Raw genomic sequence first — 144179 nt, forward strand, 5'->3', positions numbered from 1 at the left:
CAGGGTCTGTCGGTGCCAGTCACAATGACGAATCATGCAGAGTTAAAATTTATGTATCTAGACTCAACATGAATTAATTTGTTCATTGATGCAGTTAATGGAAATAAAGGTGCGGCGGGGTAGCCTGGTGGTTAAAGCGTCCGCTCGTCTCACTGAGGATCCGGGTTCGATTCTCTACAAGGGTGCAATGTGTGAAGCCCATTTCTGATGTCCCCCGCCGTGGTATTGCTAGAACAGTGCTAAGAGCGGCGTAAAACGATACTCACTCACTGATGGAAATAAAACAGCTTTATGTGAGGATGACATCCTTGAACATCTAGGCATAGGAGAGATGACTTAAAAACCATAAAATAAGTTAGAAACAATTTTCAACTACCAAACCTCAATTTAGCAATATTTAGCGATGATAAAATAAATAATAAATACAGATTATAAGTTGTAGATACAACGAGAGGTGAATGTCCTGTTGCGAGTACAGAAGCTTACTAGGGTGATCTAACAAACGTTTCGGCATTGAACTATACGAGCTTCATACATGACAATGGCTAGATGAGTCAATGCTTCGAAGCCAGCGGGAAGTTATTTTGGGACTTGACGGAAGGTATAACTGCACCCGAGTACAGTATAGCTTCCGGTCGATGTTGTCAGAGAGGCTTGTTCAATCAACCACAAATTCTGTCGGCAGTTTTTCTGGCCTAGTCCCAGCCTCCCTGTCTGCCTCTTCATCCTGTACCCCTCATCAAAGTCTCAGATCTGTCTCTCACCCGGTAACTAACCCAGTGTTTGTTTCAGTACAGCGAAGCCCAACCTGACCTGCCATGATGGCACTCTAGATCTGTACTTAATGTCCACTTATATTCAGGCAGTTAAGACGCGGTCACATCTTACGGTCATGAACGTTGTTCTACTGTACCGTAGTGGTTAACGTAGCAAACCGTACTACGGTCAACACAACGGTGCAGTAGGGTCAATTACTGTCTACTAGGGAGGACTAGGATCAACCACGTTCAAACTACGGTAACAGTAGGCATTCAAGCTAACCGGAGAGAGATTTTTGACATGTCGAACATTTTTTGGTCTAACCACGGACAAATCATGGGTGTGCTGAAATTCAAAGTACGGTCACAACTACAGTGATCTACGTTTTAACTACGCTTAAATACGTTTAACTAAGGTCAAATACGGGTCTATTACGGTGTACTACATTCATCCCCTAGTACGGTCAACTACGTGCGTCCGTAACATGTGACCGCCGCTTTTCGTAGAGTTACAGGTAACAAATTGTGCTTTCGGGGATTCACACACAGAAAGAAATCATTATACCTTCCAACTCCACGTGCTGTCTGTTTCCGTCATGTTACCTATCGTAACGTCCCGAATAGGTCCGACCGTTTCCTATTTTTGTCGTAAAATTCAGATAACGTAGCACAAAGACATTTCGAGAACTGACATTTTTTTCGCTACGACACATTATAATCTTAGTACTAAGATAGTTTCGTGAATAGACAGCCTGGACCATTAGCTATCAGTCCGCGTCCATCGGTGCTGACGGCTCGTTCGTTCGTTCGTTCGTTCGTTCGTTCGTTTATTCATTCATTTATTCATTCATTCATTCATTCATCCATGTAGTCAGAAATAGCCTGATTATCATGGTCTTGGTGTATCTCCAGCATAAACGTATGTGTTTCCGGACTGGAAAACGTGTAGCACCATCACATCGGGTTGTCCTCCAAACATAAAACAGCTGACTCACTCGCCCACCACTCCAATCACTCACTGAACCGACACATCCACCACCACACACTGACTCACAGTTTGCATACATTGAAAATTGTAAGTTTTTATCAGCTCTCGACACTTATACATGTACTTGTACAACACATGTTTTATGGCCAGATGAAAAGGGGCGGCGGGGTAGCCGAGTAGTTCAAGCGTTCGCTCGTCACGCCGAAGACCCGGGTTCGATTCCCCACATTGGTACAATGTGTGAAGCCCGTTTCTGGTGTCCCCCACCGTGATATTGCTGGAATGTTCCTAACAGCGGCGTAAAAGTACACTCTCCATAAAAATCTTGGCGACAATTGCTATACAGCAGTTAAAGTTTGTCGTAAGCGGCGACCAGCGGAACTGGAGGTCAGGCCCCCTCTCTATTGTTCGCATAGACATAATAAACATCATCATGCTTATCACATGAACTGGTTGATATAGTCATCGTTACTCATGATGTCAATCATTGGACTCTCTCTCTCTCTCTCTCTCTCTCTCTCTCTCTCTCTCTCTCTCTCTCTCTCTCTCTCTCTCTCTCTCTCTCTCTCTCTCCCTCTCCCTCTCTCTCTATTGTTCGCATAGGTACACTAAACATCACCATGCTAATCACATGTGTACTTACTTCACAAATGCTTATGCATTAATATTTGCAAAAAAAACCTTGATAAACCTATTTCGCACATGCATCAACATTTGCCATATATCAACACACAGAGTTAAAGTGATAAGTATATATATATACATATAACGCCAGTATATTACATTAAGTGCGAGGCTCTGTACCATAACGAGCCCACTTCAGCAGGTACTTGACAGTTCAAGTGCTTACATATGAACATAAATCTGATGCCAGTCAATCCCATCAGTGTCTGATGGTTAAAAACCCATGTACATATTGAAATAAAGTCATGCACTCTTATCACCCTTAGTGTTCAAGGTTGGTGGCGGTGTGGACACAAGCAGGGGGCTTAGGCTTCCCTCACTAACACACTGTTGTTCTTAACACTTTATCTATTGGCTCCATGTTTACTTATATTACTTACCTATCGGAGGTAAATACATCCACGATAGCTTCGGCGGGGATGATACTACCAAGCAGTCGTGTGTTGACTATGAAGGTGATTGACATAAACAACACTGGGTTAGTTGTAATTTATCAGGTTATCGAGGCGGAAACACACAAACATGATATGAATTTGTCGCCCGAGTAAAGCATTCACTGGACTTTGGTTATGATTTTTTTTAAACATTTCGTTGTTTTCATGCCAGTCTACCTGTCCGTAGAGAATATATTAACGTGTCAAATTCAAGTCGAAAATGAACTGGCCTGAATTAAAGCATGGTTCTGGGCTTAATTTGATTGTTATGTGCGTGCGTGTTATAAAAAAAACACGTCACAATTTAATTCTGGAAACCCAAACACGAAAGTCCAGAAACTCTCCGCACTGTACATGATGCCTGTTTCTCACATAGGATTTTACGAAAATCAACATGCAGTTATCATGAATTATATGTTTAGGAGGGAAAAATCTTTTTTTTCGAAATCTCAGAATTTAAACTGCCTCGCTACCTTTACATTTGCTCAAAATGAATGTTTTTCATGCTTTGGAGGTTGTAAATGAATGAAAGTTTGTTTATATGCAGATATATATTATGTATATCTTCATATATACATGTATTATATTAACATATTATATTATATATTATGTATAACTTCATTTCTGGGACTACGTGTCAGCATGCTGTTGCCGTGGCATCACGGCGTAGTTCTGAGACTTATATGTTAGGTTAAACACTCAGCATCCTCGATAATCTCCAGGATATACGTTACGATCACTCTCCGCTATATAGTGGAGAGTGATCGTAACGTATACTCTGGATATAATCGAGGATGTACACTCAGTAGATAGATGTCAATATATCATAACTGATGCAATGTGAGTGATAAGAACATTTTAAAATTCCAGAAATATATATTTTCACAATTTACACAATGTTCGGCCCTATACATTACTTAGTTTTGCTAGACATATGTTTGACTTGTCCATGATGATAACATAACTACATTCCCACTCAAAGAAGAAATGACAACATTTATCGAAATGAGATGAATAACGAAGATTAATTTACATCACGTTTTGTATATTTTCACAGGTTGCTATAGACGTACAAACGGTTAATTCATTGTGTGCTTGTGTGAGAATTAAATTTTATCATCCAAAACTGTGTTCCACGGGAGATATCGCTTGTGTGAGATCATATGATATCTCCTAGGAGATATCGTTTTGACAGTAGATTTTGTACAATGCCCTGACAATGCTATGACGTCATCAACTTGATGACGTCACAATGCTATGACATCACTGCACTGCAAGTCTAATGGTAGTTCAGTGTTGAGATATGTACATTTTTCATTGAAAACTAATGAAGAATGATTTTTGATGATACAGAGAATCTCACCCTCGTGTGTACTGATATCAATTATATCAACACTCGTTGATAAAGGTAAAACAATCCTCGACAAGCTTCGGATATTTGTAACTTTATCAACTCGTGTTGATATAAATGATACCAGTAGACACTTGGGTGAGATTCTCTATATGTTCAATAATAAAAATATTCATGCTTCAATTTATCAGGTGTACAACGTTACTGTACTGCCAGCTACTTGTAAGTCAGTGGTATAGTATGGAAGTTACGACAGTCACTACCGCCATATTAGAGCTGGTCTATATCTGAGTGCGGCACTACCGCCATATAGCTGGTCTATATCTGAGTGCGGCGTTAAACAACAAACAAAATGATAGTCACTATGTTTAGGTCGCTTTTGGGGACGGGACATACGACTTTTAACAACAACTGATAACTTAACATATCAATTTGGAACGGACCTGAGTTTAAAAAAGTGTTTCTTTTTCTAATTATCAATTCCGACCCCCTGTTACAATGATGATAAATCCATATGTGAGTGAGTTAATTTTACGCCGCTTTTTGCAATATTCCAGCAGTATCACGGCGGGGGACCCCAGAAATGGGCTTCACACATTGTACCCATGTGGGGAATCGAACCCGTGGCTTCGGCGTGGCGAGCGCTCGCTTTAACTACAAGGCTACCCCATCGCCCTGGTAGCATATGTAGACTGTTGTAGGCTTTACGATGGGGAATGGGACACACCAGGAGGATGGATAGATGTTTCTTAGGATACTGTTACTTAGGATAATTTGAAATCCAATGCTTATGCATTTTGTTATTTCAACGCTTTCGTAATATCATACTTTCTCCAGTATTGTAGGAGTGTTCTGATCAGTGGGTATAAACAAGGCAAATGCTCAAAAATAACAACAGTAATAACGTGGGTTTTCCCGTAAGGCTTCGAACCCACCTAAAATGTAAAATACGTATTGTGTCATTGTGTTACAGATATTAAATACAACATGTGAAAAATATTGAGTATTGTCAGTATACAAACGCAATAGATTAACTGTCTGTTCACACTTATATGTTAAATTTTCAAACTCCCAAAGCTCACTATAAAATCCATCAGAAGAAACAATATCCAGTTTGTTGTAAGTTTTAATTTTTCCAAATGTTAAATATATCAGCTTTCAAAATGTTCAAAATTAAAGACTAATTTAGAATGCATTTTCGACCTGCATTTGGAAAACAGTATATATTTTCTTATGCGGATAATTGAATTTTAATCAAATTTGGATATGTTTTTCAGAGACGTGCTACAATCAATCAACTCTTGTATCAGCTGATCCAGCGTGGTAACTGGTAAATGGGGTGTCCCCAACAAACCACTTACTGACCAGAATAGGAAACCTTTGTTACCAAGCCTCCTTAATAAAGCAATTATCACGAACCGAAAGATTATTTAGAGACACATTAAATATATATTTTATTTATTCCATGAAAAATGTCCATAGCAGTTAAATTAAAAGAAAATACACTAAAAAGAAATATATCCTTTTTCTACGCTCTTAAATAAAAGGATATGGTTAAAACATGTTTATATCTCCCAAAAGCGTTTATTGGGATATGTACGGCACATCAGCTCGGCGTACACAGAATGCGGATGTGGGTTTGCGTAGCCACAGAATGCGTTTAAAACACTAAGATTTGGACAGATGTGGATGTGGGTTAATTAGGGTTACCTGACATTAATAGTAACGTTTAAAACACTAAGATAGATAATGACAGATGTGATAATGATGATGTGGATGTGGGTTAATTAGGGTTACCTGACATTACTAGTAACGTTTAAAACACTAAGATAGATAATGATAGATGTTGATGAAACCATCAATGAACCTTCATATAAACGCTATATAGCTAGGTAGACGTATATACATAAGGCTAGAGGTAGACATACAATCAGTCTAGGTTATACAATGTACTTATCGCAAACCAACCATGTGATCATAGTTTCCCTTTTCGAACAGGGGGTTAACAAATACAAGCCGCAATGTACCGTTTTATGGAGACTGGTTCCCCTCTGTTATTGCGCTGCAACTTTTTATTGTCGAAGCTGTTTCTTTCATATTTCTTTAGTTTGGACTATAAACTACATACATGTAGTTGTATTGAGGGTTGTATTGCATCCGACATCAACAATGCAGGGTGGTAAACGTCTATTTTGTCAGTTCTTTGCAAACGTAAATCAGATAAACAATACATGAAAACTATCAGTACGCTACATACAGTGGTGGCATCGGTGGAGTAGTCACGTGGTTAAAGCGTTGGCCCGTTTTCGATTCCCGGACTTGGTATATGCGCGACGCCGTAATAATTCCTGAAATAATGGTAAAAGCTGTTACAAACCGTTCTCTATCACTCACAAACTCATTCACTTATACACCGATAAGACATGCTTGCGTATACATGCTTGCGGTGGGACATCCTTGTAGTCAAAGCGCTTGCTCGTCACCCCGAAGACCCGGTTCACGTGGGTACAATGTGTGAAGCCCATTTATTACAATTATTACAACAAGTATTTTGACCACCTTTCATCACGCCCATTTCTGGTGTCCCCCGCCGTGATATTGCTGGAATATTGCTAAAAGCGGCGTAAAACTAAACTCACTCACTGCTCCGGCATACATGTCAATACAAATGTTCAGGTGACACGGGCTGTACACACACCACTGTCACAGACCTGAACGCTCAACACCTGCAGGCAATATGACTGCCGCTCGCTCGACTCACATAGGAACCATCACAACTTCGCTAACTAAATTACATCGCTAGCAAAAAAAACTGGCAACACCCAAAATATAGAAACATTTTAAGTCTGAAAACTGGCTGCAGAAAAGGTAAACAGTTTTGAGACACAAACGACTTACAGTTGGGGACGGCGGGATGAGAACCATCTTCATTCAGGGGCCTAATAACAAAATTAGTGTTTACATCACTTAGTTTGCTGAGGAATGGCCTTCACCAAGAAACTGAGCTGTACTATCTAAAACACGTGGAAATGTTGAATAGATGTTCTATTTATAACCCGTGGTCATATTTCGTTCAGTAAAAACCTGAAAAACACTATTCATTCATAGTACATAATATTGTAGTAGGCATACCAATTTATGATTTATTCATATACATGAAGATGAGTTAATCCGTGTGGATTTATGGCGATAGGAAATTATTATATTTTAAAAATAAGGTGAAGATTTATTTTCTTTGTGGGACAAAAGAAGTTTGAATGGTTTAAGAGTTTACAACGATCCCTTGCTGATCAGGACTATTGTCAATTTGTCAGTAAACCATGGTTTGAAATTCAGTATTGCAGTTTATCGTTCTTCCTTATAATTTTATATCGGATGCAACTTCTCAGCACGGTTTTCGAATGGTAAGCAACTACATTGTCATCCTTCTGGGAACCGGCAATCCGGAGTTAATACCAGGGATATAGCGCTGATATTATTGTTGGACCAGGGACCTGGCGTAGATATTATTGTTGGACCATGGACCTGACGTAGACATTATTGTTGGACCATGGACCTGACGTAGATATTATTGTTGGACCAGGGACCTGGCGTAGATATTATTGTTGGACCAGGGACCTGGCGTAGATATTATTGTTGGACCAGGGACCTGGCGTAGATATTATTGTTGGACCAGGGACCTGGCGTAGATATTATTGTTGGACCAGGGACCTGGCGTACATATTATTGTTCGACCAGGGACCTGGCGTAGATCACGTTGTTGGACCATGGACCTGGCGCAGATATTATTGTTGGACCGTGGACCTGGCGTAGACATTATTGTTGGATGAGGGACGGAGCGTTAATATCATTGATGGACCATGGACCTGGTGTAGACATTATTGTTGGACCAGGGACCTGGCGTAGATATTATTGTTGGATGAGGGACAGAGCGTTGATATCATTAATGGACCATAGACCTGGCGTAGACATTATTGTTGGACCAGGGACCTGGCGTAGATATTAGATGACCATTATTGATATATTGTTGGACCATAGACCTGGCGTTGGACCAGGGACCTGGCGTAGATATTATTGTTGGACCAGGGACCTGGCGTAGATATTATTGTTGGACCATGGACCTGGCGTAGATATTATTGTTGGACCATGGACCTGGCGTAGATATTATTGTTGGACCAGGGACCTGGCGTAGACATTATTGTTGGACCAGGGACCTGACGTAGATATTATTGATGGACCATAGACCTGGCGTAGATATTATTGTTGGACCATGGACCTGGCGTAGATATTATTGTTGGACCAGGGACCTGGCGTAGATATTATTGTTGGACCAGGGACCTGGCGTAGATATTATTGTTGGATCAGGGACCTGGCGTAGATATTATTGTTGGATCAGGGACCTGGCGCAGATATTATTGTTCGACCAGGGACATGGCGTAGATATTATTGTTGGACCATTGACCTGGCGTAGATATTATTGTTGGAACATGGACCTGACGTAGATATTATTGTTGGACCATGGACCTGGCAGATATTATTATTAGATATTATTGTTGGACCAGGGACCTGGCGTAGATGTTATTGTTGGAACATGGACCTGGCGTAGATATTATTGTTGGACCATGGACCTGGCGTAGATATTATTGTTGGACCATTGACCTGGCGTAGATATTATTGTTGGAACATGGACCTGATGTAGATATTATCGTTGGACCAGGGACAGAGCGTTGATATTAGTGTTGCACCATGGACCTGACGCAGACATTCGTGATGATGAGAGACGCGATGGAGCTGTATTTCAGGGTAGTGAGTGGGTTTGTCTTCACGGTGCTATTAAAGATATCTAAGCAATATCACGGCAGGGGATGCCAGAAATCGGCTTCAGACATTGTACCCATGTGGGGATTCGAACCCACGACAAGGTTATCACTAGACTAAGCCATCACCTGTTTTTCAAAGTAAATCTTGAATGACTTTATTATGGCATTTTCCTTTGCCCATTCTCCTGTGTGTGGTACCTCCAGCATAGGCTGGATACCAGGCCTAGGGTGCCGTTGAACAAAGCGATCTTAGGGCTAAGGTGATCGTAACTCACATACCTTAACATAGACTTACGACTGTCGTAGCGTTAAGGTTGTTTTGTACAACGGCACCCTGATACAATCGGGTATGCTTATCAGTGCTTACATGACACGGACTGGTTCTTTAAAGGAAGTGTAATTTGAAACGTCCAGTACATAAGAAGCATAATTATTGGAAGCAATTGTTAATTTGATAACCAGGAACCGAAAACAGAAACAGTACGAAATGTGCTTCATATTCCGATGCAACATGAGATTGTCAACTTGGCCAAAGAAAACATGGAGCATGACATGCGTCGCTGATCGTGCCCTCTCAAGGACATTTATGATTCGGATACACTCGGCTTATTCCGTAACCTGCGTGATACTTCGCGGAGCAGTGGGAAAGTTAACTTGAATTTCACTGTAACGTGCATAACGTCGATCCCTCCGCGCATACTTCGAACATCCAGATTTGATAAATGCTATTAATAGACAGGTAAATATCGAACCAGGTTAATATATGGGGCGACAACTGCCGCAACGACTGTCCTGTGTCAGCTATGTGAACCAGCGACTCTTGTGTGTTCCTCTCACCGCTCACCGAGATGATCTATGGGATTGAGTATAGCCGAATGCATGGCTTAACAAATCATGTTTAGATGAAGACGGACCCACGCCGCGTTATGCCTTTTATAGAAACATATATGTTTGGGACTTGCAAGCAATATTTGAAAATGATAGAGATTTGATAAAATATTTATTCATAGGTTATCACGTTGGGGTACGGTCTGGGATTTTAAAGGAAATTTTGTCTCTGAAATGCTTGATTAAACTAAAGTTACATTGTTGCAGCGTGAGTTGTAAACAAATACTTCCTAGTTTTAATTATGAAACGTCGGATGTATTTGTAGCTGAGAAAACATCCCCTGTTAAACGGTTCAGTGATTTGCAAGATGTCTGAGATGCACGGCAACAGCGCATCCTCTCGAACTGATCCTGAAGAATTGCAAAATGCCTGATTCTTAAAAGTCTAACCACACACGTCCATATTAAGTAGATTGTAACAGTGACATTAACACGGTCTTTGTTAAACCGACCCGTGAAGATCCGGGTTAGAATTGATCTTCAGTAACCCATGCTTGTCGTAAGAGGCAAACCCGTGAAGGTCCGGGTTAGAATTGATCTTCAGTAGCCCATGCTTGTCGTATTGTCCTTGTCTTCAGTAACCCATGCTTGTCGTAAGAGGCAAACCCGTGAAGGTCGGGTTAGAATTGATCTTCAGTAACCCATGCTTGTCGTAAGAGGCAAACCCGTGAAGGTCCGGGTTAGAACTGATCTTCAGTAACCCATATGCTTGTCGTAAGAGGCAAACCCGTGAAGGTCGGGGTTAGAATGAGCCTTCAGTAACCAATGCTTGTCGTAAGCGGCGACTAACGGGATCGAGTGGTCAGGCTCGCTGACCTGGTTGACACATGTCATCGTATCCCAATTGTGTAGGTCGATGCTCATGCTGTTGATCACTGGATTGTCTGGTCCAAACTCAATTATTTACAGACCTCCGCCATGTAGCTGGAATATTGCTGAGTGCGTAAAACTAAACTCACTCACTCATTCAACTCATTCATAATAACAGTGTTGACAGATGTCGTTAAACAGGGCCCTGTATAACCCGGGAATCATGTTTAAAACAGTCATATTATGAATGTATATACTTATAAAGGACGTAATTTTATATCAGTGTTTCATTAATTCAGAAACTTGTTTAGGCAAACGATTTCATTTTGGAGCGATACCGTCTGGATTGATGGGGTTTCACTGTAACAAACCAAGATCGTCATGGCAATGAGCATCATCGAATCGACGACACAGCTGTCTTCACATTGATATGTTATTTGTTATACATCGATAACATTGATGTTATTTGTTATACATCGATAACGATATTGATGTTATTTGTTATATATCGATAACGATGTCCGGAACCCTGCAATATTCTTGGAGAGAATATCAACGCCTAGTCACCCAGCTTTGTTGTATATCAATAACGTGGATTGATTATTATGACGTCAATCACTGGATTGACTTGTCCAGAGTCGATTATTTATCGACCAACAACATAATACATGGAATATTGCTGAGTGGGGTGTTCTGCTACAAGCAATAACTAGTTTGAGGGACATGCATTTTTTTCTGTTCCGTGAAACCAGCCAATTAGCGTTTTTATTTGTTCCGTGAAACCAGCCAATTAGCGTTTTTATTTGTTCCGTGAAACCAGCCAATTAGCGTTTTTATTTGTTCCGTGAAACCAGCCAATTAGCGTTTTTATTTGTTCCGTGAAACCAGCCAATTAGCGTTTTTATTTGTTCCGTGAAACCAGCCAATTAGCGTTTTTATTTGTTCCGTGAAACCAGCCAATTAGCGTTTTTATTTGTTCCGTGAAACCAGCCAATTTATAGCGTTTTTATTTGTGTAGCGGATTTATTTTGCCACGTCTGGACTATTTTCTTTGTATGAGCCTTCATAAAAATGAAGCAAATCAAGATATGTCTCACGAGACTCGCATTTTGCTTGTTGACGTCGAGATGTTTTGCACGTGCAAGATACGAACATCTGTGCGAAAGGAAGCCTGTAGACGACGATTTCAAATCAACTTTTGAATGAACTGCTCAGCGGAGCCTATTTATAGAGGTCAAGTGCTAAGTCATTTTTGTCTTTGAATATAGGATATAACATACACAGACTTCAGCAGCAGAGAGAGCGAGTCGTTGTTCAACATACAGTCAATTATCGTTGTGTCGAAGTTGAGTGAGTGAGTGAGTTTGGTTTTACGCCGCTTTTAGCAATATTCTAGCAATATCATAGCGGGGGACGCCAAAAATGGCTTCACACATTGTACCCATGTGGGGAATCGAATCCGAGTCTTCGGCGTGACGAGCGAACGCCTTAACCACTAGGCTACCCCATCGCCCCGTGTCGAAGTTGAAGGGACCTACGTAACTACTTCGAGTTATCCGATGTTCGACACATCCGAATACAGATTAATAAAAATTAACACGAGGAGCTTTTACTCGAGATAACCACACGTTCGACACATCAATAACTCATTTTCAAGCCAGATCGTCGGCCTCGCTTTTGTTGTTTTATTGACTCAGAGAACCGATCCCAACCTCTTCTTTCCAATACACCGCGGGCTTAATAATACAGTTGATATTCAGTCCGTGATACCGGAAGTTCCCTGTTGGTTTGTAGACGGTGCTGACTTCATTCCTTCAAGTTACGTTCCGAGAGCTGCGGTAACGCTGGAATGAAATGTGGTTGGTTCTCGAAACAAGATCACGCTGCTAAAACAATAACAATTAATTAAATAAACCCAAACACACATGTGACGGTCGCCAAAACGCACCCTTAGTGAGCGGAACAGCTACAAACAGGTTTTTACAAAAACTAGGATCGCGTGAAGGAGCCGAAATGAGGCCGTTCTCACGGCAGGATCAAAGATGCCCAGATGGGAACAATTGGACTTGCAGTATGTCTTCTCACGCACGGTTCCCTCTCTGCCTAATCATACTGTGAAACTACCGCATTTGGTCATAGCGTTATGTTTATGTCTGCAAAATTAAGGAGAAAATAAAAAATACGGAAAATGAATGTTTGGTAAGATGAGAATCTGAGAAAAATTGCAAATGGACGTGTCATATACTGTCCCAGTTATTCAAGGTAAATATAACGTAATGTCATTTTTTCTTTGGACTGGTTTGACAAGCGTTGCTCTGTGACAATCATCTGAAAGGGAAATGATGACATGAAAGTTAAGTATTCACGGTTAATAACGCAATACTTTCCCGTTTCAATTTCTCATTTTTGTTAATTTCGTGGAAATGTGGCATCAGTTATCTACGATGCCATTGGTTGGTGTACAACTACTTAATTAGAATGCGGCGTAGACATATGTAAGAGGGCTAAAATTGTGTGTGTGTGTGTGTGTGTGTGTGTGTGTGTGAGAGAGAGAGAGAGAGAGAGAGAGAGAGAGTTTCAGTCTGAGTGTCTCTCTGTCTCTCTCGCTCGCTCTGTGTGTTGTGTGTGTGTGTGTTGGGAATAGGGGTAGGGTGGAGTGGTTGGGGATAGGGTGTTCTTCAATGATGCTGGGCTCGATACATTAGAAGGGACAGATTGTTTTGAACAGTAACCCAGTAACAAAGAGATTAATTAATTAAATGCGTTGGTGCGAAACTTCATGAAAGCGAATTAATGGCAATGGTACGGGACAGCCAAGAAGCATACATCGAAAGCACGCTGACAGGTTTCTGACACGGCTAAGGGAGGCAACTCTTCACTTAAAGGCAGCGCAACCGATTTTTCATCAGAGACGTGATCAAGTTGTCTTTCAGGGTTATTTTAAGTATATATTGTAAGGACTATTGGGAACGCTTTGGGCTGTATGCTCTGTAACTCTTTGGTATATCCTGTTTACAGCAGGGCCCGAAGAATCTTTCTTTATGCCATTGAATGTTTAGGTACATGTTATCATCATTCACATTAAACCCGTGACGATCCGGAATTGGTCTTCAGCAACCCATGCTTGTCGTAAGAGGTGACTAACGGGATCGTGAGATCAGACTACCTGATTTGGTTAACACATGTCATTCTATGCCAATCGCGTAGATCGATGCTCATGCTGTTGATCACTGGGTTGTCTGGTCCAGACTCGATTATTTACAGACCGCCTTATATAGCATTATTCCAGCCGCTGACAAGCTGTAGACCAATTCTGACCGGGGTCTTCAAGGTTCGTTGGATGGTTTGTTGTTTTACGCCGCACTCAGCAATATTTAAGCAATAGTAAGGCGGTTTGTAAATAATCGAGTCTGGACCAGACAATCCAGTGATCAACATCATGAGCATCGATCTACGCAATTGGGAACCGATGACATGTGTCAACTAAGTCTGACCACCCGATCCCATTAGTCGCCTCGTATGACAAGTATGGGTTACTGAAGATCAATTCTAACCCGGATCTTCACGGGTGGGTCTTCAGGAGATGCACACACTTGCTGTTAATAATGTAGAAACCACACCATGTTATAAAGCAAAGTGACTGAAGTAAGGTCAGTATTTCAAATTAGCAAGTGGGGCGGTCTTAGACGATCACTACTTTTGTGTAAGACACGAGCATGGGTTTGGTGCCGGTAAACCTATAAACATAATCGTGGCGAATCGGGATTCGAACACACAATCACGGGTTTGGGACGTGCCCAACTGACGCAACTCCGCACAGCGGACGGAGCCGCCAAAGAGCTTTGGGTTCATCTGAAAAGTTATGATATAATGTTCTATATCATGTTCTACGGTAACGGTTCATGTCTGAACTCGCACCGTCATTGGTTTGAAGTCATAATGAATTCCCAAAACTTCGTGGCGAGGAGGGGCGGTGGGCTAGCCTAGTGGTTACAGCGTTCGCTCGTCATGCCGAAGGCCCGGGTTCGATTCACCACATGGCTACAAGGTGTGATGCGCAGTGATATTGCAGGAATATTGCTAAAAGCGGCGTATTGAGATAGCATCAAATAATGAGTCTCGCACTATCACGAACCGCTCACTTGGTAGTCTTCTTGCGTGACCACTTTTTAAATGCATTTGCTTTGCTATCTCTTCTGACAAATTTGCAAATAAACATGTATTTTTTATATTTCACTCATGGTTGTATTCAGACAAACGAAATATATTCCGAACTGTTGATCGTAACTCTTCAAGTGTGAACAACAGAAATATAACCCTCTTTCGCCAAATACTTTAAAATATACTCCAATACCGTACCTCTCATTTTAAAGATCTAACATCGTGGCTTATAATCAGTCAGACAGCCTCAAGCCTAAATGTGTCTGTTCGGGCGAGAGGAGCATTCAGACCAGCACATCTAAATGCAGTAGATGGAAAACGAACTTACATGGACAGTTCTAAATGTTATTAATAAAGGGTGGCTAATTACACATTAAGTCGTTTCTGAGCGCCATGACCCCTATATTCAAAATATAGTGCCATCGAAGGATGGTGTGTTACATTTTTTGTTGTTGGGAAAAGCGAACTTTTTTACCAAAGACGTAAAATAAAAGCAGTAAGGAAGTTAGCATCTGATTTGTTTCGAACCTTTCGTTCAGACTGCAGGTCAAATGTCGCTGAGGGTTGGGTAGCCTAGTGGTTGAAGCGTTCGCTCGTCACGCCGAAGACCCGAATTCGATTCCCCACGTGGGTACAATGTGTGAAGCCCATTTCTGGTGTCCCCAGATTGCTAAAATTGGCGTAAAACTAATTGCTGAAATTGGCGTAAAACTAGACTCGCCCACTCACTCAATCACCCTGAAGCAGCTTTTTAGGAGGGGTTGTCTGACTTCACGCAGTAAGGTGGCGTATCTGAGTAAAAGATCTGATTTGAATGAAATTGTCTATTTGAATTACAACACTATAACACTCTCCTACCACTCCACTGTCTACCTCTTACCCACAGATGAAACAGTGTTTGTGTTTGTGAAGTGTCTTTGTTTCACTTTGACAAACTGCATTTCCTCTCAACAACGCAATTGCCTGTTTCTTTTCCTGACCTGAATGAATGACACACAGCTAAACGACCTCGCGAGCTTGCGTCGTCTTCGGGCGAAGGGAACAAGAAAGTGAAAGAGAAAGTGTTCAAAAGTTTTTGAAATAAGTGCGTGAGACATCAGGGCACCGGCAATTCAAAACGTCAACGCTGGAGAGACGCTAGTCTTGACTCTCTACCGAAACAGAAGTGAGTGAGTTTAGTTTTACGCCGCTTTAGGCAATATTCCAGCAATATCACGGCGGGGGACACCAGAAATGGGTTTAATACACTGTACCCATGTGGGGAATCGAACCCGGGCCTTCGGCGTGACGAGCGTGGGGGGAGTTTTTAGCCTAGTGGTTAAAGCGTCCGCTCGTCACGCCGAAGACCCTGGTTTTATTCCCCACATGGGTACAATGTGTGAAGCCCATTTCTGGTGTCCCCCGACGTGATAATGCTGGAATACCGTTAAAAGCGGCGTAAAACCATACTCACTCACACACTCGGGGAAACAGGGGCCAGATTCGATTGTTTACAGATCGCCGCCTTAGGTGGAATAGTGCCATGTGCAATGCTAAACAACAAACAAATAAACTAGTGTCTTGAATGCAACTTCTTACGTCTCCCCATTGGTCGTGCTTTGTTTATATTTAGAACTAGCTCATCTATAAATCTGGGTGATACTGGAGGTTGTATTGGTGAGGAATGTACATTACAAAGAGTTATTTTCCGTTGTACACGACACTCACCCTGTTAAAGCGGTTAGTCACACGTCAAAAACGTAGACAACTATATTAATCACGCATCTGACTCAGTTTGAAGTTTGAAGAAAAAAGTGATGAGTTATCGGGAAATATCTCCCATATTCGTAATTGCGGTTTGGCAGAAAAATACATTCATGAATAGAATAGAAAAAGGTACACCTATATGGTGGCCTGTCATACATAATTGACCATGGACTTCAACACCTGTGTTATGGTTTGAAGAAAGCTGAGTACATAACGATATGGCAGATTAGCCATAGTCTCCAAGCCCTTTGGCAGTACGGTGGGGTAGCCTAGTGGTTAAAGCGTTCGCTCGTCACGTCAAAGACCCGGGTTTGATTCCCCACAACGGTACAATGTGTGCAGCCCATTTCTGGTGTCCCTGCCGTGATATTGCTGTAATATTGCTAAAGCGGTGTAAAAGTCCCCCATAATATATATATATATATATATAAATATAATATATAAATATAATAATATATAAAAAAATAATAAAATAAAAAAATAATAAAAAATAATAATAAATAAATAAATAAATAAAATAAAAATTAATAATAATAATAAACCCCAAACAAACACACACACACACACACACATACACACACTCACTTTTAACTTAAGATCGATCGTCTTATCAATGCAGCAATACAACGACTTCTATATCCTGGCGTCTGTACAGATCTAAATATACAGGAGCTTTGTACGGAAACACGCTCTCCGCTTGTAATGTCAATACATACATTACACGAAAGTTCGTTCTTTCGGACATTAATTTAACCGATTTACCTGGAAACAGAAGTGTTTGGATTAACTGTGTTAGCCTTTATTGTATTTTATGATTTTTTGTGAAATTTAAACTTTATGATTCTGATATTTTAAAAAACGGCAGCTATGATATCCAAAAATGAACGTAAAACACGTTAGGCGAGGAAGAACAGATGTCAGTTGGTTTATATTACCGTATGTTAAAATGTGTAAAGGAACAGCTCGCAAAGAAACATTTATATTCTAGACACTGCCAATACGGACATTCCACTTACTGGAAGATTATTGTTTTGAAGGTGTATCTAATTACGAACGGATATTCTACCATACAGATTACTCATTAAAAGGGATACATATTGATGGTATAAGGCTTTATTTTGAGCTGACGCTGTCCCCACAAAAGAGGGTTTTTTTTATAGAAACTAAAAAATTCAGTTATATCATTATTCAATCTGATTTTTTGTTAAATGTATTGTGACGTGTAAAACTTCCCCATTATCTTTCAACAATACCATTTTATCCAAGAAAGCATATAACTAAAAATGAAATAACGCATTTACACGGTAAACCCCGTAGTTATAATTACCCTAGATGCACAGCCTAACGTGCACCGACAGAAACAACGAATAATATCACATGATGCATTGGCATTACACCAAGAGCTTGTATCTAAGCAAAACAAAACCGGCCTTTTAAAGACAAATATTTTACCACTATTTAAAAAACATATATGCACAGTTAAAAGACAGAGAAGTTAATAAAGAAAGATTTATGTTTTTGATTTGATCCTTGACGACTAAATATAGAGAAACGCACGAGCGTTGTGCCACTGATAGTAACAGATCTAGACACGAAACACTTGAACCGTTTCTGGGCAGGCCTAGGCACTAACATATTCCACTAGTCAAGAAGGATATTATTTTGTTTGTTTGCCTTAATTCCAAGTCCGCCGAACGTCCGATATGAAGTTATTGAAATCTCTGTATTGCTTTGTGTCAATAGCTGTCGCCGAACGTACACACAGACAGGCTTATTTGGCAGATACATGTATATTAAACAAGCGCTCGATGTAGCGGCACATAGGCTGGATGAAAGACATACATATGTGGATACTGTAATAAACTATTGTGTATTTATGAAGATATAGCGAGTACAAAAATATATAATATTTTATGTTTTGTGACCGAGGTATTAAAATAGAAAATGAGGTGTTGGGATGTTTCCATAATAAATAATATTATATATATCTCATTAAAAACGGAAAATGTTCGGTGTATTTCCATTATCATCATGATTTCCAGGTTAGATTTCATATTTTATCCAGATGGGTGCATTGTCTTTCATTTCTCGCGAATTCTTTAAATACAAATCTATCAATAGTTATAAATAGATACAATGAAATTAATAAAAAAATATTGTCATAGAGAAAATAACACCATGTGCAAGCATACTGTTAGACTAACGCTTAGTCCCTGAATATATATAATTTTGATAGTAACAAATATACCCCTTTAAATTGAATATGGATCCCCAGTGAGATGGGAGATTCAGGACCTGACCCGGAGGAAATCTAGACTTGCTTCATTTACGGTTTTAGCGTTGCAGAGAGGGCTAAGCAGTAGGGAAAATAATGTGGTTCAGGGACTGTAAGACAGACCAACACACTGTAGTCTTTTAGTAATAGTGAAACCGAGACGATAAAGTCTTTATTCCTATACAATTTATAGGACAGATATGTTTACTCAGCAAAAAACAGCAGTGAAAGATTGATGACGTAAACATCTCTTAGCCTCGCCGGGGTACGCAAGCACACTAACACAGCCAGGTCTACAAAATCACCAGATCACAAAACAATATTTCCAGAGATAACCAGAGATACTAACAGAGATAACCAGAGATACTGACAGAGATAACCAGAGATACTGACAGAGATAACCAGAGATACTGACAGAGATAACCAGAGATACTGACAGAGATACTGACAGAGATAACCAGAGATACTGACAGAGATAACCAGAGATACTGACAGAGATAACCAGAGATACTGACAGAGATAACCAGAGATACTGACAGAGATAACCAGAGATACTGACAGAGATAACCAGAGATACTGACAGAGATACTGACAGAGATAACCAGAGATACTGACAGAGATAACCAGAGATACTGACAGAGATAACCAGATAACCAGAGATACTGACAGAGATACTGACAGAGATAACCAGAGATACTGACAGAGATACTGACAGAGATAACCAGAGATACTGACAGAGATAACCAGAGATACTGACAGAGATAACCAGAGATACTGACAGAGATAACCAGAGATACTGACAGAGATAACCAGAGATACTGACAGAGATAACCAGAGATACTGACAGAGATAACCAGAGATACTGACAGAGATACTGACAGAGATAACCAGAGATACTGACAGAGATAACCAGAGATACTGACAGAGATAACCAGAGATACTGACAGAGATAACCAGAGATACTGACAGAGATAACCAGAGATAACCAGAGATACTGACAGAGATAACCAGAGATACTGACAGAGATAACCAGAGATACTGACAGAGATACTGACAGAGATAACCAGAGATACTGACAGAGATAACCAGAGATACTGACAGAGATAACCAGAGATACTGACAGAGATAACAGAGATACTGACAGAGATACTGACAGAGATACTGACAGAGATAACCAGAGATACTGACAGAGATAACCAGAGATACTGACAGAGATAACCAGAGATACTGACAGAGATACTGACAGAGATACTGACTCCAATATACGTTTGTTGCTTCGTTGTTCGATGTGCCGTTTTTGTCATTTTCATACAATCACTGTATTTGTGTCAGTGACCTTTAATGCAATAAACTGGGCTGGGTCTCCTTTCACAAAGCACTAAGGTGATCGTAAGTCACTAGGGTAACCTTAGTGCAATGTTAAAGAATATGAGTTAAGGTTAACCTTAGTAAAGGTTGCTTCGTGAAAGGACCCCCTGAATTGTAACGGCTCCTCTGACCGACGTGGCATCTGTATGTGCTCCTCAAATGTGTCGGTCATTGTGCCCGCCCGATCCCCATCTATACCACATGCATTTCGGTTGTGCCTGTTGTTTAACGCCTCAATCGAATCTGGATCACACAATCTAGTGGTTGATACCACGAGCATCGATCTACACAATTGAGATCTCCACGCGTGATATCACACAGCATGATTTATTGATAACAAACAGTAAACACCCAATAAAAATAACCACTCTAACCTCTCAAATAAGGCGTCTGTTCGCTATTATACTATAGCCTATTTACACTATGTATAATTGAATTTACTTTGCAAAAGAACCCCAATTCTTCTGCAGAAATGTGAATTTATTAATTGTGTTTTACATGTTGTTTTAGTCTGTCATATAGACCCTGAAACAAATACATCAAAGAAAGCCCATGCAAGTCTAGATTTCCACAGTTTCAGGTCATACAGACCCTGAAACAAATATATCCAAGAAAGCCCATGCAAGTCTAGATTTCCACAGTTTCAGGTCATACAGATCCTGAAACAAATATATCCAAGAAAGCCCATACAAGTCTAGATTTCCACAGTTTCAGGTCATACAGACCCTGAAACAAATATATCCAAGAAAGCCCATGCAAGTCTAGATTTCCACAGTCTGAGGTCATACAGACCCCGAAACAAATATATCCAAGAAAACCCATGCAAGTCTAGATTTCCACAGTTTCAGGAAAATGAAGAAAGTCTCAGGGCTCCTTTTAATTATATATTCTATTTATTCTTTTTATAATGACCTGTTTTATTTGTAAAATATGTTCATTTCAGAGACTAGTTGTTAGTTTAATGGGGGTTTTCTGTCTTGTAATTCATGGTACGTGATATGGTTTTTTCTCGTATATTTACGTTAAATCGTACACGGGTATGTTTTCATATACACTGACAGACAATGTAAATATGTGTTTAAAATATGGAAGCTATTAACATCGAATCCATTTAACATCCGTTTTATATCAGTGCTAAACCCACAGTATATACACCACACCTTAAATACGTATTGCTAGGTCCCAATCTCCAATGGCAAACTCTTGACAACCTCTCTGCCACTACATACGCAAGAAACACGCATTATATAGCATTTATATTCGGATTAAATTATACGTTATTCCACATCTAACACGCATATATTTTGGACCGGGTTATTTGAAATCAAAGTGTCAGTTTCGATCAATTTGGCATGGTGAAACAGAAAGTGCTTTATGAAATCTCAATATGTTGCTCGACGTATCTTCACACTATATTTAATGTAAGTTAAATAAGCATCAGTAAAAATGCCTAAATGATATGCAAACCGACTCATTTTCTCCAAAGACTTAGCAGAAAACATAGAATGCCAACCGAATGAGGTCAATGGAATCTAATAAAGATTTCATACGGCTCCTGAGGCTGTGTTTAGTTTACTTCAGTAATGTGATGAGTGAGTTTATTTTTACGCCGCACTCAACAATATTCCAGCTATATGGCGGAGGTCTGTAAATAATCAAGTCTGGACCAGACAATCCAGTGATCAACAGCATGAGCATCGATCTACGCTATTGGGATACGATGACACTGAATGGGTTACTGAAGACCAATTCTAACCCGGATCTTCACGGGTCACTTAATAATATAACTGACAGTCGTAGTCTACACGTATATTTGTGTAATATAGATGGGTATTCCCAGTCAGTCGATGTTTCCGTCCTTAAACCTACCCTAATTTAAGTAGCCTGATTTGTCATCTGCATGGAAAATCTATTTGCCACATTTCGGTTATTTTTGGTGTGTGTTTTTACTGTTATACTTGCCTTACTTGACACGTGCCCTCTGTAATCAAGGAGCTAGGGGACCGTTTATTTATTTATTTATTTATTTATTTATTTATTTATTTATTTATTTATTTTATTTATTTTATTTATTTTATTTATTTTTATTTTATTTTATTTTTTTTTATTTGGGATTTTTATGGGGGAGGAAGAAAGAAGAAGATGATTTTAAGGGGTCACCCATTTTGTTCTGGCGAGCTAGGGGTCATCAATTTTGTACACACACGTACTAGGGGGTCATCAATTTTGTACATAAAATATTTTTTAACAAATGCTTAGAAATTAGGGGGTCATTTGATTTGTACATGACATGCAGGGGGGTCACTTATTTTGTACATAAATTTTAGGGGGGGCATTCACATTGTACTTGCATCTCCACAAAAATTATCATCTCACACACACACACACACACACACACACACACACACACACACACACACACACACACACAGCCATAAATTATGAACGCTCTAGGTGTGATATGTATGTGTCAGTGACGTATATCTTCTAATCGACAATAGCAAGTTGTCCACTTAACCAAGGTTCGTGGCAACCGTGATGAATATTGTTCTCTCTCGATTGTACCTATATAAAGTGTTGTATGGATCATCTCAGTTTTAAAGATGCTTGTAGTAAATTCTGCCCTGACGTATGGCTCTATTTTGATCAAGTCTATTCAAACATTTGACAAATAATATATGTAAAACGGCTGCCCTCACGCGTTAACCACCCTGACGCCACGAGCATTATTCAGTTGAAGCTGTCAATTTGCTTTCGTCATGAAAACGTGCAAATCAAAATGTGATGAAATATGGCGCAATTGTGATCATATTAAAGATAAAGTTTACTCATTGGTTAAGCATTCAAGATTTTGTGCACGTGTGATCGTTAACACAACACACGCAGTCACTTCATACGCCTCCCACGGTTTGACTATACAGTTACTGGAGGGTAAGTGAATAACTTTGAATGTTTAATTAATCTCAAAAATAGTCTTTAGAAAGATTACTGTGCTGTCTCGACTTTGATTTTTATCTTTGATACGATTTCAAATTGCTGAAGAGTTACTATACTCAAATATTGTTCAAATGCTCATTTGAATCTACAGCTTTGTATACACTATTCTTGATAAGAGACTCAACGGTGAGCGTACCATTGAACAGATTCGAAAACGGGATTTTTTAACTAAAAGAAATATAAAATAGCTTTCCATAGCTACTTGTGAAATAACTAAATTAAGGTTGCTTAAAAATGTTGTCACCAGTGAACATTTTAATTTTAATTTTATTAATAGATGTGTTCTGAGCGTTGTAGGACGAGAATGTCACACCGTCTCAATGATCTCATCACATTAGTAATGAATCTGTTATCAGTCACCAAGTCAGTCATTATTCAAGATGATATTGAGTCATACGAAATTAACCTAATTAATACCACTCAGACTAACTGTTGCTTTATCTACTTCGTGGGGTCTCATAAGGATTTTTATCAGACAGATCCACACACGCCAAATGTGTCATCAGCTGATTGACTGTGCCACAGAAAGGCGGAAGGGAAAGTTTGATTCCGTGCGTAAACAGTTTCCTTGTCAGAACGAGGCTCGGAAACCCAGGGCGATGGTTATCGCCACCGCTGTATAGCAAACTTCCGGTCGACAGGTCACGTGATCCTGACTTTAAATTGAATGGTTCAGGGTCAGGCACGGTGTATGGGTCCATGTTCTTAATTTTGTATAATTTATTTGATCATGGTTGGAGAACCGTTTTGGTACCCACTAGCCCTTACCAAGAATATTCCATCTTCTGGATTCCGTTTTGTGCATGCGTGCCCGTTTTGAAACCGTGATATGACTGAATTGTGCAGAAAAAGAGGCGCAAACCCATCTCACCATATTTTGCTTTAAAAATTAAAGAGGAGAGATTGTATTTTCATTACCACCAGCTTACCTGATATACTGAGGGAAACAAATAAGGGACCACCACTTCATGGCAGTGTTCCTTTATTTATTCTTAGATTTCCTCCCGCAGCGCTATTTAAAGCTGGTATTGAAAACAAGAAAATATTAAAGGAACACTTGAATTTTCCTGTGTTCCTTTATTTCTTTCTCTCAGTATATATAGTGCAACCGTGATAACTGCGGGAATAATTGAGTTGCGATTTTCTTTCCCAAGGCAAACTGCTTGACAAAAGAAATATTAGTATATACTTGATAATTAGATTTGACCAAACAATCACAATCGTTATGAAAACGTTACTGGGTTGAAAATGTTGCCGAAACACTGCAAACTTGAGGTCCAAAATACAACTTTACAGCTATAGACTGTATCAGTTACATCACCATCGAAAAAACGTTATTGTTTGTTTCTCTTTAGCCACCATAAACACCTGTGCTTACTTTCTCTTTCAAGTTTATTTGAAAATTATTCAATTACGTGATGTAAAACTGTGAAGAGGGTACCTGTGAAGGTTAGAATATTGATCTTCAGTAACCCATGATTGTCGTTAGCGACTAACGGGATCTGGCGGTCAGGCTCGCTGACTTGGTTGACACACGTCATCGGTTCCCAATTGCGCAGATCGATGCTCATGTTGTTTATCACTGGATTGTCTGGTCCAGACTCGATTATTTACAGACCGCCGCCATATAGCTGGAATATTGCTGAGTGCGGCGTAAAACTAAACTCACTCACTCACTGTGAATAGGGGGTTGCAACCAAAGGGCGGCGCGTCCAATTTTGTCTGAACATTCGTGTTATGTGAACGTTTGTTGTGCAAACATGCACCTATTAAAATAACAGTGGAAGATACTTCATGTGTTAAACACCTGAAGCTATGTTCAATGCTAGTCACTGACTGAGTTTAGTTTTACGCCGTTTTTAGCAATATTTCAGCAACATCACGGCGGGGGACACCTGAAATGGGCTTCACATATTGTACCCATGTGGGGATTCGAACCCGGGTCTTCGGCGTGACGAGCCAACGGTCTAACCACTAGGCTACCCCACCGCCCCTCAATGCTAGTGACCATTCATTCATGAAAATAGGGGCGGTGAGGTAGCCTAGTGGTTAAAGCGTTCGCTCGTCACGCCGAAGGGCATCGAATTGGCACTCTTACATTTTACCTGTATCGTGATATGTTTCGTATTGGCACCCCTGTGTGTTGATAAGTGCTGTATATACGACCCTGTGTCATGATTCGTATCGACACTGCTCTATCGTCATATGTATCGTATAGGCCCTGATGCCTGGCAATGTTTTAGCTTTTTAGCTGTAAGGGGTAAAAAAGCGGGCTGAAATGCAGATCCATGTTTTTTTGTGTTTTTGTTTTGTTTGTTTGTTGTCTAAGGCAGCACTCAGCGATATTTCAGCTACATGATCGAGTCTGGACCAGACAATCCACTGATCGACGGCATGGGCATCGATCTACGGAATTGGGAACCGATGACACGTGTCAACCAAGTCAGCGAGCCTGACCACCCGATCCCGTTAGTCGCCTCTTACGACAAACATGGTGTGCTGACCATCAATTCTGACTCGGATCTTCATGGGTAAGGTGGTTATTATTGTGGTTAAATGTACACCGAGTTTGACAATGTTCAGCCCTATAGCTGTAAGCTGTTAAAAAACAGGTATCGCACAGCATGGCCATCTGGTGGATAGACCCCCTCTTCTGCGTGACGAGAGAACCAAGTGTGTCACGCATAGAAATTAAAATAATAAGACATCGGATGGTTGCATAATTTATGATCACGAGGATATAGCGTAGCGTGAGACAGTAGGGGCAAATACTGCAGGCAGGGGAAAGTTGATCCCAACACACCGGAAGTAGGTCGCTTCACTCCGGAAGTTGATAAGAACAGGAGAAGCTGCAGCAATTATGCGCATCTGCAATACAAATGCTAACTGATCCTGGTGCAGTAGGACCTGATTGGGCATATAATCTAAGCATGCAGTGAGTAGACGCATGTGACATACATGTGATCAAGTAATGCAATACAGTTAACTTTCGACTAAAAAAACAGTTTGGAGGTCAAGGTAGTCGTTGACTTTAAGCCCCTACGTCAGTGTTCAAAGAATACTACTTTATCCGTTGGTTGGAATACCATAGATGCATTTGAGAAGAATAAGATTATTTAACTGTGACGCATCCGTGATTTCGTGCAGCCATAGACGCAGACGCACGCACACGCTGACACGTACAAATATTGCTTTACACGTTCAACGCCACCGTAATTGATTCTACAGTGACAAGACAAAAGGGTGCATGGCTGCCTGTTTCGACAATATGATATACCATACCTTTCAGGCAGACTGCTGTCGGTGCTGAGAACCGGTCCTTCTGGATGGTACTATACATACTTAACAGCCATTTAGACCACTCAATACCCATTTGAATACGTTGATATGATATGCATGGGTTGAATAGGCTTGCATGACATGCATGGGTTGAATAGGCTTTCATGACATGCGTGGGTTGAATAGGCTTGTATGACATGCGTGGGTTGAATAGGCTTTCATGACATGCGTGGGTTGAATAGGCTTGCATGACATGCGTGGGTTGAATAGGCTTGTATGACATGCGTGGGTTGAATAGGCTTGCATGACATGCGTGGGTTGAATAGGCTTATATGACATGCATGGGTTGAATAGGCTTTTATGACATGCATGGGTTGAATAGGCTTTCATGACATGCGTGGGTTGAATAGGCTTTGTATGACATGCGTGGGTTGAATAGGCTTTCATGACATGCATGGGTTGAATAGGCTTTCATGACATGCATGGGTTGAATAGGCTTTATATGACATGCATGCATGGGTTGAATAGGCTTTCATGACATGCGTGGGTTGAATAGGCTTATATGACATGCATGGTTGAATAGGCTTCATGACATGCATGGGTTGAATAGGCTTTCATGACATGCGTGGGTTGAATAGGCTTTCATGACATGCATGGGTTGAATAGGCTTTCATGACATGCGTGGGTTGAATAGGCTTGTATGACATGCGTGGGTTGAATAGGCTTTCATGACATGCGTGGGTTGAATAGGCTTTCATGACATGCGTTGGTTGAATAGGCTTTCATGACATGCGTGGGTTGAATAGGCTTGTATGACATGCATGGGTTGAATAGGCTTGTATGACATGCGTTGTTTGAATAGGCTTATCTGACATGCATGGGTTGAATGAAGCATATGACATGCATGGCTTGAATAGGATTGTATGACATGCATTATTTGAATGAGACGACCTAATGCTTGTATGATATGCATGGATTGAGATTGAGGCTAACAAGTATCATATTGTCTCGGTTTTACACCTGGCACTATTACAGTGTCATTACCTTCGCTGAACATATAGACAGCATGGGCGGATCTAGGAATTTTGAAAGTGTGTGTGTGTGTGTGTGTGTGTGTGTGTGTGTGTGTGTGTGTGTGGGTGTGTGTGTGTGTGTTTGTACCCTGAGACCCCCATTGGCTACGCCAAAATAAATCTTCAATTTGGTCTTAAGTCATTTTCAAAGGGGTGGGGTGGTCTTAAGTCATTGTGTGTGGGGGGGGTCGAACCCCCGAATCCCACCTCTGGAACCGCCAATGGACAGCAGTCTGTGTTTTAACGGATGAAGGTCAACTGCGCATGCTTAAAACTTCAGTCAACACTTTCCTGAAATAAAGACAACGACTGCGAATTAGCAGGCAGGGGCGTAGCTCCCATTATAAAACACGCCCGGGCTTACACATGATTGTTCCTGAAAAGGTTGAGCAAGCCCTCAATACCTTCAAAATATGAAGCTTTGCAACCTATCGGGCTTACACGAAAAAAGTGGATTGCTTCGCGCCTGGCAGGATTACTTGAGAGTGGACCCACTCCTCGGGTACATATTATACATAAACGGCTGGCTATCGGTCAGATTTGGAACTTTGACTCTGGGTGTCATTGACATCATTTGCGTGGACGACTGTGTGACCTAGTTACTTGTTGATGACCTAGATAAATCACGTGATGAGTCAGAGTCTGGCGCTTTGATCATCCTGTAAGTGATGTCTTCAACGCTGGAAATGAGTCAGTGACGACTCGCTGTTCATGACTGCAACTTCTGGTCACGTGACTTAAATGACCAAATTGTGAAGTCCACAGTTCAGTGGAAAGAGTTCACGGCTAAGCTTTGAGGTCACTGATGTTAGGATTGCGTTATAATAAAAAAACGTTGCTGTTCCAAAGTAATTCCGCTTCATGGATCCATGAAATAAATCATACAACTATATGGCATTCCATTCAATTCCATAAAGTTTTCAGAAATATTTTGGCATTCCTGTTCAGTTTGTTTCAAGCCCTTCAAGCACAAATCCCTTTGCTTGATCATAATACAGTCTTGCTCGAGGCATTGACTGAATCGGCCGACTAACATCAGGGGCGTACAGTTCAGCACACATTTCACAATAAAAACATCTGCTTTGGTTACATTAACATTCGTCTAAAAGTTTTAATGGAAAATTTATCTGGAAATATGGTGTCCTAAATGGCGAGTAGCCCACAAGCACTGGCTATGCATATACACATTCACGACAGCACTGACACTTGTGATTCATCCTTCTTTAACAGTATAAAGTACAAGTGGTCAGCTGCCATTCCACCATGTGAATGTATGTCACAAGTAAGTCAAGTAAACACTACTAAAGTGGATAAAAAACATATTTCTATTTCACGCTCTGTTAAGCAACACCCCAATGATTGCAACCGGTAGAACACGGTGTATTTATGTGGAGAATCGACATGACGAGCGACACCGATATCCACTGTACTACACAATCCCCTCTATATACTACCCGTGAAGACCCGGGTTAGAATTGGTCTTCAGCAGCCAATGCGACTAATGGGATCGGGTGGTCAGGCTCGCTGATTGGGTAGACACATGTCATCGTATCCCAATTGCGTAGATCGATGTTCACGCTGTTGATCACTGGATTGTCTGGCCCAAACTCGATTATTTACACACCGCCGCCATATAGCTGGAATATTGCTGAGTGCGGCGTTAAACAACAAACCAACCAACCAAACTCTATATGCAAGAGAAACACACGTATACAAAAGTTTTATCAGATCCCAATTCACACTTATTTAATATCTAGTGTGGAAAGTTGGTAACTTATTTAATATCTGGAATGGAAAGTTGGTAATGCACGCTATATTACGAATACTTAATGTATTTGTTTGTTGTTTAACGCCGCAAAAAGGGTCCAGGGGCATTCGTGTTCAAAAAGGGTCCACGGGATCTTTATGCTTGTATTTGAGCCGTGGTTAGGCTCTCAGACTTGACCGTAGGTCATTATACCTCGTCAAAGGGTGGTTTGTCTCTCATGTTATCACATGGCACATCCCATATTATTAGACTAGTCTCTGAATATATATATTATTTTGCTAGTAACAAATAATCCCATTTAAATTGAAGCGGAACCCCAGTGTTATGGGAGATTCAGAACCCGAGGAAACTAGACTTGCTTTATTAAGGGCTTTAGCATTGCAGAGGGCCTGACAGTAGGCAAAATAATGTGGTTCAGGGACTGTGAGACAGACTAGCCATATTATGTAGATATTAGCGTAATGTGCCTGAAATATTGCTGACTGAAGGCGTTAAATAAATTTCAATCATTTATATAAACGAATAACTATTGCAATGAAATATATACATTTGAGCCAATTACTGTTTGTCATGACGAAAAACGAATAATTCATGCGTTTGGCTCTACCGGAGATTATACGATAAATATCGAGAACATGAACAAAAATAACGCAAAGAAGTCAGTGAGACAATGAATTAAAATGTCTGATATATTGTTATACCATGGCTAGTGTTAGTGTTATAACATGGCTAGTGTTAGTGTTATACCATAGTTAACAGTCCCTGAGAAAAACTGGCCTCTTAATCGTGGTGTAAAACACTTGTGTTCTTCAAACTAATAAATTATTTCATGTAATCAGACATTTAAAATATCCCAAATTTACACACCTCGCGATTTCCCCACAGCTAACAAGTCTCCGATCTACCATCTATAATTCATTCACAGAAATTCCTCATCGACCTTGACCTTTTAGCTATGAAATGACCCTTAGGTGCTCCTCAAACTCAAAACAAGGGATTTACGATGCCCCTAAATTATGCCAAGGGCCATTGAATATTGGACAAACATCCACGAGCCTCCGACTACCAGAAGCAGTGTAGCCGCAGCGAGCGTTCCCCTCGAGAGTAATAAAGAGAAATCTTGCCCCTGTTTCAGCTTACCCCAGGGTTTACTGGATCAATTTCTGTGGGTAGATTGTACGGCTTTATAAGTAGTTGTTAGGATAGTATTATGAACGTGAAAGTGATCTTAAACCGTATAATTGACTCAAACAATACAGACTAAACACGGGGAGTGCTGTATGAGCATACTAAGTCCCTTCTAGGGGCCCTTTATTTGCTCTCCGGTGTGACCTTTACGGCAAAGCGGGTCTGCCATTTATCCGCGAGCTCTACAGTTCGGTAAACAGACTTAAGACGTTTGTGACAGTTATTAGAAGTTGATGTACCTGAGTGTACATCAAAATATCAGATCAGGTGTGAATGGCGTTGAATCAGGTACGAGGCAACAAAGAGATATTTACTTCACCCAGAGAGGTATTACCGTTAGCTGAATGAAACTCTCGGATGAAACCTAACAGTTCAATGAGACTTAAGTAGAATGGTGTTGTTAAATGTTGTTCTTTTCTCATATTTTTCAGAGGATTAATAAATATAAATTTTATCAAAAATATAATTATATTCAAGAACATGATGTTTAAAGAGCCAAGGAAATGTTGATAAATATATCGGATCGTGAAAGAGTGAGTGAGTGAGGTTAGTTTCACGTCGTTTTGAGCAATATTCCAGCAATATTATAGAGGGGACACCAGAAATGGTGTTCACACATTGTTCCCATGTTGGGAATCGAACCCGGGTCTTAGGCGTGACGAGCGAACGCTGTGACCACTAGGCTACCCCACCGCCCCGGGTCGCTAAAGACGTTACTGAATCAGGCTTCAGAAAAACAAGGCGAAAACGTTAGTTAGCCTACATAGCCTGGGCTATCCTTGCATTAACTGATGGTTTAGCTGACAAAGGATAATAGAGAGGAAAGACTGGTGAAACAAAATGCAGCCTTTATGGCTCCGGAAACCTGTGATCGTGGGTCCGAACCCCAGAGTCACCCGGATAATGCTTCGCAGTTGGCCAACATCAGACCTGTACGCGTCGGTTCCGCGTATATGATAAAACGTACCCAGGCCTTCATCACTCCGGGCCTTCCTCCCACATTAAACAATACAGTTCACTCACTTACGCATACGAGGCGGTTGGGTAGCCTTGTGGTTAAAGCGTTCGTTCGTCACGTCCAAGAATCGGGTTCGATTCCAAAAAATGGGTACAATGTGAAGCCCATATCTGGTGTCCCCCGCCGTGATACTGCTGGAATATTGCTAAAAGCGGCGTAAAACTAAACTCACTCACTCTCTTACACATATCAATTTCACATTTTGATGAGCACAATAAATTACATCGAAGTTTTTTCTTTAGATATAAACAAACCTCATAACGTGAACAGCCAACTTAGTTTTGTAACAAACATGCATATAACGAACTGACGGATATAACGAACTGTTTCGGTCCCGAGCACTTGCTGTGTATTTTGGACGTATTTGAATATTTCGAAAACGAACTATGCTTATAACGAACTGACGGATATAACGAACTGTTTCGGTCCCGAGCACTTGCTGTGTATTTTGGACGTATTTGAATATTTCGAAAACGAACTATGGTTATAACGAACGAAAATTAGTGGTCTCATTTAGTTCGTTATAACCGTTGTTTACTGTTTACTGAATTTTAGTTTGTATGTTAATGTGTACTAGAAGGTGCCTTGTACGATTGACACGATTGTTCGTGTTATCAATACGTTGCGACACCATAACGCTCACTCAACATACAAAACGTGTTTTAAGTAGGGGTGGGTATTGCAGTGAATTTTTATATTGCGATATATTGCAATGCGAAAGCATATATTGCGATATGTATTGCCATATATTGCAAGATTGTTTTTAAACAAAAAAACTATTATAATCGAGTGAATGCTTGACAAGATCACTATACTTGATTAAGCTTTAATAAAAACTTTAAATCATGACAAAATAAATAACATTTGGCACAAATGAAACAAGGAAAAGAACAAATTAACATCAACACAGTGGTTACTAGTTTGAACTCCACTCTCAAAAATATCCGAAGATTTCCGAGTGTTACGAAGTTTAGCGAATGCATGTCGAAATACCGGTTTTCGATACGTATCGGTTTCATGTCTGAACCGATTATATTGCGCAGCCCTAGTTTTAAGTCTGAATGTATCGACGGAGCAACGGTTGTGTGATAAATCTACAAACCAGCCAGTCCATAAAGACACACAGCCAGGTTGTGGTGTCTGCTTCGCCGTTATACAGGGATCTGTATTTAACGGTACATTAAACAGATGTCGGATGTAGTGGTTTGTGGCAAATCACGTAACAACTGACAACTAACTGGATAATGTTCTGATCAAAGTCACAGTTCTGAATCATAGAATGTAACAAATAGAATTATGTCAAGTCAGAATAACGGTGCAAACTTATTGTTTTGCGTTCGAAAACCCGGTATCGTTCCACCAAGCAGCTTTTGTAAATTTCATTACGAAGATCTTAAGTCTGTATTAAATTAACCGTGAGGAGGTTTCAAGAATTTGGCTGAGATTGCACTGAGGCCCAAAACCAGGTTATTTACGTATATTTTATGAACGCTTCAATATAGTTACATTACATTACTGTAGTACATAGTAACATTAGGGGCCGTTCATAACTTATGGTTGACTAACAACTAGTCTCTGAAATGAACATATTTTACTGAAAAAAGTTCATAGTAAAACAAATTATAATATAATGAAAAGGAGCCCTGAGACTTTCTTCATTTTCAGACACTCAGGTACATCAACTTCTAATAACTGTCACAAACGTCTGAAGCTGAGGAAATCTAGACTTGCCACATTTTGTAGACTTGCGTGGGCTTTCTTGGATATATTTGCTTCAGGGTCTGTAAGACAGACTAAACTTATGGCTGAGGGTGCCCGGCGGGGTTTGATTATGGTCCAGTGGTTAGAGCGTTCGCTCGTCATGCCTATGACCCGGTTTCGATTCCCCACATGGGTACAATTTGTGAAGCCCATTTTCTAGTTTCCCTCGCCGTGATGTTGCTGGAATATTGCTAAAGGCTAAAGGCGTAAAACATAAGTAAGTTCATAAGTTCATCATCAAAGATGGAAAAAAGGTTTGAAGTATCAGAGCAAACGCTTGGATTCGGAGCCTTACGAAAAGTCTAAAGGCTCGTCGTGTAAATAAAACGTGTTCGAGATTTGGCGAACCCGGGCATTCAGACGTACACATCACTATGTATGTATGTACAGTTATCATGAGCACATGTTCATGATCAAAACTCATAGATGATGTGTATTGACAGTAAAATGGTTTGTGTTGTGTTAAAGGCGCACATTATATCATAATAATGCATCGTGTTTGCGAGCTTGTTTGTGGGTTTTCTAGGATGAGGGGCTGTGTGCGTGCGTGCGTGCGTGTGTTTTCTTTTTGGGCTTGTGTTTTGGTGTTGTGTTTTTGTTTTGTTTCCTATTTGGGGTAGCTTGAGCTGGTTTGCCTTTTAAAATGTTATGGTTCTCTGGAAGCAGAGACCATATAATAGATCTATTATATGGTCTCTGCTGGAAGGCGACCAAAACCCATCTGGGAAAGTTCTACCAACTACCACCTCATTTGAATCCAAATTAAGGCCGCTTTGCATATTAACTGCTTGAAGTTTAACCCCGCACTCAGCAATAGTCCAGCTATATGGCGGTGATCTGTATATAATTAAGTCAATACCAGGTCGAGTCTGGACTAGACAATCCGGTGATTGACATCAAGAGCATCGATATACGTACGCAATATTGCAATTGTGTCAACCAACTCAGCGATCCTGTGCACCCGATCGACAAGAATGGGATGCTGAGGACCAATTCTAACCCCAATCTTCTCTTGTCCGCGTTTAGCCGAGCGTGAGGTTCGCGATCGACATGCCTCACCTGCGACTGACGCAACTTTACTGCTTTTGATAGACTGGTACCCTTCCCTTCGCCTCCTGACACTGCACACACAAAAGTGCAGAGAGCAGCGCAAGCGCTTTACTGCCTGCAAACCACTCTACTCCTTTGAAATGAGAGTTAGCTCCCTTGAACTAACTCTGCTTCCGGACAACTAACGTTCTTCCATTCTTCAGCTTCTGACAGGTGCTTAACGGTAAGTTAAACATTTATTCAGACGCACATTTTACAGACACTGTTGGAGATAATGCATGATATTGATGCATGATAATGAATAATGTGTGATATTGTGATTGTCGCTCACTGAAATGTCTCTCATTTGATTGAGCAAGGGAGAAACATTGATCTGTCAATATAGTGTCACGCAGTAAACAACTGTGAGTGCTGCCACAGTCAGTAGTCAGTCAGTGGCGTGCAGTTGGCGTTGAAGAAAGACTGTGTCGATGATAGAATCTGTTCACCACCCTTTAGTGTCTTTAAGACAAGATATATCGCCAGAGATATTTTTTTACGACTGGCTAGGATCAATTTGAAAATTTACTTTAATTCAAGCAGAGTTACAGCATAACCTTCACCAAAGGAAAACAGACTCTTAGAATCAATTAAGTAGGAAAGTGTTAAAGACCTACCGGTACCTTACAATAGCATAAAAATCTCAAATGAGTAAACATATTTAATTGTAGATATTATTAATACTCAGGGTTTTACATAGCTCTTCGAAACTGGGAGCTCTGGGGACTGGGGCATATGTATTCTGAGAGTCCATTTCCCAAATTGGGAGTCAATCATGATGAAATCAATGATCATGGATGCTTCCCATTTGTTAAAGATTAGGTTATAATATGTGTTACTTTCAATGTCATTGGAATAATGATTGTAAACAGAATGTTTATATTTTAATATGGGATATCATTACAAACTCATAAAGTTCTTTCACAGAAAAATTTATATTGCGTCCACAAGGATGCACAGGATTTTAGTTTTGGGGCACTTCATCAAATTTCTGCGTCCAATACAGGAATCATGTGTCCTGTAAAACCCTGAATTCTGTTAATTCAGTGAAGTTGATAAAGTCGGTGTTTAAAAATAGCTGTCCGAGCAGATGTAGGTTGACTTTGAGGCAATCTTGACAAAAATAAAAGTTACCTAACCGATGAACAGGTTAATATTTGAACAATATTGATATATCATATATATTTCCCCTTTTACACATTGAAATCAATTTTCCTATCAAAGATGATATCAGTTTTTCATGACGTTCATGATTCTCTAAAGTAACTTTCAGCAAGTTAAGCTGAACTAATTTGCTAAAGCTCATCACACATACCTTTACTTCTGTTGTATTTTATTAAAGAATACTTATTGACAATACTGACATGTCTTGTATGTTTTCTGTAGGACTGGTAGGTCTTGAAAGTTATCAGTCCTGTGGTCTGGTATAAATATTGGGGGGTGTCTTAAACTGGTGTAATCAAGTAACAAAGTCTAATAGTAGGCTTGTAAGTAAGTAACACTGCCTCCGAGAAGTCATTTTTTAGCATGAGGGTATTTATGTCAATTTTGACCCTGACATATATATATGATTACCCTTTTGAATATTTACTTCGGTGTTTTATTTTGTTGAATCAGGACTGGTAAAATTTACTGCCAAATGTATCTTTCCTACATGCTATCTACCAGCTGTTTTGCTAGTTATAATGAATACATTGCACTCCATTTTCAGCTGACACTGACTTGCAATAATGTCGGTCAGTGATAATGATGAGCTCCCAGGATGGATGAACTACTCACCAGAAGATCAGCTTGAGCAGCCTGTGGATACTAATGTCACAGGTAGGGATATATATAATGTATCAGTAAATCATGATTCCAAATACTATATTTGTTATATTAATTGCAGAAATAAATTTCATCTATGCACACATATTTGTTGCTACAATCTGCATTTCTTAAGCTGGATGATAGTGGTCTGTTAATAATCAAGTCTACATTGCCAATTGCTTGACATCATGAACATTGATACTTGCAATATTCCATATTCAAGTGACATGCCACTTCAGCCGGGGACATTCTCTTCCCACGAACCTGATCCGCCATTCAGTTCTGTCTAGAAGAAACGTTTATGCAGCGCAGGGGAAGAAGTTTAGTTTTTGAAGCATCACGGAAATTACCGAGGCCTTGCGAATGATCACTTTTGAAACAACGTCGCTGATTGCACAACTAAATCTGATTGCCTCCAATCACGAGTCTTGAACCATGAAAGGGCCGTATTAGAACAGAGGTTACGTAGGAAGATATGACAGGAGTAACCTCTGTGGGAAGAGAATGGCTTCAGCCAAGCCAGTCATGGGTTGCTGATGACCAGTTAACAGGGCCTATACAATTTCTGAAAAAATGCTTGTTATATTAATCATTGTGTCAGTATATTTTTATGACACATTCAATAATTGATTTGTCAAAACTAAAACATCCAATCAGTCACACCACTAGCGAAGGAAGGTCGAGGTTCGATCCCCGACCGCGTCATACCAAAAAGACGTTAAAATATGGTACTTGTTGGTCCCTGCCTGGCGCTCGACATTAATGGGTACAACAAGGACTGGTCAGCTCAGGATAATGTGTCTGGGTGGGGTATTCATGCTTCACTGCGGCATGGTATCTCAGTGGGCTAGTACTATAAAACCAGCTTCAGTCTGGGCTAGTACAAGCAGTCACTCATACACATGCATGCACGTCGTCATATGAGCGAAATATTCTCAAGCACGACGTTAAACCCAATTTCACCTCACCTCACTTGTTATTGGTATAGCATAAACAAATGATATGAAAATAAAAGCTGTTGTAGTTTTTTAATGTAAAAAGGTTTTTACTTTGACAACACTTACCAACATTTGTTCTGTGATATTTGTTTATTTGATGGTGAAAATTGTGGACTCAGTGGTTAGAAATGGTTCTCATAATTGTAATATCAATTTGAAAACATAAATCAAGCTATAAGAAGTGAAACAGCCTTCTATGTCATAACAATTTCTGTTTTCATTGTCCAGGAACATAACCTCATTTATCCTAAAAATGCACAATACGTGAAATGAATTCAATTGATTATGTTGTAAAGATGTCGAAAGTGGTCGATATCTCGGCTTTTCTGATTTGCGCCGACAGACGTGTCAAGAAATGCTTCAAATGTAAACAAGATATAATGTGTCATGACCAAATGATATAGGGGTTATGATCCATGACCATTCAGCTTACAAGACAAGTTGATTTCATAAACATTTACTACTTTGAAATATCAAAATCTTACGAAGTTTGGGGCTCACTCTCTATCGAGGAAATGGTAGTTGATGACGACCAACTTCCAGTTGAGCATGGACAGGGCTTTCCTTGCTGTGTTCTATATCATAACAATTTCTTTTTTCATTGTCCAGGAACCATCCCCACATGGGTGACAGGGACTCTGTACCGGAATGGATCGGGGATGTTCAAGGTAGGGGAGACAACTGTAAAGCACCTGTTTGATGGCCTGGCAGTCCTCCACAAGTTCATCATCAAAGATGGCAAAGTTCAGTATCAGAACAAACTCTTGGACTCGGTGACCCTTGAAAAATGTCTGAAGGCAAATAGACTCGTCGTTGGTCAGTTCGCTACAGCTGCCTACCCAGATCCCTGCAAGAGCATCTTTGCAAGGTACTTTGATGTGGAAGGGTAGATGGTATAGCAGACTAAGGGCTAGGAGAACTGCAGGTTAATCTGTTTTCACTATTCATTAGGGTAAATGACCGCCTCCATGGTGTAGTGGTTAGGCGTCTGCCCGGAGAGCGGAAGGTCGCGTGTTCGATCCCTGACCGCATTATACCAAAACACGTTAAAAATATGGTACTTTTTGGTCCCTGCCTGGCGCTCAACATTAATGGGTACAACAAGGACTGGTCGGCTCGGAGTAAGTATAATGTGTCTGAGGGGTATTCATGCTTCACTGCGGCATGGTATCTCAGTGGGCTAGCACTATAAAACCAGCTTCTGTCTGGGCTAGTACAAGCAGCAGCACATATACATACACATGCATGCACGTCGTCATATGAGCGAAATATTCTCAAGCACGACGTTAAACCCAATTCACCTCACCTCACCTCATTAGGGTAAATGTTCAGTTTTAGCTGCATCCCTGACCACATGTTTAGACTACCCCAGATCCCACTGTGTGCCAGGTCTTCTATCAGCTCCTTGCCTGCTCTTTGTGCTGTCATCTTAGGATCTTAGGGAGACAAGGACCAATAGTAATAGTTTAAAGTTTACTTTCTCGATGCTCTGAGAAAACAGTGTGATATAGTCCAGCCTTGCCTTCATCCACTACTGATAATCTACAAGTCATGTGATTTTTTACAAATTACATGCATGTCATGTTTATATTTTAAGGTTTTTCTCCTATTTCAACCCGGAAATGACGGACAACACTGCCGTGAACATCGTCCCCCACGGCGACATGCTTCTGGCACTGACAGAAACACCAACCTGCAATATTGTAGATCCAGAGACACTCACAAAGAAGGGATCGGTATGTACATGTATATGCAAATATTTTGACTCGTAATGTCAGCTGCCAGTCTGAAAAAGTATGAAACTTTGTTCAATTTTTTATGCCGGAGCCAAACAAATGAATAATTTCCCCAGCTCATCCAGCAAACACTATTTTCTAGAGAAAATTATTTATTTAAAAACAATTCCAGATTCCCGTTATTTTTTGTCTCATTTGATATGTTATGTAAGAATGTCTGTAAGTGGATTTCTCCTTTCCAGATTCCTTTAGACAAACTGGTTGCAGTTCACATCGCAACGGCTCACCCCCACTCTGACCCTGACGGCACTATGTACAACCTGGGAACTTCATTTAACCACAAGCAAGCTTACAACATCGTCAAAATACCACCACAAGAAAAAGGTAGAGACCCTGATTGACCCAGGGTTCCCTGGTGATGCTAAGTTATCAGTTTGTTGTTGTAGTCTGGTATAGTCACCAGTTTGACCAGGGTCTCATTCACAAGGCAGTTACCATGACTATCATAATTTGCATGCTTTAACAATGAATAATTTCCTTTTACTTTTGTGTAAATATCAGATGTGTTAAGATGCAAGAAACAATTATTTCATAATGCTCTTTACTATGCGCACTGTTTTTTGTTAAATTACACTAAACTTCAGTTATAATAAACTAAAAAACCACAAAGTTTAGTTTGTTATAACTATAGTTTGTTTTGACCGTATTCCGATTAAAAAAGGACAGAAGTCTAATAAAACAATTTGTTATGTCTCCCGGTTTGTTATAAGCAAGTTCAATTTAAACAGAGTTAACTGTTACTCAGATGAGGATGGTACGTACACACATACCTCTCTACCACAGGAACAGGATCCCAAATAATTAGTGCTTGTTTAACAAGTGATCAGCTATGATTCTTTACATTTATGTACGTGTGCTTTCATTGTAATCATTTGCAAAGAAAACTAATGTCATCATCAACTGTTAAACTTCTATGATGAGAGGCCAGTATTTGTACAGCCTGTCAACATGTGCATCAGCAGATATGAGTCACCTCGTCTCTCCTTTCCAGGGGGAGACAACCCCTTCAGCCGGGCATCCTTGGTGTCAACCTTTCCGTCTCGCTGGATGACCAACATCGCCTACAACCACAGCTTTGGAATGTCTGAGAACTACTTTGTAGTTTTGGAACAGACTCTGGTTACTAACATCTTAAAGCTGCCCCTCATGAAGTTTACTGGAACTGGATTTGAGAGTTGTATGTACAACTACCCGGAGGAAAAGGTTAGACGACTGCCCCCTGAATCATTGTACATACTGACCAGCTGAGTTAAGAAATACAGTTCGCTCTACCACCATGTGTAGTGTAATAAAGCACACTTTCGCCCTGAACTATTATAGTTAAAGCAAGAGGACGTGGTAGAGCAAACTGTGTTTCTTTTCTAAGATGCCAAATTTAATACCTTCTAAGGATAATTTCGATGACTCTAAGGCAGAAAACAAACGATGGTGTCTGTGACCTATATTAAGAATCCTCACACAGGACTAACTGATGCGCTGTTCTATTGACCTCTCTCTCTCTCTCTCTCTCTCTCTCTCTCTCTCTCTCTCTCTCTCTCTCTCTCTCTCTCTCTCTCTCTCTCTCTCTCTCTCCCCCCCCCTTTGATGATGGTTTACGTTCGGGTTAAATATCATCTCTAAATAATTTTAATTACATCTGTGATTAACGTAGACCATATGGGGCAATATGAACGTCGTACTTCTACTACCAATGTAAGATGAATAGTCACGTGACATTCCATGATAGCATTGTGGTAATGTAAACATTGCGAACATTATTTTATCCGTCGGAAAACATAAACGTAATGTTTCCACCAATGATGTTAGCTGAGTGAAGGAACTGCAAGCCAAGAAAGGGATGCAACAGAGTAGTTTACTGTAGGAGGCTGTATGAGGCGATGACAGTTGACATGCATCGTGACAGGTCGGTTACATTGTGATGTAATGCAAAAGTGTCAGGGAATTTTTGGGTTTAAGTCAAGGAAATTGAGAGTTATGGTCAGAGAAAATTAAGGTTCAGAATGTAAGCTAATAAGGTATGGTAGTATGATGGCTATGCTGGTTTTCGACCCATTCAGTGAAAGTACAGTATAGGGACAGACTAGAATGGCGAGAATGGGCACGCCAATACATTGTGATGTAATGCAAAAACTGCACATTATCAGGGCTCCCACAGGTCAGGGAAAAGTCATAGAGTTTGGCTTTTCTCAGAAAGTCAGGAAAAGTCAGGGAATTTTGTTAGGTTTTCAAAAGTCAGGGAATAGTCAGGGAATTTTGGGTTTAAGTCAAGGAACTTTAGAGTTATGGTCAGAAAAATTAAGGTTCAGAATGTCGCTAATAAGGTATGGTAGTATGATGGCTATGCTGGTTTTCTTGTAAATTGTGAATGCCCATTTTGGTCAAACTTACCCATTTAAGTTTCATTGAAAGCACAGTATAGGTTTATATTCTGACATTTGCTGACATTTGCTGTTCATTTCATGTTTCTAATACTCACAAAGCAAGACAGCTAAAGGGATTTGCACCTCTTGCCTCCAGAGCAACTATTAAGATTACTTTTTCTCTCTCTTACTGCTGTATGTGGTGGTGGACATATATCTGCTAAATAGCATCTCATTTAGCTTTAAAATCAATGATTCCTATTTTGTCTTATCCTGACTCATGATCTTTTGCTTATCTCCCTTTCCTTTTCTAATGGTAGTGGAACACTTGAATCCCTTGAAGTTTCGAAGCGGACGTAAAAATACACTCACCTACAAGTTACCTCCCTTTTGCCCTTTTCCCCGCACAAACAGTCATGTGACCAGCCTTATAAAAAGTATAAAAATATCAATTTTACTTGAAAAATTACATATACTGAGTCAAAAAAGAAACTTCACAAAATGTAATTTGAAAAATAATGAATAATTTTTCTCTGATGATACATCTATGTATCTGAAATGGGATCCCTATCTTTCGACTCAAGAAAAACGTTAGCAAAACCCACTCAAACCCATCCATTTATCATGCAAATGACGTTAGTGCCAAATCAGGTTTTGCACGTGCAGTCGATCACGTGATCTTCGCATCGAAGTTTTCTTCATATGCACGTGTTTGCATTGGCCTCAAGAATTGAAAAAACACTTTTAAACCACAGTTCTAACGGTTCTTGAAATGCCACGATTGTCAAATGTGCAACGTGAACGTGCCATTGGCATGTTGCAAGCGGGAAGATCAGTTATTGACGTCGCGAAGAGCAATGGGATGCAGCCGTCGTGACTGTGTATGACTTGCAAGGTCGTCTACAACAAACTGGCACCACTTCTGATCACCCAAGGTCTGGTCGTCCACGTGTGACGTCCACGAGCAGAAGACCGATCAAATCGCCTTACGTCACCTACATGACAGATTTCTGCGGCTACACGAACCAGGGCTGAGATGTTTAGAGGTCGACTGTCCTCACAGACCATTGGAAATCGGCTTTTGCGGGCTGCCAATCTCCATTCTTGACGCCCATATCGTGGGCCAATATTGACGCCGTTTCATCAACGTCAACGCGTCTGCTGTGGGCCCAACGTCACCTCCAATGGACCCAGAGACTGGAATCGAAGTCGTCTTTAGCGATGAATCCAGGTTTACCCTCAGATTCGCGGACGGCAGGCATAGAGTCTGGAGACGACGTCGTGAACGGTATGCCCAATGTTGTGTACAGGAAGTCGACAGCTTCTGGAGCGGAAGTTGCATGGTGTGGGGTGCTTTCTGTGGGAACAACCGTTCCCGACTTCTGGTCATCCGTGGAAACGTCACAGCTGCTGCTTACCGCGACCAGGTGCTCACCCCTGAACTCGTTCCTTTCATGGCGCTCATGGCCCAGGTCTACAGTTCCAGCATGATAATGCTCGGCGCATACCGCGATGTTGACACCAAATTTCCCTCAAAACGCTGGAATCAACGTCATGGACTGGCCATCGAGGTCCCCTGACCTTAATCCAATAGAGCACGTTTGGGATGCACTTGGGAGAAGGCTTTGTGGTCTTAGGAACCAACCTCAGAATATGCAGGAACTTGGCGCTGCCTTGCAAGAGCAATGGCGCAGAATCCCCAACCACGTGTTCACATGCATCAGGCAGTCGATGAGGAGACGGTGTTTGGCAGTGGTGAATGCGCGGGGCGCCCATACACGATATTGAACTGAGAAATTTCGCATTTTTATTCTTGTGACTTGACATTCTGTATACCCATGTTTTGGAACGGCAGTGTAGCCTAATGGAACTCAGCAATGAAATAATAACTATTTAACCATCTTACCATCTCTTGTTCTTTTATAGTGCCCTGAAGTAAGAATGTGAAGTTTCTTTTTTGACTCAGTATATTTGTAATCTTTTCAATAAAAATCACCAACGTTCATTAAAATCAGTATGTACGATTTTTGGTTGCAAAATTGCTCCCATTTTGTTATATGGTGCTGAAATTTGGGTGTAAAATATTGCAATACAATTGAAAAAGTTCATGCTGCATTTTTTAAACGGTTTTTGAGGGTTGTGAAATGTGTACCTAATAAAGCTATTTTTGGTCAAGTTAGGCGGTATAATATATTTACCACTACACAGTTGCGTGTTGTAATATATTGGATTAAGTTAATTAGAATGAGAAATTATTGTTATCCTCACCAATGTTACAGAATGTTAAAAGTAATGGATGAAAGAGGACAATGTAGGTGGGTGTCTGATTCAATAATCTTATCATTTACGTGTAGTTTTCCTATGTGTGGATAAGCTAAGATGTTGGCAATGTTTCGTTATTTTAAAATATTTTCTCGCAATTATCTGAAAGATATATCTTTTCAAAATTGGCACGCAGTGTAACTGTGTTGTGTGACATTGTGGCAGGAGAGTCAAGGAAAAATCTCTTCATTACAAATATTAATATTTTGGTTGATGTCATAAATTAACAAAACATGTATGTATTTATGATATGTGTGAAGGAAATATCTGAAAAGCATGGTTAGGACTTACTGAAGGTGAGGGAGGATTCCAGTTTTTACACTTAAATGGTCAGGGAAAAATCTGTACTTGTCAGGGAAAAGTCAGGAAACCTGATTATCGTCTGATAAAGTACTGTCGGCGCCTATGATCTTTCACTGAAGCATCTTAGAATTGGAGTTAAAACTTATTTTCATGTAGAAAGACCTCTCATCTTTTGGATTTTTTTATCAGAAATTTTCTGTTTTCTAAATTTAAACCATCATCTAATGTTTGTTCCTTTGTTTCTTATCTTATATTCCAGCCATATGATGGTCGTCTGTAAACATTCTGGAATAGACAAGCTAGTGATCAACAGCATAAGCAGTTCTAACCCAACTATTCACAGGTCATGACTTATTGACTTCATTGAAACATTGTCACAAACTGGTCAACTTTTCCCAACTCTGTGACCTTGGAATTTTCAGATTGCCTCATTCACTAGAGTCTCATTTGACTGAAACAGTTTTTTTTCATTGGCATTTAATAAAAGTTTGTACTAGATTTTAAATTTATGTATCCATTTTTTACCACAGGTTCTTATCCATCTTGCCCGGCGCTCAGACGGAAAGACGCTAACAACTCGGTACACTGCCGACGCCTTCTTCTGTTTCCACTTCATCAACTGTTACGAGGAAGATGGTCACATCGTCATCGATTTCTGTGCTTTTGATGATGGGGGTGTGATACGTGATGCTTACATTAAAGATGTAAAGAAAGGTGTCTTCTCAAAAAAATATGCCAAAGTGAGACGCTATGTGCTTCCTATAGACGTCGAGAAGGTAATTCAGCTTGTTTTGCCATTCAGTAAATAGTGGTTTATGTTTTACATGTAAATTTGGACATTATTGTGGAGATAAAATATCTTGATACCAACTTGATATGAAATTATTAATTTGTGTGACTGGTCCTGTGGTCCCTGACTAGTACAGATTCATTGGGACCACTAAATGATAAGTTTGCACTGGTCCTGGTGGTCAGTGAATTTTGTATTCAAGTTAGCCTGCGACCTCGGGATGCTATTTCGGGATGCTATTTCTTACTGAAATTGCCTGTCATTAATGACACACACAAGTACGCTGTCAGATACGTCAGCTGTAGCAAGCCAGATAGAGACGGTATGTGTTACCGCTTGATGTCGAGATGACAGATACGTCAGCTGTATCATGCCAGATAGAGAGGGTATGTGTTACCGCTTGATGTCGAGATGACAGATACGTCAGCTGTATCATGCCAGATAGAGAGGGTATGTGTTACCTCTTGATGTCGAGATGACAGATGTGTCAGCTGTATCATGCCAGATAGAGATGGTATGTGTTACCTCTTGATGTCGAGATTACTATTCAGCATGATCAGCCATTCAGGTAGTTTTGCAAAGTTTGATATGAAAGATCTTCATGTTGAAATGACTTAAAATATCCACTGTTACCCACTCAGATAGTGTTAGAGGTGTATCATACACATATTCAGTAAACATATTCAAGGTCTGATATAAATTATGTTCATACTGATTTGACATGATAACATAACCATCTGTCAGTTAGTGTTAGACCGGTATCATACACATATACAGCAATAAGGATTCTAATTCTGAGTGAAGTTGGATGGGTTGCTAAAGACCATCTCTGACCCGGATCTTCCCGGGTTTGATGCTGTTAGAGGTGTATCATATACATATGCAGCAAAAGTCGTTTTCATTCTGAGTGAAGTTGGATTTCTTAAACCACACAGGCAGAGAGCGGCAAGAACCTGGTGACTCTGGCAGACACCTCGGCTACAGCGGTCAAACAGGCGGACGGCTCCATCTTGTGTACCCCTGACTACATCACAGGAGGTGGGTTGTACATTGGTGGTTTTAGCTATCATTGGTCGTAGTATTTGTTGGATGTAGAATTGTCTAAGAGTTTCATAATTTTAAAGTCTTTGAGATTGGTTGTTCCGGTTTAGACTGTCCCGCTGGATGATGTGGTGGGGTTGTCTTGGAGGGGGTCTGATAGGGCTGATCTGGAGTCAACTTTTAATACAGAAGTTCAATGTTCTTTGATTCGGGTTCTGAGGGGAATTGATTTTTCACCGACATAGGAAAGTCCACAATCACATGGGATGTGGTAGACTGTTCCTAGTGGTTGTCGTTTCTGGTTAGTTGGTGGTTTGCCAGTTGCTTTGATCTTGTAAGGATGCTGTTAGTTTTCTCTTAAACACTACATCTATGTTAACTTGTTTTTTCAAGAGTCTCTAGACTTTGTGGCTGACAATTCTGTAGAAGGGGAGGCTGATGATAAAGGGTGCAGATTGTTGACTTTATAATCCCAAACATCTCCTCACGCTTGTATATGTATATATGCTACTCTATCCTCATGTTGTTCATCACTTGCTTGATAACAGTGTTAGAACCTACACCGAAACATCGCTCTCACTGTAATAAAAAAATTGTTCATCCATATATCGTCATCCTTCCTTATTGATCCAACTTCTAAATGCCTCTCAAAAATGTCAAACAGTATCAAAATATATGCTTTCAACATTGTTAGCGAGGTTGCTATTGGTATAGGCCTCTCCGTTTTGAAGTTGTATTGTTCTAGCCATGTGTCTTCCCAAACCAGAAGTGCATCTGGTTGTGTTTTTATGGTACAAATAGTATTCTGAAAAAAGATTAAGACCACTCAGTATCAAGAGATGTGATAACTTCTCTGTTATTAAGGTATCTAGGAGATGCGCTTTTGCGGGGATTACTTCTCTGTTATTAAGGTATCTCCTCGAGCAGAACTCTAAAACCGCTCAATTTTATCCCAAACTTGGCAACGCTGGTGGTGTACTTGGTGCCTTTTGGTAGGTATTAAAATAATGGACCTCCAAGGCAACAAGTTCATCAGTGCACATTAGCGGTAGTTCTCTTTTCTGGAGCAGAACTCTAAAACCCTTCAATATTTCTTCACCAAACTTGGCACATAGATTGGTCTGGTGGTGTACTGGTGCCTTTTGGTAGTTTTGGATTTCAGAATAAAATATTTTTGGCATTTCCATGGCAACAAGTTTGACTTAGACTGAAATAGGTGATAGTGCTCCTTTCTGAAGCAGAACTTTAAAAACCTTTCAATACTCTCCTTCCACTTTTCTATATACTCACCTAAATATTTGACATAATCATAACTCGTAGACATATAATGAAGAGTATTTTGCCATTGCTGGGGATATTGATGACTTTGTCTTCTTGTTGTGTTTGAAAGATTCCCCACATGGGTGCAGTGTGTCAAGTCCATTTCGGGTGTCCTCCGCTGTGATATTGCTAGAATATTGCTAAGAGCGGCGTAAACGTAAAACTAAACCCAGTCACTCACTGTGTCAGAAAGGTACTGGGAGCTTCTGGCAAACTCATTTCTTTTACAAAGTTGTGTTGCTATGGTCATATGTTTTCCAAACTTGAAACGATATTTTTATACAGGACATAGTAGGGATATCGATATAGATCCTAGAGATGGATAATCGATGCCTAAATTTTGATCGATGATCGATAAATATCGGGGAAGTAACTTAGAGCAGAAAAGCCAAATAAATCTCAAAACAATGAATATATTTTACATGACTGGTGAGTGGCGACATGTTTATGGATGGATTACTATGGTCTGTTTGACTTCATTTGAGACCGATGACTGGTAATCAACAAGCGCGTGCAGTGAAATTTCAATTTCACACGTACAACTCGCACACCTGGCTGTTCTACCAGCAAGTGGTCCTCCCTCGTAAGAAACAGCGAAAAGTGACAACAAAATAATTATCGTTTGTTAAACAACTATTTTATTCGGGTGTCCAAAATTATGATACAAATCATCAGAGTTGGTCTGTCGAATTCACGTGACTGTGCAAAGTTTGATTTTGTTGCATGTATTAGATTTTGTGTTAGTGAGCAATTCTTCGGTCTCAAATGAAGTCAAACGGACTGTAATAAAACAGCATGCTGGACATAATTCAGAAGCAGCCGATATATAAAACCCATGTATGATTGATTTGCATACATGGATGTTATCAAACTATCCACTGGATGAAGGTTGAATGATTCAGACGTCCACCATGACATCGGGTTTTGCTGTACAAAACACACTGTCCTTCTTCATACTTTTCATTGTGATATTTTCCAGATGCATCCAATGGCATAAGAATGGAACTACCCAGAATCAACTATTCCTACAACACAAAGAAGTACAGATACTGCTATGGAACAGAATTTCTGACAGACAAACCAAGGGTGAATTGTATTGGAAATCATAGAATAGTGTAGAACAGTCTTTTCTTACACACCCATGGGTGAGAAACCCATGTGAGAAAACTGGTATCACACATATGTGTGAGATCGATTTCTAATCCTGTGATTGGCTACTCCATGGTGATAACCTAGGGTCAGGTTATGACGGACTACTTTCCTGATTACAATTCATTGATAAGTTCCTCGTGCTTCAATCGAACAGGAACCTGTTACTCGTGCCAAAAAAACCCCTTTACACCTACCTGTTATTTTCTAGATTGCAACATAAACAGGTATTTACAATGAAACAGAATTTGAAGAAATATAACACGAATCTATTATTTTCTAATTCCTTTTATTAAAACTTTTGATTTCTAGTCATGAATTCAAAATCGCTCTAACAATCAGTGAAACCTGTGTATTAAAACAATTATGTGAAAATCGACGTTAAGATAAAGACCAGGATCCCTTCAAATATTCAAAATGTGAAACGTTGGTACTTTTACTGGAGAGATGTGACAAGTCATATATCGTATAATTAAAATACCCGACACGATAACGTCAGTGATCGATTTGCCTCATCGTTTCTTTGATGAATTGATGAAGATAACATTTTTCTTTTTTATTGATAAACATGATTAAGACGCACTTGTGTATTATTGCGTAGCTACGATGAGAAAATATGAAATTTGTATCTATTCGACCATGAAATGGTGCGATTTTATGGTGTGTAAGAAACAGATTACTGTACTCGTGTCTGTCAGATATCATTTATCTTACAACTCGTTGTTTCAAAACGTATTTAACTCGCTTTTGCTCGTTAAATAAGTTTTTAAACAACTCGTTGTAAGATAAATGATATCTGACAGACACTCGTTTAGTAATCTCTATAGAAATGAAGCATTGACAAGTAGTTCAGAATTATAACCCTCAGATGCTACTAGTCAACAAGGACTGAATCTTTGAAGGTCATCTAGAAGTTGAATGCATAAGAATAGCAAGATTTATGGGTGTCAGCTTGTTTATTGTGAACACCATGATGTTTCCGAGTGTATGGTTGCTCCTTCATCAGGTGCAGGCATACACTCCGAAACCTTGTGTTATTCACATTAAAGAAGTTGACATCCATAAATCTTGCTTTTCTCAACAAGGACTGGTATTGTTACCTGTCGTGGACATATATTAAAAGTCTCAAGCAAGAGACAAGAGTGATGGAATTTGAAATGCTGGTTGAATGATAGTAGAACTAGAAGCAATTAAAAGAAAGTCAGTTGCTGAGTTTGGGAATTTGGATCACCCTCGATTATGTATTGACATTTTAGAATTCCCTAGTCATTTGTTTAACAGTGTTATGAAATTGAGGCTTAGATTAAGTATATATTTATCTATCCTCATTCTGTTCATCACGTGTGTGATAACAGTGTTAGAACCTACAAGAAGTTGTTCATCCATATATTGTTATCCTTCCTTTCTGCTCCAACTTCTAAATGCATTTCAAAGAAGTTAGATTAAGTAGTGCATTCGCAAATCCCACTGTTCTACTGTTTCAAAAACTGCTGCATATGCTACTGTGATACAATTTACAGCACATGTTGAAATGTTTGTTTAATTTTAGTTAAATATATTTTATGTCATCCTTGCCCATGTTTCATTGGCATAAGCGGCCATGGGGTAGCCTAATGGTTAAAGCGTTGGCTCGTCGCGCTGAAGGCCTGGGTTCAATTCCCCACAAGGGCTCAACGTATGAGACCTATTTCTGGTGTTCCCCACTGTGATCCGCCGCGAGAGCGGAAGGTCGTGGGTTTGATCCCCGACCGCGTCATACCAAAAGACATTAAAATATGGAACTTGTTGGTCCTTGCCTGGCACTCGGCATTAATGGGTACAACAAGGACTGGTCGGCTCGGAGTCAGTATAATGTGTCTGAGTGAGGTATTCATGCTTCACTGCGGCATGGTATCTCAGTGGGCTAGCACTATAAAACCAGCTTAAGTCTGGGCTAGTACAAGCAGCCACACATACACATACACACGCATGCACGTCGTCATACGAGCAAAATATTCTCAAGCACGACGTTAAACCCAATTTCACCCCACCTCACCTCACCTCACCTCACTGTGATATTGCTGGACTATTGCTAAAAGGGCATAAAATCATACTTACTCACTCAGTCGTTTGCACAATCAGTTTGTTTTGTTATTTTTCAAGTTCTGTCTTGTTTTGCCCATGGGGATTCCAGGTTACAATAAGTTGCCAGTAACCATTGTGTCATGAGAGACAACTGATCTGATGGTCGGGCAGCCTGACTTAGTGTTATTATCAGAATAATACTCTGGCAGTCTGCATTGTCACTTGGGTTGTTGTTTAACACCCACACACAGCAATATTCCAGCTTTATGGCGGCAGTCTGTAAATAATCGAGTCTGGACCAGACAAGCCAGTGATCAACAGCATGAGCATAGATCTAAGCAATTGGATAAAATGATCTATGCCATTGGGATACGATGACGTGTCAACCAAGTCAGCGAGTCTGACCGCCCAACCCCGTTAGTTGACTTTTACGACAAGCATGGTTGCTGAAGATCAATTCTAACCCGGATCTTTATTATAACAACGAACACAACAATGATGCTCTGTGGTTTCAGCTGACCAAGGTGGACATGAAGACGAAAACCTGTGTCTACTGGATTGGAGAGGAAGGGGACCAGCCTGGTGAACCAGTGTTCATAGAGAGGCCGGGGGCAACAGAGGAGGATGATGGTATGTGTCTATCACATGGGGTGCATGGCTTAGACAGTGTATTCCTGTCTGTCTGGTGCACCCAATGGGGTGGGGTTAGGTTTGTGATTTGTCTGGTGGATCCAGTGGGAGGAGGGGGTGGGGTTTTGTGGATTGGTGGTCTGTCACCAGTGGATCCAGTGTGAAGGGTGAGGTTTCTGATTAACTGGTGGAGCCAATGGGCAGAGGGCTGAGGTTTCTAATTGGTCTGTGACTGGTGGAGCCAATGAAGATCTATTGGTCTGTGACTGGTGAAGCCAAGGGAGAGGGCTGAGGTTTCTAATTGTTCTGTGACTGGTGGAGCCAGTGAAGATCTAGATTTCTTGTTTCTGATTGGTCTGTGACTGATGGAGCCAATTGAGTGGGCTGTGGTTTCTCATTGGTCTGTGACTGGTGGAGCCAATGGAGAGGGCTGAGGTTTCTGATTGGTCTGTGACTGGTGGAGCCAATGGAGAGGGCTGAGGTTTCTGATTGGTCTGTGACTGGTGGAGCCAATGGAGAGGGCTGAGGTTTCTGATTGGTCTGTCACTGGTGGAGCCAATGGATAGGGCTGAGGTTTCTGATTGGTCTGTGACTGGTGGAGCCAATGGAGAGGGCTGAGGTTTCTGATTGGTCTGTCACTGGTGGAGCCAATGGGGAGGGCTGAGGTTTCTGATTGGTCCGTCACTGGTGGAGCCAATGGGGAGGGCTGAGGTTTCTGATTGGTCTGTGACTGGTGGGGCCAATGGAGAGGGCTTAGGTTTCTAATTGGTCTGTGACTGGTGGAGCCAATGGAGAGGGCTGAGGTTTCTAATTGGTCTGTGACTGGTGGAGCCAATGGAAAGGGCTGAGGTTCATGATTGGTCCGTCACTGGTGGAGCCAATGGGGAGGGCTGAAGTTTCTGATTCGTTTTGCAGCTTGAAATATTGTTTGCACATTAAAAAGGCAATCAAAACAAAATTTAAGAAAAGTACATAATACAACTTCCAGATTTGATGTTTTCTAACATTTATGATCACAATAACTATTTGGAATACATAAACCAAAGTATTGCATTATTTCAGGCGTAATTCTTTCCCCTGTGTTCACTTTGGAAACCGGACGCAATGCCTTCCTCCTGGTGCTTGATGGGAAGACATTCAAGGAGCTGGCCAGAGCAGAGACGCCCCCTGGTGTCAAGATGCCCTTGACATTCCACGGGTCGTTCATACCCTGAGGGGAATTGGAACCAAACATACCACTATGGCATGGGCAACCACAGTTGGCATTGATTATAAAAAAAATCCACAGTAATATGTTTTAATTTGGTCCTTTTTGTCCAAATGAGAGATATTTTGAAAGCATTACTTTGTTTGTATTTGTTAATGTTATGACACATTTTAGGTTTTGTTATTTTTGTGTTTTTGTTGCGTGCTCTTACCTCTTTTCATACTTATTGCAGTATGACAAGGTGATGTTATCTTGACACAGAATCTCAGTATGCTCATCCATAGATTGTGTATTCTTTGTTACAGATCTTATTAATACATTTATTGCCTCTTTGATACTATGGTACCACCGTCATCAGTCTAAGTAAACTTAGGCTCAGTATCATTCATTACACTGCTATACTGAGTCTAACTAAACCTTGTGGAAGGTCGCATCAGCTGACCTTTTCAATGGACCAATCAGAACACAGCTTATCAAATCGCGGAAGTTGAATTTGACGTTACCTTTTGAACTTTTACAAAAAGTTTTGTACCTGAACGATTCCGAATGCTATTTTCTGTATGATCGCTTCCAAGTGATGCACATGGAGCACGCCACAAGAGTGAGTAAACAGTCCCTGAAAATAGCGTTTTGTCAGTATTCAAGGATGTCAGCTTGCGGGAATATTAGCTAATGATAACCATGTCAACAGAAACCCCAAAGCGTATATTCTGCAGGTCATCTTTCTGTGTTCTATGCGGGTTTTCATTTGTTATGAGATCAGTGTTGGCGACCGGGGAAGAGAAAATCCATTTTGTAAGTCCCGCCAAACCGAAATAGTAGCCGTTGTCTGATTGGTTAAATCTGTTCGTCCGTCTCGCATTTGATTGGACGGTCATAGGTCGCTCAAAGGTTACCTGACACGACCTTCCACAAGGTTTTGTTAGACTCAGTATAGCAGTGTAACGAATAAGTTTACTTAGACTGCCACCGTCATATATCTCAAATATTGTCGAGTTTGGCATTCAACAACATACAAACCTTTGTTTAGTCACTGGAGAGGGGAATCTACATGATATTACTAAAATTCACAGTGTAGTGACAGAATATATCTAGCCTTGAATATATCTATCTCACAAATACACATGTATTCACTTTGGATACAACACAGATAAAACCTATAACAAGACATATCACATTATGGATAACAACTTCTTGTTTATTGCACAAGGCCTTATTGTGACTTGATAACAATGCAAAATGTGACATAAAATGGGTTAGGACTGCAAAATTTGATGCAGTCCTAAGACCATTTCCACCAGAGCATGCACACATGCACACACGCACGCATGCGCACACACACACACACACATTTATGATACATGATTGGTCCCCAAATGACATTAAAATCACAAAATTGTCTCAACATATTAGTAGGCAGTTGTGATTCACATGAAAGCGTATATATGGATTCTAAAAGAATGTTTGACACCCAGGCAAATCTTGGCATATAGGACTTAAGCATTTGTAGCAGAAATACTTCAAAGTAAGTTTAAAACAGTTGAATAAGATATAGTTTGATTGATAAATATTTCATCGAGATAAAATCAGTATATTTGTTTGTATGAAAAGAGTAACAAAGTTGTTGACACTGATAAAAGATCTTTATCACAAAGAGATAGGCTTCATATTCGCAGAATTTTGACAGTAACTAAATTAGCAATACAATGGAAGGCACAGGGTGCACCTGTGGTCCAGTGCCTTTGTACTATTGTATGCAATACAATCTGTGATGTCACTGTGTTTAAATGTTGTTGTGGCAAGTATTGATGCACTCAGAATCCACTTGTATTTTACACATACTGATTCATGTAATACTTTGTCTAATCTTGTATCGTCACGCCGAAGACCCGGGTTCGAATCCCCACATGGGTACAATGAGTGAAGCCCATTTCTGGTGTCCCCCGCCGTGATATTGCTGGAATATTGCTAAAAGAGGCGTAAAACCAAACTCAGTCAGTCAGTCAGGCTATTCTTGTAACCATGTTGAATATGATTGACCTCTGCTGTAAACTACAAACCACGAAGGTCAAGATCATTTTGTTGTGGCTCTTTAAGAGAGGTGTTATATCTGTTTATGAGATCTGATTTTAATGTGATTGCATTATTATAAGCATACTTTATAGTTTTGTTTGAAATTTTAATATATCACACTATTCATGACTTGTGAGAGTTTTGCACCATTTTTGGCAGCATTATACCAATATAACTGTACTTGCATACTTTTGAACAGCTTACACATCTTGGTTACAAACTCTATGAGATTCATATACCACAGATGTAGGAAAAGTATTATTAATTTACAATATATGTAGTATTTCAGTGTTTGCAAGAAATGTTTATAGGAAAATAACTTGTTTAGGCATACTGTTTGGAAATGTATCATTTCCTAAATTGGTGTAAATGTTCATTGATCAGGAGTTGAAAGCGTTCCTCGTCTTGCTTTGTGTGTGTTCTCCAGTACTTTACCATTTTTACTTTATTTTAATTAACATAAATATTTATAATATATAAAGTTTATACATTTTGCCTATGTAATCTCATTACAAAAAAATGTGCAATTATTCTTGTGCTTGAAAATTTGTTTGATTGCTTCTGTTTTTAACAGTGAACTGTTGTCTTATATTTACCTAAATTATTGACATATTCTTTATCTTTGACTTGTTTCATAAAATTACCAAACTGGCAGTTTACTTGTGTTACTCTGTACTCACAAGACTGCCTCCATGGTGTAATGGTTAGAGCGCCTGTCCAGAGAGCGGAAGGTTGATATAATTAAATCTGTTATCTACTGCAAGAAGTTTAATTTTTAACAAGAACATGTTTCTTCTGGCACGTCATCATGATGTTCATGACATCATGGTTTTGTTTCCATACAGTTATTTCTGTACCACATCCATCTTCATCAAGCTGTATTGACGGGGTTAATCATATATTGTCTTTTATACATTCCTGGGGTGGTGGGGAAGCCTAGTGGTATATCACGCTGAAGACCTGGGTTCGATTCCCCACATGGATACAATGTGTGAAGCCCATTTCTGGGTGTCACCTCCATGATATTGATGGAATGGTGCTAAAAGTGGCATAAAACTAAACTCACTCACTCATTGTACATACCCATAATTGTCTTTGGTATTGTCGATGTGTAATTAGATAACGTTCTTTGGATTCACTAACCATCTCAGCTTTCATTTCCTTTTCCTTTTGTGTGTTGTTTGGGGTGGTGGGGTAGCCTAGTGGTTAAAGCGTTGGTTTCGCGCCGAGGATCCGGGTTCGATTCCCCACATGGGCACAATGTGTTAAGCCCATTTCTGGTGTCCCCCCCCGTGATATTGCTGGAATATTGCTAAAAGCTGGCGTAAAACTAAACTCAGTCAGTCAGTCAGTCAGTCAGTGTGTTGTTGGTCAATAAAATTTTTATTAGTTTTTAATCATTCACTAATTATAGGATTTATGGACAAGGCATGACGTGATTGTAATAAATAAGCAAAACCTTTATGAAGTATTTTGACAGTTATCAGACATGGGCGTACCTGTGAAGGTCCGGGTTAGAATGAACCTTCAGTAACCCATGCTTGTCGCAAGAGGTGACTAACGGGATCGGGTAGTCAGGCTCGCTGACTTGGTTGACATATGTCATCGGTTCCCAATTCGCGCAGATTGATGCTCATGTTGTTGATCACTGGATTGTCTGGTCCAGACTCGATTATTTACAGACTGCCGCCATATAGCTGGAATATTACTGAGTGCGGCAAAAATAAAACTGACTCACTCTCTCAGACATGGGCATGATTCCAGATATTTTCATGTATAAGTCATGTATGTTGTAGACATATAACAACAAAGAGTGTACATGAAGACACCTGATTTTGGAGGTTTTCAGGAAGCTGACTATTAAGGAATGTAAATGAAGACATGCAGACAAAGTAACAAAAATTATCTTTGGTTCAGAACTTGTTTTACATCAAATTTTTGGAGCATTATACCAATATCACTGTACTTGAATACTTTTGAATGTCGCTTACACATGTTGTTTGCAAACTCTATGATATTCATACACCACAGATGTAGGAAAAGTATTATTAATTTACAATATATGTAATATTTCAGTGTTTCCTTTGAAGTTTAAATAAATCATCTTAATTTAGCTATTCTTGTCTGTACTTGATGATAGACTGAAAAAACTTGCAAGAGCAAAACAAATATTTGAACATATCTAATCATATTCTTTAAATTATTGCCAAATATTCTATAACCTTAAAATTCAATAATTCCACTGAGCCTAAAAGAGCTCTTGTTCTACCTCATTTCAAGTCAGAGATGAAAATATACAGCTCATTTACATTGACCAATGTTGATCCAATAAGTTTTTATCTTTTTATATCTTGTTATTCTTAGATTTGTACAACTCAATTCTGCTGGTAATGGTTCAGTGGGATGTATACTGGACAAAATAAGTTAGGGATATTGGTATTTTTATGATTGATATTTTATCAGTGTGTCAGTGAATAAATAGATCATTATTCATAATTTCAAAATTTACATATATCCTTAACTATTTTTTTCCAGTATATATGGGAATTGTTACACATTTACTTGCAGTTTATGCACTTGTAGCATTAATCTCAGATTCAAATAATCATGTTTAGTAGCAGGGGAATGGTATAGGAACATTTCACGATATTTGACTCACAAAGAGCTATTAGATATGTTATGCTTCTCTTCATTTTCTGTTACAACAGTTTCTTGGCCACCAAAGTTGGAATATATACAGCCACAAAAAGCATATGTTTTACCTTATATAACATAAATTAGATAGCAGTCAATGCATCAGATTTCAAAGTTTGGATGATGATTACTGTTTGACCTGGCAAGGGTTATATTTCGATTTGTGATTGGTGTTTTAGATAAATCCTAAATAAAAGGTGGGATATAAACTGGACCCTGTATACATGTTCAGCCACGTGGTTGATATCCAGGGCCCAATCAACAAAGCCGTAGTCCTAGCGCCACGAACGGTGTTTGGATCTAGGACCCTGATATATCTGAACATGTTGAGTTTGAGATTGATTGTTGTTTAATATGTGAATGTTACATGTAAAAATAGAAGATATGATTACGTTTTGTTGTTGTTTCATTATGACCACCACCTGTGTACACCTACCCCTAAAGATCCGGGTTAGAATTGATCTTCAGTAACCCATCCTTGACGTAAGAGGCGACAAATGGGATCGGGTGGTCAGGCTCGCTGATTTGGTTGACACATAATTGTATCCCAATGGCATAGATTGATACTCATGATATTGATCACTGGATTGTCTGGTCTAACTCGACCTTTTGTAACTCTATGGTTTATCATAGGCTTGCAAATGTCGTAGCTCTACGAACATTTTGTGGCTCGGGACCCTGATATAACAGAACATGTTTGAGGTTGATTGTTGTTTAAATCTGAATGTCACTTGGATAAAGAGAAGATATGACACGTTTTTGTTGTTGTTTCATTAAGAACACCACCTGAGTACACTGACCGTGAAGATCCATCCCTTGGTCAGGCTTTCTGACTTGGTTGACACATGTCATCATATCCCAATTGCATGACTCGATGCTCATTATGTTGATCACTGGATTGTCTGGTCCTGACTCGATTATTTAAAGACCATGGCCATATAGCTGGAATGTTGCTGAGTCCTGTTTTCTGTTGGAGAGAGTATATGTTTTCAGAGGAACGAAACCAGATACTTCTGTCATTAAAACTTTGAGCCGTTTTTTCCGGATTTTCCTAAAAAGAAAACGGACATCATCAATCTCTTTCCTCCCCCCCCCCCCAAAAAAACAACAACAACAACAACAACATGCTCTTACCATTTTGGTGTCTACTGTGATATGACAGATACTCACTGGTACACTGGTATACTTCTTCTCTTCCATATGCTTCTACACTGAGGGGGCGGTGGGGTAGCCTAATGGTTAAAGCGTTGGCTGGTCACGCGGAAGAGGGTTCGAATCCCACATGGGCACGATGTGTAAAGCCCATTTCTGATGTCCCCCGCCGTGATGTTGCTGGAATATTGCTAAAAGCGGCGTAAAACCAAACTCAGTCAGTCAGTGCTAAAGGGTAGCACAGCAGACCCTGGTAACCAGACTGACAGATACATTGCTAAAACAGGCCTGGGTAAAAACATACTTAATCACTCGTACAAAAACAGGAACATTGGGGGCGAGGAATGTCCGACGTTGTATGGGAATTATTTTAACTGTGTGGGCCCCATATATATTTCATGTTCCTTGCAAATCATTACAGCAACGTTTGTATTTGATATCTATATAGGACAAAAGGATATACACTTTGTACTACAGATATGTTTCATGACCATGGGACGAGTGGTGACGACAGCCAGTTAAGCACACTTCACAGTCGCCCCTGGACAAGAAGTACACCGAGTTTATTCCGTCAGCCGTCAGCCGAGAGACGAAGTCAACTTGAATAGGGTTGGTATCATAATTAATGGCTGTGTGTGTGTGTGTGTGTGTGTGTGTGTGTGTGTGTGTGTGTGTGTTAGAGAAAGAGGACAGGAATGAGGAGGGGGAATGAGTTCATTTTAAGGAGGGGTACCTACTTTGTTCTGGGGAGATAGGGTTAGGTGGGGGCATCAGTTTTGTACATGTACTGGGTGAGGTGGGGGTGGAGTCACTGATTTTGTAAATGAAATGGAGTAGGTAGTGGATGGGCACATTTTTTTTTTCTTGTTGGGGGATTCACATTGTACGTGCTTGCCCATTAAATTCATCATCAACCCATTAGCCATAAATTACGAACGGTCCCTCAGTTGTCGGTAACTGTATACTCTAATTACTCTTAACCAGGGCCTCTTGTCATATACAACTCTACATGTGTATGTACTTGCACCTATCAGTTTCACAGATAGTACTGTCTCAAGGGTTTTGTCACAGTTTAAGTATGTACTTGGATATATAACCGATAGCCAGAAACACCCCTAATCAGTTTAACCACCACAGTTTAAACTGATGGCAAGTTCATTACTCCCACCAAGTGAGTAATTATATACGCATTTGCAATAGACACACATATTTCTATAGACATGTAATTTAAAAAGAAATAATATATTTTAACTGTGGATCAACCCGAAAATCTTTTTACAGTAATATATTCAGACAAACTACTGATAAGACCGGTTTATATTTTGTATGTCCTCTTAAAGAATGTGTTAAAGACTTGCCCTCAGTTCACACGGGTGGTTTCCTGCACTTTTACTTACCCTTTTCTATGGAACCCTAGTACGAACATTGTCGCATTGTCGCGCATTTTAACGTTTTTTGACAATTTAGATGGGTCGACAATCCGACAACGCTACATATTTTGACCTTGAAAGGTGTCGGATTGTCGCCCTTTACAGAATTAGAGATATTATAAAAAAGTAACAATGCGACAAATGGCAGAAGTGTATTATTGTCGCATTGTCGTGTTTTTTGGTTACATTTGAAACTCTGGGCCTATTGGATTATGCTAAGCCGGTTTTGGTTTCTGGAAAACCATGCACTCGATTATGTTGAAACCAAAATCTGGGCTCCGAAACTTCGAAACTATCTCCGAGGCAGGTTTCGCAGTTTCGGTTTCTCTTTCTCTCGGAACAAACATGGCGAAAACCACCACACTGAGCTGCATTTGCAAGCGCCAAGTTCAGCTGATCTAGGTGGCAAAATAGAGCAGCAGTTTCCATAACCAAAATAATGATAAAAATCAACTGAGAACTAGAAAAATATTATTTAAAACCCCAGTCTACTGAACATGACTATTTTATGTAAATTGTATACATATAATTGCTTGTGTAACAGGCGTGGTTTACATTAAACTACCATCGCCCAGTGACAGCTGAGTTGAGCTGACATAGTATGTAGGAACATGATGTTGAACCAACCTTTCTTGGACTTTGCGTTGTGTACTTTTATTTTAACCCAGTTTTCCTACACTTGTAACAGTATAATTACGCACAGCATCTCATTTCTTTATTAATTGTTCATTCTATGATAAAATGACAAAAAATTAACTTCGGCAATGCTGTCATCCAATTCGTTCTACATACATGGTAGCTGAGACATTTTTTGGGAATCCATTTTGAAACCGGATGGTGAAACCATCCACTCGTTTATAAAACTAGAAACTAGTTTCATTTGAAACCATGCATCCGAAACTAGACACTCGTTTATAACAGGAGCAACCAGTTTCAGAAACCAAAACCAGTTTCACAATAATCGAACAGGCCGTTTTTGTTTGTTCTGTAAAGGCGACAACGCAAAACCTTCCCTTTTAGGATTCCATACTTTTCACTATCAGTTTGTTCAAGAGTTCCATTTGGTATCGCGGACTATGTTTCAAAATGCACTATCAGGGCTCTACTAAATTCTAAAGGAAACAAACCAGGGTCAGTAAGCAGAACGCGCCGTGATACGAGGTTTTCACGTGATGTCATATCAACGCTCATTCGTCACCACTCGCCCCTTTCCGTAACCTCCAAGAACAAGAAGACACTATTCGGCTTGTCCCGGAATAACACGAGTTGGTCACGAATGATCAACGCTGATATAGATATGAAGACACTGCACACTGAATATTGATAGTGTTGTTTGCAGGCGCGTAGCAAGGTCAGAGCGATGGCCTTTGTGTTTTAGAGATATTTATTGTGGATGTCGGACGTTTCAACAAAGAAGTAAAATATTTAGTATGATCAGTTCACAAACAACACGTAAAATGTGTACAACAAAGATCTGGGTTAGAAATGACCTTCAGCAACCCATGTTTGACGTAAGAGGCGACTGATGAGCTCGGCAGGTCAGACTCCATGACTTGGTCGACACATGGCATCGTATCCAATTGATGCTCATGCTGTTGATCACCAGATTGTGGGGTCCAGACTGCCGCCAAATAGCTAGAATATTGCTGGGTGCGCCATTAAACAACAAACAAACAAATGTGTACAGCAGAGGAAATATATCATAATTATGATTACTAGATTAGAAAATATGTAATGCAGCCAAGAGGGCTCCAGGGATGCAGGCGCAGTTAATCCCATGATCTCACCTCCGGGTCCTTGTACCCTTCACATGCAGCCCAGAGAATGTGAAGACTCCCCAACACTGCAGCCTTCTGCCTTACTCAGAATGTGAAAAGGACATTGGAAGTAAATGGAAGCGCGGCATTGCCGTGTCCTGAATTTTGTCATGTAACTGATAAGCTGACCATCCCTTGCATAATTTACATATAATTAATTAACTGTTCTCCTTCGATCCACATTTGAAGTTAACGACACTGTTCAAAGGGGCATGCTGTAGTACTATCAATAAAATGATAACTCCTAAACATATCTGATATTCAACACAACGTTTGTGCCAAAGCAGGGCCCATGCAAGTTATACAACTAATGGCAGAGTCAGTTGGTTCCACCTGTATATGATGCGCAGTGATGATGCATAGTCATGACTTCGCTTTAGCAAAAAGTGCACAAAATATCCTCCAAGATTCTGTAGATACCCGTGGATATTGTACAAATGAAGAAAAGATAAGACCAATTTAGTGCATGGTGCAAACACTCCAAACATCATATTCAGCGAAAATCTTATCCGTGGATTCCAGGAAGACATTCGTAACCAACTCCATTCGTGACCAACTCGTGTTATTCCGGGACAAGCCGACTAGCGATGGGGGTTACGGAGAGGGTCGAGTGGTGACGAATGCCCAGGAAGACTCTTCCGCTGTTGCACTGTGTTGTCACTGGGTTTATAGGCATTGTTATAATTCACTTCAATTTTTCTGATGACTCTTTGTTTCAGTGAAAGTTCGTTTGAAACAATGGCAGACAACTTGCCCGGATGGTTAAGTTACACACCCGACGACCAGCTTGAGAACCCGGTGGATACAATAATCATTGGTAAAAATCGTTTTAACTAAACACTCCGGGAACCCTGGACCTATATCTTCGAAGCCCTCTTATAGTCCAGTAAAATTAGTGGAAAAAATCACTGAACCTCCCAAAAATTGGTACAGAAATGGTTTTGTGTTTATATCGTTTACAATAGTTATGTAAACAATATATATAAAGTCCTCCCTTGGATGTTGATGCTAAGTGGCTTTTGGGGAGCAAAAACTATGAAAAAGGTTTTTTTTCAATTATTCTTTTTAATTCTGAAAATAAGTCCACAAAATGGTATAAAATTTTGCAAAACATACAACTGAACCGACAAAATAGTAAATAGTGAAAATTAAAACTGAAAAGAAATTATGACATGAGGTTTGAACTTGGATTTTGGACACTCCAGCACACTGGAAACAAGTTAGTGAGAGTTATCTCCCCTTTGTTTACAATAGATTGAAGTAGCAGAATGGAAAGGAAAGGTTATATCTTTTATAAAACTCTAACTAGACGAGGCTATTCTTAGCCAAATAGATAAAGGATTAAAAAGACAGCTAAAAGCTACAGTTAAAAGAGAGGTGATTCTGCTCCCATAATTATCCCACAGAACTATATGCACCGCGGGCGTGTAAGACGACGCACCTTGGTGATAAATGGGACATTCTGTATCAAGATTTAAACGAACTTGAAGAAACATATGCCAGAATGATAGATTAGGAAAATATGATACCATTTATATTTTCTATGCCATTAATTTAAAAACAGTTTCAAAGGGTGATTGAAGGATAGGTTTGTTCACTTCTAACTTTAACTGGCTGCTACTTATTATTATGTGAGCAGAGTGAGTATGTTTTACGCCGCTTTTAGCAATATTCCAGCAATATCATGGCGGGGGACACCAGAAATGGGCTTCACACATTGTACCCATGTGGGAATCGAACCCGGGTCTTCGTCGTGAGGAGCGAACGCTTTAAGCCCTAGGTTACCCCACTGTCCCCCTTATGTGAGCAGAATTGAGTGAGCCCTTGCAAATATTTAGAGTATTTATATAACTGGTATATTTTTATCTGATTTGAAATAATTTGAAAAACGGACTGAAATCTTCATGAAAAAACTTGAAATTGATTCAGGGGCAGTGGGGTAGCCAAGTGGTTAAAGTATTCGCTCGTCACGCCGAAGACCCGGGTTCGAATCCCCACATGGGTACAATGGGTGAAGCCCATTTCTGGTGTCCGCCGCCGTGATGTTACTGGAATATTGCTAAAAGCGGCGTAAAACCAAACTCAGTCAGTCAGTCGTTCTCCATGATGGAAACTCACAAGATTTGTGAAGAAGTCGGCGTCTGCTGACCAGGCTGAAATCTTTGCTGCTTGGCGGCTGTACAAAAAGGGACAGCTACCCCAGCCCAAGCTGCGCAAATATTTAGAGTATTTATATAACTGGTATACTCTTCTTTTTTATCTGACAATGTGTTCCAGAGTGTATGCCCCAAGTGTGTTTGAATGAACGAATGAGCAGTGTGAAACTCAAATTATGAAGTCTGTGACCAGGCTGAATTATACAAAGAGGGAACAAATGACAATGTGTTGTATGCCCCAAGTGTGTTTGAATTATGAACAGTGTGAACTGAAGTGTGTGAATTATATGAATGTGATGAACGAATGAACTGTGTAAATTATGAATTAATGAACTTGTGTAAATTATGAACGAATGTACTTGCGTAAATTGCCATAATATTAGTTTTGTTAATTATGTGAACTTGTGTTGATTAAATATATGTATTGCCATTTCATGAAAACTTGGCTACATGCTCTATTAATGCTATGCTGATATTATGCTATATGTGTCAATAAATAATGTAAAACCTTTCTAAACTTTTTTTCTGTTCGGCCCATTTGACTTTCACCTCGGCCCTTTTGACTGTACAGAATCACTATCACTGGGTGCATGCAGGGTACCAGGAAGTATCCTGATTATGTTCCGTCTGATGATACATACTGCTTCATTTGTTGAATGAATCCGTGAAGGTCCGGGTTAGAATTGGCCTTCAGTAACCCATGCTTGTCGTAAGAGGCGACTCACGGGATCGGGTGGTCAGGCTCGCTGGCATGGTTGACACATGTTTTCGGTTCACAGTTGTGCAGATCGATTCTCATGCTGTTGATCTCTGGATTGTCTGGTCCAGACTCAATTATTTACAGACCGCCTCAATATGGCTGGAATATTGCTGAGTGCGGCGTGAAACTAAACCCACTCACTCACTCATTTGTTGAATGACCATCGTGTAGTAGGTATTAGATCCACTGTTTATTTCAATGCTGAATTTTTTTTTACAAATTTAAAAAAACCGATGACACTTTATCTTACTATTTTCTTATTCCAGGGAAGATCCCTCAATGGCTGACGGGTACCCTGTACCGGAATGGATCGGGGATGTTCAAGGTAGGGGAGACAACTGTGAATCACCTCTTTGATGGAATGGCTGTCATCCATAAGTTCATCATCAAAGATGGAAAGGTTCAGTATCAGAACAAACTCTTGGACTCGGAGACCCTTGAAAAATGTCTGAAGGCTAATCGACTGGTCGTTGGTCAGTTCGCTACAGCTGCTTACCCAGATCCCTGCAAGAGCATCTTTGCAAGGTACTCTGATGTGGAAGGGTCGATATTAATTAGACAGAATAGACCAACACTGTTCTGTGATTTATATGGAATCCTAAAAGGGACATTGTCGCATTGTTGCCCTCACAAAACAAGCAGAAAGAGGCAAAATTGACCAAAACGCGACATGTGATATTTTAGCCATTTGTCGCTTTGTCGCGCTTTTAATAATTTGTTTCTTCACTGCAGTCTGAAAAACTGACTGACTGAGTATGGTTTTACGCTGTTTTAGCAATGTTCCAGCAATCTCACGGCGGGGGACACCAGAAATGGGCTTCACAAATTGTACCCATGTGGGGAATCGAACCCGGGCCTTCGGCGTGACGAGCCAACGCTTTAACCACTAGGCTATCCCACCGCCCCGGAGTCCGAAAAAGAGTATAAGGAGGGTAAAGTTAAGTTGCATCCTTGACCACATATTTGGACTACCCCAGAGGCTACTTTGTCTGCCATTATTCCGCTATTAGTGCTATCATCTTAGGACCTTAGGGGGGGAGGCCAGGGCAGGGACCAATAGTGATAGTGTAAAGTTTACTTTCCTGATGCTCTGAGAAGACAGTGTGATATCATCTAGTCTTTCCTTCATTCACTGTTCATAATCTACAAGTCATGTGATTTTTTTACACTCATGTCGTGTTTATATTTTAAGGTTTTTATCCTATTTCAACCCGGAAATGACCGACAACACTGCCGTGAACATCGTCCCCCACGGCGACATGCTTCTGGCACTGACAGAAACACCAATCTGCAATATTGTAGATCCCGAGACACTCACAAAGAAGGGAGCGGTATGTGTATCAACGCGTGGTTATGGTCGACAGGGGAACTAGCTCATAACGAATTGACGAAGTCGAGGTGATAGGTTGAGTTCAAACTTCTTTAGTTGGTTATACAGTACATGATAAACCAATATACATGAATGAGGCGAGCGGAGTTCCAGCTCAACCCTAGGGCGGTTCCAACGAGCGGCACTATCCTGCTCGCGGTCGTCCCTACACAGACAGTCGGAATACCAGACTGCTTGACAATAGAGATGTGATCATATGTTCATTTAATGTTATGTAAGATGTCCGTAAGTGGATTTCTCCTTTCCAGATTCCTTTAGACAAACTGGTTGCAGTTCACATCGCAACGGCTCACCCCCACACTGACCCTGACGGCACCATGTACAACCTCGGTACTTCATTTAACCACAAGCAAGCTTACAACATCGTCAAAATACCACCACAAGAAAATGGTAGAGACCCTGATTGACCCAGGGTTCCCTGGTGATGCTAAGTTATCAGTTTGTTGTTGTTGTAGTCTGGTTTGTTTACTATCATAATTATCATCATTATGCATGCTTGAACACGGAAAAGTTTCCTTTTCCTTAAATTAAATATCAGATATGTTAAGATGCAAGAAATGTATGCACTGTTTTTAATGAACTAAGCAAAACCTATAAATTTTAGTTTGTTATAACTGTATTTCCACTAAAAAGGACGGAATCCTAAGAAAACGATCTGTTATGTCTGTCGGTTTGTTACAAACAAGTTCATTATAAACAGAGTTAACTTTTACTCAGATGATGATGGTGCACTCATACCTCTCTACCACAGGAACAAGATCCGAAATAATTAGTGCTTATATTTAGCAAGAGATCAGAACCGATTCATGTGCACGTGCATGTGCTTTCATCGAAATCATTTGCAAAGAAAATTAATGTCATCATCGTCTCTCAATCCAGGGGGAGACAACCCCTTCAGCCGGGCATCCCTGGTGTCAACCTTTCCGTCTCGCTGGAAGGCCAACATTGCCTATAACCACAGCTTTGGAATGTCTGAGAACTACTTTGTAGTTTTGGAACAGACTCTGGTTATTAACATCTTTAAGCTGCCTCTCCTGAAGTTTACCGGAAGTGGATTTGACAGTTGTATGTACAACTATCCGGAGGAAAAGGTTAGACGACTGCCCGCTGAATCATTGTACATACTGACCAGCGTAGAGTTTGTGTTTAAACTAATTCTCATGTAGAGGCACTTCTCATCTGTAGGATTATTAGAAATTTGCTGTCTCTAAATTCAAACCATCATCGTATGTTAAAAAAAGTATCATACTTTAAGGATAACAACTTCTTTATTTATTGTGATGCGACGTTTCGGTATAGCTTGTTATCCCGTTGTCAAGACACTCTTGCTTGACAACGGTATAAGAAGCTTTTCCGAAACAATGCGACGTTTCGGTATAGCTTGTTATCCCGTTATCCAGATAGAGACTATCCCGTTGTCAAGACACTCTTGCTTGACAACGGTATAGGAAGCTATACCGAAACAATGCGACGTTTCGGTATAGTTTGTTATGGCGGCGGTCTGTAAATAAGCGTGTCTGGACCAGAAAATCCAGTGATCAACATCATGAGCACCGATCTACGCTAATGGGATACGATGACATGTGTCAAGCAAGTCATTGAGCCTGACCACCCATCCCGTTAGTCGCCTCTTACGACAAGCATGGGTTACTGTAGACCAATTCTTACCCGGATTTTCGCTGGTTCCCAAATATTAGGAATGTTTCATCATAACATTAATTAGTTCCATGTATACACAATGGTACTAATACATAAGGGAATGAACGAGTACTGTACCAGACAATCCGCTGGACAACATCATGAGCATCGATCTACTAGATTCAGATACGATGACATGTGTCAACAACACAGCGAACCTGACCACCCGATCCCGTTAGTCGCCTCTTACGACAAGCATGGGTTCCTGAAGACCAATTCTAACTCTTCACGGGCCGTCAGCAAATGACTTCATGTAAACATGGTCACAAACTGCTTTTGTCATGGTCATCTTTTCCCACCTTGGTCTTTTCAGATTAACTCACTCACTCACTCGAGCCTCATTTGATGTTGAGTGAGTCAGCTCAGGTAGTTAGTAGTGGCAAACCTCTGAGGCTTTCCTAACGAATGAAATTACGGATCAAACTGACACAGTTCCTTGAAATGGCATTTAATAAGAGTTTGCACCAGAATCTTAAATTTATGCATCCATTTTTTACCACAGGCTCTTATCCATCTTGCCCGGCGGTCAGACGGAAAGACGCTAACAACTCGATACACTGCCGACGCCCTCTTCTGCTTCCACTTCATCAACAGCTATGAAGACGACGGCCACATCGTCATGGACTTATGTGCTTATGATGATGGGGGTGTTGTACGTGACGTTTATATTAAGGATCTCAAGGAAGGGGTCTTCTCACAATTTTATGCCACAGTGAGGCGCTATGTACTTCCTCTTGACGTCGAGAAGGTAATTCAAGTTGCTTAGCCACTTGGTAAATCAGTGGTTTATATTTTACATGTAAGTTTGGATATTATTGCGGAGATGTAGATTTGACGTATCAATTTGTGCGACTGTAAGACACGTATCCTACATGTAAGCATCAAAAAGGGATTCTTTTTCTTATATAAAATTTATCTTTTATTAATGACACACACAAGTACGCTGTCAGATACGTCAGCTGTATTATGTCAGATAGAGACGGTGTGTGTAACCTCTTGATGTCGAGATGACAGATACGTCAGCTGTATTATGCCAGATAGAGACGGTATGTGTAACCTCTTGATGTCGAGGTGACAGATACGTCAGCTGTATTATGCCAGATAGAGACGGTATGTGTAACCTCTTGATGTCGAGATGACAATTCATCCTGATTGGCCATTCAGTTTCACAGTGGTTAATGTTCACACATATTCTTCCGGAAAATTATTGCAAAGTTTGATATGAAAGATCTCCATATGGAAATGACAAGATATATCTACTGTTACCCAATCAGATGCTGTTAGGTTTGGCTTGGTTGTGTAACAATATTCCAACAATGTTACGGCTGTCTGTAAATGATCTAGTCTGGACCAGACAATCCAGTGATAAACATCATGAGAATCAATCTGTGCAAAGGAGATATGATGACATATCAACCAATTCAGCGAGCCTGGCCACCCGATCCCTCTTACGACAAGCATGGGTTGCTGAACACCATGTCTGTGGATAAACACCATGTCTGATATATATTATGTTCATATTGAATTGACATGATAACATAACCATTTGTCAGTTAGTGTTAGATCCGTATCATACACATATACAGCAATAAGGATTCTAATTCTGAGTGAAGTTGGATGGGTTGCTAAAGACCATCTCTGACCCGGATCTTCCTGGGTTTGATGCTGTTAGAGGTGTATCATACACATATACAGCAAAAGGTATTTTTATTTTGAGTGAAGTTGGATGGGTTGGTAAAGACCCTCTCTGACCCGGATCTTCCCGGGTTTGATGCTGTTAGACGTGTATCATACACATATACAGCAAAAGGTATTTTTATTTTGAGTGAAGTTGGATTTCTTAAACCACACAGGCAGAGAGCGGCAAGAACCTGGTGACTCTGGCAGACACCACGGCTACAGCTGTCAAACAGGCGGACGGCTCCATCTTGTGTACCCCTGACTACATCACAGGAGGTGGGTTGTACATTGGTGGATTTAGCTAGTATTGGTTAGGGTATTTGTTTGATGTAGTTTTTTGGTTTGCGCTGGTACCATAAGTACGTTTGGATTTGAAGGTTGTCATGGTTTTAGCATGTGAGTGTTGTAGAAGTTGATGCTTTGAACACTTTTTGGTTGTTGTTTCTTTGCCAAACATTTGCTTGTATGTTTATGACAGACACTATATCTGGTATGCCTCCTATAAACAACTGGAGAAAATTGGGGATGTTATTTTACATTATTTGGATGAAGATCAAAATCACTTGGTAGACCTCGACGTTAAGTAAAAATGGTGTGCTTGGGTATTTATGAATGGAATTCGAAAGCCCACGTATGATTGATATGCATACTGTTACGGTTTAGAAATTACAGAGAAATAGGGCTTGTTTGGCCCCTTTAACCCTTTAAGAGGTTACAATGAATGAAAGTACAGATTTCCAATACAATTCATGTGAGTCACAAATCTAACATATAGTAACTCACCAAAGTCTTGATATTTCAAAAGATGTACTGATTGGAGATTGTTCAATGTAGACGAGACTTCTTGAGCGCTCGGTTTTGGAACGTTGATGTTAGCAGACAGATGACCGTAAATATAAAGATGTAGTCCCTCATACATCAAGCATCCCTTATATACACCTATTATACAGTTTTAGTGAATTCTAACAAAACCATACCACACTTCGACCATCCAGAAATTTCTCATAGCTTCAGCATCCTACCGGAAGCAAAACAAAGGGGAAGTAAGTCCCGAGCCCACTCTCAACAGGTGTAAAGACACAGTCAAGGTTCGAGTTCAAATCCACACTCAGCTCTTTATACCTTTGGACCCATAATAACCAAAAGTTAATCAATGTGACATTTTAACAACTGAAACACCCCCCCTTAACAATACGGTTATCAAACTATCCACTGGATGAAGGTTGAATGATTCAGACGTCCACCACCGCATCAGGCTTTGCTGTAGATAACACACTGTCCTTCATCGTACATTTCATTGTGATATTTTCCAGATGCATCCAATGGCATAAGAATGGACCTACCCAGAATCAACTATTCCTACAACGCAAAGAAGTACAGATACTGCTATGGAACTGAATTATTGACAGACAAACCAATGGTGACACACTTTGAACTGGAAATCCACGAATAATGTAGAACAGTACCAGAAATGATGTTAAGTCCAGAGGTTGTGTGCCATCCTTATTTCACTCGCCCACAATATTTGAAACTAAACTTAGTTGCACATGCTGTCTAAATTTTAAATTGGAAACAAAATAAATTGGTGCATTTGCAATTGGTTCAGAATTATAATTCTCAGATGCTTCTAATCAAAAGGATGGGTGTGGGTGTGGGGGGGAGGCGGGGGAGGGTGTGGTTATGAGCGGAAGGTCGCGGGTTCGATCCCCGACCGCGTCATACCATAAAACGTTAAAATATGGTACTTGTTAGTCCCTGCCTGGCGCTCGTCATTAATGCGTACAACAAGGACTTGTCGGCTCGGATTCAGTATAATGTGTCATGCTTCACTGCGGCATGGCATCTCAGTGGGCTAGCACTATAAAACCAGCTTAAGTCTGGGCTAGTACAAGCAGCCGCACATACACATACACACGCATGCACGTCGTCATATGAGCGAAATATTCTCAAGCACGACGTTAAACCCAATTTCACCTCACCTCACCTCAGTATTATGAAATTTACGCTTAGTAGTGCATTCATTACTGTTAAATATGCATAGTATAACGGAGAGTTTTTTCAGTGTGATACAATTTAGTATCATACAGAAATGTTTGTTTAATTTCTTAAATATATTTCATGTGATACTTGTCCATATTTCATTTGCAAGAGGGGGCGGTGGGGAAGCGTAATGGTTACAGCGTTGGCTTGTCACGGTGAATGACCCCGGTTCGATTCCCCAGATAGGCTCGATGTGTGAAGCTTATTTCTTGTTTCCCCGCCGTGGTATTGATGGAATATTGCTCTAAGCGGCGTAAAACCATACTCACTCACTTGTTTGCATAATCAGTTTGTTTTGTTTTGGTTTTTTTGCAAGTTCTGTCTTGTTTTGCCCCCTTGGAATGCCAGGTAACAATGGGTTGCCAGCAACCAGTGTGTCATGAGAGACAACTGGTCTGAGCCCACTTGCACAAAGCGATCTTAGCGCTACAACTATCTTCAGCCTATGTTGGAGAATGGGAGTTACAATCATTGTAGCGCTAAGATCGCTTTGTGCATGTGGGCCCTGATAGTCGGGCAGCTGGACTTAGTGTTATACACAGGATAATACTCGGGCAATGTGCATTGTCTTTCAGTCGCTTGCATTTTGTTGAATGCAGATTATAACAATGAAAGCAACAATGATACTCTGTGGTTTCAGCTGACCAAAGTGGACATGAAGACGAAGACCTGTGTCTATTGGAATGCAGAGGAGGAAGAAATGGCCGGTGAACCTGTGTTCATAGAGAGGCCAGGGGCAACCGAGGAGGACGATGGTATGTGTCCATCACATATATCGGGTGGAATCAGGATAGGATGGGCTCCTTGGAGAGGGTCTTCCTATCTGGATATATGCGAGCAAGATTTGTGTATCGTCGGGTAATCTCAGCTGTCCTTCAGCTTCGGACCCGTGAAGATCCTGGATTGAACCCGGGTTCTGTTTCTTGTAGAATCTAGTAGGGAAGGGTCATTTTGTAGTGGAGGGGTTTGGGGGTGGGGTTTGGGGGTGATTTGATGAGGTTTGTCATAGATCTCTCGCTGTTGGACACAAGAGAGAGGGTTGAGGTTCGTGATAGGCCTCTCACTGTTGGACACAAAAGAGAGGGGTGCGATGGTCCTTGTTGGACACAAGGGAGATGGGTCTCACTGTTGGACACAAAGAGAGGGCGAGGTTTGTGATGGGTCTCTCACTGTTGGACACAAAAGAGAGGGGTGCTGTTTGTGATGGGCCTCTCACTGTTGGACACAAGAGAGAGGGGTGACGTTTGTGATAGATCTCTCACTGTTGGACACAAGAGAGTGTTGAGGTTTGTGATGAGTTTTTCACTGATGGACACAAGAGAAAGGGTTGAGGTTTGTGATGGGTCTCTCACTGTTGAAATACAAGAGAGAGGGGTGACGTTTGTGGTAGATCTCTCACTGTTGGACACAAGAGAGTGTTGAGGTTTGTGATGGGTCTCTCACTGTTGGACACAAGAGAGAGGTTTGAGGTTTGTGATGGGTCTCTCACTGTTGGACACAAGAGAGAAGGGTGAGGTTTGTGATGGGCCTCTCACTGTTGGACACAAGAGAGGGTTGAGGTTTGTGATGGGTCTCTCACTGTTGGACACAAGAGAGAAGGGTGAGGTTTGTGATGGGCCTCTCACTGATGGACACAAGAGAGAAGGGCGAGGTTTGTGATGGGTCTCTCACTGATGGACACAAGAGAGAGGGGTGCGGTTTGTGATGGGTCTCTCACTGTTGGACACAAGAGAGAGGGGTGAGGTTTGTGATGGGTCTCTCACTGTTGGACACAAGAGAGAGGGGTGATGTTTGTGATGGGTCTCTCACTGTTGGACACAAGAGAGAGGGGTGAGGTTTGTGATGGGTCTCTCACTGTTGAAATACAAGAGAGAGGGGTGACGTTTGTGATGGGTCTCTCACTGTTGAAATACAAGAGAGAGGGGTGACGTTTGTGGTAGATCTCTCACTGATGGACACAAGAGAGTGTTGAGGTTTGTGATGAGTTTTTTACTGATGGACACAAGAGAGAAGGGTGAGGTTCGTGATGGGTCTCTCACTGATGGACACAAGGGGGAGGGTTGAGGTTTATGATAGGTCTCTCACTGTTGGACACAAGAGAGAGGGGTGAGTTTATGATGGGTCTCTCACTGTTGGACACAACAGAGAGGGGTGCGGTTTGTGATGGGTCTCTCACTGTTGGACACAAGAGAGAGGGGTGAGGTTTGTGATGGGTCTCTCACTGTTGAAATACAAGAGAGAGGGGTGACGTTTGTGATAGATCTCTCACTGATGGACACAAGAGAGTGTTGAGGTTTGTGATGGGTCTCTCACCGTTGTACACGAGAGAGAGGGTTGAGGTTTGTGATAGATCTCTCACTGTTGGACACAAGAGAGTGTTGAGGTTTGTGATGAGTTTTTCACTGATGGACACAAGAGAGAAGGGTGAGGTTCGTGATGGGCCTCTCACTGATGGACACAAGAGAGGGTTGAGGTTTGTGATGGGTCTCTCTCACTGTTGGACACAAGAGAGAAGGGGTGGGTTTGTGATGGGCCTCTCACTGATGGACACAAGAGAGGGTGAGGTTTGGATGGGTCTCTCACTGTTGGACACAAGAGAGGGGTGAGGTTTGTGATGGGTCTCTCACTGTTGGACACAAGAGAGAGGGGTGAGGTTTGTGATGGGCCTCTCACTGTTGGAAACACAAGAGAGGGGTGAGGTTTGTGATGATGGGTCTCTCACTGTTGGACACAAGAGAGGGGTGAGGTTTTAGATAGATCTCTCACTGTTGGACACAAGAGAGATGGTTGAGGTTTGTGATGAGTTTTTCACTGTTGGACACAAGAGAGAGGGTGTGGTTTGTGATGGGTCCCTCACTGTTGGACACAAGGGAGAGGGGTGAAGCTTTGTGATGGGTCTCTCACTGTTGGACACAAGAGAGAGGGGTGAGGTTTGTGATGGGTCTCAATTGCTGTTGGACACAAGAGAGAAGGGTGAGGTTTGTGATGGGTCTCTCACTGTTGGACACAAGAGAGAGGGTGAGGTTTGTCAGTGATGGGTCTCTCACTGTTGGACACAAGAGAGAAGGGTGAGGTTTGTGATGGGTCTCTCACTGTTGGACACAAGAGAGAGGGTTGAGGTTTGTGATGGGTCTCTCACTGTTCTGGACACAAGAGAGGGGTGCGGTTTGTGTTTGTGATGGGTCACTCACTCACTGTTGGACACAAAGAGAGAGGGTGTGGGTTTGATGGGTCTCACTGTTGGACACAAAGAGACTGTTTGTGATGGTCTCTCACTGTTGGACACAAGGGAGAGGGGTGAGGTTTGTGATGGGTCTCTCACTGTTGGACACAAGAGAGAGGGGGTGAGGTTTGTGATGGGTCTCTTCACAAGAGAGAGGGGGTGACGTGATGATAGGTCAGTGTGGATGGTCTCTCACTGTTGAAATACAAGAGAGAGGGGTGACGTTTGTGATAGATCTCTCACTGTTGGACACAAGAGAGAGTGTTGAGGTTTGTGATGATTTTCACTGATGGACACAAGAGAGAGGGTTGAGGTTTGTGATGGGTCTCTCACTGATGGACACACAAGAGAGGGGTGAGGTTTGTGATGGGTCTCTCACTGTTGGACACAAAGAGAGGGTTGAGGTTTGTGATGGGTCTCTCACTGTTGGACACAAGAGAGAGGGTGTTGAGGTTTGTGATGGGTCTCTCACTGTTGGACACAAGAGAGGGTTGAGGTTTGTGATGGGTCTCTCACTGTTGGACACAAGAGAGAGAGGGTTTGAGGTTTGTGATGGGTCTCTCACTGTTGGACACAAGAGAGAAGGGTGAGGTTTGTGATGGGCCTCTCACTGTTGGACACAAGAGAGAAGGGTGAGGTTTATGATGGGCCTCTCACTGTTGGACACAAGAGATGGTTGAGGTTTGTGATGGGTCTCTCACTGTTGGACACAAGAGAGGGGCGAGGTTTGTGATGGGTCTCTCACTGATGGACACAAGAGAGAGGGGTGCGGTTTGTGATGGGTCTCTCACTGTTGGACACAAGGGAGAGGGGTGATGTTTGTGATGGGTCTCTCACTGTTGGACACAAGAGAGAGGGGTGAGGTTTGTGATGGGTCTCTCACTGTTGAAATACAAGAGAGAGGGGTGACGTTTGTGATGGGTCTCTCACTGTTGAAATACAAGAGAGAGGGGTGACGTTTGTGATAGATCTCTCACTGATGGACACAAGAGAGTGTTGAGGTTTGTGATGAGTTTTTCACTGATGGACACAAGAGAGAAGGGTGAGGTTCGTGATGGGTCTCTCACTGATGGACACAAGGGGGAGGGTTGAGGTTTATGATAGGTCTCTCACTGTTGGACACAAGAGAGAGGGGTGAGGTTTGTGATGGGTCTCTCACTGTTGGACACAAGAGAGAGGGGTGAGGTTTGTGATGGGTCTCTCACTGTTGGACACAAGAGAGGGTTGAGGTTTGTGATGGGTCTCTCACTGTTGGACACAAGAGAGAGGGTGAGGTTTGTGATGGGTCTCTCACTGTTGGACACAAGAGAGAGGGGTGAGGTTTGTGATGGGTCTCTCACTGTTGGACACAAGAGAGGGTTGAGGTTTGTTGTTTGTGATGGGTCTCTCACTGTTGGACACAAGAGAGGGTTGAGGTTTGTGATGGGTCTCTCACTGATGGACACACGAGAGAGAGGGGTGACGTTTGTGATGGGTCTCTCACTTTTGGACACAAGAGAGAGGGGTGAGGTTTGTGATGGGTCTCTCACTGTTGGACACAAGAGAGAGGGTTGAGGTTTGTGATGGGTCTCTCACCGTTGTACACGAGAGAGAGAGTTGAGGTTTGTGATGGGTTTCTCACTGTTGGACACAAGAGAGAGGGGTGAGGTTTATGATGGGTCTCTCACTGTTGGACACAAGAGAGAGGGTTGAGGTTCGTGATAGGTCTCTCACTGATGGACACAAGAGAGAGGGGTGAGGTTTGTGATAGGTCTGTCAGTGTTGGACACAAGAGAGAGGGTTGAGGTTCGTGATAGGTCTCTCAGTGATGGACACAAGAAAGAGGGGAGAGGTTTGTGATTGGCCTGCCACTGGCGGACACAGTAGGGAGGGGTGCGGTTTGTGATTGATCTGTCACTGGTGAACCAAAATATTTGCAGTGTGACCTGAAATGTCGTTTGAATTCATTGCAACTGGCGCCATATTCTTCAGGTTTGCCTACTTGTAGCTTGAAATATTGTTTGCACATTAAGAAGGCAATCAAAACAAAATTTACGAATAATTGTATAATACACATTTCAGATTTGATCTCATTTAACATTTTGAAATTAATTGGTATACATAAACCAAAGTATCATTTAACCAAGTATTGCATTGTTTCAGGCATAATCCTGTCCCCTGTCCTCCCTACAAAACCTGGACGCCAGGCCTTCCTCCTGGTGCTTGATGGGAAGACATTCAAGGAGCTGGCCAGAGCAGTGACGCCCCCTGGTGTCAAGATGCCAATCACCTTCCACGGGTCGTTCATACCCTGAGGGGAAGTGGAACGAAATATACCCCTATGGCATTGGCTAGAACTGGGACGGGTAACCCGGATACCAGGGACGGGTGGGTAATGAGTTGGACCCGGTACCCATCTCAATACCCGGACCCGTTATGATCATGTGACTAATAGATTAAACAATGTCATATGCTATTCTTTCATGATTTAAAGGTGGTAATGGCTTTGAACATATCTAGACATAATTACAGTCACCTCTTTTGAATATAATGCATAGTTGGGATATTGAAAAACTCAATACTTTAGCCTCCGGGCTGAAGTATATTTCGCTTTTTCTTACAACTTTGATGTCAGGAATTAACATAACCGGTATCCGGGTAGGGTAGGTTAATAGCGGGCGGGGTACCCGGGTAGAATATATAGACCCGTCCCAGCCCTTGCATTGGCAACCACATTTGGTATTGATGATATAAACTTTTCTTCACAGTAGGATGTTGGCATCTTGTCCGTTTTGTCCAACTGAAAAGGATAGCTTGAAAGCATTACTTTGTTGGTATTTGTTATTTTGTTATAGTATGACCAAAAACTATTGAGAATTTTAGGAATATGTTTAATTGGATTTCTAGTATAAACAACCTTGACCAGCTATCAAGTGCTTGGTTTCGTTCAAGAGAGACAACTCCGTTAATCCTTTTTCATTAGTTTGTGAAGAGTTATCCCCCTTTGTTTACTTGCTAGCAGACGACATTTTCAGTGATCCTCAGTATGAATGATTAAGAGAAGAGGAAGTTGATTTTAGAGTATTATAACAAGGACATCAGATCAGCTAAAGTTATTTCAAGTAGAACAGGCATCCCTTTTGTCCACTGTTTATCGTGTTTTGAAAAATATTGCAAATGGATATGGAATTGAGCACCAGGGAGGTGCAGGTAGGCCCAGAAAATTGACTGTCGGTGACAGGAGGCGGCTAGATATTCTTGTTTCTAAAAACAAACGAAGGAGTTTAGAAAACTTAAGGCTGGATATGATTGATAGAGGAACTGTGGCTGTCTGTAAGGAGACAATTAGAACTGAGCTGCATGCAATGGGTTGGCAGAAAAGTCGAGGAATTCCATCAATGATCATGAAACCTGAACAAAAGGAGCGAAGGTCGAACTGGTGCTTACAGCATAGACATTTTAACTGGGACAATGTGATTTTCTCAGATGAAAGTTCTGTGTGGCTGATTCCTAATACACTGAAATTATGGACCAAACAAACTGAAAACCTTTGTATCAGCGCCGAAAATACAGTCCGAAATTTAACGTGTGGGATGGCATATCTGTGTTAGGGGCAACTCAACATCTGCTGTGAACATTGCATGGATCTCTACATCGAAGTTCACATACTATTTTCCTGTCCAAAATATTCTGCTCTCCGAATGAAATATTTACCTTGGTTAACCTCTGTTGTGCCAAACAAATGTAACTCCATCAAACTTATTCTTCACAAAATCCACAAACAATCAAATTACTATCATTATATTTGAAGCATGTATTTAATGCATGCCGTTCCTAATTATTAGTTTGCTTTATTACATCAAATCCACGTGACAAAATAATATGTTCTGGTGTAATTGTACCCTAGGTCATATGGCCTGCAGTACTGAATAAACGAGTCTGAGTTTGAGTCTGAGTGTCGGAATTTGGTCTTGTTTGTCAAGCAGGAAAATAAAGTTTGTAATCATTACAAGAAGGCGTACCCATAGGCACAAGTGTTTTAGGCACATTGGAATTGATGAATCAGGTTAGCAAAATCAAAACAAGGTAAATTGACCAACACTTTTGACTTAAACTTAATGTATATCGATGATCTAATATCGTTCAATAGCCAATTCCCACAAGAACGAAATAAAGGAAACCAGTGAAACGACTTCATATGTTTCATATTCAGATCCATAAATAATATAAAGACTACGACTGACAAAACTCTCCCCACAAGGCTGTATGGCAGAATGGATGATTTCAACTTTCTAATAGTCAACTTCCCTGTTATGACGAACCAACTTCCAACAACTCCAGCCTTCAGTGTTTAGGTGCAATCGAGCATGCCGTTACTAAAGCCCTTCAAAGCATGTCACAAGCCTCTTACTCAGAAAGCCATGCTTGTCGTAAGAGGCGACTAACGGGATCGGGTGGTCAGGTTCGTTACGTAGATCGATGCTATCGCTTGTTGATCACTGGATTGTCTGGTCCAGTGTCGGTTATTTACAGACTGCCGCCATATAGCTGGAATATTGCTGAGTGCGGCGTTAAACAACAAACCAAACAACCAACTAACCTCCATGAGAAACACATACTCACTCACTCACTCAGAAAGTCCGAGGGGCACATCAAGGGTACAACATACAAGTGCTCAGTAAATCTTTCAAAGGTTTTGAGGTAGACCTGTGAAATAGGTGAAGAATTGACTAGCCTTTGCATATGTTTATGACGCATTCCACAGGTAGAGCAGGATGCACTCACCCTTTTTGCGGACAGTATGATTTTCTGCAGTCTACTCTGTGTTATCGCTTTATGTATAGTTCGGTTCATAATTATTGAGAATTTTTCATGTTAGTTTAAACTCCTAGGTTTTTTCATGAGCTCCACTGATGATGAAATTCTGCTATCAGTCCAAGGGAGGCAACTCTTCTTGTCTTTCTAGACATGTCAGATTAGAGTTACCTCCCCTTAAATTTAAGTTTAAGACATTTTCCAAAACAATGTCCAAAATGGCTGCTGATGAGAAAAGAAGGTTGATTTTAGATTTGTACAATGGAGGTATCACTGATGTCCATACACTGTAAGAAAGAGCAGACACTCCTCTATCAACTGTGTACAGGGCTAAGAAGGATATTGAGAGTGGAGCTGGAATTGAGCACAAGAAAGGAGCAGGGAGGCCGAGAAAATTGGAATTTGGAGATCGGGTCAGATTTGGTATTTTGGCTTCAAGAAAAGAGCAAGTATTTCCAACATCAGGTATGAGATGATAAATAGATGCTCACCTAGTGTTTCTAAATCCACTATCAGACGAAATTTAATTGATCTTGGATGGGAGAAAAAGAGGGGAACTCCAGACATGAAAGACAGACATAAGGAAAACCGTGTTTTGTGGTGTCAGGACCATGAAAACTTGGACTGGAGCAACACAATTTTCACTGATGAAAGTTCAGTCTGGGTGTATACTAACAATGTTAAGATGTGGACAAAATCTGATTCAGCACCGGCGTACCACAGGCCGAAATACAGTCCCAAGTTTCATGTGTGGGGTGGAGTGTCGCTACTGGGAACGACTCCTTTGTGCGTGTTTGAGGGAAATTTGACTAGTGAACGGTACACAGACATTCTTGAGAACGTTCTTCTTCCAAATGCAGGAGTCTTTTATGGGAATGACTGGATTTTGCAACAGGACAATGACCCAAAACACACAGCAAAGCACTCTAAACAGTGGTTCCAAGAGAAAAACGTGACACTGCTCCCATTTCCCAGCTACAGTCCGGATCTGAATCCCATTGAGAACATTTGGGGGATGATGAAGGAGAATGTCAACCAAAAGGGACTCACCAAACTTGAAGACATGAAGAGACATGAAGAGAGAGGTAGTGCGATATTGGGACAGTATACCCCATGAAACTCTAACCTCTCTGATAGAGAGTATGCCTACCCGCATTAGACTGTGCATGGAAAGTAACGGGGATCTGATAAAATATTAATTTCATACCTGCAGAAATCTACAGGGTATGTACAAGTATTGAATACTGAGTAATTTCAGATTTCACTCATTATTTGCATTTTAGTAACATTCATGGGATTCTCAATAATTATGAACCGAACTGTATTATGTGAGGTGAGGTGAAATTGGGTTTAACGTCGTGCTTGAGAATATTTCGCTCATATGACGACGTGCATGCGTGTGTATGTGTATGTGCGGCTGCTTGTACTAGCCGAGACTTAAGCTGGTTTTATAGTGCTAGCCCACGGAGATACCATGCCGCAGTGAAGCATGAATACCCAACTCAGACACATACTGAATCCGAGCCGACCAGTCCTTGTTGTACCCATTATGCCGAGCGCCAGGCAGGGACCAACAGGTACTATGTTATAACGTCTGTTGGTATGACGCGGTCGGGGATCGAACCCGCGACCTTCCGCTCTCCAGGCGGACGCTCTAACCACTACACCACGGAGGCGGTTTATATATTAGGACTTTATTTGACGTACATGTAATGACGTGTTTTAAATGTTTGCATAATTTATATGTTCTCTTTTCACACTTACTGCAGTGTTACAATGATGTGATATATTGAAATAATAAAATAAATAATATACAGGGTGACCGTATTTGGCTGCTGGACTCCTGAGAGATTTCAGAAGTCCTGTCCCCATATGTGCTACCTGGTCACACATTAGGCAAGTGGGTTTAGCAGAAAATGTGTACCGGGTGGAATAAGTCATATGACTGTTAACCTTCTAGCACCTCACAGGTAGCTTGGGTTATCCAGGGTAATAATGTCCAGCATGTTGTATGCGCTGACTAACGGGATCGGGCGGTCAGGCTCACTGGTTTGGTTGACACATGTCATCGGTTCCCAATTGCGCAGGTCGATGCTCATGCTGTTGATCACTGGATTGTCTGGTCCAGACTCGATTATTTACAGACCGCCCCCATATAGCTGGAATATTGCTGAGTGCAGCGTAAAACTAAACTACCTCATTCACTGTATGCCCTTAGAGCATGCCGCTCGGTGTAGAGTTCAGTGTTATATATATGTGGTTTTACTATTATCATAAAGTCAGCAACAACCATCAGCAATCTCCTTATCCACTCATCCGTTCCTAATTTCAACTGTTGGTTGGTATCAGTACACACATCATAATTATGGATATGTGTAAGACGGATGACGACTTGTTTATTCCATTATGATGAGACGGTTTGATATAGATCCCTAATCCTTGGTGTGGGTAAACTGACCTTTGATCTGTAGTAAAAACAGTTGTGAGTGTCTCAGTGTGTTTACTCAGAACTAGTTACCAGTAAAAACACTGAAGAATCTTAATCAATATTAGGAATTAAATACTTAGGAACTAAAATTTGTCATTGTTTTCGGGTGTACTGTCTGAGAGTCCCCTTCAACGACAACACCATCACATCAGTCTATGCCCGGTGTGGCAGTGAACATCCGACTTCATAAATATGTCATTATGTCATAAGACCTTTACATTTGACAAAGAAAAAACTAAAAACGCATTCTTCTTCAATACACTTCTTTTTAGAAAATGAAAAGGGGACTCTTTTACCTAGGTAATTTTAGGACGTTTTTACCGAGCACATTTTTACCGATCATCTGTAATTATGACCCGGATTTTCAATATAATTTATGTCCCCAAAACTACGGCGCATTCAAATAACAGTATTTTTAATATTATACAATGAAAACGAAAGCGTGCTAAAATACCTAGTGCTTCAGTACATTGAGGCATATTATCAACCAAACAACGCCATTTCGGTGTACGTGTAACCATATACAAACCCCAATAATATATACACATTCTGTTTTATGTTTTTACTTGATCTTTATTAGTTTATATCGTTTAATATATTATGAACGCTTCGTACGATTCATAGCATTCGTGATCAAGTTGATCGAGTCCTTCCAGAACAAGCCCTGCAGGTTACGCCTGTATCACAGTCCCTGAGCAACATTATTTTCCCTACTGCGTAGCCATCCATGCGATGCTAAAGCCAGGGGCTCCATTTTCAATTTAAATGGGTTTCGCTATCAAGGACCTCAAAATTATATATATACAGAGATTTAGCGTTAGTCTAGTAACTAGGGGTGCCAGTCAAATCGCCCGAGCTACAAAACGCCCCAGCCAATTTGGTCAAAATGCCCCAGAGTTTTGGTCAAATCGCCCCGGTGTCCTCCCATTACGCAGACAGCCAGTTCGCAGACACCTTAAAACAACAACATTTACGGTTCAATGAACAGATGAGCAACTACCTGTTACCTACACATTATAATGGAATAGTCCAAATAAAAACAAAAACAAAAAATTTAATATTTATTTGATAACAAGAATATAATATTTTTCAAATAACAATGCGTAATAGTAGCACAGTAGCTTCAAGTAGATATATCTTTGACATAGCAATGTTTTATCTGTATTTATAGATCTAATTAAAGCTTAGTTATAGCAAGTCCAGTTCATGTCTTGTTAGCCAAGTTTTATGAGGTTGCCCACCGCATCTAGGAACTGAAGAGGATTTTTATCGCCGCGACTCAGTGTGTCTTTGAGCCTCAGGATCCTGTTGTCGATCTCTCTGTAGACTCGGTTGCGACTTGGAGGAGCAGCCCCAAAGTCGAGTTATCTCAGCTTGGCTCTGTCAGCCATCTCGATCCTCCGAATTACTTCCACAAAGCGAAATATGTTGGGGTGGCGGTGTGGAAGAGATCTGTTCATCCGACTGTGGAAACCTTCCAAGTTGTTGTTGGTCCTTGGTCCTACAGTGTTGTGATGGTTCCAAAGTGACAGTGGGAATCGGGCGTCATAGACCACCCATGTGACGACCATGTAATCCTTGATGTCCTCAATGCGGTCAGAGGCTGGGGAGGAGTCCATGGCATCAATCCAGGTGTCTTGAACCTGATCTTGTGGCAATAAGGCAAGGGCAGCTGCTCTCCTGATGAACTCATTTACTGCTGGATCCTCCTTGTATGCAACTGTGAGACCTAGATCTTGTGTCTTCACCCACAGGGCTTGGGAGAAGTGGAACAAGCATCCCTTGGTCTCTGCATTTGGAAATTCCATCTCGATGGCTCGGATGGTGGCAAGCTCAAAATCTGTCTGTATTTTTGCTGGGGCCAGGGGACGATTCAGTTCCTCCAACACCTTCTCCTTGAGGAGGCGGAACAGTCTAACGTAGGTGGTGGTTTGACGATCAGGCAGAAGGGCAAAGACTAAGGGGTATGACACAGAGTTGCAACGGGCATGAATAATGTAAACCTGATCCCAAAGCTCAGGGCAGGCAGTGGAAAGTTCCATCCATGTAGATGGTATCGGCGGTCTGCAGCACCTGGAGCTGTTCAGTGGTAGAGAACACTAGGATCTTGTCTTGTTCTCCATCAGAAAGAAGAAGGAAACGACGTCCATCACTTGTCTCTGTCCAACTGTCTTCCAAATGCACTTCTCGGAGGGTGGTAGGTAACGCTGGCATGGTCTTGCGGCGGTGTCTGTGCAGAGAACTGCTGACGCTGGTGAAAGATGGAAGAACGTGTAGGTTGTCTTCCTCCTCTACTGACAGCTGCTCTGTGTACAAGGTCTGCATCTGTGTTGTCTCCTCTCTAGCTCGCTTGCGCAGTTCACTGACAAATCTTTGCTTGTTCCATTATACCCGTAGGTGTTACCCTAATTAACCTTCTTGCTCAGTGTCTGCCAACTGGGTGTCTGTCAAATGGGTGTCTGTCAAATGGGAGATAACCATCGCCCCAGGTTTGGTCAAATTGCCCCAGGGGGGTAGTCAAAATGCCCCAATGTATTTAAATTGGTTAAATATATGCCACAAATGCATAGTTTTTGTCAACTTCCTTATTATATTCCATATATAATATTATATTAGTAATATTTCTGATAAATTTTCTATTACTAAACTGATAAGACCAAAAGTAATATTCATGTATAGACAACACTGTAATACCAATTATTTGTGGTAAAGAATTACAAGAGTAAAATGAAAGATTTCTATAATATGTTTATTGGCTGTAAATAGTTTTTGGTCAACAAATGGCATTATGTAATCATAACAAGTATGGTATAATATTTATTATTTAAGCATATTTATTTCCAAAGAAAGGAACCGGATTGGTAAACAAGCATAAGCTTATATGAATACAATGGAAGGAAGAATAAACTCGTCATGACGAATGTACAATGTGAATGATATATAAATGTTGCAAAAACGAGAAATAACGCCAATCATTGTTAAACGGTATATGTCATATAAACAAAATATTTTGGATCAAATCTGCCTGTTAAATTTATAAAAGAGCGCACTGAAATTAAAAGTTCAATTGTTTACTATTGAGGAGCAGCGTTGGTTTCCAAACAAAATTGATTTTAGGTCAAATCCTTTAGTAAAAAATACATAATTTGACGTATATCGTTGTAAAGAGTACATGAAAAGAAATGGTGAACAGAGTCTTCATAGTTATGGCCACAAGAGCAAGATGATGTCGGAGATATAAATCTTTCATATTTGTGCGCATTAAGGTCACTACACTCAAGTTGGAGACGAGGATGTATGATTAGACAAAATCTGCTACAGAAATTTAAGTCAAAATGACTGTAGATATTACAATCGTTCAATAGGTGATGGTCAGTTAGTGAATGTTTTTATAGCCTGTTTTTATCCACACTTTTTGACAAGATTAATTAACAAAAGCTCTAGATTGTTTTGATAATCATTATACCATACTTGTTGAGAAAACCTATGCATTTACGGCCTCACCTTTTGACAAGATTAATTAACAAAAGCTCTAGATTGTTTTGATAAGTATTATACCATACTTGCTGACAAAAACTATGCATTTATGGCCAATAAACATTTTATAAAACCTTTCATTTTATTCTTGTAATTCTTTACAAGAGCATTAATAACATGCAAATAATTGGTATTATAGTGTTGTTTATACATGAATATTACTTTCGCTGTTATCAGTTTACTAATAGAAAATCTATCAGAAATATTACTATATAATATAATACGAAGTATATAATATGGAAGTTGACAAAAACTATGCATTTATGGCATATAGTCAACCAATTTAAATACATTGGGGCATTTTGACTACCCCCCTGGGGCAATTTGACCAAACCTGGGGCGATTTGACCAAAAATCTGGGGCATTTTGACCAAATTGGCTGGGGCGTTTTGTAGCTGGGGCGATTTGACTGGCACCCGTAACTAGTACACATTAGAGTTACCTCCCTTCCATTGAAAAGCGCCTTACGTAACTAATATAAGCAGACGAAGACTTGTGTATGGTCAGTTTCACATATGCTGCTAAATGCGATTCATTTAACATCACTTGTCATGTATTTAACTTAAACCGACATGGTTGTCGTTGCATTGTTAATTATGTTTCCTTCATTATGTTGATAGTTCGGTAGAGCTATCGCAAGTTGAAGGTTGTCAGCTTGTCGCTGTACATGCTGAGGGAATGTTCAAAGTTCAAAGTCCAAAGTTTATAAGTAATAATATAAAGCATGAACTCCGCTGACCATATATCGGTACATGGCTTGTTGTTTACTATAGCAAGGGTAAACAGTATTTAATTATAGTTTACTGAAATGTTACAATATATTAAATTACAGTTTACTGAACAATTGCAGTTATATATCACCTCAGGGAAAAAAAACATTAATAATAATATGTCGTCTGACCCAGAAACCAAATACCGATATATATTTATCTGTTTACGGTCTCTGTCTGAAAATGTAAATAAAAATGAAAATGATGAAAAGTGAAATTTCTGTGTGCATTTTGGTAAGGAAGTGAGCTCAGTTGAAGAGCAACAGTGAACACGTACAATTTCAGTTAACAAAAGTTGCTTCTCATGGGAGGAGACACGTCTTCAGTGTTCATCCCCTAAAAAACAATGTATGCCCACCTATGGTGCAAACAAAACAAAATTCATTGTTCAGCATAAATCTTGGAATCAAACCTTTGTTCTTTGGATCCTAACAATACTGAAAGGGACATAACTCTAACCAAAGTATTATCTTATACCCAAGACACAACTGGTCTATGTTTGTCCTCACTGGGTGATGAGACAAATTATCTAATTCTTATCACACATGATTACTGTTTGTTTCAGTGGATGCTGAAGTGAAATAATGGCTGATACTTTGCCAGAATGGTTATCCTACACCCCAGAAAACCAGCTTGAGAAGCCAGTGGATACAAAAATCACTGGTAAATTCACAAATAGTCCAAATATCATTTATTACAGAAGTTGTCAGGTACAGTCTCAAATACAGGGATGTTACAATTCATTCATGTATACGGTGAACCGTATCTCCTTATGTACAATCACTAGAAACGAATATGCATGAAAGGTTTAGAAAGGAATGTGGTCACTGGTCACTGTTATAAATTAACACTGTTAACATGAAAAAAGCTAGATTTTATGAATGTCAACTTCTTTATTGTGAATAACATGATGTTTCCAAGTGCATGCTTGCTCCTTCATCACAAGGATGCACTCCAAAATGTCGTGTTATTCACAATAAGGAAGTGATTGGGTGAAACAGTAGACCACGGTATTAGTAGAACCGCAGCATTTTGCCTTCGGTTCGGTATACCGTAATGCAATCCAAAAATTCAGTATTTTCGGATTTCCTATGATCATCCCAATCTAGTCATAAAATGACAGTTTTGTTCATTCAAAATAACAAAGATTATGGCTATTTTTTTCCCATGCTATGAAACAATTTATGGTTTGGCTCAATTTTCTGCATTGTGGTCATATCTCATATACCAAACTGAAACGGACCGAACCGAAGGCCTTGTACTGCAATACATACCATACCGTGGTAAGAGCGTACCATTTGATAGTTGGTATCAATAAATCTTGCTTTTATTATGCATTCCACTTCTAAAGGCCCTCCAAAGATTGACTGTCCACATGGTCAAAACATGTCAGAGAATTCAATTTGTTATTGTTTCAGTAACGTAATGAATAATGCATCAACTGCTGACTTGTTACTGCATTTGTTACCCAATATTAGTGATATGTATCGTATTTACTTCATAGCAGCCCAGATCATTGCAGCCCTGAACGATGGGGTAGCCAAGTGGTTAAAGCGTTCGCTCATCACGCCAAAGACCCAGGTTCGATTCCCCACATGGGTACAATGTGTGAAGCCCATTTCTGGTGTTCTGCGCCGTGATATTGCTGGAATATTGCTAAAAGCGGCGTAAAACTAAACGCACTCACTCACTCATTGCAGCCCTATCCAGTGTTCCCATATTTTAAAACTGGACTGACTCAGTCTCAACTCAGAATATCTTATTTACTAATTTAATTGTATATTGCTTATAGATCATCATTAACAGAATGTGAATCATAAACTCAAAGGGTCAGAACTTATCTGTCTATGAACTCCAATGTTTCAAGAGTTTGTAACCCATTGTCTGCTCATGATCCAGGGAAGATCCCTCAATGGCTGACCGGTACCCTGTACCGGAATGGATCGGGGCTTTTCAAGGTAGGGGAGACAACTGTGGATCACCTATTTGATGGCCTGGCAGTCCTCCACAAGTTCACCGTCAAAGATGGCAAAGTTCAGTATCAGAGCAAGCTCTTGGACTCGGAGACCCTTGCAAAATGTCTGAAGGCAAATAGACTCGTCGTCGGTCAGTTTGCTACAGCTGCCTACCCAGATCCCTGCAAGAGCATCTTTACAAGGTGTGTGTGGATGAAAGAATGTTACCATTGCATGTGTTATTTTTTACTTTACTGAAACAAGTCATCGTAACCCAACTGCATAAATCAATGTACATGATGTTGTTCACTGGTTTGTCGTCCAAGCTTGATTATTTATAGGATGCCGCCATAAAGCTAGAGTGAGTGAGTTTAGTTTTATGCCGCATTCAGCAATATTCCAGCTATAAATAATCTGAACTGGACCAGACGATCCAGGGATCAACAGCATGAACATCAATCTACGCACTTGGGATACGATGACATGTGTCTACCCAATCAGCGAGCCTGACAACCCAATCCTGTCAGTCGCCTCTTACGACAAGCATGGGTTACTGAAGATCAATTCTAACCCAGATCTTCACTGGTCCATATAGTTAAAATATTGCTGAGTGACAATTAAACAAATAATGACAATTTTCTTTTATATTATGTCAGTTGGATACAGTATTGATGTTTCTGAAATACATATGTGAAAGTTCTAAATTCTGAACAAAATGATGCTGTTATTTCCCAATTTCCAAGGTCTAGACACTTAGTTAAGAATTTGAATTGAATCTCCGCAGTCAGACAAGAACTATTGAAGACCAATGCCTCTGTCTATTTTGCTTTTAGGTTTTTCTCCTATTTTACCCCTAAAGACACAGACAACACAGCAGTAAACATCGTTCCCCACGGCGACATGCTTCTTGCGATGACCGAGACATCAACCATCAACATCATTGATCCTGAGACAATCACAAAGAAAGATTCGGTATGCTTTATTCAAGATTAGGCTGATACAAGTTTCTAGGGGAAGGTCAATGACCAGAATGTTTCTCTATAATGGCAAGCTCATTGTTATCCCTCTGGTATGTAATGCGGGAGGATATAGTCGACGCCTCGTCTCTAATAATTTTTTTCCGGAGCATAGCTCAAAAAACGTTCAATTATCAATATCTTTCAACAAAACTTGGTAGATATATCAAACCGAACCTGAAGTGGTGCCTTTTGCTATTTACAGATTTTGGGCATTGCTATTTTTCTTGATTTCCATGGAAAGTTTTGGACTTAGTCGCAAAAGGGAGGTGTGGGTTTCATTTCCGGAGCTCAACTCGAAAACTGTCGAATATCTTACTACAAGACTTGTCAGATATATGAAATAGATCTTCAAGTGGTGCCTTTTGCTATTTGCAGATTTTTGGTATTTATATTTATCATGATTACCATGAAAACGATTTGGACTTAGTTTAAAAAAATCAAGTTCGATTGTTGTTGTGTGTGTGTGTGTGTGGGGATTTATCATCTTCTGATGACTTTTGTTAATAACGGTTATGTTTTACCATAAAAAATTAGTTAAGAGTAATTTGAATGTCGTCAGCATAGAGGTTTACTTTTTGTAGTCAGTTCATCAAAATAGCAATCTAATCACAAAAATATTTCACATCATGTATGAACAGCAAGTGATGCACATGCACAATGGGTGCACCTACAGTGTGTTCCCCACCTTGTGTATACTTCATGATCTTCTCATCACTTTGGGGGGCCGTGAGGTAGCCTAGTAGTTAAATCGTTCGCTCGTCACGCCGAAGATCCTGATTCGATTCCCCACATGGGTACAATGTGTGAAGCCCATTTCTGGTGTGATATTGCTGGAATATTGCTTAAAGCGGCGTAAAACTCATTCCCTCGCTCATCACTTTGGTCACCGAATGTAACAAAATCCTGCACTGACAGAATCGATGCAAGAGCCGCAAAGATGCCATATCTATCTTGATTGGGTGTTGCACAGTTTGACTTGGGAGACTAATATTGAATCCATTGTGTCTATAGAAACGGGTAGATCCACCATAGTACCATGAAATATGGAAAAAAATCCTGGATCAGTTGGGGAAATTTGATGAGTCTAGGTAGTGCAACTGCCATGGATTTGCCACCAGATTTCCATGCTATTTTTAGTAACTGATATGAATTATTATGGATGTGACATAAACAGCAAGACTTGAACCTTTTGTATTTTGCCCGCTCCTACCCAGATACCTCTGGGGCAATATGTAGCAGTACACCTGGCTACGGCTCACCCACACACAGACTTTGACGGAACCATGTACAACCTTGCAACTACATTCAAGCAGAAACAGGCATACAGCATTGTGAAGATACCTCCACAAGAGAAAGGTAGTATTTACCCCAGGCAGTTTCAGCAGGGCACTGCACCCTTCCCTTTTTCTAAGGCACCCTTCCCTTCTGACATAGTTGTTGCAAAATACCTGTCCAAGAAGAACAGAAGAATATGAGACTGAGCTCTTTCAGTGAGGTCTGCAAAGATTTCTGTACACAGAATACAGTAATTAAACTACAGGTATAAGAAATAGGAGGGGGACGGCGTATAAAAATGTGACTTAGTCCTATTATTTCAGATAACTCTTATTAGATTTAAATGCTATTTACCCATGTTTAGGGACTTGTCATTAATTTTGGGAAATATTGGGGAGGTCATAAAAAGATGTTATATAAAATCAATAATATAAAATCTCATCTCCCACCACCATATGTTTATTGACCAGTCCTTCAAATCTACATGACCTTGAATTTGAACCCATTCTAGAGGGAGACAACCCTTTCAAGCGGGCGTCCCTTGTGTCAACCATTCCGTCTCGCTGGAAGGTGAACATTAGCTACAACCACAGCTTCGGGATGTCTGAGAACTACTTTGTGGTCTTGGAACAGACTCTGGTAGCCAACCTGTTGAAGCTTTCCGTAATGAAGCTCGTGGAACTTCATTTGAAAAATGCATGGATATCTATCCCAACGAAAAAGGTAGGAAACTTTATGAGTGAGTGAGTTAGTTGGGTTTTACGCCGCTTTAGCAAAATTCCAGAAATATCATGGCTGGGGACACCGGCTTCACACATTGTACCCATGTGGGCATTGTACCCATGTGGGCAACGAACCCAGGACTTCAGCATGACAAGCAGATGCTTTAACCATAAGGCTACCCTACCACCCCGGAAACTTGTTAAATACCTAATTTGGCACATAGATAGTCTGGTCTGGTGGTGAACTGGTGCCTTTTGGTAGTTTTGCTTTACTTAATAAAATATTTTTTACATTTCCATGGCAACAATTTTGACTGAAATTGGCTTTAGTGCTCTTTTCCGAAGCAGAACTTATAGACCATTCAATGGTTCTACACCAAACTTGGCACATACATAGTTCTGGGGTTGAACTGCTGCCTTTTGGTAGTTTTGGATTTCTGAGTAAAATGTTTGGGTGTTTCCATGGCAACAAATTTTTAAACTTATCCTATCTCATCGACTTGCACCTCTCTCTCTCTTCATTCGACCATGAGTGGAAACAAATTAAACTTTGGTCCAGGCCTACCTTGTCCCTGTCCATGCTGTGCATGCCTTCCTGCCTTAGCCATGCTCACTAGTCCGTGACATCACGAGGCATGCGCAGTCCTCACCCACGTGATCACCTTACATACTCATTCTCTTTCTTGTCGCTCGACAGAGTGGACGTGGAATTTTTTTCGTCTGAGACTTGCTTAACATGTTCAGGCCAGAAAACGAAAGTTTTGCACTCAATGTAATAAAGTCTTTTAGCTTGGGACCCACACACATGTGTGTGTTGATTGTGTGGGTTGTTGTGATTGGGACAAACGCGTCCTAAGTGTTGAGGACTGTCTAATGAGGATTTTAAAGCTTACAAACGTGCTTGTGCCAGACGTTTGGCAGATAGGCCAGGAATGCTTATGCGGGATCTGATCCATCTCCCGCTAAAACAATGTTTACATCGCCCCACCCTACCTGCTCGCGTTCTAAATCTCCGTCTCTCCTGACGAAGATTTTATGGACGCTTCGTCTGATTCCTATTTGTCTGAGAATGTTAAAATGCTTTTGGGACGCTTCCCTCACCTAGCTCAAGCACGCATGGGCATGCAAGGGTGGTAAGGACTGATATTTCCTCTACACAAGACCTGCAATCTACTTTATCTCTTAGATCCGTTTCTTCGACCGCTCACAGTCCTCGAAAACTTCTAAATCCAAACATTCATCATCAAGCATGGATCGACGCTGTTGGAACGTGAATCGTTTCTCCTATTCGCAGACGGTTTCATCCCACTGAAACAATTCACCCACAAAAGTTGAGTCACCATCTGGTTCGGAGGTTCAAATTCGTTCTTCTACTGCTGGGAAGTGTTGTTCTAGATCTCGTTCACGCCGAAGCTCGTTGTCCTTCCAATGTACCAGTCCAAACCGATTCACCACCTCGATTCATTTCACCAGTCAGAATTGGGTCTAATGCCAGTGTTGGTTCACTAGAACGGAACCATTCACCTAGCCACTTCATTGCCAAGGGTCGAACAAGTTCACTCAGCTGAGCCGGCTCACAAAACTGAACTGATTCCGCGAATCGAATGGATTCACCAGGACGAACCAGTTCACATTCCCGAATCAATTCACCTCAACATATGTTTCAGTTCGACTCACCATCTCATAGTCGAATCAATTCACCACAGCGTTTTGATTCACCTAGTCGCTCAGTCTCACCTAGTGAAGTGGTTCGCCATTTCAATCCGGTTCACCTAGCCGCACGGTGTCTTTTCGATCAGATTGATTCTCGTAGTCAGTCTCATTCACCTCAGGTGAATCAGGATATCCCGCCTAGTCAGTCTAGGGCTAGTGAGCACTTGCAGTCAGCCTTTACGTGATAGATCCCTCATCAACATCGTTCTGTGTGGGTGGTTTCACCTGCTAGGGCAGCGTTATGGTTCAGTGTATCGGCGTTAACCTTCACGCCATGCCTCTTCTACTTTGCCTCGGTCACAGGTTATTGCTGAGTCTTGGAATCCTGCGCTTGATTCCTCTCCAGCACCAGATTTAGACACCATGCTTCGTGCTGTTACATCGGCTTGGATTCCGTGTCATTCGTTCTCACATGTTCAACAATCGTCTGCCATACTTAGCAATAATCATCCTGTGGATTCGAGGGATCTGACTCGGTCTCAGACTCCTTTACCTTCACCTGGGCAGTTGGACATCTCCACTCCTGATGGCAGTTTTGATGTTGTTGAACCGGCTCACGTGTTAGCCTGGATAGTTGAAAAACTTCAGCTACCTCTTAGTAAATCTCCAGATGATTTGGCCATGTCTTATGCCATGACAAATAGAGATATTTCCAGTATCACACTTCCTTTGCGTCCATGTATTCAACAATTACCTTCTTCTCTTGATGCGCCTTTCAAGAAGCTTAGGAGGACGAAGGATGGTTTGTCATCTCCAAGGTTCCGACGATCGACGGCACATACTCATGGTGTTCAACTTTGGTCAGCGGCATGTGATGATGACATTTCCATGGTTTGTGGCAAGTGTTCCAGTTCGGCGTTTTTGTGGAAGACAGGAATTGGCTCATCTTGATGCTGCGATTCGCATTCTATCCCTTCCATTAGTTGTATCATTTCGCTGTTGACGCTGTGGCGGGCGGCTGTCAATCATGCCTATACAGACCAGGATGCGTACATTAGAGGAAAAGTATGGCTCTGATATTAGATCAATTCCAGGTGGTCTTGGGGCAACTTTCTCATTTCTTTGGCTATCTACTTGCCATAATGCATCGCCCGGGCCCTTTGAATTTATCCTCATGGGAAGAAAGATTTCAAGGCTGAATTGTTTCTAAGGTACCATGGTCGGGGATCCAGTGTTCAGTGAGTTCATTGCAGAAGTCGATCCAAGGTGGACCGCCTTAATCAGTTTCAAGTATCTGTAGATCTGTTGGAGTTGCAAAATATTCAACTTCAAGACTCTATCGCGCACCGTCGAACCCCACACTTTACCCCTTCCAATCCAGACCTTCGTGACTGTTTGAAAGACCAGGCATCTTCTCAAGCACGAGGCAGGGGCAGGAAGCCTTTTTCGCGGTTTCCACAGCCACGCCGCCCTTTAGACCCGGTGCTGGCACTGGAAGTAGAAACTCCAAACAGTGACTCATGGAAATCAGAGCTCGGATTGGTTCTGCTGGATCCGATGGTTCCGGTGTTCGATTCCCCTGTAGGCGGGAGGTTAGGTCTGTTTGCTGCCAACTGGGAGTTTCTAGGGGATCCATTTGTCACAATGACTCTCATTCACGGCTATTGAATGCCTGTTGTCGGGAACCACCCTCACCATTCAACCTTTGCAGCGAACATATCCTCAGGATCAGGCTGCAGTCCTTTCGGCCCACAATCTCAACTCTACTGGAGAAACATGCCGAGAACGCCTCGATCCGGTGTGCATAACTCCAGGGTTTTACTCCCTGATATTTCTTGTGCCAAAGAAAAACTCAAGCAAACTCCGCGCCTCATTTTCAATATGAAGGCATTCAACACTCGTTTCCTTCAACCGCCACCTCATTTTCGAATGGTATCAGTCAGTCTTCTACGCTCAATTCTGAGGAAAGGGGAGTTCATCATATCCCTCGATCTTCAAGACGCATCCCTTCACATTCCGATTTAGCCAGATCATCGGAAGTACCTGAGGTACACCTTCGAGGGCAATCACTTCCAATGGAAAGTCCTTCCATTTGGAATCTCTACGGCCCCGTGGCTTTTTACTCGGGTGACCAAACCCATCAGCAGTTTCCTTCACGCTCAGGGAGTGACTTCCGAAAGCTATATAGACGATTGTATTCAGGCACAGCAGGATCTAATCGTTCTTCAAATTCATCGGGAGTTCACGATCAAGCTGCTCAAACAGTTAGGGTGGCTCCTAAATTGTGAAAAGTCGGAGTTAACACCGACTCACAGACTTCAGTTCATAGGAGCAGTTTTCGACACAGAACAAGCCATGTTGTTTGTTCCCAAGGACAGGTGGACCAAAATTCAGCGTCTGGTTCCTCTAGTCTGGATCACCCCAGAACTCTACGCTAGTGGCAAGAGTTGCTGGGCATATTAACGTCAGCTCAGGCTTTGACTTACAGAGGTGTGCAGCTTCACCCGCTTCAGTTATTTCTGCGACCTCATCTTCAAGCCAACAACCCTCAGGAGTTGATTCGGTTACCCAGGAACTGCGCCCAATTCTGAGTTGGTGGCTCAACGACAGAATGTTTGCGCGGGCGTCTCTTTGGTGCCCTTCAGTCCAACCCATCAGTTGTTTGTGGACACTTCTCTCGGTTGTTGGAAGCCCACTTCCTTCAGCATCAAGTGGCAGGGCAGTGGTTGTCCGAAGAAAAGTCACTCCACATAAACATTCTGGAGTTCAAGGCAGTATTACTAGCAATTCAGCACTGGGCGGCTCTACTCTCAAGATGCCTCACCTGCTGATACAGTCCGGACAACTCGACAGTAGTGTGGTACATAAATCACCTAGGGTCGACGGGTTCAGCAGCACTTCTACAGTGGACGTTTTGATTTTATCTCCTGATAGACTCTCTCAACATCATAACAAGAGCCAGGCACATCCTCGAACAAAGAACGTGGATTGCCGAGGCTCTGTCTTGTTCCAGTCAGCCGTCGCCCTACAGAGTGGCAACTCCTGCCCAAGATTTTTCGATGATAATTTACCCACTCTCTCGACCAAGTGTCAACCTGTTTGCTACTCGGGTTCAACACCCAACTGCCGAGATTCGTGTCTCCAATACCGGATCCACTAGCTTGGGATCACGACGCCTTTAGCCATTCCCAGGGAGGTCTCAACGCGATATGCATTTCACGCCCGGCTCTGCTTCACAAGGTCAATACGCGATACCTTCACATTCGATTCAGCCAGATCATCGGAAGTACCTGAGGTACACTTCGAGGGCAATCACTTCCTACATGGCTTCTTAAGAACTCTCTGGATACCTTTTTCAAACCCTTACTTTCCTCATCAGCTGTGTCTTCATTTCTCACCATTGAAGAGTGTGTCAGCTGCATCAAAATCTGGATGTCGTCACACTACCTCAAACTGAATGATGATAAAACTGAACTCATAGTTTTCCACCCTAAGCGCTTCCAACCCAGTATCTCTTCCTAAATTCAGCATCGGTCAGTGTGAGATTCAGCCAAACCATGAAGTGCTAAACTTGGGAGTTATTTTTATTCTTCACTGTCCATGGAGCCACCACATCAATAACATCTGTAGAAGGGCTGTACTACCACATTCGCAACATCGGCATGATTCGACGATACCTGGACGCCAAGACTACAGCATCTCTTACTCAGGCATATGTAACATCTCGTCTTGACTACTGTAATGCGCTCTTGTGGGCCTCCCAAATTATCTTATACACAAGCTTCAGAAGGTGCAGAATACTGCAGCCAGAGTGGTCTCTGTCAAAGAAATCAGACCACATTACTCCCGCTTCTTCACTCACTTCATTGGCTTCCCCGTCCACTACCGTGATAAAATATAAAACTCTACTCCTTGTTTTCAAAAGTTTACATGGTCTAGCTCCTCAGTACCTCTGTGCTCTGTTCCACCGTTATACTCCTGTATCGCTCCCCTCGATCAAATGACCAGTGTCTTTTGACAATTCCTGTGACTAGGACAAAACATACGGTGACAGGTCACTTTCGAGACGACTGGCCCTCATCTCTGGAACAATCTTCCATCTCACCTCAGAACACAACCAGACTTAGCTGTGTTTAAATCAAATCTGAAGACGTGTCTCTTTGCTGAAGCATTTGAACTCTATGTGATATCTAGACCATCTTAAAGCCAGAGCCTTTGAGCGGATTACGGATATTGGCTTATACAAGTATTTTTGTATGTATGTATGTATGTATGTCATTCAGAAAATTCTGTTAACCAACAAAGTGCAACTGCTTTTGGTAGCGCCCTTCTTCGACAGAAGCTGGTTTCGTCGGACTAAAAAAGTCTAGTCAGTCGAAGCAGTATTCTTCTCTTCGCGTCGGGACGACCTACTAGTTCATCCGCTTTCGGGCGTGTATCACGAGTCACCACAGACGTTCAATCTTCATGTATGGCACATTTGTATGGTTTCGACGGTACGGAACTGCAGTACTTGCTTCGATCTTTTAAGCTAGCCGACCAATCCAGGAAATTTCGCCCACCAGCTTGGGACTTATCGTGGTCCTTCGCCACTTAGTGTCCGAGCATTATGAACCCTTACAGGACAAGGAATTTGAACAGGTTTCGCTTCAAGACCTTTTTCTTATTGCCTTGGCCACGGGCGCACGAAAGTATCAGAACTTCATGCTCTAGATGTCAATCGTGTCCGTTTTGAACAGGGTAGACATGGCAAGGTATTTTTGGGATCGCTGGGAGTTTGTCGGCTCAAACCCAGCTGCCGGGTCAACCTGATCGCTTTTTTACAATCCCACCTTTGTCTACTATTTTGGGTCCAGAAGATGTCGAGGATCTGTCTCTGTCCAGTTAGAGCGCTTCGCATTTTCCTTAAAGCATCGCAAGAGGCGCTTCGCTTAAATGAGAGACTGTTTATACCCTTGTCTACTGCTTCCATACGGAAGTCTCTCAAGACAACTCTCTCATATTGGCTACTGAAGCTTCAATACTCTGAGCCCACGCTTTGCCGGTTTACGCCGCCCACGCATCCAACCCTCATGAAACCAGGGCATTGGCTTCTACTATGGCGTTGTATAGTAACTGCTTGTTAACTGCTATAATGGAGGGTTGTTTTTGGCGCTCTGACACTGTATTTTCGCCTCATTACTTCAGAGATGTGTCGGTGACGGATATTCAAGGCCTTCATCAGTTTGGACCACTCATCCTTGCCCAACAGTTGTCAGCGGCACAACATCGCAGATAATGAACTTCCTTTGTGCTACGATGCTATATGGATACCCATTAGCGCAGATGATCACCAGTCGCATCGCTTCTGCTTGTGTACAATCTGAATAAATCTGAAACTTATTTCTGTTTTGGCGTCTTTGATTCTTCCGGGTTTAGATTTCTGCTCTCATTTTGTTTTGAGGCTCTGAAGAGTCACCACCTCACTGTCCTCTGCTCCACGGAGTAATTACGCCAGTGAAGTGAGTCCTTCGAAGTGTTGTTACACTTTGTGAGCGTTCATGCTCCTAAGTGCCTATACACATCTATGTGGATCTTACTGTGGTAAGTAGTGGAAGTCATAAGATGATGTTGTGGTACTGAATGTTAAAATTGTGAGTTTTTCTGATTCAATTACCCTTTCACCCTCCACGGGACGGTGTCTGTGGGGGTTGTTTCGAAGCAGGGTCTGGCCTAATACTAGTCGTTCGACTTTTATTACGGGGGTACCTTGGAAAACTTGTGCTTAGTAAGTCAATGGGTTCGAACAAACCCTCACATGTAACTTTGGTAGTTATTGGCCTGCCTTGTAGTTGCTTCCTCACGGTTGTTTCGCATAACGCTTAGCTGTTATCACTTGAACTTCGGTAATCTATGACCCACCTTCATACCATGGGATAAGTGCAAAGTAGTGAGATAGTATAAGTTTAAATTTTGGAAAATTTAACTATAAATTGTATATTTATATACTTATCCTATCTCACACGATGAAGTCCCTCCCTACCTCCCCACTACTAAGATTACCACCGTTCCGGTTTTGTCCTTTTATGGCTCCAAGATTGAGAATGAGTATGTAAGGTGATCACGTGGGTTTAGGATCAAGCGATGCCTCATGCTGTCACGGGACTAGTGAGCATGGCTAAGGCAGGAAGGCATGCACAGCACGGGGACAGGGACAAGGTAGGCCTGGAGCAAAGTTTAATTCGTTTCCACTCATGGTCGAATGAAAAGAGAGAGGTGCAAGTCGTGAGATAGGATAAGTATATAAATATACAATTTAAAGTTAAAATTTCCAATTTTTACTTTGACTGTAATTGGTGGTAGAGCTCTTTACTGGTGCAGAACTTTAAAATCTTTTAATACTCTCCTTCCACATTGTGGGTATTCAAGATCCTAATGAACACTCAGGGAGTTGATATTTAATTTAAACTGAGAGAATTGTTCATTGAACTTTCTTAATTTCAGTCTTTGATTCATCTCACTCTATTTCGGATGGAGAGAGATGGTCACAACTCGGTACACTACGGATTCCTTCTTCTGCTTTCACTTCATAAACTGCTATGAGGAAAACGGCCATGTTGTCATCGACCTTTGTGGTTACGTGAGAGCTGAAACTGTGCGTGACCTTTACCTTGATTCAGTCAAGCACATTGGGTTAAACAAGTGGGCAAACCCCCAAGTGAGACGCTACGTCCTGCCACTTGATGTTGAGAAGGTAAATGCCTGATATCAGTCCTGACAATTTGAAACACAATGTGGAGGAGTTATTCTTGTTGCAGAGCTGTATTGATCATCTATTTCTTTACCTGAAACCGAGAAGTACTATTATGAAATAGTAAGTAAAGAAAAGTATCAAGATTGCAATCCCATTTAACAATTCTCAACCTCATCTTGAAGGTCTTATTGCATGTTCACAAGTAGGCTGAATATATGTTTTAAATACTGACTTATTTTATGTACATACTTGTATTTCTTTTCACTTTCAAATGCATTAATGTACCTGTCCAGTGTCATTTTCTGGTGCCTCCATATTAATATATGTAAACTAAGTGAAAACCCCAGGGTTTAGTGTCCATAGCTTTTGTCAATATGTATATGTAATCAACACCATCATGACAGTTCTGATTTGTTATGTATGTACCAGGTATCTTTAAGTGGGAGGCCTTAAGTACCAAGTATCTTTAGGTACCCAATATCTTTAAGTGGGAGGCTTTAAGTACCAAATATCTTTAGGTACCCAATATCTTTAAGTGGGAGGCCTTAAGTACCCAGTATCTTTAAGTGGAAGGCCTTAAGTACCCAGTATCGTAAAGTACATAGTATCTTTAAATGGAAAGCCTTAAATACCCAGTATCTTTAAGTGGGAGGCCTTAAGTACCCAGTATATTTAAGTGGGAGGGATTAAGTTCCCAGCATCTTTAAGTAGGAGGCCTTAAGTACCAAGTATCTTTAAGTGGAAGGGATTAAGTTCCCAGCATCTTTAAGTGGGAGGCCATAAGAACCAAGTATCTTTAAGTGGGAGGCCTTAAGTACCCAGTATCTTTAAGTGGAAGGGATTAAGTTCCCAGTATCTTTAAGTGGGAGGCCTTAAGTACCCAGTGTCTTTAAATGGAAGGGATTAAGCTCCCAATATCTTTAAGTGGGAGGCTTTAAGTACCAAATATCTTTAGGTACCCAATATCTTTAAGTGGGAGGCCTTAAGTACCCAGTATCTTTAAGTGGAAGGCCTTAAGTACCCAGTATCGTAAAGTACATAGTATCTTTAAATGGAAAGCCTTAAATACCCAGTATCTTTAAGTGGGAGGCCTTAAGTACCCAGTATATTTAAGTGGGAGGGATTAAGTTCCCAGCATCTTTAAGTAGGAGGCATTAAGTGCCTAATATCTTTAAGTATCCAGTATCTTTAAGTGGGAGGCCTTAAGTACCAAGTATCTTTAAGTGGGAGGCCTTAAGTACCCAGTATCTGTAAGTGGGGGGCCTTAGGTACCCAGTATCTTTAAGTGGGCGGCTTAAGTACCCAGTATCTTTAAGTGGGAGGCCTTAAGTACCCAGCATTTTTAAGTGGGGGGCCTTAAGTACCCAATATCTTTAAGTGGAAGGAATTAAGTTCCCAGTATCTTAAGTGGGACGATTAAGTACCAAGTAAGTGGGAGGCCTTAAGTGCCCAGTATCTTTAAGTGGGAGGCATTAAGTGCCCAGTATCTTTAAGAACCCAGTTTTTTAAGTGGAATGAATTAAGTTCCCAGTATCTGTAAGTGGAAGGGATTAAGTGCACACTGTCTTTAAGTAGACGGGATGAAGTTCCCAGTATCTTAAGTGGGAGGCCTTAAGTACCCAGTATTGTTAAGTGGGAGGCATTAAGTGCCCAGTATCTTTAACTACCCAGTATCTTCATTTGGCGGGAGGCCTTAAGTACCAAGTATCTTTTTATACCCAGTATCTTTAAGTGGGAAGCCTTAAGTACCAAGTATCTTTAAGTGGGAGGCCTTAAGCACCCAGTATCTTTAAGTGGAAGGGATTAAGTACCCAGTATCTTTGAGTGGGAGCCTTATAGTACCCAGTATCTTTAAGTGGGGAGGCCTTAAGCACCCAGTATCCTTAAGTACCCAGTATCTTTAAATGGAAAGCCTTAAGTACCCAGTATCTTGGCACCCAATATCTTTAAATGGAAAGCCTTGGCACCCAGTATCTTTAAGTGGGAGGCCTTATACCAAGTATCTTTTAAAGGCCTTAAGTACCCAGTATCTTTAAGTGGAAGGGATTAACCTCCCAGCATCTATAAGTGGGAGGCCTTTAAGTACCCAGTATCTCTTTAAGTGGGAGGGATTAAGTTCCCAGCATCTTTAAGTGGGAGGTATTATGCCTAGTATGTTTAAGTATCCAGTATCTTTTAAGTGGGAGGCCTTAAGTACCAAGTATCTTTAAGTGGGAGGCCTTAAGTACCCAGTATCTTTAAGTGGGAGGCCTTAAGTACCCAGTATCTTTAAGTTGGAGGCCTTAAGTACCCGGTATCTTTAAGTGGGAGGCCTTATGTACCCAGTATCTTTAAGTGGGAGGCCTTAAGTACCCAGTATCTTTAAGTGGGAGGCCTTAGGTACCCAGTATCTTTAAGTGGGAGGCCTTAAGTACCCAGTATCTTTAAGTGGAAGGAATTAAGTTCCCAGTATCTTTAAGTGGGAGGTATTAAGTACCAAGTAAGTGGGAGGCCTTAAGTGCCCAGTATCTTTAAGTGGGAGGCCTTAGGTACCCAGTATCTTTAAGGGGAGGCATTAAGTGCCCAGTATCTTTAAGTACCCAGTATCTTTCAGTGGAATGGATTAAGTTCCCAGTATCTTTAAGTGGAAGGAATTAAGTTCCCAGTATCTTTAAGTGGGAGGTATTAAGTACCAAGTAAGTGGGAGGCCTTAAGTGCCCAGTATCTTTAAGTGGGAGGCCTTAAGTACCCAGTATCTTTAAGTTGGAGGCATTAAGTGCCCAGTATCTTTAAGTACCCAGTATCTTTAAGTGGAATGGATTGAGTTCCCCATATCTGTAAGTGGAAGGGATTAAGTGCACACTGTCTTTAAGTAGACGGGATGAAGTTCCCAGTATCTTTAAGTGGGAGGCCTTAAATACCCATTATCTTTAAGTGGGGGGCCTTAAGTACCCAATATCTTTAAGTGGAAGGAATTAAGTTCCCAGTATCTTTAAGTGGGACGTATTAAGTACCAAGTAAGTGGGAGGCCTTAAGTGCCCAGTATCTTTAAGTGGGAGGCATTAAGTGCCCAGTATCTTTAAGAACCCAGTTTTTTAAGTGGAATGAATTAAGTTCCCAGTATCTGTAAGTGGAAGGGATTAAGTGCACACTGTCTTTAAGTAGACGGGATGAAGTTCCCAGTATCTTTAAGTGGGAGGCCTTAAGTACCCAGTATTGTTAAGTGGGAGGCATTAAGTGCCCAGTATCTTTAACTACCCAGTATCTTTACGTGGGAGGCCTTAAGTACCAAGTATCTTTAGGTACCCAGTATCTTTAAGTGGGAAGCCTTAAGTACCAAGTATCTTTAAGTGGGAGGCCTTAAGTACCCAGTATCTTTAAGTGGAAGGGATTAAGTACCCAGTATCTTTAAGTGGGAGGCCTTAAGTACCCAGTATCTTTAAGTGGGAGGCCTTAAGTACCCAGTATCCTTAAGTACCCAGTATCTTTAAATGGAAAGCCTTAAGTACCCAGTATCTTTAAGTACCCAATATCTTTAAATGGAAAGCCTTAAGTACCCAGTATCTTTAAGTGGGAGGCCTTAAGTACCAAGTATCTTTAAAGGCCTTAAGTACCCAGTATCTTTAAGTGGAAGGGATTAACCTCCCAGCATCTATAAGTGGGAGGCCTTAAGTACCCAGTATCTTTAAGTGGGAGGGATTAAGTTCCCAGCATCTTTAAGTGGGAGGTATTAAGTGCCTAGTATGTTTAAGTATCCAGTATCTTTAAGTGGGAGGCCTTAAGTACCAAGTATCTTTAAAGTGGGAGGCCTTAAAGTACCCAGTATCTTTAAGTGGGAGGCCTTAAGTACCCAGTATCTTTAAGTTGGAGGCCTTAAGTACCGTGCATCTTTAAGTGGGAGGCCTTATGTACCCAGTATCTTTAAGTGGGAGGCCTTAAAGTACCCAGTATCTTTAAGTGGGAGGCCTTAGGTACCCAGTATCTTTCAGGGTGGGAGGCCTTAAGTACCCAGTATCTTTAAGTGGAAGGAATTAAGTTCCCAGTATCTTTTAAGTGGGAGGTATTAATACCAAGTAAGTGGGGAGGCCTTAAGTGCCCAGTATCTTTAAGTGGGAGGCCTTAAGTACCCAGTATCTTTAAGGGGGAGGCATTAAGTGCCCAGTATCTTTAAGTACCCAGTATCTTTCAGTGGAATGGATTAAGTTCCCAGTATCTTTAAGTGGGAGGTATTAAGTACCAAGTAAGTGGGAGGCCTTAAGTGCCCAGTATCTTTAAGTGGGAGGCCTTAAGTACCCAGTATCTTTAAGTTGGAGGCATTAAGTGCCCAGTATCTTTAAGTACCCAGTATCTTTAAGTGGAATGGATTGAGTTCCCCATATCTGTAAGTGGAAGGGATTAAGTGCACACTGTCTTTAAGTAGACGGGATGAAGTTCCCAGTATCTTTAAGTGGGAGGCCTTAAATACCCATTATCTTTAAGTGGGAGGTATTAAGTACCAAGTATCTTTAAGTGGGAGGCCTTAAGTACCCAGTATCTTTAAGTGGGAGGCATTAAGTGCCCAGTATCTTTAACTACCCAGTGTCTTTAAGTGGAGGCCTTATGATTGAAATTGTTTACATGAACATGAAGTGGCTCAGGGTTTCAAGTGAGTTCATCTTTTCGGATATTGGTTATCATATCAGAAGAAGAAGTCTCTCATTAATGTATCCTTTTGCAATTTTCTCTCCAGCAAGCACACTGTATCCATATGAACTCCATAAAGTGCTGCTTAATGAATTGAGTGGCTGGGCATGCTGACTTAATTGATGCGTGTCACTGTATCCCAGTTGTGTAGATGAATGCTTATGATGTCAATCTCCGGATTCTCAATTAATAGTCTTTCTTCCATAACGGGACTGTTGGTATATGTGATGACTGAATCAAGTTGTATAAATTGTTTGTGACTCCCCCACACAGGCAGAGAGCGGCAAGAACCTGGTGACTCTGGCAGACACATCGGCTACAGCAGTCAAACAGCCTGACGGCTCCATCTACTGCAGCCCAGACTACATTACAGGAGGTGGGTGACATTTTACTGAGAACTTGCTGTGGGAATCGAGCATTGTTGACACATGACAAACTCATGGTGATCAGTAACACTTCATTTAAAAACAAATTCATATTCTGTGTGGAGAAAGTCTGGTGGATGACTGGTGGTTTTAGCTTTGCGACTGGCACATGGGTTGTTGTCTCCCAATAGCATGCAAGTTAAGCAGTGAAGTCTTAAGAAATAATTCAACCAAAATTAAAGTTCATATCTGTTCACCATACTTACAAGAACCCAGGAAATAATTCTAATGGCACTATTTACATCAGTATGTCCTAATTTGACATGGTTTAGTCCTTATTTAACATGGTTTAGTTCTTATTTGACATGGTTTAGTCCTTATTTGACATGGTTTAGTCCTTTTATTTGAGTTCACGGTTTAGTCCATATTTATTTCATGGTTTAGTCCTTATTTGACATGGTTTAGTCTCTTATTTGAGATATGGTTTAGTCCTTATTTGACATGGTTTAGGTCTTATTTGACATGGTTTAGTCCTTATTTGTCCTTATTTGACATGGTTTAGTCCTTATTTGGACATGGTTTAGTCCATTTTATTTGACATGGTTTAGTCCTTATTTGACATGGTTTAGTCCTTATTTGACATGGTTTAGTCCTTATTTGACATGGTTTAGTTCATATTTATTTGACATGGTTAAGTGTCCTTATTTGGACATGGTTTAGTCCTTATTTGACATGGTTTAGTCCTTATTTGACATGGTTTGAGTCCTGTCCATATTTGACATGGTTTAGTCCAATTTTATTTGACATGGTTTTAGTCCTTATTTGACATGGTTTAGTCCTTATTTGACATGGTTTAGTCCTTATTTGACATGGTTTAGTCCTTATTTGACATGGTTTAGTCCTTATTTGACATGGTTTAGTCCTTATTTGACATGGTTTAGTCCTTATTTGACATGGTTTAGTTCTTATTTGACATGGTTTAGTCCTTATTTGACATGGTTTAGTTCTTATTTGACATGGGTTGACAGTTTTCCATATTTATTTGACATGGTTTAGTTCTTATTTGACATGGTTTAGTCTTATTATTTGACATGGTTTAGTCCTTATTTGACATGGTTTAGTCCTTATTTGACATGGTTTAGTCCCTATTTATTTGACATGGTTTAGTCCTTATTTGACATGGTTTTAGTCCTTATTTGACATGGTTTAGTCCTTATTTGACATGGTTTAGTCCTTATTTGACATGGTTTAGTCCTTATTTGACATGGTTTAGTGCTTATTTGACATGGTTTAGTCCTTATTTGACATGGTTTAGTCCTTATTTGACATGGTTTAGTCCTTTTTTGACATGGTTTAGTCCTTATTTGACATGGTTTAGTCCATATTTGACATGGTTTAGTCCTTATTTATTTGACATGGTTTAGTCCTTATTTGACATGGTTTAGTTCTTATTTGACATGGTTTAGTCCTTATTTGACAGGGTTTAGTTCTTATTTGACATGGTTTAGTCATTTTTTTACTTTACACATTTTGTGCAGTGGTGCCCAGATTTGGCACCGTGAGACACAGCCACCGACAGCATGGCTGCTCAATGTCAAAGCATAACCAACAATATATAAGTTCAAGTTATACAAGTGGGGTGTTCACACAAATGTTTCAGTCTTTTGGAGTTGTCCGAACCAGCATGGGTCATGATCATCACTGGTTCGTCTGGTCCAGACACAGACACTGGTGTGATATTGGCTTGCAGGAATACTGGTACAGACAAGATTGTAACAGACTGTGTATACTGGATAATGCTGCTTAAAACACATTCACCCACTTACGTAATGATGAACACATTCCGACATTTCCACTTCAGACTGACTGCATGTAAGGAAAATGTATTCACCCTCTGCATGTGAATGTATTTTTAGATTCATCCAATGCTGTTCTCATGGAACTTCCAAGAATCAACTACGCCTACAACACGAAGAAATACAGATATGTTTATGGAACTGACTTTCTGGTTGAAAAAGCCAAGGTTGAGTTTATACTTGAATACAATTTCTACAAGTTGAAAAATGCTTTGAAGTTAGAGTTTACCATAAAGAAATTTGGAGGATGTGGTTTAGAAAAGGCCTTATAATTTACCAGTGAGTGAGTTTAGTTTTGACGCCGCTTTAAGCAATATTATAGGAATATCATGGTGGGGGACAACAGAATGGGCTTCACACATTGTACCCATTTGGGGAATCGAGCCTGGGTCTTCGGCATGACAAGCTTAATGCTTTAACCACTACGCTACCCTCACCCCTTAAAAATTACTCAAAACCCCATTTCATGATCTCATGAAAAATTCCCCTCCCCTCACAAACACACACAAAAGACCACCTGTGTCTTTCTAAAGTTTCAAATCTTTTTCTCTGAGTTCTTAAGAATGACAGAATTCATAAGAAAGAGGAATTAGACTACTACATTAAGTTTGGCAGATGGAACCTTGAAAAAAGACTTGAATTTTCCTTAATGAAGGAGAAAGAAGCACTCTCTGTCTAGCTCTGAGGACCTGCCGGTTGTGGGTTAAAATCCCTGTCTCAGCTTACTTGTAATCCTTGGTGAGAGTTAAGCCCATCTTCTGTTGTCGAGGGAATATTTTTTTTCATTCCTTATGCTATTTACACTGGACTTATTGGGCAAAGTATTTCATCTCTAGCTTATCTCTCTGATCAATAACTGTATTGTCAGAAAACAAAATACATGACATACACATGGTTCTCATGGCATTAACAGCCCTGTTGCAGTGTTATGTGTGGTATCATACTGAGTTGAGAGTTGTACGTTTACATATGAGGGTTAAAACAGCATTCTGGTATCGCTTTGTTCGTCATCCTTGCTAGTTATCGTCAGACACGGATGTTGTTTTCATCCATTGCCATGTAATTATCCCCGGGGGCGGTGGGGTAGCCTACTGGTTAAAGCGTTCGCTCATCACGCCAAAGACCTTGGTTCAATTCCCTACAATACAAAATGTGAAGCCCATATTCATATTATCAACTTTGGGTAAACTGTGTGAAACAGAAACACTATTGAAGTGACATGAACAAGGTTTGCATGCTTACTGAAGTGATAATTATGAAGCCTGAGTTTCGATAGTGGTTCCATAAATTATCTTTTCAGAGTTACCTTCCCCTGCTACATATTTTTGTATCTTGAGCTTACAGTCACAGACTCAGAAACTACTGTTACATGAAATTACACAAGAGTTTTTCTTAAGAGCTCAGAATTTGGTCTATTCGTTTCCAGAGAAGGGACCACTTGTATGTAATTATTTCACATTTACTTGCAACCCTTGTGCTTGTCTCTATAATTTCCCGAAGTTACTGTATACTTCTAATCAATCATTACTAAATGAACAAACATAATTCTAATGTGCCTATTGGCTGGAGAAAGTGATAATGCTGTTTTCTTGTTTCTTGAGAGAATGAGCTAAAATACATAATCCTGGAAGCAATTTGCATTTGGATGTCACATTAATATTTTTTTGAAAGCCTATCATTAACTAAAAGAGTGGGCATGGTTTTCTGTCTGCTTTTAGCAACAAAACAGCCAATATCATGAATATGCTACGAATGAGCTGAACACATTGTTTCCATACAGGATTTGAACCATGGATGTCAGCATACGATTCAATGTCTTTTACCGCTTGGCTGCCTATCCCTTCTCACATCACCCTATGAGACGGGTTTGAGTACATTTAATGTGTCCTATCATCTATCATCTATGCTTAGCATGTTTGGTAGTTTTCCTAATGTGGAGAGGGCGGTTGGGTAGCCCAGTGGTTAAAGCGTTCTCTGGTCACGCCGAAGACCCGGGTATGATTCCCCACATGGGTACAATGTGTGAAGCCCATTTCTGGTGTCCTCTGCCGTAAAAGCAGTGTAAAACCATACTCCCTCACTCCTAATGTGGAGTGCCCTCTGCTCCCAGTCCTGGGTCCCGTGAAGATCCGCGTTTTAATCGATCTTCAGCAACCAATACTTGTTGTAAGAGGTGACCAATGGGATCAGGTGGTCCGACTCGCTGACTTGTTGACACATGTCATCATATCCCAATTGCATAGATGGATGACAACAAACCAATAGTGATTGTTCACATCAGCTAAAGTTTGTCGTTATTTCAGCTGACCAAGCTGGACCTGAAGACCAAGACCTGTATTCACTGGGCAGCTGAGGACCTGGATCAGCCTGGGGAACCAGTCTTCATTGCTCGTCCTGATGGTACGGAGGAGGATGACGGTATGTGCTGTGTAGGGTCCTTGGGTTGTCCTTGATGGTATGTGCTGTATAGGGTCCTTGGGTTGTCCTTGATGGTATGTGCTGTGTAGGGTCCGTGGGTTGTCCTCTTGTATCTGTGTGGCAGTTACAGGTCTTTTTAAGTCCTATGTTGATGGATGAGACTGTTTAACATTGCATTCTTCCTAACTACTAATTCTTTAAAGTTGTATATGTTTTGGATGTCTGTCTTGTCCTGATCTGTTGATGATGTTCATTGTGGTTTTTGTTCCTAGTGTCTTTCTGTCTATTGAAGCTTCTCTGCGTCTTGCCTGTCTTTTAAGTCTTCCGTATGTCTATGTATTTGCCTCTCCATCTTTTAGTTCTGTATGTCTATGTCCTTGCCTCTCCATCTTTTAGTTCTGTATGTCTATGTCCTTGCCTCTCCATCTTTTAGTTCTGTATGTCTATGTCCTTGCCTCTCCATCTTTTAGTTCTGTATGTCTATGTCCTTGCCTCTCAGTCTTTTAGTTCTGTATGTCTATGTCCTTGCCTCTCAGTCTTTTAGTTCTGTATGTCCTTCCTTGCCCTCTCTATGTCTGTATGTTGCCTCTCCGCCTTTTAGTTCTGTATGTCTATGTCCTTGCCTCTTCATCTTTTAGTTCTGTATGTCTATGTCCTTGCCTCTCCGTCTTTTAGTTCTGTATGTCTATGTCCTTGCCTCTCCGTCTTTTAGTTCTGTATGTCTATGTCCTTGCCTCTCCATCTTTTAGTTCTGTATGTCTATGTCCTTGCCTCTCCGTCTTTTAGTTCTGTATGTCTATGTCCTTGCCTCTTCATCTTTTAGTTCTGTATGTCTATGTCCTTGCCTCTCAGTCTTTTAGTTCTGTATGTCTATGTCCTTGCCTCTCCGTCTTTTAGTTCTGTATGTCTATGTCCTTGCCTCTCTTCATCTTTTAGTTCTGTATGTCTGTCCTTGCCTCTCTCAGTCTTTTAGTTCTGTATGTCTATGTCCTTGCCTCTCCGTCTTTTAGTTCTGTATGTCTATGTCCTTGCCTCTCAGTCTTTTAGTTCTGTATGTCTATGTCCTTGCCTCTCCGTCCTTTAGTTCTGTATGTCTATGTCCTTGCCTCTCAGTCTTTTAGTTCTGTATGTCTATGTCCTTGCCTCTCCGTCCTTTAGTTCTGTGTGTCTCTGTTCTTTCCTCTCTCTATCCTCTAAATATGTGTATGTATATGTCTGTGTAAGTAGGAATATGAGTGAGTAATCCTTCACACTTAGTACATTAGTTGATGAAGTAAACATGTCTCTGAGCTGGTAGGACACCAGATTAAAATATGCAGTCATATAAAACTAGGGTCCCTTCTCCTAAATGTCATCTCAATATTGAATCCTGTCATATGTTCCAGGCATAATCCTGTCCCCTGTCCTCCCTACAAAACCTGGACGCAAGGCCTTCCTCCTGGTGCTTGATGGGAAGACGCTCAAGGAGCTGGCCAGAGCAGAGACGCCCCTAGCAGAGACGCCCCTGGTGTCAAGATGCCAATCACCTTCCATGGGTCGTTCATACCCTGAAGAAACGACTTGCACAGAGCTGTGTTTTTTTACAATATCGGCAATGGAAATACATAATATTCAATACACATTTCAAAAATATATATTGATGATAACATTCCCTTTAATGTAATAATCATTTGTTATCCATACCTGATAATTAATAATACGAAGCTGACAGTTTGCTATCGTTGATGGTAAACCTTCAGTGCCATATGTATTGTGATGTCATGTCATGTACCATTAATTCTGTTTGTATTACATGGGGTATGTTGTACTGTTAGTGGTATCATTAATATGGTTGTGTATAATATGGTTCTATGATCTTTAACCAGTTGTCATTTTATAAGATTGTCTTGAAGTAATAGTTTGTTCCCTAGGGTAGCATAGTGGTTAAAATGCTTGCTCATCATGGCAGACCTGGGTTCGATTCCCCACATATGTGTCAAGCCTTCTGTGCCTTGTATAATTTACGCTGGTCCCAAACAATGTACAGGTATATGCAAGATAGAAATTGCTATCATGTTTGATAGTTCCATTATCTTTTACTGCAAATTTGGTTAAACCTTGTTAATGCCAAACAGTTTGTCCAGAACAGCGACTTCTTTACGAATATGGTTGAGAACATCTGCAATCCTCCATACCAATGTATGTTGGTAATCTTGGAATTTGTGAGATGGGTGATTCTGCTCCAAACATTGCCGTCCAGTTTAGCAAAGTTTCATCAAGTTTCATAATTTGAGAAAACAGTTTTGTCGGTGGTTGCTGCTGAAAGATTGTTTGACATTTGACAAGATGTTCAATGTTGTGATTTTTCATCTTCTTCATCTTTATTTTGTCTGTGAAACACATGGAGATGCTATTTCGGTAAGACTACAGAATACCGGATACCTTCCGCCATCTTTGAAAGCACGCGAGTTTACTTAGGGTTAGGGTAAGGTTTAGGGTTAGGGTAAGGTTTTTGGTTAGGGTTAGCGTTTGGGTTCGGGTGATGTGACACTAAACAATATGGCTGGTAGGTATCCGGTATTCTGTAGGTGTACCGGTATTTCCAGCCATAGTACCTGATAATTCAGGTATAATTAAACGTGTGGTATATGCTTGTAGTGCCTGTTTTTGAAACATTTTGATGATATTTGTGATGAATCTGGCGTGTTGATTCTATTTGGATGTATTTAATGCCTGTTGCCATTTTGTTCCATTTGTAAGTGACCAATTATTTAACCTAAACTATCTTTTTGTGTGACATGTTGAAAATGCAGGGAAATCACCTATCATTGTGGTGATTGTTTTACGCACAGTTGGCTATAATCATTTTTCTTACCAACTTTAGCATTCTATATATTTTGACTTGTTAAATGATATTTATGACAATCATTTCTATATTTGTCTTTTTAGCACATGATAAAACAAGTTAATGTTGTTCTGGTTTTATACAGCTTTTTTTACATCTAGTTTGTTCTGTTTGATTCTTACCAAATATGTATTTTTATTGAATATGACTGATTGGCGTACACCATGAACAGTTACAAGTGTTAAAAGCACAGTTTCACACATTTTCGACAATATTTTGGCCTATATTGTATATATTTTGGGATATGCATTCACTTTAGCTTCCTATTAGTGCAATAAAAGACATATTATCCCTTACGACTTACCTGAAATCAATAATGGAAACTTCGAGGCGAACAGCTTCCAAACAGATAACACTTGCCATATGTGGAATTTAAATGATTGCTCCGTACATAGAAAACTGTCGCACACGGTGTTGCTGCTGTTGGCTGAACTGGCCTCAATCACACGTTGTGCGTAGGATATTCGTAAAGAGCGCTCCATTGGACATAAATCTATGGGGTTCGCTTGAAATAATGTTCGTCCGGTGGAAAGCTGGAGAGTTGATTTAATGCAACGTTGCATTAATTCATTCGAACTTTATGATTTAATTTTGTAATCTTAATGCATAATTTTGTATTCAAATAAATTATATGGTAGCTTCCCTGAGGGATGATAGTTAATATTTTTGAGAGAAATGCATTACGTATTTTAAGAGAAATGTGGTGTGGCATTGTGCCTTTAAGAATATTCAAATGGGAGTATGCCTCCAAATTGTCAACGCATGGATATGCGTCAACTGGGGAATTAGCTCATAATTACGATGAAGTGTACGTACAATACGTTGACAAGACGAAGGTATAGTTGAGTTCAAACTTCTTTAGTTACATGACAAACAAATATACAAGACATAAATGAGGTGAGCGGAGTACCTGCTCAACCCCAGGGCTTTCCTACGAGCGGCGACCGCCTCTGTGGTGTAGTGGTTAGAGCGTCCGCCCGGAGAGCCGGAAGGTCGCTGGTTCGATCCCCGACCGCGTCATACCAAAAGACGTTAAAATATGGTACTTGTTGGTCCCCTGCCTGGCGCTCGGCATTAATGGGTACAACAAGGACTGGTCGGCTCGAGTCAGTATAATGTGTCTGAGTGGGGTATTCATGCTTCACTGCGGCATGGTATCTCAGTGGGCTAGCACTATAAAACCAGCTTAAGTCTGGGCTAGTACAAGCAGCCGCACATACACATACACACGCATGCAAGTCGTCATATGAGCGAAATATTCTCAAGCACGACGTTAAACCCAATTTCACCTCACCTCCTACGAGCGGCATTATCCTGCCTGCCGTCGTCCTTACACAAGCAGGCAGTATACCGGACTCGACTCTGTTCTTCAATGTATATGTGAGCATATATAATACAGTTCTTGACAACAATGGACAGATAGAAAAACAATAGCACTTCCTTGACCAGTTGATGTGATGGCAGACACGGCCAAGGGGAATGACCAATAAAGGTTGTATTTGTCATATACAGTAATTAATTGCCTGACAACTCAGTGTACAATGCAGAAGTGATAAGGATTACATAGAATACAGATTAGCAACATATAAACAATTACAATTAAGTCTCACATGTCTTCAGTACATATTTTTTACATTTAAAATAGTTGGACGATGGCTGTCCTGAATTAGTCCCTATTACAACTGCCTCCTCGATCAGTCCATTTTTGCTGACAAAGGAATTTCAGTCTTTTGCCATTCCGTTGGCATGGACATATCAACCCTGAAGTAGATCAGTCCATTCCGTTGACAAGGAGGTATCTGTCCAATCCATGGCATTGATGTAATCTGGACATAAGGGGAAAGTCAGCTACATATCTGAACACTGCCCAATCCATGGCACTAATGTGATCTATACATAAGGGGAAAGTCAGCTACATAGTTGAACATTGTCCAATCCATGACACTGATGTAATCTAGACATTGTGGGAAAGTCAGCTACACAGTTGAACATTGTCCAATCCATGGCACTAATGAAATCTAGACTATTGTGGGAAAGTCAGCTACATAGTTAAACATTGTCCAAACCATGGCACTAATGTAATCTAGACATTGTGGGAAAGTCAGCAACATAGTTGAACATTGTCCAATCCATGGCACTAATGTAGTCTAGATGTATGGGAAAAGTCAGCTACACAGTTAAACATTGTCCAATCCATGGCACTAATGTAATCTAAACAATGTGGGAAAGTCAGCTACATAGTTGAACATTGTCCAATCCATGGCACTAATGTAATCTAGACATTGTGGGAAAGTCAGCTACATAGTTGAACATTGTCCAATCCATGGCACTAATGTAATCTAGACATTGTGGGAAAGTCAGCTACATAGTTGAACATTGTCCAATCCATGACACTAATGTAACATTGTGGGAAAGTCAGCTATGTAGCTGAACATTGTCCAATCCATGACACTTATGTAATCTAGACATTGTGGGAAAGTCAGCTACATAGTTGAACATTGTCCAATCCATGACACTAATGTAATCTAGACATTGTGGGAAAGTCAGCTACACAGTTGAACATTGTCCAATCCATGACACTTATGTAATCTAGACATTGTGGAAAGTCAGCTACATAGTTGAACATTGTCCAATCCATGGCACCGATGTAATCTAGACATTGTGGGAAAGTCAGCTACATAGTTGAACATTGTCCAAACCATGTCGCTAATGTAATTCTAGACGTGTGGGGAAAGTCAGCTACACAGTTGAACATTGTCCAATCCATGGCACTAATGTAATCTAGACTATTGTGGGGAAGTCAGCTACACAGTTGAACATTGTCCAATCCATGGCACTAATGTAATCTAGACATTGTGGGAAAGTCAGCAACATAGTTGAACATTGTCCAATCCATGACACTAATGTAATCTAGACATTGTGGGAAAGTCAGCTACATAGTTGAACATTGTCCAATCCATGGCTCTAATGTAATCTAGACATTGTGGGAAAGTCAGCTACATAGTTGAACATTGTCCAATCCATGACACTAATGTAATCTAGATATTGTGGGAAAATCAGCTACACAGTTGAACATTGTCCAATCCATGGCACTAATGTAATCTAGACTATTGTGGGAAAGTCAGCTACATAGTTGAACATTGTCCAATCCATGACACTAATGTAATCTAGACATTGTGGGAAAGTCAGCTACATAGTTGAACATTGTCCAATCCATGGCACTAATGTAATCTAGACTATTGTGGGAAAGTCAGCTACACAGTTGAACATTGTCCAATCCATGGCACTAATGTAATCTAGACATTGTGGGAAAGTCAGCTACGTAGCTGAACATTGTCCAATCCATGACACTTATGTAATCTAGACATAATGGGAAAGTAAGCTACATAGTTGAACATTGTCCAATCCATGACACTAATGTAATCTTGACATTGTGGGAAAGTCAGCTATGTAGCTGAACATTGTCCAATCCATGACACTTATGTAATCTAGACATAATGGGAAAGTCAGCTACATAGTTGAACATTGTCCAAACCATGGCACTAATGTAATCTAGACATTGTGGGAAAGTCAGCTACATAGTTGAACATTGTCCAAACCATGGCACTAATGTAATCTAGACATTGTGGAAAAGTCAGCTACACAGTTGAACATTGTCCAATCCATGACACTAATGTAGTCTAGACGTATGGGGAAAGTCAGCTACACAGTTGAACATTGTCCAATCCATGGCACTAATGTAATCTAGACATTGTGGGAAAGTCAGCTACATAGTTGAACATTGTCCAAACCATGGCACTAATGTAATCTAGACATTGTGGGAGAGTCAGCTACATAGTTGAACATTGTCCAATCCAGTAATGTAATCTAGACATTGTGGGAAAGTCAGCTATGTAGCTGAACATTGTCCAATCCATGACACTTAATGTAATCTAGACATTGTGGGGAAAGTCAACTACACAGTTGAACATTGTCCAATCCATGGCACTAATGTAATCTAAACATAGGGGGAAAGTCAGCTACATAGTTGAACATTGTCCAATCCATGGCACTAATGTAATCTAGACATTGTGGGAAAGTCAGCTACATAGTTGAACATTGTCCAATCCATGGCACTAATGTAATCTAGACATTGTGGGAAAGTCAGCTACATAGTTGAACATTGTCCAATCCATGGCACTAATGTAATCTAGACATTGTGGGAAAGTCAGCTACATAGTTGAACATTGTCCAATCCATGATACTAATGTAATTTAGACGTGTGGGGAAAGTCAGCTACACAGTTGAACATTGTCCAATCCATGGCACTAATGTAATCTAAACATAAGCGGAAAAAGTCAGCTACACAGTTGAACATTGTCCATCCATGGCACTAATGTAATCTAGACTATTGTGGGAAAAGTCAGCTACACAGTTAAATATTGTCCAATCCATGGCACTAATGGAAATCTAGACATTGTGGGAAAGTCAGCTACATAGTTGAACATTGTCCAATCCATGTCACCTTATGTAATCTATACACGTGGGAAAGTCAGCTACATAGTTGAACATTGTCCAATCCATGGCACCTCTAATGTAATCTAGACATTGTGGGAAAGTCAGCTACATAGTTGAACATTGTCCAATCCATGGCACTAATGTACTCTAGATGTATGGGAAAAAGTCAGCTACACACTTAAACATTGTCCAATCCATGGCACTAATGTAATCTAAACAATGTGAGAAAGTCAGCTACATAGTTGAACATTGTCCAATCCATGATACTCAATGTAATCTAGACATTTGTGGGAAAGTCAGCTACACAGTTGAACATTGTCCAATCCATGGCACTAATGTTATCTAGACTATTGTGGGAAAGTCAGCTACACAGTTGAACATTGTCCAATCCATGGCACCAATGTAATCTTGACATTGTGGGAAAGTCAGCTATGTAGCTGAACATTGTCCAATCCATGACACTTATGTAATCTAGACATAATGGGAAAGTCAGCTACATAGTTGAACATTGTCCAAACCATGGCACTAATGTAATCTAGACATTGTGGGGAAAGTCAGCTACATAATTGAACATTGTCCACACCATGGCACTAATGTAATCTTGACATTGTGGGAAAGTCAGCTACACAGTTAAACATTGTCCAATCCATGACACTAATGTAATCTAGGACGTATGGGGAAAGTCAGCTACACAGTTAAACATTGCCCAATCCATGGCACTAATGTAATCTAGACATTGTGGGAAAGTCAGCTACACAGTTGAACATTGTCCAAACCATGGCACTAATGTCATCTTGACATTGTGGGAAAAGTCCGCTACATAGTTGAACATTGTCCAATCCATGACAGTAATGTAATCTAGACATTGTGGGAAAGTCAGCTATGTAGCTGAACATTGTCCAATCCATGACACTTATGTAATCTAGACATTGTGGGAAAATCAACTACACAGTTGAACATTGTCCAATCCATGGCACTAATGTTATCTAGGCTATTGTGGGAAAGTCAGCTACACAGTTAAACATTGTCAATCCATGGCACCATTGTAATCTTGACATTGTGGGAAAGTCAGCTATGTAGCTGAACATTGTCCAATCCATGACACTTATGTAATTTAGACATAATGGGAAAGTCAGCTACATAGTTGAACATTGTCCAATTCATGACACTAATGTAATCTTGACATCGTGGGAAAGTCAGCTATGTAGCTGAACATTGTCCAATCCATGACACTTATGTAATCTATACATTGTGGGAAAGTCAGCTATATAGTTTAACATTGTCCAATCCATGACACTAATGTAATCTTGACATTGTGGGAAAGTCAGCTATGTAGCTGACCATTGTCCAATCCATGACACTTATGTAATCTAGACATAATGGGAAAGTCAGCTACATAGTTGAACATTGTCCAAACCATGGCACTAATGTAATCTAGGCATTGTGGGAAAGTCAGCTACATAATTGTACATTGTCCAAACCATGGCACTAATGTAATCTTGACATTGTGGAAAAGTCAGCTACACAGTTAAACATTGTCCAATCCATGACACTAATGTAGTCTAGACGTATGGGTAAAGTCAGCTACACAGTTAAACATTGCCCAATCCATGTCACTAATGTAATCTAGACATTGTGGGAAAGTCAGCTACATAGTTGAACATTGTCCAAACCATGGCACTAATGTAATCTTGACTTTGTTGGAAAGTCCGTACATAGTTGAACATTGTCCAATCCATGACAGTAATGTAATCTAGACATTGTGGGAAAGTCAGCTATGTAGCTGAACATTGTCCAATCCATGACACTTATGTAATCTAGACATTGTGGAAAGTCAACTACACAGTTGAACATTGTCAATCCATGGCAGTAATGTAATCTAAACATAAGCGGAAAGTCAGCTACACAGTTGAACATTGTCCAATCCATGGCACTAATGTAATCTAGACATTGTGGGAAAGTCAGCTACATAGTTGAACATTGTCCAATCCATGGCACTAATGTACTCTAGATGTATAGGGAAAAGTCAGCTACACACTTAAACATTGTCCAATCCATGGCACTAATGTAATCTAAAACAATGTGGGAAAGTCAGCTACATAGTTGAACATTGTCCAATCCATGATACTAATGTAATTTAGACGTGTGGGGAAAGTCAGCTACACAGTTGAACATTGTCCAATCCATGGCACTAATGTAATCTAAACATAAGCGGAAAGTCAGCTACACAGTTGAACATTGTCCATCCAAGGCACTAATGTAATCTAGACTATTGTGGGAAGTCAGCTACACAGTTAAATATTGTCCAATCCATGGCACACTAATGAAATCTAGACATTGTTGGAAAGTCAGCAACATAGTTGAACATTGTCCAATCCATGTCACTTATGTAATCTATACATTGTGGGAAAGTCAGCTACATAGTTGAACATTGTCCAACCCATGGCTCTAATGTAATCTAGACATTGTGGGGAAAGTCAGCTACATAGTTGAACATTGTCCAATCCATGGCACTAATGTACTCTAGATGTATGGAAAAGTCAGCTACACACTTTAAACATTGTCCAATCCATGGCACTAATGTAATCTAAACAATGTGAGAAAGTCAGCTACATAGTTGAACATTGTCCAATCCATGATACTAATGTAATCTAGACATTGTGGGAAAGTCAGCTACACAGTTGAACATTGTCCAATCCATGGCACTAATGTTATCTAGACTATTGTGGGAAAGTCAGCTACACAGTTGAACATTGTCCAATCCATGGCACCAATGTAATCTTGACATTGTGGGAAAGTCAGCTATGTAGCTGAACATTGTCCAATCCATGACATATGTAATCTAGACATAATGGGAAAGTCAGCTACATAGTTGAACATTGTCCAAACCATGGCACTAATGTAATCTAGACATTGTGGGAAAGTCAGCTACATAATTGAACATTGTCCACACCATGGCACTAATGTAATCTTGACATTGTGGGAAAGTCAGCTACACAGTTAAACATTGTCCAATCCATGACACTAATGTAGTCTAGACGTATGGGGAAAGTCAGCTACACAGTTAAACATTGCCCAATCCATGGCACTATTAATGTAATCTAGACATTGTGGGAAAGTCAGCTACATAGTTGAACATTGTCCAAACCATGGCACTAATGTCATCTTGACATTGTGGGAAAGTCCGCTACATAGTTGAACATTGTCCAATCCATGACAGTAATGTAATCTAGACATTGTGGGAAAGTCAGCTATGTAGCTGAACATGTCCAATCCATGACACTTATGTAATCTAGACATTGTGGGAAAATCAACTACACAGTTGAACATTGTCCAATCCATGGCACTAATGTTATCTAGGCTATTGTGGGAAAGTCAGCTACACAGTTAAAACATTGTCCAATCCATGGCACCATTGTAATCTTGACATTGTGGGAGGAAAGTCAGCTATGTAGCTGAACATTGTCCAATCCATGACACTTATGTAATTTAGACATAATGGGAAAGTCAGCTACATAGTTGAACATTGTCCTAATCGATTCATGACACTAATGTAATCTTGACATCGTGGGAAAGTCAATAATGTAGCTGAACATTGTCCCAATCCATGACACTTATGTAATCTATATGCATTGTGGGAAGATTTCGGCCATATAGGTTTAACATTGTCCAATCCATGACACTTATGTAATCTAGACATTGTGGGAAAGTCAGCTACACAGTTGAACATTGTCCAATCCATGACACTTGTGTAATCTAGACATTGTGGGAAGAGTCAGCTACATGAATTGAACATTGTCCTATCACGGCACTGATGTAATCTAGACATTGTGGGAAAGTCATTACATAGTTGAACATTGTCCCAAACCATGTCGCTAATGTAATTTGGAGCGTGTGGGGAAGAGTCAGCTACACACAGTTGAACATTGTCCAATCCATGGCACTAATGTAATCTAAACATAAGCGGAAGAGTCAGCTACACAGTTGAACATTGTCCAATCCATGGCACTAATGGAAATCTAGACTATTGTGGGGAAGTCAGCCAACACAGTCAAATATTGTCCAATCCATGGCACTAATGAAATCTAGACATTGTGGGAAGAGTCAGCAGCATAGCTTGAACATTGTCCAATCCATGTCACTTATGTAATCTATCATATTGTGGGAAAGTCAGCTACATAGTTCAACATTGTCCAATCCATGGCTCCTATAATGTAATCTAGACATTTGTGGGAGAGAGTCAGCTACATAGTTGAACATTGTCCAATCCATGGCAATCCAAATGTACTCTAGATGTATGGGAAAAGTCAGCTACACAGTTAAAGCATTTGTCCAATCCATGGCACTAATGTAATCTAAACAATGTGGGAAAGTCAGCTACATAGTTGAACATTGTCCAATCCATGATACTAATGTAATCTAGACTCAGGATATGGGGGAGGAAGTCAGCTACACAGTTGAACATTTGTCCAATCCATGGCACTAATGTTATCTGGACTATTGTGGGAAAGTCCCAGCTACACTGTTGAACATTGTCCAATCCATGGCACCAATGTAATCTTGACATTGTGGGAAAGTCAGCATGTAGCTGAACATTGTCCAATCCATGACATTCCTATGTAATCTAGACATAATGGGAAGAGTCAGCTACATAGCCGAACATTGTCCAATCCATGACACTAATGTAATCTTGACATTGTGGGAAAGTCAGCTATGTAGCTGAACATTGTCCAATCCATGACACTTATGTAATCTAGACATAATAGGAAAGTCAGCTACATATTTGAACATTGTCCAAAACCATGGCACTAATGTAATCTAGACATTGTGGGAAAGTCAGCTACATAATTGAACATTGTCCAAACCATGGCACTAATGTAATCTTGACATTGTGGGAAGAGTCAGCTACACAGTTAAACATTGTCCAATCCATGACACTAATGTAGTCTAGACGTATGGGGAAAGTCAGCTGACAGTTAAACATTGCCCAATCCATGGCACTAATGTAATCTAGACATTGTGGGAAAGTCCGGCTACATAGTTGAACATTGTCCAATCCATGGCACTAATGTACTCTAGATGTATGGGAAAAGTCAGCTACACAGTTAAACATTGTCCAATCCATGGCACTAATGTAATCTAAACAATGTGGGAAAGTCAGCTACATAGTTGAACATTGTCCAATCCATGATACTAATGTAATCTAGACATTGTGGGAAAGTCAGCTACACAGTTGAACATTGTCCAATCCATGGCACTAATGTTATCTAGACTATTGTGGGAAAGTCAGCTACACTGTTGAACATTGTCCAATCCATGGCACCAATGTAATCTTGACATTGTTGGAAAGTCAGCTATGTAGCTGAACATTGTCCAATCCATGACACTTATGTAATCTAGACATAATGGGAAAGTCAGCTACATAGCTGAACATTGTCCAATCCATGACACTAATGTAATCTTGACATTGTGGGAAGGAAGTCAGCTATGTAGCTGAACATTGTCCAATCCATGACACTTATGTAATCTAGACATAATAGGAAGAGTCAGCTACATATTTGAACATTGTCCAAACCATGGCACTAATGTAATCTAGACATTGTGGGAAGAGTCAGCTACATAATTGAACATTGTCCAAACCATGACACTAATGTAATCTTGACATTGTGGCAAAGTCAGCCTACACAGTTAAACATTGTCCAATCCATGACACTAATGTAGTCTAGACGTATGGGGGAAGAGTCAGCTACACAGTTAAACATTGCCCAATCCATGGCACTAATGTAATCTAGACATTGTGGGAAAGTCAGCTACATAGTTGAACATTGTCCAATCCATGGCACTAAAGTAATCTAGACATTGTGGGAAAGTCAGCTATGTAGCTGAATGTTGTCCAATCCATGACACTTATGTAATCTAGACATTGTGGGAAAAAGTCAGCTACACACTTAAACATTCTCCAACCCATGGAACTAATGTAATCTAGACATTGTTAGAAAGTCAGCTACGTGGCTGAACATTGTCCAATCCATGACACTAATGTAATCTAGACATTGTGGGAAAGTCAGCTACATAGTTGAACATTGTCCAATCCATGACACTAATGTAATCTAGACATTGTGGGAAAGTCAGCTACATAGTTGAACATTGTCCAATCCATGACACTTGTGTAATCTAGACATTGTGGGAAAGTCAGCTACATAGTTGAACATTGTCCAATCCACGGCACTGATGTAATCTAGACATTGTGGGAAAGTCAGCTACATAGTTGAACATTGTCCAAACCATGTCGCTAATGTAATTTAGACGTGTGGGGAAAGTCAGCTACACACAGTTGAACATTGTCCAATCCATGGCACTAATGTAATCTAAAGATAAGCGGAAAGTCAGCTACACAGTTGAACATTGTCCAATCCATGGCACTAATATAATATAGACGTATGTGGAAAGTCAGCTACATAGTTGTACATTGTCCAATCCATGGCACTAATATACTCTAGACGTATGGGGAAAGTCAGCTACATAGCTGAACATTGCCAAATCCACGGCACTAATGTAATCTAGACATTGTGGGAAAGTCAGCTACATAGTTGAACATTGTCCAATCCATGGCACTAATGTAATCTAGACATTGTGGGAAAGTCAGCTACATAGTTGAACATTGTCCAGTCCATGGCACTAATGTAATCTAGACATTGTGGGAAAGTCAGCTACATAGTTGAACATTGTCCAATCCATGACAGTAATGTAATCTAGACATTGTGGGAAGTCAGTCAGCTATGTAGCTGAACATTGTCCAATCCATGGCACTAATGTAATCTAGACATTGTGGGAAGGTCAACTACACAGTTGAACATTGTCAATCCATGGCACTAATATAATCTAGGCTATTGTGGGAAAGTCAGCTACACAGTTAAACATTGTCCAATCCATGGCACTAATGTAATCTAGACATTGTGTGAAAGTCAGCTATGTAGCTGAACATTGTCCAATCCATGACACTTATGTAATCTAGACATTGTGGGAAAGTCAGCTACATAGTTGAACATTGTCCAATCCATGACACTAATGTAATCTAGACATTGTGGGAAAAAGTCAGCTACACACTTAAACATTGTCCAACCCATGGCACTAATGTAATCTAGACATTGTGGGAAAGTCAGCTACGTAGCTGAACATTGTCCAATCCATGACACTAATGTAATCTAGACATAATGGGAAAGTCAGCTACATAGTTGAACATTGTCCAATCCATGACACTAATGTAATCTAGACATTGTGGGAAAGTCAGCTACACAGTTGAACATTGTCCAATCCATGACACTTGTGTAATCTAGACATTGTGGGAAAGTCAGCTACATAGTTGAACATTGTCCAATCCACGGCACTGATGTAATCTAGACATTGTGGTAAAGTCAGCTACATAGTTGAACATTGTCCAAACCATGTCACTAATGTAATCTAGACGTGTGGGGAAAGTCGGCTACACAGTTGAACATTGTCCAATCCATGGCACTAATGTAATCTAAACATAAGGGGAAAGTCAGCTACACAGTTGAACATTGTCCAATCCATGGCACTAATATAATCTAGACGTATGGGGAAAGTCGGCTACACAGTTGAACATTGTCCAATCCATGGCACTAATGTAATCTAAACATAAGGGGAAAGTCAGCTACACAGTTGAACATTGTCCAATCCATGGCACTAATATACTCTAAACGTATGGGGAAAGTCTGCTACATAGTTGAACATTGCCAAATCCACGGCACTAATGTAATCTAGACATTGTGGGAAAGTCAGCTACATAGTTGAACATTGTCCAATCCATGGCACTAATGTAATCTAGACATTGTGGGAAAGTCAGCTACATAGTTGAACATTGTCCAATCCATGGCACTAATGTAATCTTGACGGAAGGAGAAAGTCAGTTACATGTTCGAAAACTGTCCATTCCTTGGTATAACGCTTGGTTATACCATGCACTGGTTTATCAAATGCATCGATGACTAATCCTGGCTACCAGAATATGAAAATCATTATGATAATGGAAAATTACGGTTAGTTATATTTAATAAAAGGCAAGCTACACTTTCTAAATCCAAGGCTGCAGCCATATTGGTCTCTGTCGGGCGTAGTGATACGGCAGTGCAACCTCAGAGCTGGTGCTGAGAAACTCAGCATACTCCAAGAGACAGAGAAGTGTGGTTGTAGCTGGAAGCAGGTGCCCGTTACTATGAGGGAAATTGTTCACAAACAGGTCGGCCAGTGTGGCAACCAGATTGGTTCCAAGGTAGGCTTACTTCGCCGTCTCATATGTATTTTAAAAAATCATGAAATTAAACTTTGAATTGAGTGATAGAGTGGATATGATTTTACGCCGCTTTTAGCAATATTGAATTAAGACGCTGCTTTTATATTGTGTTCAGATGAAATTAATTGCAATTAAATAAACAGAACAGCATCTTGAAATGAACATGTTAACATCGTAATTTCATGATATTTTGGTATATATTTAAAGCCAGAAGTATATTTAAATACTTCTTTATATTACAGGGTTGACAGAATTGGATCATACATTTCGTGGCGTTAAATTTGTCATTTATTGCATCACACAAGATACTCTTTTCTGTACTCCTTTGTATTTCTCGCTTTGATGTGGTCGCTTTGCCTGTCATATGCAGGATTTGGTTGATGCAGAACTACCTACGTGCGTGACATATATTCACTTTCAGGAACACACATTTTCATTCACGTTGTAGTTTTTTTTCTTAATAATCTCCATATGTTCTGGCTTTCATGTCAATCAAGCAGCAATGATTGACATATGTATTCAGAAGGTGGCAAGTGGATTACATGATAGTTTCTTTACAAAAACACCATGCTTATTTCCGTCCTGTATTCAGCAGGAGGGCTTGAGTGTGGTGGCGGTAGGGTTGTTTGTCGACATGATGGTTGGTGGATTTCGTGTTGTATTTACATGAACTGGACGGAAATCTGGTGAAATGCTGTGAAGTGGTAGTATTCCGCGAGTTGAGCTCGTACATGTGTGTCTGAGTTACCACTGACTCGTAAAAGGACTCGTAGTAAGTGAGGTTAGGTTATAAAGAGACCATGGATGACAAACGTCATCGTATCCCAATTGGGTAGATTGATGCTCATGCTGTTGATCAATGGATATAGCTGGAATATTGCTGAGTGCGGCGTAAAACTAAACTCACTAACTCACTCACTCACTATAAAGAGATCATTAGTTGTTGTTATACTCACGCAGTGAACTAGTCTCTAACAGCGTTGCGGTGTTGATCGCTTCAAATACCCCCTGTTAGGTTGCACGATACAATATCCTGTAGAGAGGGAGAGAGATATGAATCAACGACACCAGGCATGAATTGACAATATATCCCTTCACAACGAGGCGGAGAGCGGAAGGTCGCTGGTTCGATCCCCGACAGCGTCATACCAAAAGACGTTAAAATATGGTACTTGTTGGTCCCTGCCTGGCGCTCGGCATTACTGGGTACAACGAGGGCCTGTGGTAGTCAGTTCTTGATATTCCTGTTGGTTAAAAGTATTCCCATACAGGCTATATAGACAAAAAATAGTCAGTTTAGGCCACACCAACTGCATTTCTTGTTTTACGGATCCGCCGGTCGTATTTTTCAAGAATAAGAAAAAAAACAATAACTGAATTTCCCCGCTCAAAAAATAAAATCCTAATGTATTTATTGGCCAAAACTGTAAACTTACAAGAATCTTTTTAGATTGTTTTTTTGCCCCATACACAGTTCATAAAGTGCCAAAAGTAAAATACTCTTTGTATTTAAAAGGAATATTACTTTGACTGGTGTTTTTTAAATATATTTTTCTCCCACCTCTAGGTTTTCTGAGGACAAAAATCCGTAAAACAAGAAATAAAATTGGTCTGGCCTTAATGAATAATTACAATTTACAGATTAAATTTACTCATTGGATACTTAACAGGTATCAATTAAACATTATTTATCAACGGGTATTAAGTATATAAGGGATGGGTCTATAAGAGCACTACGTACTAACATGCATGCAACATTCTTATCAAACAGTTGTTACAACTAAGTATTACCGGTGCCAGATACTTTGTGTTGATGGCGATGACAAGTTTCAGACTGCATCTTGACGCGGTCTTACTCTCTTCTTGCAGCCGAGCTTGAATTGGGTTGAAACTACCTGGGGTGAAACTACCTGGGGTGAAACTACTTGGGGTGAAACTACTTTGGGTGAAACTACCTGGGGTGAAACAACCCGGGTGAAACTACTCTGGGTGAAACTACCTGGGATGAAACAACCCGGGTGAAACTACCTGGGGTGAAACTACCCGGGGTGAAACTACCTGGGGTGAAACTACCTGGGGTGAAACTACTTGGGGTGGAACTACCTGGGGTGAAACAACCCGGGTGAAACAACATCGTAATTTCATGATATTTTGGTATATATTTAAAGCCAGAAGTATATTTAAATACTTCTTTATATTACTGGGTTGACAGAATTGGATCATACATTTCGTGGCGTTAAATTTGTCATTTATTGCATCACACAAGATACTCTTTTCTGTACTCCTTTGTATTTCTCGCTTTGATGTGGTCGCTTTGCCTGTCATATGCAGGATTTGGTTGATGCAGAACTACCTACGTGCGTGACATATATTCACTTTCAGGAACACACATTTTCATTCACGTTGTAGTTTTTTTTCTTAATAATCTCCATATGTTCTGGCTTTCATGTCAATCAAGCAGCAATGATTGACATATGTATTCAGAAGGTGGCAAGTGGCTTACATGATATTCTCTTTACAAAAAACACCATGCTTATTTCCGTCCTGTATTCAGCAGGAGGGCTTGAGTGTGGTGGCGGTAGGGTTGTTTGTCGACATGATGGTTGGTGGATTTCGTGTTGTATTTACATGAACTGGACGGAAATCTGGTGAAATGCTGTGAAGTGGTAGTATTCCGCGAGTTGAGCTCGTACATGTGTGTCTGAGTTATCACTTACTCGTATTAAGGACTCGTAGTAAGTGAGGTTAGGTTATAAAGAGACCTTGGCTGACAAACGTCATCGTATCCCAATTGGGTAGATTGATGCTCATGCTGTTGATCAATGGATATAGCTGGAATATTGCTGAGTGCGGCGTAAAACTAAACTCACTCACTCACTCACTATAAAGAGATCATTAGTTGTTGTTATGCTCACGCAGTGAACTAGTCTCTAACAGCGTTGCGGTGTTGATCGTTTCAAATACCCCCTGTTAGGTTGCACGATACAATATCCTGTAGAGAGGGAGAGAGATATGAATCTACGACACCAGGCATGAATTGACAATATATCCCTTCACAACGAGGCGGAGAGCGGAAGGTCGCTGGTTCGATCCCCGACTGCGTCATACCAAAAGACGTTAAAATATGGTACTTGTTGGTCCCTGCCTGGCGCTCGGCATTACTGGGTACAACGAGGGCCTGTGGTAGTCAGTTCTTGATATTCCTGTTGGTTAAAAGTATTCCCATACAGGCTATATAGACAAAAAATAGTCAGTTTAGGCCACACCAACTGCATTTCTTGTTTTACGGATCCGCCGGTCGTATTTTTTCAAGAATAAGAAAAAAAACAATAACTGAATTTCCCCGCTCAAAAAATAAAATCCTAATGTATTTATTGGCCAAAACTGTAAACTTACAAGAATCTTTTTAGATTGTTTTTTTGCCCCATACACAGTTCATAAAGTGCCAAAAGTAAAATACTCTTTGTATTTAAAAGGAATATTACTTTGACTGGTGTTTTTTAAATATATTTTTCTCCCACCTCTAGGTTTTCTGAGGACAAAAATCCGTAAAACAAGAAATAAAATTGGTCTGGCCTTAATGAATAATTACAATTTACAGATTAAATTTACTCATTGGATACTTAACAGGTATCAATTAAACATTATTTATCAACGGGTATTAAGTATATAAGGGATGGGTCTATAAGAGCACTACGTACTAACATGCATGCAACATTCTTATCAAACAGTTGTTACAACTAAGTATTACCGGTGCCAGATACTTTGTGTTGATGGCGATGACAAGTTTCAGACTGCATCTTGACGCGGTCTTACTCTCTTCTTGCAGCCGAGCTGGAATTGGGTTGAAACTACCTGGGGTGAAAACCCAGTGAAACTACCTGGGGTGAAACTACCTGGGGGGTGAAACTACTTGGGGTGAAACTACTTGGGGTGAAACTACTGAAACAACCTGGGGTGAAACAACCCGGGTGAAACTACTTGGGTGAAACTACCTGGGATGAAACAACCCGGGTGAAACTACCTGGGGTGAAACTACCCGGGGTGAAACTACCTGGGGTGAAACTACCTGGGGTGAAACTACTTGGGGTGGAACTACCTGGGGTGAAACAACCCGGGTGAAACTACCTGGGGTGAACGACCAGGAACCCTTCGTAAATATCAATTAAGCGGAATTGAAGTACTTTAATCGATCTTTTATTTACGGTACTGAACAGGCCATAGGCCTATAGTACATTTTTACACACAGTAAAGTGAGTGAGTGAGTGAGTTTAGTTTTACGCCTCCCTCAGCAATATTCCAGCTACATGGCGGCGGTCTGTAAATAATCGAGTCTGGACCAGACAATCCAGTGATCAACAGCAGGAGCATCGATCGCCCCAATTGGGATACGGTGACATGTGTCAACCTAGTCAGCGAGTCTGATCACCCGATCCCGTTAGTCGCCTCTTACGATAAGCATGGGTTACTGTAGATCAATTATAACCCGGATCTTCACGGGTTACAGTAGTAAAGGGCGCAGTAGAAATAAATATATCATAAATAATAATATCGCATCTGTAATGCAGAGGATATGACATTCTTTCCATGGTGTATATATACATTGCAAGATACTTTGTGACTGTTTGGTTTTGGGATGACATGAGGGTATAGAATTTGTCTATTCGGGGGTTCTTTTCTAAATAGAAATAAGATTTTTTCTAATATTCGCATACAATGGACAAACAAGCAAGAAATGGTATTCATCTTCTACCTCCTGATAAGTACAATATTTACACACTCGATCTTCCCTTGATATCCCTAAATGTCTACCTTTTTCTATTGGAAGATCATAAGAACATCTGAAACGGGCTAGTGCCGTTCGGAATGCATGCAGAATTTTTTTCCACGCAATGTGTCGGAAACATGAGTAGAGGCATCGACTATAAAAGGCCAAACCAAATTCATCATTTATTGACGAAATTTACGACGTAAACGAAGATGAGTGAGTGAGTTAATATTTATCGTCACATCGGCAATATTTCAGCCATATCGTGACGAGAACAGTTTATAGTTATATTAAAGATCAATAAACTTAGAAATAAAAAAACCTGTTGACGAAGAAAAACGAAGATGAAAAATGCCATAATTGAATGCTACTGACCGAAATATAGCCATTGGACGTTTGGAAGCAGGGGAGTCCCAGCCTGCCGTTGCAAGACACTTCATCTCCACCACAGCACCATATCTCGATTATGGCATCGATATACCCGCTTCCATTCGACCCAAGGCCATCTCAGAAGTGGAGGACCAAAGAGTGACCACTCATGCTCAGGGCCGATTCATCCGGGTGTTTCACCTACATCACCGATTTGCTACAGCAACGAACACTGCAGGACAGGTGCCTGGTATCCGAAGAATGTCCTACCAAACCATCAGAAATCGTCTGAGAGGAGTGGGAATTCGAGCATATGGACCAAAAGTTGGACCTGTCCTGACACGACTATACCGACAACCACGTGTCCAATGGTGCAACAGGGTGCAGGCATGGAACCTGGGAAACTGGCGACGCGTTTGGTTCAGCGATGAACGAACCTGGGGAACTGGCGACGCGTTTGGTTCAGCGATGAACGAACCTGGGGAACTGGCGACACGTTTGGTTCAGCGATGAACGAACCTGGGGAACTGGCGACGCGTTTGGTTCAGCGATGAACGAACCTGGGGAACTGGCGACGCGTTTGGTTCAGCGATGTACGAACCTGGGGAACTGGCGACACGTTTGGTTCAGCGATGAACGAACCTGGGGAACTGGCGACACGTTTGGTTCAGCGATGAACGAACCTGGGGAACTGGCGACGCGTTTGGTTCAGCGATGAACGAACCTGGGGAACTGGCGACGCGTTTGGTTCAGCGATGAACGAACCTGGGGAACTGGCGACACGTTTGGTTCAGCGATGAACGAACCTGGGGAACTGGCGACACGTTTGGTTCAGCGATGAACGAACCTGGGGAACTGGCGACACGTTTGGTTCAGCGATGAACGAACCTGGGGAACTGGCGACACGTTTGGTTCAGCGATGAACGAACCTGGGGAACTGGCGACACGTTTGGTTCAGCGATGAACGAACCTGGGGAACTGGCGCTGGTTTTATAGTGCTAGTCCAATGAGATACCACGCCGCAGTGAAGCATGAATACCCAACTCAGACACGTACTGACTCCGAGCCGACCAGTCCTTGTTGTACCCATTATTACGAGAACCAGGCAGGGACCAACAAGTACTATATTTTAACGTCTGTTGGTATGACGCGGTCGGGGATCGAACCCGCGACCTTCCGCTCTCCGGGCGGATGCTCTAACCACTACACCACGGAGGCGGTTTATGTATTAGGACTTTATTTGACGTACATGTAATGACGTGTTTTAAATGTTGGCATAATTGACATGTTCTAGCCTCTTTTCACACGTACTGCAGTTATACAGTGTTATATATAACGTATCCGGTATACAGGGTGACCGTATTTGGCTGCTTGACTCCTGAGAGATTTCAGAAGTCCTGTCCCACAACGAAGCCCGCGTGACACGTGGTCACACAATAGGCAAGTGGGTTTAGCAGAAAATGGGTACCCGGTGGAATAAGTCATATGACTGTTAACCTTCTAGCGCCTCACAGGTAGCTTGGGTTAATCAAGTGTAATAATGTCCAGCATGTTGTATGCGCTTAGAGCGACTAACGGGATCGGGTGGTCAGGCTCACTGGCTTGGTTGACACATGTCATCGGTTCCCAACTGCTCATGCTGTTGATCACTGGATTGTCTTGTCCAGACTCGATTATTTACAGACCGTCGCCATATAGCTGGAATATTGCTGAGTGTGGCGTAAAACTAAACTCACTCATTCACTGTATGCGCTTAGCGCGACTAACGGGGATCGGGTGGCCAGGTTCGCTGGCTTGGTTGACACATGTCATCCGTTCCCAATTGCGCAGATCGATGCTCATGCTGTTGATCACTCGATTATTTACAGATCGCCGCCATATAGCTGGAATATTGCTCAGTGCGGCGTGAAACTAAACTCACTCATTCACTGTATGCGCTTAGAGCATGCGGCTCGGTGTGGAGTTCAGTGCTATATATATATGTGGCCTTACTATTACAGTATCTGTTACTGCCGACGACCTTGTGAATGTCGACAGTGACAAACTGACTGGCGAATCCCTGGGTGACACTGACATCCTGCAAGCAGTGTGTCCTGACAACGAGACTGATGATGATGATGAAGTTGAGCAGCCGCCACCTCCCCCACCCGTGTCTCACAACGAAGCTCGTGTCTGCCTTGACCAGTTGATCAGGTACTACGTCGAATGTGCAGGCGACACTGACAACCTCGAGCTCGTACTGAAAGTGAAGTCTTCTCGCTTTTCTGCAAAGCCTGTACAAAAAACTTTGACACAGTTCTTCAAGCGAACATAACTACAAGTACAGGTATGCTCTCACGTGTACATGTATACATATTGACTTGACTGTATTTGACAAGATCTGATTTTTACGTATGTATTTGTTATTGGTTGATCAATCAATCAATACAGATATAGATCCCTAATCCTTGGTGTGTGCAACAACCATCAGTAAACTGAACTTTGATCTGTAGTAAAAACATCATAATTATGGATATGTGTAAGACGGATGACGACTTGTTTATTCCATTATGATGAGACGGTTTGATATAGATCCCTAATCCTTGGTGTGGGTAAACTGACCTTTGATCTGTAGTAAAACATCATAATTATGGATATGTGTAAGACGGATGACGACTTGTTTATTCCATTATGATGAGACGGTTTGATATAGATCCCTAATCCTTGGTGTGGGTAAACTGACCTTTGATCTGTAGTAAAACATCATAATTATGGATATGTGTAAGACGGATGACGACTTGTTTATTCCATTATGATGAGACGGTTTGATATAGATCCCTAATCCTTGGTGTGGGTAAACTGACCTTTGATCTGTAGTAAAAACATCATAATTATGGATATGTGTAAGACGGATGACGACTTGTTTATTCCATTATGATGAGACGGTTTGATATACATCCCTAATCCTTGGTGTGGGTAAACTGACCTTTGATCTGTAGTAAAAACATCATAATTATGGATATGTGTAAGACGGATGACGACTTGTTTATTCCATTATGATGAGACGGTTTGATATAGATCCCTAATCCTTGGTGTGGGTAAACTGACCTTTGATCTGTAGTAAAAACATCATAATTATGGATATGTGTAAGACGGATGACGACTTGTTTATTCCATTATGATGAGACGGTTTGATATAGATCCCTAATCCTTGGTGTGGGTAAACTGACCTTTGATCTGTAGTAAAAACATCATAATTATGGATATGTGTAAGACGGATGACGACTTGTTTATTCCATTATGATGAGACGGTTTGATATAGATCCCTAATCCTTGGTGTGGGTAAACTGACCTTTGATCTGTAGTAAAAACATCATAATTATGGATATGTGTAAGACGGATGACGACTTGTTTATTCCATTATGATGAGACGGTTTGATATACATCCCTAATCCTTGGTGTGGGTAAACTGACCTTTGATCTGTAGTAAAAACAGTGTCTCAGTGTGTTTACTCAGAACTAGTTACCAGTAAAAACACTGAAGAATCTTAATCAATATTAGGAATTAAATACTTAGGAACTAAAATTTGTCATTGTTTTCGGGTGTACTGTCTGAGAGTTCCCTTCAACGACAACACCATCACATCAGTCTATGCCCGGTGTGGCAGTGAACATACGACTTCATAAATATGTCATTATGTCATAAGACCTTTACATATTTGACAAAGAAAAAACTAAAAACGCATTGTTCTTCAATACACTTCTTGTTAGAAAATGAAAAGGGGACTTTTTTACCTGGGCAAATTTAGCACGTTTTTACCCAGGACTTTTTAACCGATCATCTGTAATTATGACCCGGATTTTCAATATAATTTATGTCCCCATTACTACGGCGCATTCAAAGAACAGTATTTTTAATATTATACAATGAAAACGAAAGCGTGCTAGAATATCTAGTGTTTCAGTACATTGAGGAATATTATCAACCCATTCGTGACCAACTCGTGTTATTCCGGGACGAGGTTACGGAAAGGGGCGAGTGGTGACGAATGTTATCAACCAAACGACGCCATTTCGGTGTACGTGTAACCATATACAAACCCCAACAATATATACACATTCTTTTTTATGTTTTTACTTGATCTTTGTTAGTTTGTCTCGTTTAATATATTATGAACGCTTCGTACGATTCATAGCATTCGTGATCAAGTTGATCGGGTCCTTCCAGAACAAGCCCTGCAGGTTACGCCTGTATCACAGTCCCTGAGCAAGATTATTTTCCCTACTGCCTAGCCATCCATGCGATGCTAGCCCGGGGCTCCTTTTCAATTAAATGGGTTTCGCTATCAAGGACCTCAAAATTATATATATTCAGAGATTAAGCGTTAGTCTAGTAACTAGTACACATTAGAGTTACCTCCCTTCCATTGAAAAGCGCCTTAAGTAAATCATATAAACAGACGAAGACTTGTGTATGGTCAGTTTCACCTATGCTGCTAAATGCGATTCTTTTAACATCACTTGTCATGTATCTAACTTAAACCGAGATGGTTGTCGTTGCATTGTTAATTATGTTTCATTCATTATGTTGATAGTTCGGTACAGCTATCGCCAGTTGAAGGTTGTCAACTTGTCGCTGTACATGCTGAGGGAATGTTGCGTTCAAAGTCCAAAGTTTATACGTAATAATATAAAAACATGAACTCCGCTGACCATGTATCGGTACATGGCTTGTTATTTACTATAGCAAGGGTAAACAGTATTTAATTATAGTTTACTGAAATGCTACATTATATTAAATTACAGTTTACTGAACAATTGCAGTTATGTATCACCTCAGGAAAAAAAATCATTAATAATAATATGTCATCTGACCCAGAAACCAAATACCGATATATATTTATCTGTTTACGCTCTCTGTCTGAAAATGTAAATAAAAATGAAAATGATGAAAAGTGAAATATCTGTATGCATTTTAGTAAGGTAGTGAGCTCAGTTGAAGAGCAACAGTGAACACGTACAATTTCAGTTAACAAAAGTTGCTTCTCATGGGAGGAGACACGTCTTCAGTGTTCATCCCCTAAAAAACAATGTATGCCCACCTATGGTGCAAACAAACCAAAATTCATTGTTCAGCATAAATCTTGGAATCAAACCTTTGATCTTTGGATCCTAACAATACTGAAAGGGACATAACTCTAACCAAAGTATTATCTTATACCCAAGACACAACTGGTCTATGTTTGTCCTCACTGGGTGATGAGACAAATTATCTAATTCTTATCACACATGATTACTGTTTGTTTCAGTGGATGCTGAAGTGAAATAATGGCTGATACTTTGCCAGAATGGTTATCCTACACCCCAGAAAACCAGCTTGAGAAGCCAGTGGATACAAAAATCACTGGTAAATTCACAAATAGTCCAAATATCATTTATTACAGAAGTTGTCAGGTACAGTCTCAAATACAGGGATGTTACAATTCACTCATGTATTTGGTGAACCGTATCTCTTCATGAATTCAGTTCCTTATGTACAATCACTAGAAACGAATATGCATGATTTTTTAAAAAGGAATGTGGTCACTGGTCACTGTTATAAATTAACACTGTTAACATGAAAAAAGCTAGATGTATGAATGTCAACTTCTTTATTGTGAATAACACAACGTTTCCAAGTGCATGCTTGCTCCTTCATCACAAGGATGCACTCCAAAATGTTGTGTTATTCACAATAAAGAAGTGAGGGGGTGAAACGGTAGACCACGGTATTAGTAGAACCGCGGCATTTTGCCTTCGGTTCGGTATATGCAATCAAAAATTCAGTATTTTCGGTTTTCGTATGATCATCCCAATCTAGTCATAAAATGACAGTTTTGTTCATTCAAAATAACAAAGATTATGGCTATTTTTTTCCCATGTTATGAAACAATTTAAGGTTTGGCTCTTGTTGTCAATTTTCTGCATTGTGATCATATCTCATATACCAAACTGAAACTGACCGAACCGAAGGCCTTGTACCGCAATACATACCATACCGTGGTAAGAGCGTACCATTTGATAGTTGATATCCATAAAACTTGCCTTTCTTATGCATTCCACTTCTAAAGGCCCTCCAAAGATTGACTGTCAACATGGACAAAACATGTCAGAGAATTTAATTTGTTATTGTTTCAGTAACGTAATGAATAATGCATCAACTGCTGACTTGTTACTGCATTTGTTACCCAATATTAGTGATATGTATCGTATTTACTTCATAGTAGCCCACATCATTGCAGCCCTGAGCGGTGGGGTAGCCAAGTGGTTAAAGCGTTCGCTCATCATGCCAAAGACCCAGGTTCGATTCCCCACATGGGTACAATGTGTGAAGCCCATTTCTGGTGTTCCGTGCCGTGATATTGCTGGAATATTGCTAAAAGCGGCGTAAAACTAAACTCACTCACTCACTCATTGCAGCCCTATCCAGTGTTCCCATATTTTAAAACTGGACTGAATATAATTCACAACTCAGAATATCTTATTTACTAATTTAATTGTATATTGCTTATAGATCATCATAAACAGAATGTGAGTCATAAACTCAAAGGGTCAGAACTAAACTGAACTTATCTATCTATGAACTCCAATGTTTCAAGAGTTTGTAACCCATTGTCTGCTCATGATCCAGGGAAGATCCCTCAATGGCTGACCGGTAACCTGTACCGGAATGGATCGGGGATGTTCAAGGTAGGGGAGACAACTGTGGATCACCTGTTTGATGGCCTGGCAGTCCTCCACAAGTTCACCGTCAAAGATGGCAAAGTTCAGTATCAGAGCAAGCTCTTGGACTCGGAGACCCTTGCAAAATGTCTGAAGGCAAATAGACTCGTGGTTGGTCAGTTTGCAACAGCTGCCTACCCAGATCCCTGCAAGAGCATCTTTACAAGGTGTGTGTGGATGAAAGAATGTTACCATTGCATGTGTTATTTGCACTTTACTGAATAACAGGGTCAGGCTCGCTGATTGGGTAGACACACGTCATCGTAACCCAACTGCATAAATCAATGTTCGTGATGTTCACTGGATTGTCGTCTAAGCTTGATTATTTATAGGATGCCGCCATAAAGCTAGAGTGAGTGAGTGAGTTTAGTTTTACGCCGCATTCAGCAATATTCCAGCTATAAATAATCTGAACTGGACCAGACAATCCAGGGATCAACAGCATGAACATCAATCTACGCAATTAGGATACGATGACATGTGTCTACCCAATCAGCGAGCCTGACCACCCGATGATGTTAGTCGCCTCTTACGACAAGCATGGGTTATTGAAGATTAATTCTAACCCAGATCGTCACGGGTCCGTATAGCTAGAATATTGCTGAGTGACAATTAAACAAATAATGACAATTTTCTTTTATATTATGTCAGTTGGATACAGTATTGATGTTTCTGAAATACTTAAGTGAAAGTTCTAAGTTCTGAACAAAATGATGCTGTTATTTCCCAATTTCCAAGGTCTAGACACTTAGTTAAGAATTTGAATTGAATCTCCGCAGTCAGACAAGAACTATTGAAGACCAATGCCTCTGTCTATTTTGCTTTTAGGTATTTCTCCTATTTTACCCCTAAAGTTACAGACAACACATGTGTAAACATCGTTCCCCACGGCGACATGCTTCTTGCGATGACAGAGACATCAACAATCAACATCATCGATCCTGAGACAATCACAAAGAAAGATTCGGTATGCTTTATTCAAGATTAGGCTGATACAAGTTTCTAGGGGAAGGTCGATGACCAGAATGATTCTCTATAAGGGCAAGCTTATTGTTATCCCTCTGGTATGTAATGCGGGAGGATATAGTCGACGCCTCGTCTCTAATAAATATTTTCCGGAGCATAGCTCAAAAAACGTTCAATTATCAATATCTTTCAACAAAACTTTGTAGATATATCAAACAGAACCTGCAGTGGTGCATTTTGCTATTTACAGATTTTGGGCATTGCTATTTTTCTTGATTTCCATGGAAACGTTTTGGACTTAGTCGCAAAAAGGGAGGTGTGGGTTTCATTTCGGAGCACAACTCGAAAACTGTTCAATATCTTACTACAAGACTTGTCAGATATATGAAACAGATCTTCAAGTGGTGCCTTTTGCTATTTGCAGATTTTTGGTATTTATATTTATCATGATTACCATGGAAATGATTTGGAATTAGTCTAAAAAAATCAAGTTGGACTTTAAGTAACTGTCAGATGATTTGTTCTTTCAAATTTGTGTGTGTATGTGTGTGTGTGTGCTGGGGGGAATTTATCATCTTCTGATGACTTTTGTTAATAACGGTTATGTTTTACCATAAAAAATGAGTTAAGAGTAATTTGAATGTCATCAGCATAGAGGTTTACAATATGTAGTCAGTTCATCAAATCTGCAATCTAATCACAAAAATATTTCACATCATGTATGAACAGCAAGTGATGCACATGCACAATGGGTGCACCTGCAGTGTGTTCCCCACCTTGTGTATACTTCATGATCTTCTCATCACTTTGGGGGGGCGGTGAGGTAGCCTAGTGGTTAAAGCATTCGCTCGTCACGCCGAAGACCCGGGTTCGATTCCCCACATGGGTACAATGTGTGAAAGCCCATTTCTGGTGTCCCCCACTGTGATATTGCTGGAATATTGCTAAAAGCGGCGTAAAACTCACTCACTCACTCATCACTTTGGTCACCGAATGTAACAAAATCCTGCACTGACAGAATCGATGCAAGAGCCTCAAAGATGCCATATCTATCTTGATTGGGTGTTGCACAGTTTTTCTGTCATCACAGGTTAGAAATCATACAGACATTGGAAATCCTTGATTTCTCCATGTGTGAGGTGTTCTAAGGTGGAGGGGATGTACGTGACACCCACCCCTGCCAAAATGGCCTAGCTGGGGAGTCACAGGCAATTCAGAGGTCAACATTTTTCAAACATATCTTTTTCCATCATAATTGTCTGATTCAGGCTAAAAGAAAGACGGTTCTCGGAATTTAGATTATGTTCCATACAGGTGTTATACTTTTGAGAGTAAGTGAGTATTGTTTTATGCCGCTTTTTGCAATATTCCAGCAATATCATAGCAAGGGACACCTGAATTGGCTTCGCAAATTGTACCCATGTGGGGAATTGAACCTGTGTCTTTGGCGTGAAGAGCAAATGATTTAACCACTAGGCTACCCCACCGCCCCAGTGCAAGTCTGGGAACCCGCTGAATAAAGCTGATCAAAATTAACCTCATAGGCGGATCCAGACAGGGGGCACACACACCCCACCCCACAAAGTTTATTAAATGACCATTGAAACTCTCGTGAAAATGAACTGTGCACCCCCCTTTCTCAAAAAGCTATATCCGCCCCTGAACCTTAAATGTTAATGGCAAAGGACAACAAATTGTGAGACTAATATTGAATCCGTTATGTCTATAGAAACAGGTAGATCCACCATAGTACCATGAAATATGGAAAAAAATCCTGGATCAGTTGGGGAAATTTGATGAGTCTAGGTAGTGCCACTGCCTTGGATTTGCCACCAGATTTCCATGCTATTTTTAGTAACTGATATGAATTATTATGGATGTGACATAAACAGCAAGACTTGAACCTTTTGTATTTTGCCCGCTCCTACCTAGATACCTCTGGGGCAATATGTAGCAGTACACCTGGCTACGGCTCACCCACACACTGACTTTGACGGAACCATGTACAACCTTGCAACAACATTCAAGCAGAAACAGGCATACAGCATTGTGAAGATACCTCCACAAGAAAAAGGTAGTATTTTCCCCAGGCAGTTTTAGCAGGGCACAGCACCCTTCCCTTTTTCTAAGGCACCCTTACCTTCTGACATAGTTGTTGCAAAATACCTGTTCAGGAAGAACAGAAGAATATGAGCCTGAGCTCTTTCAGTGAGGTCTGCAAAGCTTTCTGTACAAAGAATACAGTAATTAAACTACAGGTATAAGAAATGGGAGGGGGACGGCGTATAAAAATGTGACTTAGTCCTATTATTTCAGATAACAGATAGATTTAAATGCTATTTACCCATGTTTAGGGACTTGTCATTAATATTGGGGAGGTCATAAAAAGATGTTATATAACATCAATAATATAAAATCTAATCTCCCACCACCATATATTTATTGACCAGTCCTTCAAATCTGCATGACCTTGAATTTGAACCCATTCTAGAGGGAGACAACCCTTTCAAGCGGGCGTCCCTTGTGTCAACTATTCCGTCTCGCTGGAAGGTGAACATTAGCTACAACCACAGCTTCGGGATGTCTGAGAACTACTTTGTGGTCTTGGAACAGACTCTGGTAGCCAACCTGTTGAAGCTTTCCGTAATGAAGCTCCGTGGAACATCATTTGAAAAATGCATGGATATCTATCCCAACGAAAAGGTAGGAAACTTTATGAGTGAGTGAGTTAGTTGGGTTTTACGCCGCTTTTAGCAAAATTCCAGAAATATCATGGCGGGGGACACCTGAAATCGGCTTCACACATTGTACCCATGTGGGCAACGAACCCAGGACTTCAGCATGACAAGCAGATGCTTTAACCATAAGGCTACCCTACCACCCCGGAAACTTGTTAAATACCTAATATGGCACATAGATAGTCTGGTCTGGTGGTGAACTGGTGCCTATTGGTAGTTTTGCTTTACTTAATAAAATATTTTTTGCATTTCCATGGCAACAAGTTTGACTTCGACTGAAAATGGCTTTAGTGCTCTTTTCCGAAGCAGAACTTATAGACCATTCAATGGTTCTACACCAAACTTGGCACATACATAGTTCTGGGGTTGAACTGGTGCCTTTTGGTATTTTTTGGATTTCTGAGTAAAATGTTTGGGTGTTTCCATGGCAACAAATTTTTAAACTTATCCTATCTCACGACTTGCACCTCTCTCTCTTCATTCGACCATGAGTGGAAACGAACTTTGCTGCAGGCCTACCTTGTCCCTGTCCCCGTGCTGTGCATGCCTCCCTGCCTTAGACATCCTCACTAGTCCTTGACAGCACGAGGCATGTGCAGTCCTCACCCATGTGATCACCTTACATACTCATTCTCTTTCTTGTCGCTCGACAGAGTGGACGTGGAATGTTTTTCGTCTGAGACTTGCTCAACATGGATAAGCCTGTTCAGGCCAGAAAACGAAAGTTTTGCACTCATTGTAATAAAGTCTTTTCAGCTTGGGACCCACACACATCGTGTGTTGATTGTGTGGGTTGTTGTGATTGGGACAAACGTTGTCCTAAGTGTTCAGGACTGTCTAATGAGGATTTTAAAGCTTACAAACGTGCTTGTGCCAGACGTTTGGCAGATAGGGCCAGGAATGCTTCTGCGGGATCTGGTCCATCTCCCCCTAAAAAAACAATGTTTAGATCGCCCCACCCTACCTGCTCGCCGTTCTAAATCTCCCGTCTCTCCTGAAGAAGATGTTATGGACGCTTCGTCTGATTCCTAATTGTCTGAGAATGTTAAAAGGCTTTTTGGGACGCTTCCCTCACGTAGCTCAAGTTTGCACGGGCATGCAAGGGTGGTAATGACTGATATTTCCTCTACACAAGACCTGCCATCTACTTTATCTCTTAGATCTGTTTCTTCGGACCGTTCACAGTCCTCGAAAACTTCTAAATCCAAGCATTCATCATCGAAGCATCGATCGTCACGGTTGGAACGTAACCGTTCTCCTATGCGTACGGTTTCATCCCACCGAAACAATTCACCCACACGAGTTGAGTCACCATCTGGTTCGGAGGTTCGAATTCGTTCTTCTACTGCTGGGAAGTGTCGTTCTAGATCTCGTTCACGCTCGAGCTCTCGTCGTCCTTCCAATGTACCAGTCCGAACCAATTCACCACCTCGATTCATTTCACTAATCAGAATTGGGTCTAATGACAGTGTTGGTTCACTTGGAACCATTCACCTAGCCGTGTTATTGCCAAGGGTCGAACGAGTTCACTCAGCCGAGTCGGCTCACCAGACCGAACTGATTCACGTAATCGAATGGATTCATCAGGACAAACCGGTTCTCATTCCCGACTCAATTCACCTCAACATATGTTTCAGTTTGACTCATAGTCGAATCAATTCACCACAGCGTTTTGATTCATGTAGTCGTTCAGCCTCACCTAGTCGAAGTGGTTCGCCATTTCGATCCGGTTCACCTAGCCGTACGGTGACTTTTAGTCAGAGTGATTCTCGTAGTAGGTCTCATTCACCTCAGGTGAATCAGGATATCCCGTCTAGTGCTAGTGAGCACTTGCTGTCAGCGCCTTTACGTCATAGTTCCCCTCATCAACATCGTTCTGTGTGCGTGGTTTCACCTGCTAGGCAGCGTTATGGTTCAGTGGATCGGCATTCACCTTTACGCCATGCCACTTCTACTTTGCCTCGGTCACAGGTTATTGCTGAGTCTTGGAATCCTGCGCTTGATTCCTCTCCAGCACCGGATTTAGACACCATGCTTCGTGCTGTTACATCTTCTTGGACTGAGTGTCATTCGTCCTCTATCAGCAATCGTCTGCCATACCTAGCAATAATCGTCCTGTGGATTCGAGGGATCTGACTCGGTCTCAGACTCCTTTACCTTCACCTGGGCAGTCAGACATCTCCACTCCAGATGGCAGATTTGATGTTGTTGAACCGGCTCACGTTCTAGCTTGGATAGTTGAAAAACTTCAGCTACCTCTTAGTAAATCTCCAGATGATTTGGCCACGTCTTATGCCATGACAAATAGAGATATTTCCAGTATCACACTTCCTTTGCGTCCATGCATTTAACATTTACCTTCTTCTCTGGATGCGGCTTTCAAGAAGCTTAGGAGGACGAAGGATGGTTTGTCAGCTCCAAGGTTCTGACCATCGACGGCACATACTCATGGTGTTCAACTTTGGTCAGCGGCACCTTTAGTTGATGATGACATTTCCATGGTCTGTGGCAAGCGTTCCAGTTCGCCGTTTTTTGTGGAAGATAGGGAATTGGCTCATCTAGATGCTGCGATTCGGCATTCTATCCCTTCCATTAGTTGTATCATTTCGGCTGTTGACGCTGTGGCGGCGGCTGTCAATCATGCCTATACGGACCAGGATGCGTACATTGGGGAAGTATGGCTCTGATATTAGATCAATTCCAGGTGGTCTTTGGGCAACTTTCTCATTTCTTTGGCTATCTACTTGCGATACGGCGTCGGGGCCCTTTGAATTTATCCTCATTGGAAGATTTCAAGGCTGAATTGTTTCGTAAACCGTGGTCGGGGGATACGGTGTTCAGTGAGTCTATTGCAGAAGTCGCATCCAAAGTGGACCGTCTTAATCAGTTCAAGTATCTGAGATCTGTTGGAGTTGCGAAAAATTCAACTTCAAGACTCTATGCGGCACCGTCGAACCCCACACTTTACCCCTTCCAATCCAGACCTTCATGACTGTTTGAAAGACAAGGCATCTTCTCAAGCACGAGGCAGGGGCAGGAAGCCTTTTTGTGGTTCCATGTCACGTCGCCCCTTTAGACCCGATGCTGGCACTGGAAGTAAAACTCCAAACAGTGACTCGCGGATATCAGAGCTCGGATTGGTTCTGCTGGATCCGATGGTTCCGGTGTTCGATTCCCCTGTAGGCGGGAGGTTAGGTCTGTTTGCTCCCAACTGGGAGTTTCTAGGGGATCCATTTGTCACAACGACTCTCATTCACGGCTATCGAATGCCTGTTGTCGGGGAACCACCCCTCACCATTCAACCTTTGCAGCGAACATATCCTCAGGATCAGGCTGCAGTCCTTTCGTCCACAATCTCAACTCTACTGGAGAAACATGCGGTAGAACGCCTCGATCCTGTGTGCATAACTCCAGGGTTGTACTCCCCGATTTTTCTTGTGCCAAAGAAACAGTCAAGCAAGCTGCGTCTCATCTTCAATATGAAGACATTCAACACTCGTTTCCTTCAACCGCCACCTCATTTTCGAATGGTATCAGTCAGTCTTCTACGTTCAATTCTGAAGAAAGGGGATTTCATCATATCCCTCGATCTTCAAGACGCATACCTTCACATTCTGATTCACCCAGATCATCGGAAGTACCTGAGGTTCACCTTCGAGGGCCATCACTTCCAATGGAAAGTCCTTCCATTTGGAATCTCTACGGCCCTGTGGCTTTTTACTCGGGTGACCAAACCCGTCAGCAGTTTCCTTCACTCTCGGGGAGTGACTTTCGAAAGCTATATAGACGATTGTATTCAGGCACAACAGGATCCAATCGTTCTTCAAATTCATCAGGAGTTCACCATCAAGCTGCTCAAACAGTTAGGGTGGCTCCTCAATTACGAGAAGTCGGTTTTAACACCGACTCGCCGACTTCAGTTCATAGGAGCAGTTTTCAACACAGAACAAGCCATGTTGTTTGTTCCCCAGGACAGATGGACTTAAATTCAGCGTCTGGTTCCTCTAGTCTTGGATCACCCCAGAACTCTACGCCAGTGTCAACAGTTGCTGGGTGTTTTAACGTCAGCTCAGGCTCTGACTTACAGAGGTCAGCTGCAGCTTTGCCCGCTTCAGTTGTTTCTGCGACCTCATCTGCAAGCCAACAACCCTCAGGAGTTGATTCGGATATCCAGGGAACTGCGTCCCATTCTGCGTTGGTGGCTAAACGTACAGAATGTTTGCGCCGGCGTCTCTTTGGTGCCCTTCAGTCCGACCCATCAGTTGTTTGTGGACGCTTCTCTCGAAGGTTGGGGTGC

The 144179-nt window shown here is 41.0% G+C and overlaps 3 protein-coding genes and 3 long non-coding RNA genes across 6 annotated transcripts; 5 read left to right on the plus strand and 1 right to left on the minus strand.

Moving 5' to 3' along the window:
- Positions 1 to 34539: 34539 nt before the first annotated feature.
- On the plus strand, positions 34540 to 52413 carry LOC124284641 (beta,beta-carotene 15,15'-dioxygenase-like). The gene is made up of 11 exons (XM_046720746.1): positions 34540 to 34640; positions 36168 to 36277; positions 37873 to 38131; positions 38861 to 38999; positions 39242 to 39383; positions 40051 to 40262; positions 44575 to 44820; positions 45770 to 45872; positions 48175 to 48281; positions 50924 to 51038; positions 52101 to 52413. The coding sequence occupies exons 2-11, from the start codon at positions 36187 to 36189 to the stop codon at positions 52250 to 52252; spliced, it is 1566 nt and encodes a 521-aa protein (XP_046576702.1). The 5' UTR covers positions 34540 to 34640; positions 36168 to 36186; the 3' UTR covers positions 52253 to 52413.
- A 5956-nt stretch (positions 52414 to 58369) lies between these two features.
- On the plus strand, positions 58370 to 77104 carry LOC124284642 (beta,beta-carotene 15,15'-dioxygenase-like). Its single transcript, XM_046720747.1, has 11 exons — positions 58370 to 58773; positions 62131 to 62228; positions 64594 to 64852; positions 65520 to 65658; positions 65966 to 66107; positions 66597 to 66808; positions 67918 to 68163; positions 69269 to 69371; positions 70409 to 70515; positions 71776 to 71890; positions 76501 to 77104. Exons 2-11 carry the CDS (start codon positions 62150 to 62152, stop codon positions 76650 to 76652), a joined length of 1554 nt encoding a protein of 517 aa, XP_046576703.1. The 5' UTR covers positions 58370 to 58773; positions 62131 to 62149; the 3' UTR covers positions 76653 to 77104.
- LOC124284643 lies at positions 63027 to 69470 on the minus strand. Its single transcript, XR_006900605.1, has 3 exons — positions 69459 to 69470; positions 63659 to 63662; positions 63027 to 63208 (listed from the first exon to the last, which is right to left on the minus strand). It is a non-coding gene; the product is annotated as an uncharacterized LOC124284643 (long non-coding RNA).
- Positions 74027 to 74266, plus strand: LOC124284644. The gene is made up of 3 exons (XR_006900606.1): positions 74027 to 74065; positions 74114 to 74153; positions 74203 to 74266. It is a non-coding gene; the product is annotated as an uncharacterized LOC124284644 (long non-coding RNA).
- An 8514-nt stretch (positions 77105 to 85618) lies between the features above and the next one.
- Positions 85619 to 110112, plus strand: LOC124284668 (beta,beta-carotene 15,15'-dioxygenase-like; the record flags this gene model as incomplete). Its single annotated transcript, XM_046720773.1, has 12 exons — positions 85619 to 85679; positions 86513 to 86610; positions 87847 to 88105; positions 88736 to 88874; positions 90136 to 90277; positions 90708 to 90919; positions 94774 to 94949; positions 99088 to 99304; positions 104240 to 104342; positions 106248 to 106354; positions 108491 to 108605; positions 109991 to 110112. Coding segments are annotated over exons 2-12 (1671 nt in total), but the record flags the coding sequence as incomplete, so codon positions are not given.
- LOC124284645 lies at positions 110113 to 111785 on the plus strand. The gene is made up of 2 exons (XR_006900607.1): positions 110113 to 111074; positions 111105 to 111785. It is a non-coding gene; the product is annotated as an uncharacterized LOC124284645 (long non-coding RNA).
- Positions 111786 to 144179: the final 32394 nt, after the last annotated feature.

Source organism: Haliotis rubra, unplaced genomic scaffold (genome assembly GCF_003918875.1).
Source record: "Haliotis rubra isolate DU_JTF1 unplaced genomic scaffold, ASM391887v1 Scf340, whole genome shotgun sequence".
Lineage (NCBI taxonomy): Eukaryota > Metazoa > Mollusca > Gastropoda > Lepetellida > Haliotidae > Haliotis > Haliotis rubra.

Coding starts and splice junctions, on each gene's coding strand:
- LOC124284641 (XM_046720746.1), top strand. CDS start 36,187: ATGTCGGTCAGTGATAATGATGAGCTCCCAGGATGGATGAACTACTCA. Junction 39,384..40,050: donor AATACCACCACAAGAAAAAG/GTAGAGACCCTG, acceptor TCTCCTTTCCAG/GGGGAGACAACCCCTTCAGC. Junction 48,282..50,923: donor TTCTGACAGACAAACCAAGG/GTGAATTGTATT, acceptor CTGTGGTTTCAG/CTGACCAAGGTGGACATGAA.
- LOC124284642 (XM_046720747.1), top strand. CDS start 62,150: ATGGCAGACAACTTGCCCGGATGGTTAAGTTACACACCCGACGACCAG. Junction 66,108..66,596: donor AATACCACCACAAGAAAATG/GTAGAGACCCTG, acceptor CTCTCAATCCAG/GGGGAGACAACCCCTTCAGC. Junction 69,372..70,408: donor CCCTGACTACATCACAGGAG/GTGGGTTGTACA, acceptor GATATTTTCCAG/ATGCATCCAATGGCATAAGA.